This window comes from Aulonocara stuartgranti (assembly GCF_965226115.1).
Source record: "Aulonocara stuartgranti genome assembly, chromosome: 8".
Taxonomy (NCBI): Eukaryota; Metazoa; Chordata; class Actinopteri; order Cichliformes; family Cichlidae; genus Aulonocara; species Aulonocara stuartgranti.
The window spans coordinates 11,022,664-11,148,141 of NC_138959.1; the positions used below are offsets into that span (position 1 = coordinate 11,022,664).

A 125,478-nucleotide genomic window follows, 5' to 3' on the forward strand; every position below is an offset into this window, starting at 1 on the left:
TCAAATTTTGATTCATTACTTAATAAATTTTAAGTCCAGTTCTTGTGTAATTTGGTCTTTTTTCCCTTGTTTTCCTTAACAACGGGTTGCTGCCAGCTGGCCTTCCACCTTTCTGATGAGTCTTTAGTAAACACGTCTTTGCACGTCCTATTCTTTAAAGAAATGACTTTCAGGAACTGCTCATCTTCTGTAGATAATTTCCTATGCCTGCTTCTTCTTCTCTTGTCCTCCACTTGTCCAGTTTAGTCACATTTGTTAAGGCCACGCTGCACACTGTGCTGAGATATGCCAAGTTTTTGACTTAAAACTGTTTGAGAATCACCAAATGTAAGTACAACAATTGGAATCAACTCCAGATCGTTTATCTGCTTAATTTGTCATGAAATAACAAAAGAACGCGCCTCACCAGGCAATGAAAATAATTATGTGATTGTTATCCAATTACTTCAGAGATTCTGAAAAGAGGAGACTGTGTATAAAATGACTGTAATTACTAAACAATTAATGCAATGCTTTTGTGAAACCCACTGAATTAAACCTGAAATTGCGCACTTCAATCACATCTTTATTGTTTGATATGTACACTGTGGTGGTGTTCAGAGCCAAATCTACAAAAATGAGTCATCTCTCAAATATTTATTGACCTGTCTGTAATTCTCATTTATCTCGTACTTTAATTTCAATTTCCATTTAGAGAGCTGCAAGTATGCAGCTCCGCTGTCACTTCTGTGGTAAGATAATATGCATTATACAGGCTGGATATATTACTATGATACATATGGTTGTCTGATCTGTGTCTTATTATATACCGAGGATATCAGGAACAGTGATATGCCACGATAAGCACCCTTCTTCCGCAAAACTCCTACTGCTTGATCGATGCAATTTGGTGCTGCAGCTTACGGACACATCATGGGCAGAATAGAGAGGACGATAGTGGCTTCAAGATGAATGTACATGTGGTAACATGTTAGCTGTCTTGTCATTGAGAGTACGATACGGAATGCTCCAAAACAGCGTCATATGCATTCTTCTATTTTATTAGTCCTGCATGTTGTCCAGAGCAGGTAGTCACGATTTTCCCTCTTAGTAGCTGCAGCTTCACCAACAAAGTCTAGTGCACTGTGCATGCTGTGCAGTGTACTAGTGAGCCTTACAATGCAGTATATCTCTAGCTGTTTAAAAGAAAGGCAGCCCATAGATTTACCTGACTTGAAATCAAGCCATCTGGATTTCTTAACGCTTTGTTAAACCATAAAAATACTATTTTGTGCCAAATTATGAACTTTAACAACAGGCTGCTTGTAACAAAGAGTCTAAAGATATTCGATTAAAATAGTTTCTTTTACTCTGTTATGACACAAAACTGATTCATCCCTTGAGTCAGGTGCTCTCTTTATGCTTGATTGATTTATAGGCAAGTGTTAAGTAGCTTAACAAACAAAAATATCAGTTTTCACTGATTTCCAAGGACTGGAAATGTTCAAATAAAAACTCTGAAAGACCTTGAGAGAGCTTGGAGAACTATTTTGTCAAGAACACTTTAGAAAAAGAAGTCTGACTCCTTGGAAGGATATATATATATATATATATATATATATATATATATATATATATATATATATATATATATATATATATTTATTAGGGGTGCAACGATATTCGTATCGATATTGAACCGTTCGATACAGTGCTTTCGGTTCGGTACGCATATGTATCGAACAATACAACATTTGTAATTTATTTTATCAACTTTCCTTCTGACGATGCTGTCTGTGTGGAGCGCTCAGTGAATCTGCGTTCGACTACTCCGCCTAGGCTGCACTGTCGAGCGCAGATCCACTGAGTGCTCCACACAGACAGCATAGTCAGAAGGAAGAGCGCAGGGCACCTCCCCCACCCTCATTCAGATCTGGCGTTTGGAATTATTTTGGTTTTCATGTGACGTATGACCCTGAAGGTAAGCGAGTCATGGACTAAAGTAAAACAGTATGTTGGATGTGCCATGCAATGCTCAATTACATTGGTGTGAACTAGTGCGTTAGCGCAGTTAGCTCGTTAACGTGTTGGCCGTCTAGCCCCATGCACGGAGCGATTGGCGGTAGCTCGTTAACGGAGATTTGCCGTGTTGTGGCGTTAAGGTCATTTCAACGAGATTAACCTGAAAGCACTAGTGGGAACACAACGAATATGACTGCACATTTACGCCGACATCATCCTAGTGCAAAGACAAAAACAACAAGCATGCTACTAACTTTAGCCGAGTCATTTAGACAGCTGTTAGCACATGATTCTCCTTATGCTGCTGAGAATATAGCCCAGAAGAAGCGGATAGTATAGCTTTTATTTTGGAAAGAGCCATTTCTCTGTAATAAACTCTCTTTTCCAAAGATGAGTGATTCCTCAATCAGATACAGGGCTCGCAATATTGCTAGCCCGACGTCCTGGAGCTAGCGATTTTTTCAGTCGGGCTACCAAAATCTATCTCTTCCCTGCCCGTCGGGCTATTGTAGGAAAAATATATGTCAATGCTTTTGCATTCTTTCAGAAATGTAGCTGGGTAATTATGTCATTGGCATCGGTGAGCCACTGTCAATATGTGACATATTGAAGTCGCGTTTGAATTTGCGCTTGTTTTTTTGCTTTCACTTTGCAATCGTGCGAACTGTGTATAGAGAGCGACAGCACTGATCTGTGAGTGATGATAATTTGTGCACCAATTCCTCTGACATCGTCTTATTAATCGTTAGCTTACTATGCAAACATGACAAGTGAAATCTCCCGCAGCTTACACATGTGAGAGGTTGATCGCGCAGAGAATCGCTGAGCTTATGTGAGTGCATGTGTAAAAGCATTTCAGTTCTGCTGAGCCAAATAAGACAGGTCAGGGTGAAGAAGTGACAGCCAAAGAAAAGCTTACCACAAAACGGAGAAGTTATGACAAATCAGACTATAAGGCAAAAAGAAAGTGCAGCTTTATGGTTTCATGGACAAAAGAATTTCTGTGGCTGCAATATGATGAGCTAAATAACCAGGGCTGCACATAAGTGGTCCGCAGGTGCGCATTCGCTGTCAAAATAAAAAACACGCACAAGGGTTAGGGTTAAATTTAAAAACTGTACTTTTGAGTTAAAATATATATTTATAATTTTAATAAATGACAAATAAAAAATGCATGAACATTTTTTTTGTATCAAAAAAATATCGAACCGTGACACCAAAGTATCGAACCGAACCGTGAATTTTGTGTATCGTTGCACCCCTAATATGTATATATATATGTATATATATATATGTATATATAAAACACCCAGCACGCCCCTGCGGGCGGTTTATCCTTCAAGCTCGGGTCCTCTACCAGAGGCCTGGGAGCTTGAGGGTCCTGCGCAGTATCTTAGCTGTTCCTAGGACTGCGCTCTTCTGGACAGAGATCTCCGATGTTATTCCCGGGATCTGCTGGAGCCACTCGCCTAGCTTGGGAGTCACCGCACCTAGTGCTCCGATTACCACGGGGACCACCGTTACCTTCACCCTCCACATCCTCTCGAGCTCTTCTCTGAGCCCTTGGTATTTCTCCAGCTTCTCGTGTTCCTTCTTCCTGATATTGCTGTCATTCGGAACCGCTACATCGATCACTACGGCCGTCTTCTTCTGTTTGTCTACCACCACTATGTCCGGTTGGTTAGCCACCACCATTTTGTCCGTCTGTATCTGGAAGTCCCACAGGATCTTAGCTCGGTCATTCTCCACCACCCTTGGGGGCATCTCCCATTTTGACCTCGGGACTTCCAGATTATACTCGGCACAGATGTTCCTGTACACTATGCCGGCCACTTGGTTATGGCGTTCCATGTATGCCTTGCCTGCTAGCATCTTGCACCCTGCTGTTATGTGCTGGATTGTCTCTGGGGCATCTTTACACAGCCTGCACCTGGGGTCTTGCCTGGTGTGATAGACCCCAGCCTCTATGGATCTTGTGCTCAGAGCTTGTTCTTGTGCTGCCATGATTAGTTCCTCTGTGCTGTCTTTCAGTCCAGCTTTGTCCAGCCACTGGTAGGATTTCTGGATATCAGCCACCTCCTCTATCTGCCGGTGGTACATACCGTGCAGGGGCCTGTCCTTTCATGATGGTTCCTCATCTCCCTCCTCTTTCTTGGGTTTCTGCTGCCTGAGGTATTCACTGAGCACTCGGTCAGTTGGGGCCATCTTCCCAATGTATTCTTGGATGTTCGTTGTCTCATCCTGGACTGTGGTGCTGACACTCACCAGTCCCCGGCCCCCTTCCTTCCGCTTAGCGTACAGCCTCAGGGTGCTGGACTTGGGGTGAAACCCTCCATGCATGGTAAGGAGCTTTCTTGTCTTTATGTCAGTGGCTTCTATCTCCTCCTTTGGCCAGCCTATTACCCCAGCAGGGTACCTGATCACGGGCAGGGCGTACGTGTTGATGGCCCGGATCTTGTTCTTACCATTCAGCTGACTCCTCAGGACTTGCCTGACCCTCTGCAGGTACTTGGTGGTTGCAGCTTTTCTAGCGGCCTCTTCCTGGTTCCCATTCGCCTGTGGGATCCCCAAGTACTTGTAACTGTCCTCTATGTCTGCAATGTTGCCTTCTGGTAGTTCAATCCCCTCAGTTCTGACTACCTTCCCTCTCTTTGTTACCATCCGACTACACTTCTCCAGTCCGAACGACATTCCAATGTCATTGCTGTATAGCCTGGTAGTGTGGATCAGTGAATCGATGTCTCGTTCACTCTTGGCATACAGCTTGATGTCATCCATGTACAGGAGGTGGCTGACAACTGCTCCGTTCCGTAGTCGGTATCCGTAGCCAGTCTTGTTAATGATCTCACTGAGGGGGTTCAGGCCTATGCAGAACAGCAGTGGGGACAGAGCATCTCCTTGGTAGATCCCGCACTTGATGGTGACTTGTGCTATGGGCTTGGAGTTGGCCTCTAGTGTTGTACGCCACATCCCCATTGAGTTCCTGATGAAGGCTCTTAGGGTCCCATTGATCTTGTACAATTCTAGGCATTCCAGTATCCAGCTGTGGGGCATTGAGTCATAGGCCTTCTTGTAATCAATCCAGGCAGTGCACAGGTTGGTCAGTCTGGTCTTGCAGTCTCGGCTGATTGTTCTGTCTACCAGTAGCTGGTGTTTTGCGCCTCTGGTATTCTTGCCAATCCCTTTCTGTGTCCCGCTCATGTATTGACCCATGTGCCTGTTCATCTTAGCCGATATGATGCCTGACAGGAGCTTCCATGTAGTACTGAGGCAGGTTATTGGTCGGTAGTTGGAGGGGACCGGTCCCTTCTTGGGGTCCTTGGGGATCAGGACCGTCCGACCTTCGGTTAGCCATTCCGGGTGTCTCTCGTTAACTAGCAGCTGGTTCATTTGTGCTGCCAGACGCTCGTGGAGTGCAGTCAGCTTCTTCAGCCAGTAGGCGTGAACCATGTCGGGCCCTGGTGCTGTCCAACTCTTCATACTGGAGACCCTTTCTTGGATATCTGTCACTGTGATGGTTACTGGACCCTGTTCAGGGAGGTCGCTGTGGTCAGCCCTCAGATCCTCTAGCCACTGAGCATTGCCGTTATGGGTTGCTCTTCCAGTATTGCTCCGTCTCCAGCCTTGGTGGTGCTGTTCTCTTATTGTTCCCTTGCCACTGAGAGTACACCTTTGCTGGTTCTGTGGAGAACAGCTGGTTTATTCTCCTGCCTTCTATCTCTCTGGTGTACCTCCTCAAGCGGCTGGCCAAGGCTGTGAGTCTTTGCTTGGCAGTTTCCAAGGCCTCAGGTATGGACAGCTTGCTGTATTTCTTAGGCACCTTATTTGTCGCACCTTTCTGCAACTCCGTAAGTTGGCTAACCTCCCTCCGTGCTACTTTGATCTTGCCCTCTAGCCTCCTTCTCCATGGAGGGTACTGCCCCTTGTGGCTGTTCAACTTGTAGCCAAGCATCTCACTGATCACTGCGTGAAGTACCCTCAGAAGGTCTGCTAGATGATGTTAATGCAGCACTACGGGCAATACCTACAACCACGATTACAGACACTAACAAGCTGATCTACAATACGGCAACAGTGATCAGTGAGATGCTTGGCTACAAGTTGTATTGTAGATCAGCTTGTTAGTGTCTGTAATCGTGGTTGTAGGTATTGCCCATAGTGCTGCATTAACATCATCTAGCAGACCTTCTGAGGGTACTTCACGTAATCTTGGTAACCGGCTACGGGGGATCCAGGTTTCAAGCTTGGCCATGATCTTATTTTTCAGGTCAGTTCCTCTCGCACTCAACGATCCTTCTCCTATCACACTTGGGGCTATGTACCCAATCTCGGTGATGATATCTCCCCCCCTGACCTGGCGTCCTGACTCCTCCTTGCCGTAGCATTTGTGTTGTACCTCGTCAATCTCTAGCTGTGAGAGCAGTCCCTTCTTTCGAATGTTGGAACACTGAGCTACTAGTTGTTTCGCCGTCATTGTGGATGTTGGGTATCGAAGAATCCATAGGTCCCTCATCCTATTCATGTAGCCCCTTCCGCCGGGGTTATTTGCGTAGTAGCATTCCAACAACGCCCTGTTTTCGTCTCTTGCCCACCGATGCCTTCTTGTTCCAGTAGCCCACTTTTCGTCAGGGTGCCCTGGTTCCTCAACACCTGACGCGGACCTTGTTGATCCGGGCGACATCCGAGCCGGCATGCCTTCATATTTATCTGTCTCGCTCATGTCTGCGGTAGGCTAGCCTTAGGACCCTTACTGGATACAGACGCCCCAGGCAGGAATCGAACTTGCGATCCTCTGTTCCAAAGGCGTGTAGTCTAACCACTACGCTATCCAGCTGTATATATATATATATATGTATATATATATATACATATATATATATGTTTTTTAAGTTAGGGGTGTCTCAAGATAATATGCCTGTTTTTTTGTTCTTTTTTTGCTCTCTTGCCATAAATACTGGTTTTAATTTTTAGCTTTGAATCAGTATACTACTACAAATTTTGGTATCTATGCTTTTCATCTTCTTGCTACTTTGGATCTTGATTTAAAAAGGCTAAACTGTGATAACCATTCAATTAAGTCCAGTTGCATGTTTCCAAAAATACCAAAATTTTGTTGCGTGGCTTGACAGAAACCGGGTGTAAACGATCACACGGCACAAATTCGAGACTGTGTTTCCTCCTCTGAGCCAAATCAGAAACAGGAATTTATGTTATTACTTCCCTGCATTCTCAAAAAAATAAATAAGTAAAGAGAAAATAATAAAAAAAAAATCTTAAAACATTTTTATAACCCTTCCTATATCTGAGTTTTCTGCCACAGTCTTTGCAACCTCTAGTCTGTTGTGATGAATAAGAAAGCATCTTTTTTCAGGCTGATTTATTGTCATAATTCAGATTTTTAAAAAGCCATTTTAAATGTACTTTTCTGGGTTTCACAAGATACAGTAGGATTCTGGATGCTGCAAAGGCTCTCTGCAATTTGTCTGCATCTGTGCAAAATGCAATGAAAAACTACAGCAGTCTATACAATGACTATGGCTGTGTCTGCTCATCCTTTGAGACTGCAGTTTTGGTTGCAGGCTTATTTACTGTGTTTCTAGTCTAATTGTAAACAACCGAAAAGAAAAGATTTTTTCCCCAGCAGCAGTTAAGATTCCAATATAAACATCTCAGACACATCACCTGCTAAGTGGCGTAAATTAAATCTGAGCCGACGCTTGGTGATAAACAGCAGAAAATAAACGGAGGAACAACGCAGGGGTGGGACAAGTAACTAAGCATAATTCATCCGATTAAATCCAAGCAATCTGAGGAGGATAGTAACTAACCCACAACTACTGAAGCAATGACAAACAGATTTAATGTAAAATGAGTCACTTTTGCTCGGAAAATGTGAGGCAGTTACGGGGAGGTTAAGCCCATAGTGTCTGCGTCGTGGGACACAGAGCTGAGCCTACTTTGAACTTTATGCCCCAGTTTCTCATAGTCAGACACAGCAGGCATCATCCCAGTGTTTCCCTGTGAAATCGGCTCGGACCAACCATTATCCGGCAATAAAGCCTTTAGCTCTGCTGTATGGTGGCCAAAGCCCTGGGGGATGAGATAAGACGCGAGGGTGGATTTGGCTCTTAAAGCTGTAAATCTTTTTTTACATGCCCTCCTCTCAGCTCATGTTGGAGACTGTTGCTGTCTGAGCTAATTGGCTGAAAGGACTCTGGCAGCTCAAGGCCATGAAAAGAAAATGAGCGACAGAATCCAATTGGCTTTGCCTATACAAACAGCAGTCTGAAAAATGACAAAGGGAACACACAGGGGTGAAAGAATTCAAAAGAAAGAATAATGAGAAGGGTGTAATGACATGTCACAATACAAATATTGAAAAGATTGAAGGAATATTTGCTTTATATTTGAGCTGCTATTTGCTCGTCTGTTAATTTAATATCTGCATGTATGAAGCTGTCATCACCAGAAAAACAGCCCGTTCCAGCGTAAATCGAGGTAGCATTCAAAGGGAGGAAGATTGTTTGTTTGTATTATATGGCAAAAATGAAGAACAAAGCACCCTTTGTGTATGGGTTACACATTAAATATGTAAAAAGTTATTCTGACCTTGTCAAACCTTTGGGGAGGAAGCAAAAAAAATACTTTTCTCAATAGACCAATCTGGAGTGGACGTTATGGTTACATTACTGCAGCTGTGTGCAAACTCTGTGGGGATAAAATGAAAGAAATACAGCAAAAAGCCATAAGTTCATGAGGTCATTTTGTGCCATTTTAAATGCAAAAAGAAATAAAATAAAAATGACCTTGAGTTTTATAGAATATCGCTGCCCTTGGAAGTGAAAGGCAGAAGCTGATGGTTGCATGCAATTAAATAGATACACTGAACTGAATAAAATCTCTGAGAACAAGACTGCATGAAATCTGCAGCACAAAAAAAGGAAAATAAGTGATGCACAGGACTGTGGACGTTTCTTTATATTTTGTCAGGAAAATGGGAAATTGTTGCCGTGATATATTTTGATAAGATGTCAACACCACTGGCTGAAATGCAGCGCCCAACCATGGACAGAGGCTTTACCGTATTTCAGATGGCTGCAGACACTCACTGTTGTACCCTTTTCCTGATATCCTCCATACATATTTCTTGACAGCTGCTTTTCAGTTGAAACCATTTTTGATGAGGCTTCGGTGAACAGTAGATGGCTCGGCTAACGGCATGAATCGTGTGTCAGGTCGTTGCCTGACGTTTTCCTATTTCTTAAGGACATGACTTTCAAATATAATTTTGTTCACCTGCAGTATGTTTTTTGGCCTGCCACATCTTCTCTTGTCCTCAAATTGTCCAGTTTATTCAAATTATTTGAATTTTAATCTGATATCTCTTTAGAAACCTTGATTTTGGTACTATTATGACTGTTAAACTTTCTCATTTTTGGTATTTTTTTCCGATTCCATTTCAAAGGGAACAGGTTATGTGGTTATTTTGACAGGCTAGACAGGTACAAGGACTGGACTGAAAATGAGCAAAAAAGGAGCCAATATCCAGAGATCTGCGTTATGATTTTACTGCTTTAAATTTGGGTGTTTCCACGTACTTAACATTAAAATGGTCAATATTTTAGCTGTGGCGTGACATAAGAAATCAATGGCCACTGACAACAGACACAAATTGAGGACATGAATTAAGCCAAATGAAAATCGTGACAATTTAATGACTTTATGTCATAAAGGTAGAAGAAATAAAAGCAAAAAGTGGAGAACTAGACGCTTCAAGGTGAAGCTAAAGCACTCTGCACCATATAAGCAAAGCCATTTTTGGTAATGTCCAGTCTTCAGTTGGAATTTTATTTTAGTTTCTGTTAACTTAAATGTTGTTTTCATTCCAGTTTAATTTCTAGAAATCATAATAGATGTGATCAACTGTGTATCTTACCAAGCTGTGAGCTAAAGCACCCATTAATTAACAAAGAGTGATGGTGGCAATAAGTTTAACTCGGTACAGAAACCTGTATTTAGGAAACAGCAACTTGGAGGCGAATAATGACCTTGGATGTGTGCCCACGTCTGTTTCACTCAGCAGACTGTGTACTGCTGCTGTGAGTGCGGCTGCTACGACACCTGAATGAGCGTGAAACAGCAAGCCATCACAATAATGTTCGGCTGAGAGGAGGTGGGTGTGCGGGGGAATTTGTAGGAGACAGGAATCATTGATATGAAGATTACAGACAGCTCTCCGTGCAGCGTTCATGAATTCTTATCTTTGCATTACTCATTCTGTCTCAAAATAAGAGCACAATGTCAAAATGAAACAAGTCATTTGTGGCGATAAGAAACAAACCCCTGTGGTGGTTTTTTAATTTGTGCTCTATTTAAATGTGATCCCCAGCAGGGAATAAGATCTGTCTGAGAAAATCCTGTCTCGGAATTAATTCTGTATTTTTAACCTAGACAAATTTTTAAACTTTACTGAAATGATGAGAGGAGAGAAGCTATAAAGATGTTCAACATCTTTCAGATCTAGCTAGCTGAAAAAGCAATTTGAAGATGTGTCATAGTAAAAAGACCAAGTGATTAATCAGTTTATGTCTAAATTGTGAACAGATGGACCATTAAAGAGTCTGCTTGTGCTTTTCACGTGTTCTTTTCAGTGACATTTTTCTATTTCCTCCCAGGCACTTTGCATTAATGTCTCACTTTTGCTTTCGAGCGGTGAGGTAACACTAGGTAAGGTCAGCTTACAGAATGGAGCACTTGACCATTAATGTCCTCAAACAACCGACCGATGTTAGCCAGCTAACTTTTGGGCTGGGTAGCTAGGAATTTGTGTTCATTTTCAAGTAAGCTAAGAAAAAAGAAACGTAGTTAAAACTATCCAGCCAGGCGGTTATGTTATGCTCAAGGGATGCAAATACACGCTTCAAGCAGCTTGAGCCCTAATGGCTTCCTGGATATTACGCAGAGGACCTTTAATGAAAACAATCATTTCCTGCAGCCAGAATCCTCTTAATCCTCATAAACCCAATACGGTGAAATTTGTTCAGTTTTCCAGTTTATATGTGAGCATAATACTCAATTTTGCCAAATTCATGTGATGGGTACTCTATGTCCACTTTATCCTCCCCTCCTTCTACATTCTTCCAGTGGTGAATGAAAGGGATTCACTGTTAATGGAGAATGTGAAGTCACTCCACTGGCAGAAGAACACAGGCTAGCACCTGGATGGAGCATTTGTCTCGCTGTGTGTCACTGACGGATTGCAGTTTGTGAAACATGGCCAGACAGACAGTACACTGGATACCAGCCATTCAATTTAATCCCACCACCATCAGTCTCATGGCCATTATGACTCAGCCACAAGTACTCTGATGGAGATTTACTCACCTGTGTTCCCACTTCAGACCAGAGGAGTGGAGCCAGCTAGACGATATCCTCCTTTTCCATTTCTCCAACCTGGGATAAACACAGTCACATCCAAATGATTTGACAGCAGAAATGGATACACAGACCTCTATATCTCTCTAACAGAATAACATTTGACAGATCCCACAAGGCAAGTCCAGCAGGATGTATTTCCAGTAATACAAACCAACTAATCTTTTCCACAGAGGTTTACTTTGGTTCTTGAATGAATAGGTACATTTTCTCAAACCATTAACCTCGTAGTCTAAAGTTGCAGTATATGTCTCCATGAAAGCCCACAGTCTGTCATTTTGATGACCCATATCACCTTTCATTTGTTTTTACCATGTTTAATTCAAATATTGAAATGGTAAATGTTTCAGAGAGCAAAAACGAATCATAGTGGGTTAGTAGACAGATATTTCTTGAATAGTTTTTCGGTCATTGATAGGATGGTCTCCGCTGATATGGAGGAGAGAATGAAGGTAGATATATTGTCTGTACAAAATACCAGGTGGAAGGGAAGCAAGGCCAGGAGCACTGGAAGTAGATTCAAGCTGCTGAAATTGAGTAGGGGTAATCTTGGAGGAAGAGTACATAAAGGGCACTGAGGAGATGAAGAGAGTGTCAGACAGGATCATGAGTTTGAAGTTAGAAATACTAGAGGTGATGTTGAATGTTGTCAGTGTCTGTGCCCCACAGGTTGTGAGTTAAAAGCGAAAGAAGAATTCTGGAGTAAGTTGGATGAAGTGCTAGAGTGTCCCCAGGGTGAGAGTGGTGATTGGAGCTGACTTCAATGGATCTGTAGCTATTAGAGGGGTGATGAGAAGGTGTTGGATAGGTATGGTGTTAAGGAGAGGAATATTGAATAATAGGTGGTAGTGGATTTTGCATAAAGCATTGAAAAGGCTGTGGTCAACACAGATTTCAAGAATATTGTATGGCGAAGGGGCAATCTGAAGGAGACAGGAGACTGCAAGGTGGTGTCGGGGGTGAAGGTGGCTCGGCAGCATAAGGTGACTGTCTGTTGGGATAAGTATGAAAATCAAGAACAGGGAGCAAGTGAAGGTAGAGGCAATAATTAAATGATGAAAGTTTTATATATTGCAGAGTTTAGAGAGGAGATGAGACATGCTCTGGGTGTTAGGGAAGAGTTAACAGATGACTGGGAAAATACCACTGAAGTGGTGAGGGAAACTGCCAAGAAGGTATTTGATGTATCATCCGGATGGAGAGAAGAGGACAGGGAGACTTGTTGGTGGAATGAGGGAGTACAGGAAAGTATTCAAAGGAAGAGGTTAGTAAAGAAAAGGTGGGATGGTCATGGAGATAAAGAATTTAGACAGGAGTACAGGGAAGTTAGGTACACTGCAAAGAGAGATGTAGACTTTTAGGGAGTTGAATGTGAGGTTTGACAGTATGGAAGGAGAAAAGGACTTGTATTAATTGACTAGACAGAGAGATTGAGCTGAAAAGGATGGAGTGGTTAAAAACAGAGTTGGAAATGTGCTAAGGCAGGGGTCAGCAACTTTTAACACCGAAAGAGCCATTTGGACCCGGTTTCCACACAAAAGAAAACGCTGGGAGCCGCAAATACTTTTTGACATCTAAAATGAAGATAACATTGTATATATTGTTTTTTACCTTTATGCTTTGTGTGAACAACTAAGGTGTGTTGCTTATGAAATCCATGACGTGCTACAGAGAAAATTACATTTTATTTATGTAATTAACTCATTTTGAACTCTTAAAGAAATATAACAAAAGGAAAGACACCCAGCTGAACTAAAATGATCCATGTAGCAAACAAAACTGTTATATTGCCTTTGGGCTTTTGGAGCCTTGACCTGACTTTTAAAAAATAACTGGAAAAAAAGCACTATGCTGCTACAAAATGAAAAATAGATATTTGCAAAATTCTGCCTAAATATGTATTTTACCTGGTTAATGTGTGTGGCGGGGCGTGGTCTGCAGCACCGCTGCAGGGGAGGCGGACGCACCTGAGCGGCACCCGCAATCATGCCTCACCGCCTTAACGTCTGTGCTATCTATGCTGTTGTGTTGGCGTGTGTCAGGCTGTGAGCTGAAAAGCTACAGCCGGCTGTATGCGTCAGCAACCGTGTGTGAAAAGTGGTCAATAAAGAGATGCTGAAAAGCGTGTTCATGGAAACATCGTCGGGTCTGCCGTGATATGTTTACAATGGGACTACTGGTCCTGAACCTCTGCGCACAGCGTCTGCAAATCGGGGCTTTCATCTTTACGCAGGACTGTAAGCTGTCATTTGTGAGGCGTGAGCGGTGTTTGTTTTCAACAGAGTTCAAGGTGAAGAATAGCTGCTGACATAATGTGGATCCGAAGAGCCAAAATTGGCCTACCTGGGGTTGAAAGTCTCGATAAATGCACGCCGTTTAGGCAGGTACACCGGCTTCCGCGAGTGTGACGCTTATTTTGAGCGATGAAAAAATAATAGAATATAATTTTATTTTTATATTTCAATATCACAATAACCTTCCAATTTAGAACTACAAGTTAAAAAAGAACTAACATAAATAAAATACACTTCAGCTAAATACTTCTAATTTATTTTCCCAAACCACGCGGAGCCGCACTATAAGGACTAAAGAGCCGCATGCGGCTCCGGAGCCGCAGGTTGCCGACCCCTGTGCTAAGGAATGAACAGAGAGTACTGAGAAAGTTGAAGGAGTACTTTAAGGAGTTCATGAATGAGGAAAATAAGAGAAAAGACTATGGACTATGAGTCTGGAATAAATACAGATTAATTTCATTGGCTGATTAAAAGGAATGCAGATGGAGAACAGTTAGTGAATCAGGAAGTGTAGCGTATTTGCAAGGCAGAAGTGAGGCAGCTATGACAATGATTAGAAGTGGAAATGCAGTGGATTCAGATGACATACCAGTAGAGATATGGAGATGTCTGAGAGAGTGGGCAGTCGATTTTTTAACCAGACTGTTTAACACAATCTTGGAGAGTGAAAGTATGGAATGGGGGAATGGAGAAGTGTACTAGTACCAATTTTTAAGTCTTTTTTTCCTTCCTTTTTTGGGGATAGGTACCAAAAGTACTTGGTGAGATTTAAGAAGTGATCGTGGTTTGGGTAAGAATATAATTAATTGTGGTCTTGTTTTCTTCTAGCAATAAGGGATTAGCTATAAAGGAAATCTTGTGTTTATACCCGAAACAGCAGCAGTTTTAACTACTAAATTTGATGCCCTAGATATTAGAATGGGCTCACTTGTCAAATGTCAATACAAAAAAAAGTAAAATTAAATACAACAAAAGCAATGCACTTGCCTGACTGTTGCAAAAACATTTAAATTGTTCCCATTTTTTCAGTTGAATGTACAAAAATGTCAAAGATAGCACAGTTTTACAGGTATGAAGTGGTATTTATGCACCAAAAAGGTGATTCCTAAAGATTAATCAACCAAAACTAGGCATACTTGGTCACGGTGTGAGTAAAACTAACAAATGGAGGAGGAAACAAAAAACTATCTGGAGCTGGTGAACAGAATCCAAAAGCCACATCCAATCCAGCAAAGATCTGACACAGCACCTTAGAGAGGCAGCTGGACTTTCAGTTGATTTATCTATGAAGCCTCATCAGAAATGGTCTCACTGGAAGGGTGACTGTCAAGAAACCATTATTAAGAAAGTTACACAGGACAAAAGGTTGAGAAATGCCAAATTAAAAAGAGCCTGGAAATCAGTGGCAACAGGTCTTATAGAGTGAGGAATGCAAATTTGACATTTTTGGTTGAAGTCATCAATATGTACAGAGGAGATATGAGAGGTAAAACTGTGAGTCATCTGTAAAACCCTGTGGTGGATCTGCCCTGGTTTAGGTCTACATTTTAGTCAGTAGTGTAAGAATCTTTCAAAATTGATGGAATGATGAACAGAGCAAAGTACTATCAGATTTTTATCCACTATGCCATGTGGAAATCATCTGATTGCAAAGGCTTCGTTTTTCAGCGTGACAGTGATCCATAAACACTGGCAAAGCAGGAAAAGCATAGCTGGATAGAAATAAACATAAAGGAACACTATCCATTCAATAACACTATTATTAAAGCAACATGGGATCATTTTGTCAGAGAAAGGAATAACAGGCAGCCAGCATTCATAGAAAAGCTTTGAATATCTTTCAGGAAGCCTCGAGAACTATTCCTCAAGACTAGTTAAAGAAATGACAAAAAGGCTTCGCCAAGAGAATTCGCCCTGTGTTGAAGAATAAAGGTTGCCATACCAAACATTCACTTTCAAGCTGTAGACAATTATACTGGCTCTTGTATCAGAAGTTCAATTTTTTAAAAAAAAAAAGATCATCAGTGAATAAACAATCTTCTTATTGGCTGTTTTGTTTCCCTGAGGTTGTCCAGTTTTATTCATGGCTGTGCTTCCTAACCATACAAAATCCTCCTTAATGGAAGTGTCTTCCTGCTCAATCTGTGCATTACATTTTCCTTGACAAACTTACAGGCTTTATGACCTTGTGCTCTTTGAAAAGTTCTGATGATTACAGAGCTGCGGAATCCAATTTAGCTTCCACGAGCAGCCGTTGATATATGAAATAGCTGCCTTTGGCCACGGCTCGAGCATCTCTGTGTGCTCTCTGCTTTGTTAACCCACCAAAACCCCCGTGTTGTCATATGCGAAGACAAATGTGATCACACTGTTGTAATATGTTACATTCATCCTATCCTGTAATGCAGAGTTCAAATCTTTTGGGTTAAAGTAATTATTTGTGTTTGGTCTATAACCAGAACATCAGTAAAGCCTTGTGCTTGTCTAATCAGCTCTAATCACACTTATTTGGATGAAAATTGATATTGATTGGCAGAAACAGCCGCACAGCTGCAGTGCCACTGACAACAATGACAAGACAAAAATGTGGTTTTGAGACTGCAGGTCCTCAGCATGAATTCCTACATAAGGACAAAAGTATGCAAAGGTGAAGACACGCAACCAAACTGCTTCATATGAAAAAGAACACACACACGCGCACACCCCTCATTGTGCATCTGAAACACTGAGGAAAAGAGTTGAAGTGAGCGGAATGAAAAATAACATGTGCATCCATGCTCTGGCACATCGTGATGCAGTGCAGAATTCATAATACTTCAAAAGAGCTCTGTGGTCCCACTCATTTCAGACATAAACACTACAGAAGTATGCTGCTCAAGCCGTGTCTTTGGTTACCGAACCGGCAACAATGGGGTTGCCATTGACTGTCAGACAAGTGAAGAAAGATGCTTAGCCAGTGCCTGAAAATAATGCGGATCTGATTGACGTGTTTCCATTACTTTGTAATAATTACTTCATCATTGCCGTCTTAGTGTCTACAGTTTATTTACATGATGGTGCCTTTCTAAACCTCATTAAATCCCCAGAAGATGCAAATGAGGAAAAAAACTTATATGTACCTCATTGTCCTCCAGCCATTTTCCAGTTCATGTTTTTGTCTGAGTTGCTATTTGAATTCCTTTGTTGGCTCATTAAAATCTTCAGTGCCAAACCAGTGATGTTTGTTTCACATCACCTGGCATGTTTAAATTTTGGAAGACACAAGGGTGATAGTGAAAGAATTTCCTGCCCACAAAAATAGAGTGGAAAAATGTGGAAATGCAGAGTCCCAGCAATAACCTGAACAACTGATACCGCCAATAACATTGACATTTTATTAAAAGGTTCCTGTTCACAGTTATTATGAAAAATGATGTTTTATAAACTGATTTCCAACTTTATTAGACACGCTTGTTCAGCTGCTCAAAAAGACCTGCTGAAGTTCAAACTGATCATCAGAGAGGAGGACAAAAGTGAATAGGGTGACTTTGAACGTGGCCGGGTTGGTACCAGATGGGCTAGTCTGAGTATTTCAGAAACTGCAGTTCTGTTGGGATTTCTAGGGATTATAGAGAAGGATCCAAAAGAAAAAATATCCAGCGAGCGGAAGTTTTCTGAGCAAAAAATAGTTTGTTGATGCCAGAGGTCAGAGGAGAATAGCCAGAATGCTTCTGGAAGGCAACAGTAACTCAACTAACCACTTGTCTTTTGTACAGTCATGGGTTTAGAACCAAGTTATGCAGGAGACCACACTGGCTTCCACTCCTAAGAACAGGAAGCTGGAGCTATGGCTTGCAGGCTCAACAGAATCGAACAACAGAAGACTGCAAAAACATTGCCTGGTCTGATGAGTCCAGATCATTCAGATGGCAGGATCAGAATTTATTATAAACAACATGAAATATGGTAATTCTTATATAGCGCTTTTCTACTCTCCCGGAGTACTCAAAGCGCTGTATACAACATGCCTCATTCACCCATTCACTTCTAAACACAAGTGCAAACTAAAGTACATTCACACACATTCATACTCCGATGAATGCATCGGAGGGCAACTTGGGGTAAGTATCTTGCCCAAGGATATTTGGCATGCAGACTGGGGAAGCCAAGGATTGAATCACCAACCTTCCGATCAGCAGCTGATCTGCTCTACCACCTGAGCCACAGCCACCCTACCTGAGCCCACTGCACTAAAACTGCCTCCACGGTCACCTTATGTCAATCCAACAAGCCACCTTAGGGATGTGGTGGGATAGGGAGAGTTTTCGAAGGGGTTGAATACGGTACTAATTAAATATAGCTAATAAAGCGGTCATTGAGTGTACATGCATGCAAATACATCTCATGATGTATGAATGATAAATGGAAGAGAAAAGGGACGTTATATTTCCTTCTACAGACTTTCAGACTGAGTGCTATCTGCACTGTTTGTACGTTCCAACCTCGGGTGTATTATTTCAGTGTTTTCAGCAAACATACAGTCAGTCTTGAAAGAGAATGGGCTCAAGGTTAAGATGGAGACAATCAGACCGTTTCTATTCACCTTGCTGAAACCTTTTAAATGAATCAGTGTGTCTTTGTGATATGTGACTACCACGGTTTTTGTGCTATCACTTTATTTTGAAGCAAAACACTTTTAAAGTGAGGTGCAGTGGTTCTTTTTTAAAGCTTCTTTTGATTGATTGATTGATTGATTGATTGATTGTAAAGTTTTACACTTTTTCTTCATATGTTGTCTTAATTTTCCTTATTTTGTCCGGTTAAATGCTCAAGACTCCATAACATTAAAAACAACATTAAAAATGAGTCAACTCAACAACTCACAGCACTGCAGTGCAGAATCTGAACAAGGACCTCGTCCCCTCTTCCTAAAGGTGAAAGCAGAGGCATAAAAAATAATAAGCATTAATTAATTAAACAAATGCCATTTAATTATCTTTTCCAAGTGATAACTGCAGTCATAATGTCAAAAAAAAAAAACCCTCTTCAGCCTGCATGAGGTTATTCTGGCACACGTGGAATTCATTTCTGTGTATGTATTTCTGGGAAGTGTGTTGTGTTGTTATAAAAAAACAATGGGTGATGACCCTGCCTGCTAAACTGATGTATGGGATCCTGTTCAGCACTGCAGGAGTTTCTCTATTGGCCCTCTCCAGAGAAATGTCCTCCTCTCGAAAAAATGGTCTTTCTACTAGACAAACAAACAGGCGCTCATAAATCAAACATGTATTTTAAGAAAATCTGTCTGTTTTCCCTGCAGTGACTCTTTTTGCTCAGCTCAGTTAACACATGATGCAATTTATTGAGTACTGCAACAGAAATATTACATTTTTCCATTCATTTGATGAGTCAAAAGGAGCAGCCTCCTAATGCACAGAGACGTATGACGAAGACAATGCACTGTGGCAGCTTTGGCCCAAAGTCCTGGTTTAGTGAAGTGCTGAGGCAGCAACGTTCACTGCGGTGTCAGGTACAGATGTCTCCCTGCGAATGCTGAATCAAATGATTTAGCAAGCATAAAGCAGATTAAAACATGCTGTAATATTTGTTCTTTTGATCTGGGCTATGGGTCCACATCAGCTTTGGTCATCTGACCACAGAAAAAACCCTGCTTCCTGAGAAAATCATCAACTGTTCCCCCATTCTGTGCAAAGCCATTAGGGGATTTTCTGTGATTTATTCACATGGTCTTGATCCAAAGCACTTTCCAGTATACATCACTGAAAAGGTCGTTTAAAAGTCTACAAGAAAAACCCAAACATGAAAACCCACACTTAAAAAAATAAGTTATTAAATTCTCTTTTATCTTTAACATGTCTGAGAAAAGTGATCACTTGCAGACTGTGACTTTGATAACTTGCCGTAAGACGTGAAAAACATCAGAAAAATCCTACGGTTATATTCCTCTCTGCCATAGACCATAATTATTGTTCAAAAACTGCTAAAACACATCAGTAAACCAACTTGACACAAACATCATCTTCTGGAAAGCCTTATAAGAGTGTACAACACTGCCTTCCACCAAATCAAATCAAGTCGTGTTTTTTTTAACCAAACAGAGTTAGAGGGCAATGTAATCTCAGCTGTTGGACTGTGTTCAGGAAAGCAGGAACATTTTCTAAATTAAGAATATGCTCCATTTTGTGCCACATGCAAGTTTTAGGGAGATTGCCAGGGTGTATGGTGGAGATAAAGAGATACTGAGGCCCACTGTGAGGTTAAGATTAGGAAAAGATTTCTTTAAAAAATGGAAACTATATATTTCTGACCTATTTTTAAAGATTGGCAATGTTTGGGGAATCTTTTGAACAGTAAGGGATAGAGCTGTGGCCACAGGAAAGGTAGGGAAGGCAGAAGGTATTGAGAAAAGATTAAAAATTGATTTTATTAATTTTATTTACATTACATCAAAAATATTTTGAAAAGATGTAAGTGGTTGAATAGTTAGGGGTGTTACATGCTTAGAACGGAAAATTACAATAAATTCAAAGAAGATAGGTGCCATCTAATTTACTTAGGCTACTGTTGCTCATCATCTGTCTTATTGTTAACAAATAATTATAAAAAAACATATTCTGGGGTAATACTTTATATATATATTGGACTTTGGACATACTAGTCTAAAGTCCAATACTGATTAACCCTAATGACTGTAGGTTTTCAGCAAAATGACAAATTTTTAAAGCTGTCAGCGTTAATCTTGTTAAAATGACGTTAACGCCATAACTGCATTAACGCGGCAAATCTCCGTTAGCGAGTTAGCGTGGATCGGCCCGTGAGTTGGGTTGCATGGCGTCAACGCGTTAGCACGGTTAGCTTGTTAACACGTTAGCGCCGTGCGGGGCACCAGGTGATCTGCGCTAACTCGCTAACGGAGATTTGCCATGTTAATGCGGTTATGGCGTTAACGTCATTTTAATGAGATTAACGGTGACAGCACTACAAATTTTATTGCAGTGTACGACATATAATTCACTTTAGTAGCTACACTTTGCTAGTAGCCAAATTGAACATCGTTCTGCCTTCAGAACTGCCCTCATTCTTGGTAACATAGATTCAACATTGTGCTTAAAACATACAAATTGCCTGTTCCACATCCAAAAGGTGCTTGGATAGAGGTTTGGTGACTGTGGAGGCATATTAAATACAGTGTACTCATTTTAATGTTCAAGGAACTGTTTGAGATGACTTGCGCTTTGTGACATGGTGCGTTATTGTGCTGGAAGCAGCCAGCAGAAGACTGTGCTCATAAAGGGATGGACATGGACAGCAACAATACTCAGCTAGGTCGTGGTGTGTAAAATATCAACCATTCTATTACACCACCAGCAGCAGCCTGATCCATTAATATAAGGCGGGATGGATCCATGCCTTTGTGTTGTTTACACCAAGTTTTGGCCCTACCAATTGAATGTTGCCACAGAAATGGAGACAGCTAATGTTTTTCCAGTCTTCTCCTGCCCAGTTTTGGTGAGCCTAATCAAACTGTAGGTCCAGCTTCTTGTTCTCAGCTTACATCTGATGTGGTCTTCTGCTGCTGTAGCACATCTACTTCAAGGTTTGACGTGTTGTGCATTCAGAGATGCTCTGCTGCATAACTTGGCCACATTCTTCCAATCTTCTACTGTCCATTTTTGCTGAAATAATGTAAATTGTCGCTTCAGTTCAGCGTTCAGAGATGCTCTTCTGCTTCCAATCAGCTTGAAGCAGTCTGGCCTTTCCCCGCTGACATCTAGCATCAACACAACATTTTCACCCAGGAAGCTGCTGCTCACTGAATATTTTCTCTTTTTTCTTTTTCAAGTTGGTTGTGTGGGAAAATCCCAGTACAGTAGATCAACAGTTTTTGAAATACTCAGACCACCCTATCTTGCACTTAAATCATATTTCTTCTCCATTCTGATACTTGTTTGGACTTCAGCACATCATCTTGACCATGCAAGTTGCTGCCATGTGATCGGCTGATTAGATGCCTGTGTAGTAACTGAACAGGTGTACCTAACAAAGTGGCTTGTAAAGCTTTTAATAGGGAGGACCTTAATAGGTGGCCACCAAAGATTAGGGTAATGAGAAATTTGCTGAAGATTCAGTGTGTGTCAGTGTGAGGTTGAGGTTTGACCTTTTATCATTCTAGCTATGAGGCATTTGTATGAAACATTTTTAAAACGAATTCCTGAGTTAAACCTTTTACCAAATCAAACTCTAATCAGTTCATCCTTGAGTCCAAATGAATGTTTGTGTTGAATAAAGAAATACTGCCTTTTTGTGAATGGGACTACCAACTCAAAAACATAATGCCTGAGGGCACGACTGTCACCGAGAAATAATAAAATCATTATTCAATCTTTGAAATTGCATCCCAGGGTCTTTGTTTAGTCCTCATATTAGTGCTGAACAGCGCACACATATTGCCAGGGTCAGGCTGTAATCACTGCTCAGCCTTCACTCACACAACGTGAAATGAAAGAGATGAGTAATGCGCAGGCTGGAAAGAACGGCATGGCAGAAGTTGCCTGACCCCATTGGAGTTTAAACCAGACTTAGCAACAAACACATCTTCACAGAGCACGAAATAAACACAGTTTACCCCCCCTTTCATGACCAATACTGGAAACAGACTGTATTCAATGGAAACCCAATCATTTATGCATGAGCTCAGCATTTATCCTTCAATTATCATGACTCATGATTTTATCAGACATCATTTCCACCCCCTCTCACCAACAGGCTTGCGCAAAAGCCTCATCTGACTGTCCTGCTGAGTTCTTTGCAACAAATTAAACCCTTCCTATTATGCAGAATACAAAAGAGACCATGTTAAGATTTGGTAGTGCTGCGGGTCATAGAATGACTCAATGGTAGATATTTAACAGACAAACCGTGAAGCGTCTCGCTCAGTTCAGAGACTCTTTGTAGAGTTTAGTTAAATTGGGATAGAAGAAATGTTCTCATCTCAATCAAAGTGTGACAGCTACTGAACTACTGCACACCTGAAGCAGAAAGTGCAACAAAGTTATATTTGACTAAACTGCAAAAAAGAAGCTTTTCAATTTGATCTACCTTGGCTCCAATTTTGAAAATATATGAAGAGAACTTGAATTCATGGAATATTTTGTAGTCCTTTGATCAAATTTGAAGGTTTAAAGATACTGCTTTCCACTGCCCCACTGTTGATTGAATATTGCAGTGACATGTTAATGCTTATAAAGGAGCTAGTCATTTCTAGCAACGCTGCCAAAAATTAGAACTTTGATCTTTGGCAAGCCATATTTTAAAAAAGCAATCCTAGGATGTGTGTGATGAAATAATAAATCGAATACCACTGACAAACTGAATTACATCAGGTTGTGGTACGAATACCTTGCCATTCAGTACTTGAACTAGCTCAAAGAAAAAGCTGCTTGCAAATGAACGCACATATTTTGCCCTGTCCTCAGAGTTACATGTGACCTAATACACAAAATAAAAAAAACAACACAGGAAGATAAAACAAACAAAAACCAGCTGGTTTTTTTTTTTTGTTTTTTTTTTGCATCTGTTTCCTTTTTTCTCTGATTTCCACCAGGCATAAACAAAGTGGAGGCAGTTTCTGATAGGCAGGGTGGCTCATATGCTCTGGGTGACTTTCTGAAGAAAAAAAAACAGGCCTACCACCTTCCTCATAATCATCGTCATCATGTTGTTGGTCTCAGTAGTGGATTACATTAATATTATCCATGAGTGAAATGCAGCCAGCAGTCAGGAAAAATTCATATTGCGAGAAGATGAAATTCTTGAAAATCTATAACACCTATTGGGTATCTTGTCTATTAGCAGTAATGGACGTTGGAAGCTTATGAAACCAGCATGTGGAAGACAGCGTCTGAAGGCTTAATGGTATCCAGTGCAATGATTGCGATGATGATGTGATTGCTGACTCAGTGACAGCAGTTACAGAATTACGGCAGCATCAGTGAAACACGATATGAGACAACACATTTTCCAGCTGAGAGCTCTCTTAACTGGACCCCCACCACCACCACCACCACCCAGCTGCTTGCAGATAGAAGTGTGTCCATGTGCTGTACGGTCACCACAGTCAAGCTATTACCCGTTTAGCTTTGAATCCTCCAGATGTGTCACGATGAATCATCTCCCACATCTCTGGCTGAGATTGCATCTCCCTGTTGGTCTTCATCATATAAGAATGCACGCTTGTTCTTGAAACACCAAGATTAAAAATAACTAAATAAATAAGCCCAAGAACATGAATGTGTCACTTGTGGTCTTTGTGTCTTTTTTTTTTTTTTTAAGTAAGTGTATTATGCTATATTCATTTTTCTTTGGGGCAAACAGAATACTGTTGTTTAAAGGCATCCCATTTTACACACTGTCACTCCCGTCTCTGAAGAAAAAAGCCTCACAGCAGTCCAGTGATGAATTGAACAGTAGCAGGTTTATGATGTTTTATAACACATTATTTTCACTATTATGATTACTATTCCACTTCTATGTTATTTACTACAATAATATGTCATAAAAATCTCATCAAAAGATCAAAACATTTTTGCACAATCAGTTTCTCGCTGCTTTTTGTCCCTGTTGGTCTATGCCAATGCAATATTTAAACATGTTAACAAATATGCGCTTTCACATTTTCTTAAAACCCGTTTTTATTTCTTAGGTTATAGGAAAATAAATGGGAAAAACCCATCAGAACAAGCCTGAAATTTTTCATCAGTGCAATGTCTAAACCTCCAAGTAATTCCATGTACTTCCATTGTGTTTTATAGACTCAGAAATATGGAAAACATAAACTTTTTGCCCTTTTCTTAAGATGCAGAGCTGGCACGAGTAACCTACATAACCTAGAATTGGTTATTTCACATGTTCCCATTACATACACTCCAAAATTGCTCCACCTATTCTGATTTGGTTTACATATCGAAAAGGAGTAGGAAGAAGTGCACTGCACACATATTTAATCCCATAAATCATCAGGTAATATTTATCCAGCTTCCTTATTCATATAAATTAATGAATAAGGAAGCTGGATAAGACAAATTTGGGCCTTTTTTTTCATGAGACTCTGTGAGGACAGATTTGCTTTTGTGATCTTGCCTCAAGTGGACATTTCAGCAACTGCATTTCTTAATTATTTTTTTGGTTCATTTATACAGTCTTTATTATTCAGCAGCAATAGCAAAATGGTTTTCCGTGTAAATCTGCTTTATAACACTTCATAGCAAATCCACTTTAAAAAAAACAAACAAAACAGAACTATCATGATACTTAAAAAAACCCTTTCAATGTACACTCTGCTCTATGTGACTATAGAATTTATGGCGACCACATCTTGTTGTAGTTTTTAATCTTTTGGCATTTGCTGACTATGTAAACACATTTACCGGGATAAATAGTTATTTTATGTTTTATAGTGTTTATTCTAGCCAATAATTAGGACGGACAAACTTTAAACTACAGCTATCAATAGCAGAACCTTGACCTAGGGGCAGTCATGGCTCATGCAATCGATTATCTAACAATCGGAAGGTGGATGGGTTGATCCCGACCTCCTCCAGTCCTCGGGCACGATACTAAACCCTGAGTTGTCCCTGATGCATTTGTTATCATGTTAGTTAGCATCATGTCAGATAAATGAATGAGTGTGGTTGGGTGAATGAAAGATGCTATATAAGTACCAGACAATTTACCTCCCATCTGACTCCAATAACTGCTTTGAGGTGGTTTATATTGCAAGGTAGAAAAAACCCTACATAATTCAAAAGAACCATCCACAATCACATGATCCCCTATAAGCAAACACTTGGCAACAGTGGGAAGGAAAAACTCTCTTTTAACAGGCAGAACCAGGCTCGGGGAGGGGCGGCCATCTGTTGTGACGGTTTGGGGGATGAAGGGAAAGAGAAGAGAGCAGAGAGAAACAGGACAAAAGGGAAACTGTAGGACAGAGTTTGCTTTATTTAATCATTAGAAATAATTAGTGGTGTATAAACAGACAGAGTTTGAAAACAGATAAATGAAGGAGAAACGCTCAGTGCATCATGGAAAGCTTAGCTAGTTAAATTAGCTGGATGAGCAGCCTAGTACGATCAGACTATTTTTACAGTATTATCACTTCATAAACAGTGAGCGTGGTCTTAGGGCACGAATGGTGTTGGCTGTTTCTAGTGAAGAAGGCAATTTCAGATTCTGGGTTATTTCCCAAGGGTCACCACAGATTGATCCACCTGTCACATATTTTACACTGGATGCTTGTGTCTCCTCCCAGAATCAAACCAGGGATTTAGGTCTAAAAGGGAAATGTGCTAACTACTACTAGAACCACTCTTGCCATTTCTAGAGTAAGCCATTTAATTATTTTTCTTTTTATTCTTAGGATATATTTTATTTATACATATTTATATATTTCAGTTGGATTAAAAAACACTGATTATTTTTTGAAATTCATAGTAATCTAAACATGCTTACACTTGCTGATGTAAATCACTCATAATGAACCTAGTTAGAGAACCCGCCTTGGGGAAGAAGCACTTGAATAGGATAACTTTGTCTAGCATCGCATCGTTTCCTTTGTTTACTTTGATGTCTGACATTTGTTAACTTAGTTCGTTGGATTTAGGACACGAGCAGCAGAGCTGAAAAGCTACTATTTATGTCAATACTTTATAACCAGTCTGCGTGGTGTAGGGCATTGTTTTGGAAATAAACATGTCCTCTCCAGTCTAGAAGGTCATTTCAGATGCGCTCTTATTTCCCAAGTGTCACCACAGCAAATGCATCACGGATTTTTGGCATGTAAAGACAAAGAAGATCCCGGCAGAACCACCTCTGCCATTTCTAGAGTTAAGTTATTTAAATAACTGTGTTTTAATTCTTCTTTAAATCGTCTTTTATGTTATTATTTGTACATTTCATGTTACATTGAAAATTATAGTAGGTAACTTTGGAAATCTAAACAGTTTCTATTTCAAATTTATTTTGTTGGTGTCAGCTTATTTATAACACAATAGTGATGACTCTTTGCAGGGTCATCGCTCCCTTTCTGTGAATTTTTGCTTAAGGTCCCAGACTCCACAGTTAGAACTGATTTCTACATTTCTTCTTAGGAAACCCGCGTGTCATCCGTTTGACCTCTCACCCAAGCATCACACAACACCAGAGAGAGACTGAGGGAGAGAGAGAGAGAGAGAGAGAGAGAGAGAGACTGACTCCCACTGTTCGCGTTGGGAGCCTGAGCGAGAGGCAGAAGCGAAAGAAAGACTGTCACACAGCCTGGCTCGCATGCTTTAACTTGTTCTCATGTAACCGCCCGTGAAGGAAAGACGCAGAAGAAGAAAACAGAACAATTGCATGGATTTACAAATGCCTTTAAATCTCGTGACCACTGACCAGGGAATATGAGCCGGCTATGAGAAGTTGTTTGATCCGACCGGACGTGCGAGCGCTGCCGGCACAAATAAACTCATGGTAGGTTTTATTTCACATAGCAGCCTGCTGTATTTTCACGGCTGTTTAACCTTTTTAACATCAGTTTTCTGCCGTGAAACCTGTTGTCTGCGCCAGTTCAAAATAGTTTATGCACTCGCTTCTCTGGCTGTGTGTCTGAAGGGAGCGGGTGCAGAAATGGAAAAGTTTATGGCTGATTTGACTGTGCGCGCACAGTGTATAGCTACGGAGACATCATAAGTATAACGGACTCCTTTCAGCGCAGAGGCGCCCGCTCTCCCTAAAGGGAATGAATAGGTCACTATGTATTCTAATCAAACCCAAGATTTGACTCATTTTAAAGCGGCGGAGAGAGCCGCCGCTCCTGAGAGTTACCGAAAAGAGCGCCAATCGTGGGCGAACATCGTGGAGATCATTCGCAAAACTATCGAGGAAATCTTATTCGAGTCGCAATCAGTGAAGCGGTCGCTTTTATTCCAAAGTAACCACAGCGAGGTCTTTGGTTACATTTCCTGCGAGAAAATGTGGCTTCCATTCATGAGATGCAGGATTTTCAACCGTGAGAGACCAAACAAAAGGTTTCCTGCTGACCAATGAGAGCAGGGGAAGCCTCTGGAGGGACGGAGCGGTCCTCTCTTTGTCCAACAACACCAGACCGACCACTGATGCCTGCTGCGAAGCCAGCCTGACCGGGGGGTGTTTGGGAGTGAGACGGCATCTTTTTGCGATTGCGCGTAAAGGCGCACCTCACAGTCAAGCAGGATCTGAAAACACCTGCACATTTATCTTTAACTGCCTGAAAGAATTTGCAGGAGGTAGACATTTAAATTAGAATATGCTGGTGCTTTATGGAGTCATGTGATGTGCTTGGTTAGTGGCTGACACATGCCCCTCGGTGTGAATCACCTCACTTTAACCTCCTTCCCCCTTAACTTTCGGCTTGGTTAAGTTAATGTGCACAGTAGCTACTACAAGGGATTTTAATTACTGTAATTGAGCTTTTAATTGAGCACAGGTAGCAAAGTGGCTGCAGTGGTCTCAAACGCTGAGAGAACTTAATCGGCGAAAGAGAACTTAAGTAGCAGGACAATGCAGAGGTGATGGGAAATCTGTCAAGAGCACTAGTGCTGGCTGGAGCAGTTCATTGATTAGATGAATGCCAGGGAATTAATGAAGTGTTTAAAGAGCTGAGACATTTATCAAGCAGAAATGCCACGCATCCTATAGCGACCATCAACTTAAATGATTTGTGTCACCATACATCTCATATTTGTGGGATTTAAGGGCAGTTAACTGTGCAAGCAATGTGAAGACGTCATCTTTTTTTAAATTACATATCATGAACTACTAAGCACTCATTCAAAAAATAAATTAAAGAACAACCCGTGATGAAATTAATAATTGCTATCATCCATAAAGAACACTTATTTTTAAAGCTTATATATCATGTCATGTTGTTTACATTGGCGCGGCAGGATATATACAGTGTGTGTGTGTCTGTGACAGGATGTGTAGCTGTTTGTAAGTTGACACAGTCTATGTGGGAAGGCGAGTCGTAGGCGTAAGTGTGGTGGGGATTCTCTTTCTCACTGCAGTATATTATTATACAGTGAGTGGGATGGATGATTAAAATGATTTAAATGCCTCGACTGAGGGTAGCGTGCGTGGCCTCTAGCAGCCTCACTGTTTTTGTTCAAGCTCTTTTTTAAAGATTTCTACCCACAACAGATTTCTGGAGTGACTGAAGCACTTTGATGAATTACTCTGGCCAGCCCAAGTTGATCTATCATATCAAACTTCTGACTGGTGTAGCGTCAACGTCTCTCTTCATACTGGGCTGATGAGGCATTCATTTCGCATCTTGAAGAAGCAGAGCTATGAATGAATAATATTTCTGTCAAGTATGAGGAGAAAGATTTTTTTCAATGAGGCTTTGATTACGTGTAAATGTGAGCACAGCGGGATTAACAGCTTCAAACACTGGTTTTTCTCCGGTCCTGAAGATGATCACGCTTCTTTCACAGAAAGGATAAGATCAGTTTTGATGTGAAACATCACGTCGGCAGAAAAATGCATATAAATATGACGTGGCGATCATCTTATTGCTAAGCAGATCACAGTCTGTATGTAAAAGATTCCTCGGTTTCTGAAAAACGATGGGGAATGCATGAGCAGATCAGCAGAAGCCAAGAAGAGAGAACTTTAAGAGAAAATAACCCTACTTCTCTCCCGATGTATGACCTCAGTATACTTTTCTTTTGTATACATTTCTTTATTTTTGGCCTTATTTACAAGTTTCAAGCCATATTTATTGCCAACACGTTCTCACTCCCTAAGGGTTATTGCAGCACTATAATTATTTTCCAAGAAAAGGTTTAAATTGACGTAAAACACATGATAAGCAGAAAATGACTATGACAAGTTGTTACCCAATAAATGACTGACAAGTGACTCCTCGTAATGGGTAAAGATTCACTTCCACTTCCCGCCCATGACATCTGAGCAAGGAGTGGAAGCGATGTCAATGGCCAAAATGCAGAACTTATGATAAAAAAAACAAACTTGCGGCTTAAAATTTGTCATCTCCAAACCGTTACGTGTCTATATCTCATTTACAAAATCGATGGCTCAGACTTGATGTAAATGATTTTTCTGCTGGTTATGAAGTGGAAGCTGCTTGTACTGAACTTTGCAGCTCTCTTTTTTAGACCTATCTTTGTTCATTGCAGTGGTGAGTTGTGCGTTTTCCTTTGTTTTTCAACCCACCGTTTAGTCCATGAATAATTGCCTGGCTCCAAGTGCCTCTACTTTCACCAAGAATCTTTCAAAAGGGCCCGAGTTCATTTAAGTTGATATGAGATTTGTATAGATCACAGGAATGTAAATAACAAGCTAAAGCTGTTTAAGCAGGGTTTGTTTTTCCTAATGCATTTTCTTATGTATTCAAAATCAAGCATTCTGTTGAGCAAATGACAAAGGCTAACTTTAAGTATATTTCCAAGGATGTAGTTTTATAAACTACACCCAAGCTATAGGCTGTTATATATTGTGAGTTTGATAAAGAAGAAATGCTAACCTATCTTTGTTGGAATTTTCTCAGGAGAAGGGGATGCAATAGACACAGCAGATGCATTCTATAGGAATTCAATTTAAGTGACCTTTACCATTACAATTACCATAGAGAATTTAAAAGAAAATATGCAAAGGGCTGTGGTCTTTTCAGAGTCATGGATTTAAAGTCATTAGACACTGACAGTGATGAAACGTATCCCAATGTTTGGACGAAGGATGAATTACACACCGGATTAGTGCAAGTGCACAAGATGAACCCAAGTGTTTTGTGCAGTGGGGCAGCTTTTATTAGCAGAGAGAAGTGAAGACTTTCATGTGAATCGTGCCATTGTGCATTTAGTGTCACATGCATTTGCCACGTCGGTGCGTTTGTTTATTCATGCAGTTTTAATTTAGGTGTAATTTTCACCGGGTAATCCAGCCCATAAATCTTGAAACGTTTTCATATTCTGCTGGTGGTGTCATAATTTATCAAAATGAACTAGAAAGCGGAAGTATTAATGAACACTGGTGCATGGTCTGTCTTCCTGCCAGCTTCCTTTTGCCCCACATTTCTTTGTTTTCAGTGAGAACTCGTTTGGGACATTTTGCACCAGATGGGGCAACAGTGTGTCCCAGAGCAGCTCTGTTTCATCCCAAAAGCCTCTGATCAGACCCTGTGGCATTTTTTCCCTGGTGGTCAAGGGAAGCCAACTACCCCCCCTTCTGTTCAGATTTTAGTAGTTATTTAAAGAAAAAAACAATCTGTCCAACAGTTTCAGTAATTCTTCTCCCCTCCTGTTATCTTTCTCACTCATCACTGAGGACTCGTCTGTAAAATGCACTGAAGCACTGTACTTCTGAATGCTGCAGAGATTGTGGCTGTTTACAGCTTGTGCAGGCTTGTTTGTGTTCTCAGTCTGTTATGCTGGGCCCTGAACATTTGATCTAGCTTTAAATGATAAGGAAGCATGGACAGTATCATTGTACATCAGGCAAGTAAAACAGGGTTTGTAAGCAAAGGTGCCCTGATTGCACTGGGAAAGAGAGCACACTGCATGTCGGTAAACGTCAGCATCGGGTATGTTGCATACTCTCTGCACATCCTGTATCTGCATGTTTTGTGTAAAATGCAATCGTGTGGTTTAGGGTTACTGTCTCACTTGGCTTCCTCAAAATTGTACCTCACACCACACCACAGATCAGTGCTTTTGATATTGAACACAGCTTTCTTTTTCTCAGTGACTCATGCATTCCAGCCCTGCTCTGATAACTGGCACCCATTTTGTTCTCTTACATGGCCTTTTTCCATCCTGTAGCACAACTGTGTTTCACAAGTGAAGCATCTGACCTGTGTCTTGTTTCTTTGAAATAAAAATTCAACCACTGCTGCAGGATGCTTTATATCAAGTTTTCACTGGTGCACCGATCATTAGACATATCGAAATATGAAAAAAAAATCTGTCAAGTTTTCACCTTCCTTTCAGGCTTTTTACGAAACCTTTGTTTTCTTCAGCACTGGCTGCATGTTGCATGCTGTAGATTCAGTATGTAATCAACCCTCAGCAATACAAACCCCTCCCACTCCCACAACATGACGTCTTTTCAGTTAAGCTGTGTCCTCAGGGTCTATGAGTCTGCTCTGAGGATTAGAGAGAAACTTACATTTTTGAAAATGTCCATATTTAGTATTCACCTCTTGCTTAAATAGTTTCAGTTCTGCTTTTTCAATTTTAGATATCTGTGTCATTTTTCCTATTAGAGATTTTCAGTGTCATTGGAGCCCCGTTGTGCTACTGTTGACGCATACTGACACATCCATGTTTTCCTTTAAAAGGTTGCTGTGAAGGCATTATTAGAAATGCAGCGTTGTACAGATTCTGTACTGTTTGGTCAGTTACGGAGTTTTGCGTGGGAGAATCGTATGAAAAGAAGCAGCCATAGCGAGATGAAAAGGTCGGCACGTGTCTTGGTCCTTGCTGTTGTTTTCCACTGTCACACCACAACACATCAAGGTGAAAAGTTGCACAGAGCCAGGGCGACTCAGTTGCTCTCAGTCGCTCATGGCATAGTTTGGTGTGACTAAACCCACCACAGTGGAAAAACCCTATAATACCTGTCTTCCTGCAATGTGCATTCATAAACTGTGCCCACGGCCGCAGAGCAGTTTTGTTTTGAAAACTAATCTTTGTGGGTTAGACACCCACTTGGCTAAGAGATTTCTGGTCAGTGTTGAAACTAGAGATGGCACAATACCACTTTTTCATGTCCGATACCGATATCATAAATTTGGATATCTGCCGATACCGAAATGAATCCGATATAGTGTGTTTTTTAATCAATAAAACAGTTTTTTTAATATCTTGCTCCTTTTTGTATAAGTTCATACTCAAGTTTAAAAAAAACACTAAAGCTATTCTGTTATACCTGTATGCAAAAAATACACTGCACCCAAAATATTTCATAGTTCAGCAATACTGATCAATCTAATAAACTTAAACCTACTCCATTCTCCCTATTCTGGTATTTTAAAGAGTAAGCAACCTAACTAATAGGGCTCTAAAACTCCCAGCAAAAAAAAAAAAAAAAGGGAACACCCCACCCTCCACCTCATGATGCTTAATTGACGTAATCAACTTTAATTTGATGCAGTGTGAAAGAAAATGCACAGAAATAAATTATTTTTCAAGAATAATTAAATAGAATCAACATCTTTCTTCAACAGAACTGCAGACTGCACAGATCGTACCTTCCCAAAGGAAAAAGTACTATAGCTTACTAGGGTATATTAGACTTAATAGTTACTATATACAGTAATGGACTTCTATACATTTTACATCAGATTAAAACTTTGGGTGTAAGATTTGGAAAATTATTTATTAAAAGCTCGACATTTTAAATGAGATTAAGAAAGAAAAGTATGTCTTTGTGCCCTCTTTTCCCTGTTCATGCCCTATCGGCCCCCCTGGCTAAACTTTGCTAGAACCGCCCCTGCACAGTTACCAGCCGTCAGCTACGTAGAAAAGGATCCTGGTGTAGAAAGTAAATAAATTCTAACAGCTTATCAAGCTTAAACGTGCTGCTGTTGTTCAGCCGCTGCTTTCCTCTTTCTGGCGCGCAGTGGGCGATAGACAAGCAAGAGAGACGGACTCTTGACAGAAAAGCCAATCAGCTGATCATTGATCAGTTTCATGATTGAAGTAGCAGCAAGAAGAGGCAGTCGCTCCATATATCAGTTGTAAAGCTTACGGGAATGCTTTACAAACATTAAGAGATGAACTTACACACTTGCTTTACTTCTCTCTGGGATAACTTCCTCGGAGATGAAATGCCAGATTGGTAGCAAGGCTACAAATACACACAGCCACTCTATCACATGACGCGTTCTGTGAGGTGCTTTTTTTGATATTTAATGGATCGGATTACATTTTTTATTTCTCTCCGATATCCGTAATTTACATCAGTATCGGACCAATACCGATACATAATATCGGATCGGTCCATCTCTAGTTGAAACCCTCAAAATCTGTAAAGTGTTTACCCTCCCTATATGTCAACAGAATATTGTCAACAAAACAAAAAACGTCCACCTTGTTTTTATTTTCTGTATTCAAAGATTTTCTCTAATTTAAAACTGAATATTTTTTTGTGTTTTCAATGTTTGAGCAAAACAAGTAATTTGAAGACTTTATTTATTTGCCAGAGGTTTATTATTCAACTAATTCTATGTCCTGTGAAGACTGCACATCTTGCAGACTTTAGTGGAAACATACATGTATCTCATTAGTATGCAAAAGAGCTCTTTGCGTCACCGTAAACAAACTGGCTGTCAGAAGCTGTGTTGTTCTCTATGTCTATTTAAAAGTCTTAGGCCATTCAAGCAGTCTATCAAAAGAGATGTCAGCTCTTAAATATGTCGTCTTCAGCTTCTCGCCTGTCACAGGAAATCCTTTGTTGCCTTTGTAAATTTTCATAAACAGACTGGTGTTTTTGTAAGCTTGCGTCTAAGTGACAGCGGGCTTCGGTGTATGACTGAATGATCTGTACTAGAAACAGTATCCGGCTGCATTCTGGCTGTGTTTTAGTGTGGGAGTTGGACTTTGAAACTAACGGTGCATGCAGGGTGCCCGGTGATAGATGGATCCTCCAATGAAGTCATGTTATGTATTCCTGATGAGACTAGTGAATCAGAGGAGAGGATTTATGTGGCGGTGGAGGAGCAACCACTCCAGAAGATGTTGTCTGTGTGAAGTGGTGGACTGAGGCTGTTTGTCATTGTGCTGAACATCCAGTGATTAAGCTACCATGCTGACAGACATTCATCTGCTTTATCAAGTGAATGACTTGCATGCAAAATTCATTTGGCTCCAGTAAACAATGGGAAGTTTAATGGCAAGTCACATGCTTCATCTTCTTTTTGGTGTAATCCCATAAGTCACAAAGGTTTGCTAGTCAAACAGTGGTTTGTCTCTGGTTCCTTGCAAATTTAAAGCAATGAATAAAAAAAATTATAAGCTACTACATGTACTGCTAAGTGGGAAAAATTAAAGGTAAGGAAAAAAAAATCACATGAAAAACAACCTGTTTTCAAGCAGCATGCGAGTTTTAATGTGCAGAAATGACTGTTGTGAGAAACAATTTCAAATTTCTTCAATAACGCAACAAACCTTGTGCTACTGAGACATCTCACTGGGACTTTGAGGTGCTGAGTAAGTCTGGCAACTCACGGTTGCGTGACACTGCCAAGCTGGGGGTCATTGCTTGTATTAATGATGCATGGGGAGCTGAACTGGCTTTTATTTCCCACACCATCTGTATCCAGTTGTGCCATGTAGATGGATTTTGGCGAGCTGAACAACCCCCCTTAGCAGCCAGTGGTATGATTTATGGGACTGTGGCACAAAGGGATAATGTGTGCAGAGAAAACTATTTGCAATTATGCAAATATCCACATTCACGATATACATCTTATTTATTTAATGCAAGGTTTAATATTGTGTTTTCCACTAAATATTCAAAAAGAAGTTCAGTGATTTCAACTGTTTTTGTTTAGTAAAAGCAGAGACATTTATATCTCTCAGGAGAACATAAAAACTGAAAAGGGTTGGAAAAGGAAGAAAATGTAATTTAGATAATTGAGAAATAATTGAACAACATAGGTTTGTGAAACCACTAGGTCTAGATGTGTAGTATGATATTAAAATAAGTAGTGATAAAGAATCTTAGTAAAGCAGAGAGAAAAAATGGCTGATATCAAGAAATCCTACCAGTGGCTGGGCAAAGCAGGATTGAAGCACAAGAATCATGTGTATATGAAATATTTTAAACTATTTATATTCACAATATTATTGGATGACCACCTTTATTCCTAAAAGCAACTCTTTTTGGCAAGTTTTCTTTCAACAGTCTTCAGGAAGCTCTCAGGAAGATCATGAAGCCTGGTTCTCCGGGCTTCATGATCAATCATTTCTGCTGAGGCTTTAGCCAAAAGTAAAGCGGATCAGCTGAAAGGTGAGATTTATCTCTCAGATACTGTGTCTGATCTTTTTCCTATTTCTTAAGGACATGACTTATACGTTCATCTGCTGTAAAAAGAATAGTTTTTGTAATTTTTTTGTTCTCCACTTGGCAAATTTACAAATTTTCTTAAGGATTGGCTGCACACCAAAGATAATTCACGATTTCCTGTAATAGCTGTTTGGAATCATCTTCCTTTTTTCAAAAATACAATTTGAGGCCTGTCAAACTGTTATCTTCAACATTTGTCATTCTATTATTTAGTGCTGAAAAACTTGTCCAGTGTGACCTTTCATTTTGTGACAAGCAATCCAAACATTTCATGAAAAAATTAGGAACTACTGTGAAACCTACTACTTCTCATCAATTATTCATTTTTTCATATTTGTGAAATTTTTCATGTTTGTGAAATATTTAATTAATATAAATTTAAAGAACAGACAAATATATACCACAATTTCTATTAAGACTAATGTGACTTAACATATTAGATCATATCTTACTTTCTTAACTATTCAGTACGCAATTACTTGAGTTTGGATGAGTCCAGCATACCATCACACTATCTCTCTATCTCTATTTATAGATATATCTATATATCTATATATAGATAGATGTGTGTGTGTGTGTGTGTGTGTATGTTCCCATGGAATTTCTTGGGGTTGCAGGGCAGTAGAAAGACAGAATTAGTGGTTCTCTGTGTGTGACTCCAGTATCTTTCTCTAATGGGCCTCAGCACAGACCTGTGGGCACCTCAACAAAATAGAGCACCACAGATAGATGTGTTGATTTCCCAATTACCCCTGGCTACTCTTTTTTTGATGAGCAACTGGGAAACCTTTCAGTGTCCCAGTCATTTCTCACCTGTGAGATGGGATTTTTTAAAATAACCGCACTATGCTGAAAGCTTTTGCTTTTGGTTGTGTGTTACTCTGTGTTACTTGCAATGTACCTTAACGCAAGGTTAAAGCTGCAATTAGAAGTACCAACAGCAACAGCTCGGGGGCTTATTTAACCCAAAGAAGAGGATGCATCTTAGCATGCACATGCAACTTGGCAGCACGTCTGGTTTAGCTGAAAGGCCAACACCGAGTTCCGTTTACCAGACAGGTCCCAAATGTTTAGCTAAAGTGTCAAACGTACCTGTAAGGCTGTTTACTTTTTTGTGAATTTTTGGCAGTGAGGACACAGATGTGGCTTGGGTCACAAGGGATTTGTACAAATGTTATTTCCATCGCTTTAGCTATCATTTCGTGGGATTATCCCTGCCAAGTTAATTTGGAGCTGGAGTTTTATATCTGTGCCGGCAGCTGCTGCCAATATGAACCTTTGGTGTAGCAGAGAAATTGTTACACTTTGCAAGACGGATGTGCTGTTGTAGTTAGAGCATCCCTCAGCCTGCTGCAATTCATCAGGATATGGCCAAGCAGGTAGAATTGTGTATATATAATCTACTTCTAGGAGGAACAGGACAGATGTATTACTGTGATTTACCTGACACTCAAATTACAGTGTAAGTAATCCTTCTGCTAGAGGTGAAACATAGTGACAGCCTTATAAATTAAAATATACCATGGAATTAATCCTAGCTATTAAAAAGGAGACCTCTTAATGCTCACCTTTAATTTGGAAAATTAACCTGCCTGGCTGTCTGTTTAGCCTGTCCAAGCCTTCGTTACTGTTGAGTCATTTGTATAATGTAGCAGGGAGAAAATAAAGCACAGCACCTTATAAGCTGAAATCCTACAGGCCAATTTATTATTATAGATCCGGTGGGATGCCCTTGAGTAGCCTTCTTAAAACTGTTTACATCAGACCTGCTCCCTAGTGAGGGAGCCAACTGACTTAGTAATAGCTTACATTTTGTTAATTCACACGTTTTCTTGGCAGTCATAGGCTAAGACTCAAACCATGCTCATAGCTGGCAAGACAAGCTCTGACTGCTAACTAGGTGTGAAACACTATTGCATAGGCTTACCATATATGTCTACTAGAGAACCTGCAGAAATCAATGAATTACAGATAAAACAGGAAGCTGCTCTAAACACGTCATGGCCTTTGATGCTTCTCCTCATAATAAGATAGCAGCAGATGAAAACTTGTCTGACTCAAGTTTACTAAGTGGAGATGGCGCCTTGCTGGGTATCAAGAGCGTCCAAGTTATATTTGCAGAGAGAGGCTGCATTTCTCTGATTATGTCAAGTTGCTTCTGGAATCCTCAAAACAGCAGGATTTTATTTTATTTCCTCCAGCTTTAGTCAGAGTCTCACAAGTAAACAAGTTTATTTGCAGGAGACTGGAGTGGAGTGGAGAATGAGCTCAGCTGGATGTAAAATTTCTATTAAGACTAATTTAATTTAACATATCAGTTTCAGTTTTATTTAGATTATATCTTAATTTCTTAACTATTCAGTACGTAGTTACTTGAGTTTGAATGAGTTCAGCATATCATCACTATACTTATATATATCCTTTAGGCAAATACAAGTTTTCTTTTATTCAGCAGTTACAAATTAAGACAAATACCATCATACATATTACAAAAGAATCATCAAACATTACATTAGAATTAAGATAATTGAATTGAACCGGGAGCTGCAATTTTAAACAAAAAATAAGTTAACAGTTTGTACAGCATGTTTGATAGTTTTAATTTCATCATGTGCTCAAATACATTAACAAAAACAATTAGATAAACTCATAAATCTGTTAACTGCCGAAACATTTTTTTCTGATCACCAAATAAGTATTTTCTTATCAAAGGATCTGCAAAAAAGGGCTGATTCAATGAATAGGAACGGTAAGAATACTTAATTCATAGGTATATTTTTTTCTTCCCTGGGATGTTAAAGTTGCTTTTAGTACATAATGCTAGAAATGGTGGGTAATTTCCAAATGTCACTGAATATCTTGTTCAGCAAAGCAGCTCAGGTAATAGTGATAGCAATGAAGAGTTAAATGTTTTCACTTAAGGTGGTAAGATGGAAAATTATGTCCCTGAAAGCTGAATAAGCAATGACTTTATAATTTTTCATTCTCAAAATACACAGTGTATATAAAATAACTCTGTATATACTGTATCTGTTTATGTCAGTTGATATATTGATTGATAGTCCAGTCTCAGATGTGCATGGTGAGATGAAAACACATTGATTCACTCTAAGGAGTCTGGGCAAGGCTGCACTCATATGCTTAAAAGCTTAGGTTAAGCAGATACAATATTTATGCTATGTAAAACTGATGCAAATATATAACAATGCATTTATATATAATAAAGAATATTTCAGGTATATTTCCCATTCATGTGGCAGTCATGCAAACCTCTTTGCTTAATCGAGCTGGGGAAAAAGGGGAACTCATTGAACTCATGCTGTTATTTAATCTTTTGCTAGTTAAATATATTTATATTGGGGTGGCTGTGGCTCAGGAGGTTCAGCACAGCAGGTCATCTATTAATGGTTTGACCTCGGCATGTCAAGTATCCTTGACCAAGATACTGAATGCCAAGTTGCTCCCAATGCTTTCATCAGAGTGTTAGGAAACATTTTCTGATCCTTAAACTTGGGTTACCATAAATATTTGTATTGGTTTCCATGTCATTGTAGTGATGATCCAAGCACCAAAAGGCCACTTGACTCAATTTGAAGTAATTTCCAAGCTGCTGTGGTGAAATAAACTAACGTCCACCATGGCCAATACCTTTAACACTTTATCATCTAATTCTTAAAAAACAAACAAACAAAAAAACAGACAAATCTGAGAGAATGACTGAAAGCCAAATTCACAGTGCAAAAACAGATAAAAACACGACACTACCATCAGAACCAAAAACCACACGGTTGAAAGATCTGTGTGGCTTCCTCCTGGCTCTAATTCTCTCCACCTGTGCTCTCAATGCGTTTCCTACATAGGGCAATGTAAAACCCATTCCCCGTGGTGCTCAAGTGACACTACTGCATAAACAAACAACAAAATACACTTTGAATGAGATCGAATCTAATTTAGATAATTATCTGTCCAACACTTTATTTGTTTCAGCTCCAGTCAAAGACTACAATAGTTTGGAATTGCTTTCTAAAAACATTCAATGCTCATGCCTTGTTTTGGGGAAGAAAACATGATGAAAATTTTCGCATAGGTCCTTTAATTTCTCAACCTGGACTCTCACCAAATTCCACTGAGTATAAACCAAACCTTAAATATATTTATGCATGCACAGCTGCTCCATAAAATCGTATTTTAGTAGTGGTTCACCCTTTTGAAGTGTAGCGTGATTCCAAAGTATAAAATAGCATTTACAGATGTGTTTGTTAAGAGGGTCACTGGGCAAGACACTGAGCATGGAAAAATACAACTGCAGTATTGTTTTACATCTAAATTTAGTCTTCACAGTCTTAACCACAGCATATGTTTTCTTTTTTAATACAAGTGTTATTGACTGAATATAGTTTCCCCTGAATTTTTCTGCGAGCCTGTAGGGATCAAAATCTTTTATGCCGCTCTGTGGGTTGAGAGGCATTCCACTGGAAATGGTAAACATTCCCATTGGATTAATTACCAACTCCTTTTCCTCTGTTCTGTCTGTTTCTTGTCAGAATGGAGGTTAACAGTGGAATGAACTTTGGTCCACATGTAGAGAGTTTGCCTGTCAGGTCTCATAAAGCGCGAGGAGGCGAGTAGGACCAGGTGTCGGTGGATTGTTGAACAAATGAAAAGTTGGATGTCTGAAAGAAGAGGTCAGATTAGGTAAAAGGGACAAGTTCTAGCATCTTGTAGTTGTTTGTAGTTTTATCTCTTGTACAGATCTTTGAAGTTTTTACAAAAGTGTTATTGCAAGTTTGAAACTTTCTATGTCTATCTTGCATTGTTTGTGAGTAGTCTTTTTTTAAACCTAACTTATAAGAAAACAGGTGCGTTGTTGGGATTCTGATGTTGTCCGATATGTTATAGAGGTTTGTGGCTTGAATTTTCAACTTGCATTATTGCTATTTTAATCATCTACACCTTACCAGACAGTATAATACACATAAAAATTGACAATAATATCAGCACAAAAACTTTACTTTAAAATTGCAATGGCAATGTGCTGTTGTGTCACCAAAGACGGTGGGATTCACTCACTGGGGACAATGACTTTGATATTGGGATCAAATAACAGATAGGTACATTTACAGCTGCTACAATGGCTGAAAATTATAAATAACCGAAACTAGCTAATTTCGACAATTATCTGTTTATGTTTAAACTCTACCTTCCAAGAAAACAGGTGATTTTGATGGTGCACAATATCCTATACATGTTAATGGCTTGCATATTCAACATGCATTGCTAGCAATTATAAATTCCAGACATAAGCCTCCACTAACAGCTACTCTCATTACACTCAGTGTTATTCAAACAGGCACACAGAGTTCACTTGAGCAGTCCACCCAGGTGTAACATCCACCTTATAATCTAAAAACAACACTGCACATTCCTTTTGCCTTCATTTTAAACAACGTGAGACGAAGGGATGTCACGATACCCAACTTGACACCCAGTTTGATAGCAAAAGAAAATGATTATCCTGCCTACTTAAATGTGCACTGCATAGCATTAACCACTGCAAACATTTAAGCCTATGGAACGTGGGGGATTTTGTAACAGCAATGTCAGCTGTCTCAAAAGATAACACATTCAGACTAATATTGGATGAAGTTGTTGAATTGAAGCACATTCACCTTTTTAATTATTTGTTTTTACCATTTAAATCCAAACAGATTTGGATGCTGGACTTTCTGGTGCTTTCCTAAATTGGAAGTATTTCCTCCCCTGATCTGAAAAGCATGATAGCATTGTTTGCATACTGCCTTTAGGAAATAAGTTATCCCCCTGCACCTTAATGCCTTGGTTATCTATGCATCGGAGTTCAGGTTCAAGTTACTGTATTTGTACTGGCAGACAGCTTTAGCCTCTCAAGACCTCGAAATGAGACTTTGGAAACCAGTGGCTGACGTCACAGTAGCTATGTCCATCTTTTATACTATGAACTTTCCCTGTGCCTGTGGTCATCCATCAGCATGTAAAGATACAACAGACTCCTTGTAGCCATATACTACCCCATTCTGCTTACAGTACCTATGATAGACAGAAAATATTTTGTGGTCAGAATTACGGTACTTTAAGGTATCACAAATATGGGTTCTGACAGCATCTCTGTTGAGATCTACCTCATTAATTGTTGCTATGCTGAGATCACCAAGGCTACAGAGCAGAAGGATAATTATCAGGTAAATTTGGTGTCCATCTGCAAAATGAGTGACTCACAGGTGATTCAAATGTGCTATTTGTCCCCAAATTCTTTGCTATTAAAAGATACAGAAGAGCACCTCATGTGGTATAAAATGGTCTTCTGTACTTTAGAAGTCATGGCAGATGGCTGCCCCTCCCTGAGCATGTTTTTGATGGAGTTTTCTTCTAGTTAAAAGGGAGTTTTTACTTCCCACTGTCACCAAGTGCTTGTTCAAGGGGGGTAATTCGATTATTGCAGGGTCTTTACCTTACAATATAAAGCAGATTTGGTGCTATATAATTAAAATCGAGTTAAATTGAATTGGATAAGTAATATAGTTTATGTGGGTTTGTACTCTTTTGAACTCATCTCTACCACCACAAACAGAAAAACCAGTCACTGTGAATTAAACTAGTATTTCATGACATCTTCTTCCCCATTCCATGCAACTTACTGACAAGTTAGTGCTGTATTCAAGATCTCTGGATCTCTTTTATCACAAAATCTGTCAGCAAGACGGATTAATATTTCACAAAAATAAGAAGAATAATCAACATAAAGGAACATAGACAGACATAAAACACTTGATAAAAGAGAACAGAGAAACTGAATTTAATTGACTGGAAGATTAGTATTAGAAAGCTTAAAACAAAGGGGAAAAAGAACAGTAGCAGGGAAAATGCTGAAATGCACACAAGGATCTCTTCAGAATTATTTTTACTCACATGGGTATAAATTTTCTAAAGTTAGATAATAAGTTGCAGACACATCACTTCGAAGTTCATCCTGATAAATTATTCGTTTGAAACTGCTGTGCTAACGCTGCACTGTTTTGCATATGCCCCTCAAGTTTGAAACACCATTTTATCCACACACATACACCTTAATTGTTTATTGTGTTAAAGACAGAGCTCTTCAAATAAAACCATCATCCCTTGTTCAGGGTTTGATGTAAAGTATACTCCCATCATAAGACACATGACCTGTCACTTTCCCTGTTATCATTTTCAGGCCTAGTTTATCCTCATCATTTGTGTTCTGTTTGGAGCCCAGAACAGCTCTTCACAGCATATCCATTACCACAATCAATAATTTAAATAGGAGCCATTGTTTTTCTCTGCTTTTTAATGACGCCATCATAAGCACTTATTCACCTCAGAAGGTGCTGCCACTGAAATTAAAATAATGAATAAAAGATAAGATAGTGGAAAGTGCTGAACTGGGATTCCAGCTGTCTGAGATTCCAGCTGAGAAGCAGTTATGAATGCAGGGCAGAGGCCACGTTTCTCACCACCCTCCTCGGGGGTGAGAGCGGCTGATGGTTGTGTTTGTTAATTTGACCCTGTGTGCTCATTGGTCAGGCTGAGGTCAGATTGACTTCCTGGGGATTAGATTCTGATCTTTTGGGCCACAGAGTGTGTGATCCGGATGAATGTGATGGATGACTTCTCCTTGGGTAATATGACAAATGAATCCACTCTAAGCCACAGTGAATACAGATCTTCTCCTTGTTTTTCTTATGTGTGCTTGTAATTTACATGATTGAACTGGGCCACAGACCTTTGGGGGTGCTGGAGAAGGAGTGACATATCTGACAGGTCAGGGTGCTCCTGCTCACTCTATTATCAGACATCTTTGTGGCACACTGTAGACATGCAATATAATACAATCCCCTTTTCCAAGTGTTGTCTTGTAATCCCAAACTATACTAAGGAGTAATTTCATGGTTCAGTAGATAGCTTTGGTTCTCACTTTATTTGCACTAACCAGCCTTTTTCAGTTGCTTTCAAATAAACACATCAAAGTTAAAGCTAATAATTCTCTTTTTGCCACGTTATGAGCATTTATTACATTTAAATTGTTGTTTTTAGAAAAATATATTAATATGGGTAAAAAGGTTCACCGTCTGTTTTTACAGATTCTAACACTCAACAGCATATTAGCTCTACTGTTGTTTACTCAGATTGCATAGAAAATATGTGGACATAGCCATGGTGAGGTCAAATCCAAAAACTATAGGGCGCAAAACTGTTAAGCTAAGTGGGTTAAAAATGTCTCTAGTGCCATTATCAGTCAAATTACTAAATGGTAATAGGTGCAATTGTGGGGTACCTTATATGAGTTGCTTCCCTCAGTTGTCCAAAGTAAATTTCTCCCAAGAGAACTCTGAGTATAGTCGCTGCTCCTCCACATTGAAAGGAGACAGCTAAGGGCGACACATGTTAACCCTCTCAGGCTCAAATTAAGTTTTTGTTGCTAATGCACAAAAGAATACCTGCAGTGGTACTTCTGAGTAAAAGAAAACTCATAAAATATGTATGTGGGGTAATCAGGTTGTTAGCTTCTAACTGTTGCAAATCTGCAACGCCTGCCTTGAGAGGGTTAAGGAGCTGAAACTCCTAAACCCTTTATCCAATTTGAATGTTGATACCCTCAAATGAAAGCTGAAAGGCTACATATTATGCCCATGTCCATTATCTAATTATAATTGGAATATGTTTTAGTAAACAGGTAACAAAACAAAACTTGTGTCAGTGTCTAAATATGTATGAACCTAACTGCATCGGCTGGCCTGGGAACCCCTAGACTTTTCCCTGGATAAGCTTATCCATTGATAATGTCCCAGATAATGTTTATCTGATTTTTACTGCAATGCAAACATCTTAAAGTACATTTAAAAAATAACAAAGAAATCAAAATGTTTGCATACAAAATATAATACTATTCCCTTGACCATAAATACTATCCAGAGAGTGAGCCGCCTTGGGGGACGTTTGAGCTTTCCGAGTGCTTCTTGTTGATTTCTGTTTTTGGACTTCACTGATCAAGCCCTCCTTGTCCATGGGGCTGCACACCCACGTATCTTCAATAATGAGTAATTACATCTGATAAGGAGTTTAATACATAATAACATCAAGCGAGTAAATTTTTCACGTGTTGGAGCTTGGCGTTCCTTTCATCTAATGCCATAGGGATACTCAACAAACCAGAAAGTAATGTCATTTATTTTTCCTTCTCATCTTTATCATGTGTTTGTGCATACAGATGTCTGATAAGTATTAGTAAGTTAATGGCCTCAGGTTAGTAACTGCAAGTAAAAAAAATTGGAAGGGTGAACTAAACAGAAAAAAGAATTATTTGTGTTAATTTTATGTATACTATTATAAATCCAATTTTTAATATACATAAATGTGCATATTAGGTAGTTCCATAGTGTAGTGGTTTACAAATTTTCCTAACAAGTAAAAGATCCCAAGAAGTGGCACAAATCCCTGGAGTGTTGTATCCGGAACGGGATCTGGTGTTAAAAACATGTGACACCTCTTGAATAAAGGAGCAATTAAATGAAATCAGTTTGGCTTTAAAGCCAAAGTTGTCTGAGGAAAGAATTCATCAATATTCATGTGTTTCATCAATGCCTCCAAAGGTTTTGATCATGTAAATCAATAGAAAATTGTTAAAATTGAGTCAAAGAGGGATATGTCTGTACATACATACAAGAAACATCAGATAATATACACCAAATACATATACTGTATTACTCCTAACATACATTAGCATACATCACGTTACAATAACAGAAATCACTAAAAATATTCCAACGTTACCCTAAGGATGCTAATATATAAATATCACTAAGTAGTGTAAGTTACTAAGTAAGTAAGTCACGAAGTAAGTCACGCAGTAAGTAAGTACTAGATTATACATTTCCCAGGCATTATAAAAAATACCTATGTAAACAACTCTATATACAACTTATATGTTTGGATGAATTATAGGAAAGCAAAGTTTATGGAAACCTAATATAACTTAAAGATGTTGTTATAAGAGATAGTTATTGCAAGAGAAATGTTTGTAGCTGCTCGAGTCAGTACATTTTGTGTAATACCGTATTAAGAAAAATTAGTAAGAAACATCATGTCACTGCTTCTGAGAATGAGATCAGTGGTTTAATGGATATTAGTATAGTTTGAAAAAACCCACACTGTCCTACTTCCAGTAACCCACAGTCTCACACAATTTAGCAGAAGCAGGTTGTTAAACCAGGAAAACAAAATGTTACACAACATTTTCAGGTTTGAAGCCTTGCTATTTTTTTAAACACTCATCTGTAGATTTATAGACAACATGTTAATGGAAAATTAATATTTAAATATGAGACACATGCATAATTTATTATAAGAGAGCTTCTGTCCCTTTATATCACCCTGGCAGAATAAAAAAGCCCCAGCACAGAAGGAGGCAGTGTCATTGTCACCAGCAGCTATTTATCACAATTCCAATATGACCAATCAAGCATTTGCCGCAGTGTCACATGTCAGAGAGCATTTAATGGCTGTACCACCCTGGCAGTGGCCTCATGCTGAACTTTAATTATTGTGAGTGGCCTGGTTGAAAAACGTTTTTTTTTTCAGCTGACACAGCAACTACAATTCCTTTCTTCTTCCATCTTACTACTTCTATCACATTCTTCCCCTGCCAGTACTTCCTGTGTTTTTGGTGGACTTCAACCAAATTCAACTTCCTGTCTCTTGGAAATGTTAAGAGAGGTGAGGCAGTAAGAAGAACCAGATGGTTTCACAGATGTGAACGTACAGTAAATTCACGTTTTCAGCTTCTATTGGCTTTTATAGTTAACTTATCAGCTGTTTTTGTACAAAACACCACAACAGGAAGTTGCCTGGAGTCTGCAGGCAAGTAGGCTCATTAGCTGTCTCCTCTGTTCTTCTGTTTTTTTGCTTATTTTGTAAGTGGTCCTAAAAGGGAAATGACTTTATAATGGTGTGTGGACAGGATCGTCCCTGAATGATAAACCGTTTCTTCACTATAACAATGGATAGTTGGAATCAGCCTGTCGAGAGCACTTCTGGGTAGCTGCCCAGAAGGACTCTCTGGACAGAATGTGCTGTTCTGTTCTCAAGGTCTCTCAAGTGACTCCACTGCAGGGTTTGCAGTCCACTCTGTCATACTGTTTTCATGTTTTATTTTTCTCTGCACCTTGAGCAATGCAATGGTATTGAGCTCTCTGGCTCTGTTGCCGCAGAGGAAAGCTGGCAGTAGATTTCATTTTTATGGTATTGTCATATTCCACTTATGTTCATCTATTTTTATACCTCCATGCTGTCGATGGCCATGGCTAGAGGCATTATGTCTTTGGGATTGTTTCGGGACTGTACATTAGTCTGCCATCCATTCATTAGTCCATCCATTCTAATAAATTTGAGATATTGTTGATAGCTTCTAAATGTTCTTTACATCTGCAACAACCCTTCACTTGGACTGAACTGATTAGATTTTGGTGCACATAGTAACCCAAAAAAAGCCTCATAAAATACACACATGTTACACTTGGTGTGATTGTGTTCAATTTAGTTTTTGTTTATAAAGCACCGAATCACAACAAGTCACCTGAAGGCACTTTATATGATAAAGTAAAGACCCTAGAATAATATAGAACAAACCCCAACAGTCAAATGAGCCTCTATGAGGAAGTATTTGGTGACAGTGGGAAGGAAAAACTCCCTTTTAACAGGAAGAAGACAGGACAAAAGACAACTCATTTATGCCATATTCACTGGAAAATCTATGTGATTCAATGATGATTGATAATACTTTATAAGCCACAGATTCAAAGGTGAACATTACTTCCTCCTCTTTATTTTGGCTGCTCTGTTTAGAGGTCGCCACAGGAGATGACCTGCCTGACACTAGGCTCCCAACGTATCCAGACTTGGGACCGGCAGTAGGAGTACAGTGGCTTGTGTCCCACAACCGAGCCCTGGAGCTATATTCAAAGGTCAACTTTAGTGCATCATCATACTGTTGGCCATTATTCACCATAGCCTCAGAACAGAAGTGGAAGAAATGTCCAGATTTTTCATCATTTTGAATTTGTGAAACTAATATTCGGTGCCCACGTATTACATGTCTTTGAAGGCATCTTTACATGAATGTTTGGATTTACATGGCTGTAAAGTGCAACTTGACTTGTTGGCAGAGGCGGTACTATATAGGGAGATTATATAAGGACCAACACTACAAGAGAATATAAATGTTTGCTTTCTTCCTTCTATCTTGATTTATTCCTTCATCACCCACATTTCTGATTGAACACTTGATTATGGATTGGGTTTCCGGTGACTAATAAATGCTTGAGGATTCAACCATTTTTCATTGAGTCTTTCTGGTGATATGAATCGGGCTCGCCTGAGCTTATCAACTGACCCTGTGCAAAACCTCATATAGCATTTCGCTTCACTGCATCCCAGCCACGAGTGCAACTTCTAATCTGCCTGTTGCTTCTCCAGATAAGTGAAGTTTTAGCTATCGTGCAGTGTAAACAGCACTGAATATTAAAAGATAGTCTGACATTTTAAGAACGCCCGGAGACACAAGAGGACACAAACATATACTCGGCCAACTTATCTTGCGGAACATCTTCAAGAGTTTCTTGCACAATGTTTCAAAGAGAAAGCATTTCCTCTGAAAATGGGTTAGTGCTAAACCCAGTAGAAACAAGGCCTTTTAATCTTCTCCATGAGTCAAAAATGAAGACAGCGATGGTATTTTAAACGTTTCCTGTGAGTTCTCCGTAGCCTGAGAAAGCACTACTGGTTTGCTTTGAATCAAAACAAAGACGGCCCATCAGCAGGCCAGCAATTAATTTCCACCATTTGAAATATCAGAGAGCTGAGGAAGTAGGACAGTGCACTCTCTGCTACACAGACTGTTTCTCCAGCCAGGTATAACAATAATTCCTTGCTGTGGTTTGAGCAATGAATGGTTAAAGGGCTGTTGAGTGTTTTTGTCATTCGCTTTCTCTAAGAATGAGACCAAAACGCATGGACATGTTGCTTTTGTGTCACCACTTTTCCATTTTTTGTGTGTGTGCAAAATCAATACCAAAGAAAGCAAATTTTCATCTTCAGAACATTAGAAAAGCTGTAGCATAGCCTGTTTAAATTTGATTTGCTACAGCCAATAGCGTGATAGTGATCGCCAACAATAGATTCAGATTGGCCAAAAAATGAGTTACACACAGCAACTTTTCACACAAAGAAACATTTTTGTATTGACAGAAATAAACACAAAGAAAATAATTGTTTGTGAAAGAAGGGAAAGTACAAAAGAGAATAGCAATTAACTGCTGGTGTGAGGAGGGCTGTTTTTTTCCAGAGCCGGGATGGGAAGCTTGGAGGAAAGCAGACAGCAGACTTTAAACAAATCAGCCTGATTGGCTGTGCTGATATGTCCCTAAATGACAGGGTAGATAGTATGGAGAGGCCTCGCATTCATGAGTTATTAAGACTGTGGCCAATTCCATTTGTACCACACAGGGAAGGAGCCGTCAGCGCAGCACGTACACCACTACTACTGAGGCTTATGTATTCAAAGTTAATTACAGTTATTATGAATTTGAGTTATCTGTGTGGTTATGTGTTTGATCTTTCCAGCCAAACCAGTTTCCTGACCTGCGGTCTCCCTACATGAGTGATATTTCATTTCTCAGTGCCAATTTCAAATAAAATCTGAAACTACTGGTGATATTGATTGTGCGATAATAATTTATTAAATATTTAGTGATCATTATTAATTTTACAAAGCACGAAATCGTATTATCAAATTTATCCTGTCTTATTATTCTGTGGTTTGAAAAAGACCTGAAAATGAAGTACTGATGCACGCACAAAAAGCTTTTCAACAGGTTTTATACTAGAACACGCACACAAATGGTTTTATACTATATTGCACTCAAATCTGTTCTATTCAGATAGATGCACACAATTTTTTTTTATTCATAGCTAAAACATCTCAGCCTAGTCTGATATCAAGTTTTATCTTTAAAAAACACACACACAGTCATTTGCATTACATTTGAGTAAAGACATATTTGCAGATGAGATTTCTTTCTTCAAAAGAGGTTTAGTCTCACTACTCACAAGCTGCAGGGCATTGGAGCCCGATCAATAGGACTCTTAGGACAGATACCAATATTTGTCAATTAAAAAAAAAAAAAAAATCCAATATTTCTTATGCCATTTTTCTTCTTCTTTTAAAGACATGAAACATAAACAGATTTCCATAATATTTATTTGTATTTTTTTTATTTATTTATGCTTCACGCGATTCTGCTCAGCTGGTTGTTGTGTCTGTGGCGTTTCAAACATGTGTGCTGCCAAGGGAAGCTGGTGAACAAACTATGCAAAGTCAACACCCATAATAATATTGATGATTGAAGGGTGTTTCTCTTATTTATAGATGTCAGTACAGATAGATATCAGCAGTAAAACTATACCTAGATTTTTGTGTTTCCTCTTTAAATTTGTTTGGTTGACTTTTGTTGTTGGTGCAACACAGTATCAGTACACTGAATTTAATAGGAAGAATTGAACTGAATAGCTAGTGGCCAGATAATAGTTTAAGATTTTTTAATGCTTAATATAGATTAATTACACATTATTGAAAGAATTATTACTAATGCTTTAAAACTTAGTTGCAAAAAAACTTTTCAGCTACTTTCTTACAGGCAGTGTTCAGAGGCATTAAGGATGCTAAAGGTGGAAAAATGAATGTGACGGGTGGCCTTCAGTGCAGATAGTCTTCAAATCCATGCTTTAATTATTACAGATTTAAAGGTTTATCAGCTGAAAAAGGTAGATGATGCAACTTTGTGTTCTCTTTGTCCACTGCCCTCTACACATATTTCAGTTCCAGTTAAGCTATTTCATCATACTTGATGGACAGGAGCAACATATTTGCTTTATGAGTATAGCAGATTTGTCAAGCTGCCAGTCACCCACTGCTACAGCTAGCTGACTGATTGATTTAGATGCAACTTCCCTTGAGAGTGACATTGTTGTGTCAATGACACCGTCCCTTATTTGCTTTTGCATTTTCCATCCATCTGTTTTACCTGTCTCGATCTCTCTTCATATGTAACCCTCATGCACCATTTTTCTTTGCCTTCATCCTTGTAGTCTTTGCCATGACCCCCAATTGACTGATAAAGGAACAGAACAGAAGAGTGATACAGAAGAGTGATATGCTCATCAACAGTAATCAGCGGGCTTGTTAGGTCTAATTCTGTAAATGTCATCCTAACTTTAGTGCTGTGATTATAGTGTACAATCCTTTAACTGAAGAATCTATCGATTAAGATCCATTATTTTGCTGGCGTAAAGCAAAAACATATTTTACATCTGCGTCTTTCTTTTCCAAACTGAAGGTACTGTCAGGTGAACTTCTTGTAGGTTGGAAAGGAACCTTTTCAGAGCAGAGCTTGTTATTTCGACACCTGTTTCCTAGAAAGACTGTTGCTGTGGGGTGAACCTGATGGCCCAGCGGGGGGTAAATGACATTGCTTGAGCAGGGAGGCAGTCACTCCGTCTTCTTATCAGCTCTGCCTGCAAGCTGCTGGAATACAGAGCTGCAATGGGTAGCTGGGGGTAGACAATATCAGCAGCTGTGAGGACGAGCAATGACTCACTTCCACGGTGCCCTTATCTTATGATGTATGCGAGCAAGAGCAGGAATGGCATACATCAGCTTCAACTGCATGGGTATAATATATATATATATATGCAGCTCCAAGTGTGAAGATGGGAAACATTTCCAAAGCCTTCAGCTATAAAATCATTCTGCTCACCCTTTTAAAAAGTATCCTTTTTGTCATCCTGCTGTATTTTGTTCAGAGCAAATCATTATGGCTTACCTTTAGACACAAAGAAAACCTCAAGGATAAAACCAGAAGGTAGTACTGCGAGAGCATTATCTTTAAAGATCAACATTTCTTTCACCCTTTAGACATTGGTGTTCTTTTTTATCTGCAGGTGAGTGTTGATCCAAGTGACTTCACAGTGAGGAATACTATTTTCTGATAATATAATCCCTCCTGTGGTCCAGGCCCGGCTGCGTATCTCTTATATCTATGTCCCTCCCCGTGAGAGCCTCATAGTTTCTGGGCTGAATGTCTCTCTCATCCTTATCGTTTCTTCCATATTGTGATTCCAATGCACAGGGAGGATGGGAGGATGGACAATGAGTAGAGCGCTGCTGTAATGTCTGATTGAAACAGGAAGTTTAAGAAGTCATTCCAATTAGTTACATTTTTCTCATGATTATACCGCTTTGTTGAGGTAGAAATGTTGACATTTTGTGAGCTGCTGCAATTTTATATTTTCTTCGTATTCACAGCAGGTAATTACAATATAGCAACGTCACAATTTCACACAATCAGAGAGGTTTAAATGAGTTTTTTTATAATAATTCTGCTCTTTTACAATATTTCAGCCAGATAATGAAAACAGTGAGATAATGTTGACACCTAGTCATCGCACTTAGTTTTCTTTCTTTCTCTGTCTCTCTCCATTTAGTTAGCAGAAGTCAGTGGATGAGGTGGGCTGTTCTCCATAACCCATTATGGATATCAACTACTGGCTATTTACCCATCTCAAAACATCCTGTCTGAAAGGCTCCTGCTCCATAACACCTCCCTGTGTTTGAGCTGGGACGCCCGGGACTCACAGGCTGTGGACATCATGACACAGATGGACTACAAGTACAGCCTGCTGGGCTCCACGGTGGAGGACTACCGCAAGAGACCGCTACTCCTGCAGGTGGATGAAACACCTATGAACCTGTTTGCAGTTCTGGAGGTAAAACGGGATCTACCAAGACGATGGAGCAACCTGGGGTGGTTCCGAAAGATCCGTGTCTACAGCTTCCTGTTTGGCCTGGCTGTCATGTTCCTCATCACGGCTTCATACATTCTGACTGGGGACAAAAAGGGCCTTCTCCTCACCCCTTCTCCCTATCACTTCAGCAGCCTGGTCAGCCCAGGACCTTTAACCTTTAATCTCTCCTCGGTCAAGGATTACATACATATTAAAATGGTGGTCAAATCCATTGCATCTAAGGTGGAGTTTCAGAGCAGTAGACAGCTTCCGGAGCTTAAAGCACTGGTTAAGAGTGAGCCACATGTGAGTATCCAAATTATTCTATATATTCTTTTTCCAATTTAACGCATGGACTTTGGCTTTGGATATCAAATGCTATCACAAAATTGATTTATTTAAAACTGATTAAATTCATACTTCAGTACTATATAACTATTTATATTACTCCTTTAATCAGCCCGAAGAGCCTTGTGCTATAATTAAATGTGTTGAAAAGGTGATTGAAATCAGCATTCCTGCCTACATGCTGTCTACCCAGGGCTGAATACGGCTACTCTGGTGTAATTCCCCATTGGCTACAGTGTCTAATTTAATTCATAAAGAGATAAACCTGCACTGAAATCCTTCTATAACTCTTTATGCCAAACCAGATAATTACATAGGTCCCCTTAAGCTCAAAGCCATCTCGAGGTCCTTCAGCATGTTGGCCTTGAGGCTTTCTTACTGTTCGTCTCACCTCAAAGCTTAGTTCAATTAATTGCTAATCGTAATGATAATGGCTTGTGCTTGGGCTATTTGCAATATAACTAATTTCTTATTGAACAACCTAATGAATTGGAGAGAGTGGCTGCAGGACAATCAATACTGCATCTGTGGATGGATCCGGCATTAATTGTCCTTAAAGTAGCCACGTCTTACAAAGTGCAAGCAAGTCATAGTGACGTGATTATTTGCTGCCTTTCACCAACAAAAAGAAAAAAATAACATCTTAACAATGTGAATGAATGCATGCATGCTCATGTGTAGTGCTACCAGAAAGTGTGAGATGAGATTAGAGGTTAATCTGGTTACAAAATTACCAGAATGAAAGTTAACATTTTGTGAGTTTGCACCTCCACACTTACTCAACAATGAATTTGAAGCTCTTTTTGTGAGTGTGAGGGTGGATAATGGATCTGAGTTAGATTGTTTTTATGGCCACAAATTGCAATGTTCCCTTCTGGCCAAATCAGTCCCTCAAACACAATTCAGCTAATGTTCGTTTTAACTATTCAAGACCAGACTGAATGCAAAAAAGCCTCCAGAACAAGGAAAAAGGTATGAATGGCTGGACTATGTGGCTGAGCATCAGCAGTACAGATATGATAGAGTGTGCTGGTGTTTATTGGAACATTGCTCAACAAATTTAGCATGAAGCCACTTGCTTGTGTTTCTAATTTATTATAACTCTGATTTGCCAGAGACCACATTCTAGCTGCACAAACTTGTCATGAACGCACACAGTGCTTGCCTAGTCCTACCAAAATAATGGTCTGTAGGCTATACAAAAAACCCCAAACATATTCATCTTCTACCGTGCGATGATAATTGAGAGTTTACAAAAAGTTTTGCGTGAAATGTCTAAATGGCCTAACAGACTGATGCAACCTGCTTTCTCTGCATTTACAGATGTTTTCTGTTATCCCTCGCAAATTTCTGCCTGGTGTCAAGAACCCCTGCTGGTATGAGGAATACACTGGGAATATCACTTCCGACCCATACAGGACAAACTTATATGGACGCTATTCGCGGCGCTTCAGAACAGTTTTCCAGCACTTGAGGAACACTTTCCACGAACATTTGCTTCATCACAACAGGAAACTCTACCGCATGCGGTGCCTTCCTTATTTCTATATCATTGGTCAGCCAAAGTGCGGCACAACAGACCTGTATGATAGACTAAAGCTGCACCCGGACGTGAAGTTCACAACTTTCAAAGAGCCACACTGGTGGACCCGCAAACGTTTTGGTGAGTAAGGAACGCGTAATTTTGAGCGGTAAGGGAGCCTGGGACCATGACATATGCTAAGCTCAAGTCACTGTCATTATTTTGGCAGTAAAATAGCCTCAGTGGACCCCACAAAACCACTAAGTGACATAATATTGAAATTGTCTATGCTATAACTATCATCATATTGTTTTATGCGTGAATTGCACAGTTTCTGCATATTTTAGTAGGTAATTTGAGTTCTTTGGGTATTGACTGACAATAATGTTAGAGTAAGACTTTTCTGAAACAAATACACATTTATGTATTTGTTTTTACATTTAGTTCCATATAGTTCAGTTTCCAGCTGTCTCAGGCTTTCTACCAATTTCTACCCCGGCTGTCCAGCGTATTATGTATCTATATTAATATATTTTATATTCCCAAGTAACCTTGGGCAAGATACTGAACCCTGATGCCCCTGATGTTTGTGTGAATGTTAGATAAAAGTGCTTAGGGATAGATAAAAGCACTGTATGAATGTGTGTGTCACTGGGTGAATGAGACTTATAGTAGAAAGTGCTTTCAGTGCTCAAAATTAAGAAGAAAGGTGCTATATAAGCTTTTCCCAGTGCAATTACAGTATAATTACAGGGAAATTAATACTCAAAACAAAAGCACTACAATTAACAGAAACTGCTAATTTTCTGCCTGAGAGTTGACCCAGATCAACATCCCTAATTGTATATTTACAATCTTTATGCAGCAATTTGAATTATAACCATTCCCTGTTCCCCTCCTGCGTACTTCTACACCTTCATTAGACTCTTACCAGTGCAACTTTCTCATCTTGGTATGTGTGGTTAAGCTTATGTGCTAACAAAGCTCATTAACAGCGCGACTAGAACTATACGCAGAAGGATCTAGATTAACTGTGCTTTATTGTCATCTGTGACATAGACTTATCTCTGTGGTAGAAAGCACTTGAAAGGAACATAAAAACAACCGAAGCAGGCACACTGAACCCACGCATGCTGTTTTTTTGCACTTGTTTAGCACGTTAATGTTGCAGTCGCTCCTTGCGACACATCTCTCTACCGTGAAATTTGCTTCCCTCAGCTTCTAGGTGCATCATTTGGGCTGTTCCCACTGTGCATAAATTTGAATTTTACACTCTCCTTGAAAAGAGTAACAGAGCAATTATAGGTTTATTTAATTACACAACAAATCTTTCCATTTTATGATAGAGCTGTTGCATAAAGGCAATTAAAGTTGTTACTTCTTATTGGATAGAATATTGAATAAATAATGGATAAATAGTGAAAATACTGGCCAATTTCATGGAGAGTTTAACACTATCTGTTAATATATTGGCTTGTTTGTTTAGACGCACACAAATTACTGCCAAAATTCCGGCTTATAATTTTGGCACTCAAGGCGTTTGAACAGGTGGTAACTCGAACAAGTCATTTGCACAAACAAAGAGAAAACCCTGTGCGTCAAGAAGTAAGAGCCGCCTCGCAGCAGACATCTGGGTCGTATGGCAGTTCTAACAGTGTGCCTGACATTGTGGTGTTCTTCCTCCACGAGCATCTGTGATGTAAAAAGAACCACCACACCATCACAGATGGGATTAAAAGATACGCAAGACCCGGGAGTGAGACTGAATGCACCTCATGTGAGAAGAAAACCCTCTGGACACCCTTAAGTTGAATGTTAAATCGCTTGTTTGGTTTGATTTAGTGATTTTAGACACCACGAAGGCTTTACTCGATTTCCTCTTACATCTGAAATATTTTTAATTACAAATTTAGCTGATAATAAGGCTTGTAGTAAAAATCTTAAGTAGGCCAAGATTTCTTTTTCTCTCTTGCATTGTTGTCTCTAAACAAGCAGATCATCATACCTATGAGGTTTTTTTTGTTTCTCTTTGATACTGAAAGAGTCATTAAGACTCATGAATAATGGGAATCCTTCATCAGCCCAGGATGCGGACATCAGCGAGTGAGTCAGCGCGTGCGTCTCACTAATATGTGCCTGAAATAAAGAAATACAAAGCCCAGCAGTTAAACTTTAGGGGAGCGATCTGCCTTTTGACCGATGGCTCTGTTTTCAGTTCTGATTTCAAAATCAGAAGTCAATAACACAACAGCTTTATACTGAATTTTGTATATGCAGTGCTCAGATTATTTTATAATTATCTTTTAGTAAATGAAGCTACGCTATAACACGAGTGCAATACGAGCGCTCGATTTTCACCGTGATTTCTGGGGATGGGGGCTATTCTTCTACTCAACAATGACTAATTTGACATTTTATTTTTCCAGCAGCTGTCTGTCTAAAGGTTACTTAATGATTTGAATAAATTCACTCATGGCTTTGGTGTACTCCTTGTTAAGGGCACTACATACAGTATTGGCCACAATCTTTGGAAAAAAAATCATCCAAATTCTCACCACAAATATCAAAAGAGGCTTAAGTGTCACAGCCAAATCTATCCCTTTGAAGTTTATCCAGTTGCTGACTATGCCCCTAATCCTTTCGAGACTCACAAAACCTAATTGGTGGATTGATCAGTCTGCATGCAATACTTATTTTAATATGTTGGGTTTAATCTGAGTTGATAATTATTTGAAGCTCGTAAAGCTGTGGGTTGTGGATGAGTTGTTTGCCTTAATTTGTCTGCCTCATGCTCCGTGTTTTCTGCTGCTTGTGATGTTGCATAGCAGCAAATGCAGTTATATCCCAAGGACACAGGTCCCCCTCAGTTACTGTTCCCCCTCGTTGGGTGCGCTTTCATCTTTGCTGTCACTTTCTTTCTCTCTATTCCTTCTAGTCATGAACTTCGGGCTGCTAATCAGCACTTTTCTCTTAAGACATCCTTTGAGAGCTCTCAGAATTCAAATGGTCTTGTTTTGTATTTATTTATTTCGATCCCCCTCGAGGCGCTGCTCGGTCGATGCAGTAAAAAGGTGATTTGATGCGATCCGTGCTACATAACTTTCTTGGAGGAGCATTTTGAATCTTTTTTGAAAACTGCTCTATGCCTAATTCATATGAAAAAGCACAGGGACGGGGGAAAAAAAAGAAAAGCACTGAAGCAAGACTCGCCAGAGCCATCACACCTCATACAAGTGTGACCGTTCTGGATGAGTAAAGATGCAGACTGGGTGTTTGGAGAGTTTACTTGAGTTTTCTAATCATGTTTTTCCTCCTAAGAAAAGGTGGTTTAATAGGACACCATCAAAGCATCGCTGAAAGTAACAGCCGCCTGAGTTACCTCATTATCCTTATGCTGCATGGATGCTCCCAAGTCCTAAACCATATCTCCACGATAGCCTACTAAATTATAATTATAATGTACACCACAGCAGCTAAGATGGAAAACACATTTGCTAGTCCTGCATTTTAAGGATTAACTTGACATTGGCCTTTAATTGGACAGACGAGAAAGTGAGCAGAGACAGTACTCCCTGCTGAATTTGGATTGGATCTTTACTTGGATTTTATTAGGTCATCCTGCAGTCAGGACAACAACAAAACCCTAATGACCCCCTTTAGTGTGAGCACAGAAACACATGTAGAGAAACAAGAAGGCGGGACTGAAAACACACCCACTTTTGCTTCTAGAATCCCATTTAAAGCCAACGTATCCACTCCAACAGCTTTTTAAGTGTAATAACTTAGCAAAAAATTCTAAAATATACCTGCCTAAAGTCAACATCTTTTTCTCTGTCAGGTATCATTCGTCTCAGTGAGGGCTTCCATGATCGATACCCAGTGGAAGACTACTTGGACTTGTTCGATCAGGCTGCTTACCAAATCCAGGGCAACCTCACAGCAAATACCAGCAGATCCAGCCAACCTGATATGATCATAGGTAAGTGAGATGACAGCCAGCTCCCATTTGTAGAAATGAAACTATTATAACATATATTATTGCAACACTTCGAATTAAAATTTATTGAAGCATTTTCCAACTGGGCTCTGCACCACTAGTTGTTAGCCAGTGTGGATAACATGGATAATTATCGTCTTAGTAGCATATTGGGACCGAGATTTATAAAATAGACTTAAAATATTTTTGGGCAGCATGGTGGTCTTTACAGTAAGAAGGTCCTTGGTTCAAATCCACCATCTGGCCCAAATCTAGTTTAATTTCCGGGTGGTTGAAAATTCACTCTGTGTCGTTTCTACTTGGTGCTACTGTAACTTGCTAACAAAGGCTTTAAAAGTTATACAATGGAAGATTATAATCTTTAGAATTAAACAGTCAGCACAACTGAATACCTACATATACTGTAGTTGCCCTATGCCTACTGCACAGCAGCCTCCAGTGGATGTGAGCAACATTACCTTCCTGGTTTATGTCCCATTGCAGTAATTTAATGGATCTAACAAGGACTGCCAAAGAGCAGGGAAAGGTCATAAAACCTGGTACCCATTGCTCAGAAGATTAGCAGCCATGTGATATAAGTACTAACCACTTGGCAATTGGTTTGTCACTCATTATGCAAAATGCTGGGAGCAGGAGCAGAGATTTAGAAGTGGAAGTTTTGCAAGCAAACAGAAATGACTTGAGTGCAACGATATAGAGGTTCAGTTAGAGGACAAGATGTCTGTGCGGGCAGCAGTCCGTCTCAGGGCAGACATACAATTTTGCGCAGTAGACGAACAAATCTATGTGGTTTATTTGAGTCCAAAGGCAAAGTTTTGAAGCGGACTGTTGCAATATTTGAACAAGAAAACAAGAACTGATGCTCTTAAATGAAATGTCTCTTGAATAAATACACTGAGTAATATGAGGTGACAGGAGCAGGTATAATTCAAAGAAATCATTCCTTGATCCAGTTCAAATCTAACTGTCATCAAAACCTTCATATTCCAAAGTGACCCAGCTACATTTTGCATTTAATATGAACTAAGATTGCGCAGAATGCAAACACTGAATATCATATTGCACTTTTTGTGCTATGCAAGCACAGTAAATCAAACTTTGAGTTGCACATTATGACAGGAAACTGCATATCAGCATTTCCCCACACAAAAAAATACCCAACTATTACAGACTGATTATCATCAGAATAACATGTTTTTGGGTAGCTAAGCCAACAAGATACAGGCGATAGTGTGTAAAACATTGCCTGACTTCTTGCTAATCGCATCTCTTGGTAGTTTTCTAAGCGGAAACATTTCCTGTTGAGTGTAACCTCTGTCTTCCTGTTTTCTTTCACTGCTTCAGGGAACAGCTATTGTTCCCCACTCTCTACTGAGAATCTTATTAATTACTCGGGTCATGTATCTGTTGTGATCCATCTATAGAACGTGGTCCTGCAGCATTCTGTGCCCTCGTCGGGCTGCAGCCAATAGCATTGGGCCTGGGGTGACCTGACACTCACTTTAAACTTCGCCTGTAATCTTGTGTCCAATATTACAAAACTACTATTAAAGCAGCAGGTAGTGAGGATGAAGCATGGGGCCGCTCTGTAGCAGCCACTTTCACTTCAGTGAGGGAAGGTATTTCTAAACGAGCTAGTGACTAAGCCTTAAAGAGAGGCTCTAACAGCTTAATAATACTGGACTTCCGTCTGCCTCACTTAGCCACTTCACTGAAGTGCTGTATAAGGGAATCATTGTTTTGTGTGCATGCGTGTGTGAATGTGTGTGTGTGTGTGTGTGTGTGTCAGGACAGCAATAATACCCGCAGTGGGGTGGTGAAGTCTTACAAACCTCCTTCCTCTATCTGCATATCCTGTCTCCAGCCCCTCTGCAACTATCTGTTTCTGTCTTTTTTCCCCCTCCATCGCTTAAACACTGTGTCAAAGAAATTGCTCGGTCACAAAGAAAAACTGATTTCAATTTTCAACAACAGGCTTTTCACACTTGGCTTGCTGCATTGGGTGCAGCTTAGCATGTTGCACTGTTTTGTTTGCGATTTCAAATAAATAATCCTAGTTAGAGGGGTGTGGGGGAGCAAAACCCCACTCAGTATTCACACGATGCCCTGGGAGAGCCCAGCACGGCGCAGGCCTATGGCCAGGATCTTGGGCTTCTGATTCTTTTCAACCCCCGGCCAAGACCCAGCCACTATGAAACACCAGAGAGACCAGTCTGGCTCCTGCATTTGTTTGTCCTGTACAGCCCTCCTTCTGGACCAAAATAAGCCCTTTTAATGGATACAGAGACCTTTAAATAGACTTGATCACAGTGTGTATCATTTTATGTGTTAACAGCATTAACAGTGATCCTGTTTCGCTCTCACCGTTTTCATCGCAAAAAAATAGGCCCTGGCTATCGTCCCTTTTTTTCTGAGGAAGGGAGGCAGATAAGGCTCCTGTTGTGTTCCTTCCAAATACAGCTTTGCTTCACAGATAAGAGGATAATGAAGGCGCAGACAGTCTAATGAATCCAGGATATCATTTCTCAGCTTGGCTTGATAAAGTTTATGGTCCTAAATTGTTTGAGAAACAATGTCCTCTGACTTGGTATGAGCACCAGTCTGGACAAGGATTTGAAGACTGCAGTCATTGTACTATTTAGCTGCCCTTGCTGTTTGTCTTTTTTCTTTCTTTTTTCTCCCATTGAGCACTTGCTTTAGAACATCTCATTTTATTGACCTTTGCTTTCATGTTTTACTTCAAGCTTTAATTTAGAGGCTGTATGTTTCAAGTTTCATAACAACGTGCGATTTAAATCTCAGACAATCATTTGCAGGTAATGACAAACTAAAACGGAAATGAAAAATGAAAATAGGCTTAAAAATTAGTTGCAAAAACAACAACAACAATGGTTTTCCCAATACATGCCCATTATTTCTTAATAACCAAACTGTTTATTTTGTATTGTCCACCATTTAAAACCCAACTTTCAGTGATTAATAACATTTGGCCAGTTTACATTTAAGCCAAACGAGATACCAAATTCTGTTTGTTTTTTTAAATATCAATCAACATCACATTTTACAATAAAATACGTTTATGGTGATAAGAATAGTAACGCTAAAATAACAATACAAAAGTGTATTAGTATGATGTTTTTATGTTGTTTTAGATTATTAGGTGTAAGATAACACATATAACAGTAATTTGATGTAATTTAACAGGGATCCTGTACTGTGTATATTTGGTAAAAATACACAAAAAACACAAATAATGAGCCTTACACTAAAAACTAAAAGTGTCTGTGACTGCACAATATTTTTGTGTATGTGTGCATGTTTTTACTTGAAGCACTGTGGCTGTATTTTCCAGGAGAAGCCAGCGCATCCACCATGTGGGATAACAACGCTTGGGTATATTTCTATGACAACACAACAAAGGGAGAGCCTCCCTTCCTTATCCAGGACTTCATCCATGCCCTGCATCCTGATGCCCGCTTCATTGTCATGCTCAGGGATCCAGTGGAAAGGTGGGAGAAATCTGCTTTGCTAGCGATGATGCAGATCTAGTTCTGATGTGCATGTCTTTGCACCCCTATCATAAGTGTTTACACTGCTGACACAGACAGACATTTTCCAGGTTCATAAGAAACAAAAGACCTGTTGTCACAAGAGATGTGTTGACTTTTACTCAGACAGGCTGCTACAAAAGTATCATTATGGTGCCTTTATCAGACATGTGGAGACCTTACAGCTGAATGCCTGTGTGATAATGTGTTTAGACGGGGGTGGGGAGGGTTCTTAACGCTGTTAATGTTGATTTTTACTTCTGAGAATGTCTAAGCATGCTCTGTAATTGCTTCTGTCTGTCAAATCGTGGCCCGTGGAACCTCTCCCCCGAAACAATTCTAGGAAAAAATGAGTTGCATGCTCAATTAGATTAGCTGTGTCATTTTTATTAGGTGAGATCAGTTTACACCCTGTACCGCATTTCCTCTATACGATCTTACATTTCAAACTAAATTGCAACTTAGAGTTTATATGGATCAGTGTCGCCACAATTCCCTTTCATTCTCATTTGACATATGGGCAGAAACATGTTTCAGTCATAGAGTCAACCATTAAGAACTGAGTTGAGTTCACTATGAATACTTTTGGTTGACTTAGAAAAAAAGCCTAAATACAAAACATTAACAGACTGACTGGAAACGACAAAATACCAAATTGTAGGTCCTAATTTGGACATCTGGGTTTCTCTGTGAAGGCCTGTCAATTCTGGAACCCATTACTGACTGATCAAATTAATTACAGAGAGAAATCTTTCACAAGGGCTGGCTGAAAGCAAACAAGAGTAGCAATTTTTAGTAAATTGAACCCCAAATGATTATTTTGATTCATTTAATTGTCACTTAATCTGGCAGCTTAATTAAAATCGAAATATCTTTTTTCATTTTAAGAGAGAACAACAGAAGTATAATGGAAGCACTAAGATGACAGAGATAAGAGTCAAGACCAGTGCCAGCATCAATAAACATCTGGCTGGCTTAACAAGCTAAAATAATTTGCTGTCAGAGGAGGCTGAGGCACTGGGGATTCCTCTTGCTGGACCAATATGATGACTGTCTACAGTTTAATTAGGAGACATATTAAAAATACCAGAGAAGAGGAAATATATCTGTGATATTACAGCTTGTAAATGCTTGAAGACAAAAACCTGAAACATAATGAGATGTCTTTTCCATGTTCAAATTTGTCTCTTGTCTTGCAGGCTGTACTCTGACTACCTTTACTTTGGTAGTGCCAATAAGTCTGCAGAGGATTTCCACGAGAAGGTGTCAGAGTCACTGCAGTTGTTTGAGGGGTGCCTTACGGAGTTCACAATGCGCTCCTGTGTGTACAACACCACCGTCAACAACGCCATGCCAGTGAGTGTTCCCCGCCTCCTGCTTTTGTCTCAAAGCTCCGCTGAAAAGCGGCACTTAGTGACCAGTTGATTAGCTGGTGGGAACGAAGAAAGTAAGAAAAGACAGATGGAGAGAAGTCCGTGCTTCATTAGCAAACGCTAAAGTTCGCAGGACAGACTTAATGGAAAGGATTGGCAGCACTGTGGGACCACTGAGCAGTTCAACACCTCAAGCCTCTTTGTGTACTACAAAAGCTCGTTTTCCTGTGAACTTGCTTCTTACTCATGGACCACGTATTAGTGCCAGCCAGTGCCCGGGCCGGTGTTAGGTCAGCTTTTCTCATAGCACCCTGACGCAGACTGTGTGAGATGGGGATGAGGATTGTCCTCTGTTGGCTTTCCCTTTATGCTGCCTTGTATTTAGAGGTTCTCCAACAGTCTTTATGGCCCTTCATAAGCATGTTTGCTCTCTAGCGATGACCTAATTGTTCATCCGCAAATATCTATAAGAGTTATTAGCCCATGTGAGAAGCATTACAGCTGTCCCTACAGCAGACTCTCATGCCTGTGGTTTCTTGATAAAGGTTTTAGAGCTTGGATTAGTGCCTTAGAGAAAAAAAACAAATAAACCCCAGCATGAGAACACGTCTGACCTAAACTGTTGTACCAAATTGATTTAACAAAGAAGGAATTGCTGAGCTGGCTTGTAATCATCGATTCTAAATGGCCTTTCAATTTTCGCTAAAAAGGCGAAAGGACAGGGTATTTTGTGCACACCTACTGTTCTGCAGTGAACTGTCACAAAGGAATCCAAAAATCAATTTCAACAAGGGTTAGGCTACGAGCAAATGCTTTGATGAGATCTCACAAAAGATCAGTGTGCTCATTTATTTCTGGGGTTGATGAATTGTGTAGTGGTTTAATCTACGTCTCAAATAAAACCTCAGAAAATTAAAAGAAACGTCTATCCTGTGTTCCCAGAGCCCAAGTTGAGATCTTTAAAATACTTGTTTTGACCAGAAAATAATTTAAAGATTATTAAATCTTTAGATTATTTCAATTTGCACTTTTACAAAAGAGGGAAAATCACCTTATTATGATGCAAAACTAAATTGAAATACTATATAATGTTTGGCCGTAAAGTATTTAGTTTGGTTGTGATGATGATGCAGGTTTCCCTCTTTCTTATCTCCCTCTCTCACTTCAAATAATAAACACTACACATTTACATGCCTACACAGCATCTAGCATCACTGAGCCGAATTCATGGAGAAGACGAAAAAGAAAGCAGTTAAAATTTCCTCCCTCCACCTGTTTATCTCCTTAAAGAAGAGGATGCATGCACCACTTTGCTAAGAAAAAGTGCCTTGCATAGGAATTTCTTATCTCATGTTGACTTTCTTCTTCTGTGCCCTCAGGTCAGATTGCAAGTTGGCTTATACATTGTGTACTTAATGGACTGGCTGACCATCTTCAGCAGGAAACAAATTCTGGTCCTAAGGTTGGAAGACCATGCCTCTAACAGGAAATACACAATGCATCAAGTCTTCGAGTTCCTTAACCTGGGTAAGTGAACAAGTGAGTAAGTGTAGTCATGGGGACTCTGATCAGTACAGTTCCAAACAGTGCCCTAGATACATACAAATATGGATATGTAGTGTAGCAGTGAATGTGATTATTAGAAAAACGAATGCGTCGACCTAAAACCTGTGCAAACAAATGTCACTTTAAAATGGCATGCAACGATATAATTAAAATCTGTCGATGCAGAATACGGGAGTATAAAATCTCCACTTAGGAGTAATCGTGAACAGTTTACCACACACGCACACAGGTTTGAGTGTATGAATATGACAGCCAAAAACAGCCCCTTCCAGCTTTGTGGAAGCTTCCTTCCTCTGAACTCACTGGTTATCCCACAGTGTAATTGCCCCAAAGCTCAGACTTAGCTCTTCAAAGAGCTGCCAACACCATCTAAGGTGTGATTACCTTTCTCACTATTTTGTTCCATTTGTTTAGTGTTGCGTCAAAATCAAAATAAGTGGACCAGAACGAGGGGGTGTGAAAGAAATGTTTCTGTGTTTTTCACAGGGCCGCTGACAAAAGAAATTGAGTCAGAAATCACAAGAAGCCCGGCGTCAAACACCAGGAGGCCAGCTGACAAAAACCTAGGACCCATGCTGCCCATCACTAAAGACATCCTGCGGGACTTCTACACACCGTTCAATGAAAAATTGGCCAAAGTGCTGCAGAATGACTCCTTCCTCTGGGAGAATAACTCTAAACTCTGAACATCCCAACATCACAACTCCTGTTATTTTAGAAAAAGAAAGAAAGAAAAAAAAATACCACTGATGTGTCAACCAGCCCCTTTGGACTTCATCTCTCTCAAGTGCCCATTAAAAAACAAAAACAATAAAATCTATGTTTTTTTATTTAAATTATTTTTTTAAGTTATAAAAGCAGAGATGAATCAACGATAGAAAAATAGCACAAGCAAGTGTGGTGGTTTTGTGTGAGAGTGTGTGAGCGAGAGTTGAGTTGTTCTTGGCCCTGATTGTTGTTGTTGTTTTTTTTAACCAGATGTACCAAAATTAAATAGTGAAACTGAAGATATTACGTTGTCTCTTTATGTTTAATTAATTTAAAGAGGAAGACGTCCGACAGGACTGAAAGATGAGATGAGAAAAGATGAGATCTACTAGTTTTGGTCCTTTTCTTCCAAGATAGCTATACTCACAGAGACAAATTACTTTGATTGTACCTTTATCAGAAGGATTGTAAATATGGCATAGTGAAACGAGCTTGTAGGGGCACAATGGATTAGTGAAACAACAGCGCCCTCTACTGTGAAGAAGGTGTAACTGCAGTCTTAAAATTGGCCTCATTCAAGACTAAAAGGTTAAAAACACAGATGTGAAATGGAATATATGTTATCCTCAAAATTAATACAATGGTTTGTCTCATGTTAAATGTTAGCAGAGATTTTAACAGGAAATTAAAAGAAATAGTTTCTGAATTAAATTGAAGGACTTATTATCTGGCAGATGACTTCCTGCCAGATAGTTATATTGTATTATGCATAATAAGTCCATGTGGTATGAAAGATTTCCTGTATCTGTTTTTGTTGCAGCAGAGCTTAATCAGTCTGTTAGAGAAGGTGCTCTGCTGCCTGTACGGTAAGAGGTGTAGAGAGTCAGGATAATCCATAATGGATAACAGTTTGTTCAGTAACCTTCTCTCCATCACAGCTTCTGGGCTGGCTCTGTACAGTCACAGACCAGCCTACCTCATTAGTTAACCAGTGCTGGAGTCACTACCTCCTATGCTGCTCCCCAAGTAGACCTCAGCAAAGTACAGTACACTGATCACAGCAGACTGATAGAAAATCTCCAACATTTTGCTGTACACATTGAAAAATCATCTCTTTCTATAGAAAAGAAAGAAGAGCCTGTTCGTACCTTTTTGGCATACAGCCTCTGTATTGGTTCAGCCTGCTGCTGACATGGATGTCCAGGTGCTCCTCCGCCACATCAGCATTTCTGGTCCACAAGCTCTATAGCTGTCCTCTGTCCTTTATTTGCATCCAGAAGACAATTTCTTCAAGACCACTCCACAAAATTATCCACTAGTGCTCTGTACTGCTCCTCATTCCACTTCCAACCTCATCCAACAACTGCGGAGTAATCAGAGTATTTCTGCAGGTGGCATGAATCAAACTTACAAAGAAGTTCTGAGGTTTGCAAGGTGAGCAGGAAGACAGCACAGTCTCCTGTGGAGCTCCTGTACTGAACATCACCAAATCATACAGAGCACTGCACAGTCTTACATGCAGTCTGTCTTGTCGGGTCATCAGTATCATAAGCAGCATGTAGACGATTGCAATGTCCACTCCTCCACTTTTGGATTTTCTCTAGGGTAAAAAAAATACTCTTTTAATAAGTGGTGCTGAATGAGTCACCGCTTTGCCAACGTCTGGAGGAAGGCCCAAACTCGAGGGAAAATTGATTGATAGCATTGTTTATTCTTGGACTTCTGTAGCTGCAGAGTGTTGCTGAAACACATAGCTCAAATTAATTTAACAATGCAAATAATTTCACAGTTTATACAGAAGCACACCTACAAAGGAGCAAAATATTGCCAGAAAAATTCCCCCAAAAAACAATATTTCACGTCTTTAAAACAATGTTGCATGACTTCAATTACGAAAATATGAGACTGTGAAAATGAAATTCGAGTACAATCTATTCTCTACACCAGAGGGCAGACAAGACTTAACTATACCTAATTGTAACTTCGATTTTAGCAGGACGTTTAGTAAGTTACAGCAATTATTAACGCCATCATTAATGAGAATATTATTATTAAACATTGTGATGCTTTAAGAAAATGTGCCTCGATTTTGAATATGGGTTAAAAAAACAGAAAAATCATGCAGTAATTTTTCTTTCCTGACAATATTTATAGTTTTCCATCTTTTTTTTTTTCTTTTTGGCCTGTCCCGTTTGGCTCTTTTGCCATCAGAATTGTTGTCTAAAGGCAAAGAAAGATACCCAACGGATTTACTTTACCAAACTGACCATCCCAGCCTTGCCGTAATGGTCCATTTGATTCACCTTTTATTGTTTATTTTATTTTCACTTACTGAATACGGGACAGACTTGACTGGGGGAAAGAAGGGGAGAAAGAAAGAGGGAAAGAGAAACAGCTGAGAAGAGGGATGGGGGAGAAGGGCAAAAGACAAAAACCAACAGAATGAGCAGAAAAAAAAATGCATATATCAATCACCTGGATCACCTGCTGAGAAAGAAAAAAGAAAACAAGCAGAAGAGAACAAGAGTAATAGAATAAACAACATCACAATGATATATGGGAATATGACAGTAAATACTAAATATTAAACATTATTGTGCAGCACATAAGATCAACAGAACACAGTGTGCTTTGAGGTAGGAGCCAAAAAGGGTGTAGTTTGTGGGTGTGATCACCCATGTGTACACCTGTGAGCATGGACGTGCTTGTTTTTTTTTTTTAAAGGTTCCTTCATGTAATGATCTGCTAGAGGGCGTGGGGGGGGGGGCCACAGCCCCGTCCTCCAGGGCATGAAGCAGGTATGGAGGAGATCAAAACTCCAGACATCCAGAGGCCCCCAGAACACGAGAGACCAAGGAAGACCAACAGAGGGGCAGCCGCGCCACTGTCTCAGTAAGAGCTGAGGAGAGTCCCAGATGAGGGCTCACTCAGCAGCCGTGGAGCAGAAGCCAGGGGGAGTTGCAGTGACGCGCCCGTGAGCTCCGCCGGCAGCCAGCCGTGCCTGAGTGACCGAGCCCCAGGCCGAGAGGCCGGGGGCACCCCACCTCCGAAGTGGCCCGAGCGAGCCCCAGGCTCCAGGCCCCGATAAGCGGCCGCCAAGGAGTGAGCCGGTGTGTACCTGGACGCCCACCCCCAGACACAAAGAACCACCAACGCACCGATGTCTGAGGGAGTCCGCCACTGGCAGGGAGGGCCTGAGATGTCCCCAGAGAGGTGGCGTCTGACACCCAACCTGACATATAGACACAGACATACAGGCACACACATATACAAACATCCATTCCCACCCTCATGCTCTCATATGCACTTACTCCACACTCAACCAATGTGGAGACAGACATAAAGAGACGCTGTACACACGATCACACTCCCCAAGCGTACTCTACGAACCGGGTCTAGGTACCCTTGCCCCTGGAGGGGGGAACTGCACCCAGACCCAGGTGGTGTTACCCTTTTCCCTGCGGTGGGGGGAGGCAGACCGCCCCGACTCCGCAGCAGCAGGGAGGCCCCACACTCCAGACCGCAGTCGGACGGCCAACTCCTCCTCCTAGCCCCCCCCGCTCCAGCAGGTCGCAGAGAATGGGGGTGAGAGAAGACTCCAAACCTCCCTCCACCCGCTCATTGTAGTGTTGATGCATGTGTGTTCTAAGGTGCATTTAAAACCCAGGAGGGCATGGAGCTACCTGCCAGAGAGCAGCAGGTAAACGCATGGTCCCTCCTGCTAGCCCTCAATGTCTACGTGTATTTAACATTGAGAGGTGGGCAACGACGCCAGGGGTGGGGTGTACACCCTGATGGTACTTTGGATTCCGTGGTAGTTTTCCATCTTAACTTCAAGACAACCTGACCCAAATAGCTATGAGAAACTTGAGCTTAACAGTTTAACGACATGAGATCTTCTACTTCTCGCTGCTGTTTTTCAAAAGGTAATGCAGCCCTTTCACTCTGCAATCCCGAAGTGCCAGCAATTTTGGCTACTTTATCCTCACTGAAATCAAGACAATCTGAATGGAAAAATAGTGACTCCAAGTCATTTGCATACTGTGTTTAGAGTTGGATGTGTATATGACTGGCTGAAGGAGTTTGGCTTTAGTGAGAGCCTCCAACCAATTTCAGTTGTCTTTGAATTCACAAATATTATCAAAGTATCTTTCATCCTAATCTGGAATACAGATTACAGTGACTGAGAAGAAACTGAAGAAGAGACTTTCTGAAATGCACACTTAGATCACACTATTTCAATTTTCTTAATGAATAACCAAACATTGAACAGATTGGCATTTAGGTTCTGATCTCAACACTTCCCACAGGTATATACTAAAACTAGCACTGCAGAAGCTGGAGAATGAGGAATTTAAACTTTAGCTCAGGGGAACTTTGAAATTTAGCCCACAGATGAATCCTGCTGATGTAGGTGGAGTTTATGAAATGCTGCAGTGTGCAGCAGAAGAGCTGGACAGAGCAAGCATAGCAGGGCAAAGGGCAACAAAGACTATAAGGGAAATACAGTGCACTAATGTGCATGTGGGTTGTGGTCATAAGTTACGACCCGGGCATGTAACAGTATGTAGACTACAGTATGAAACATACACTTATCATGGGCATGAAAGGCAATTTTGGGCTTTTATTGATTTTTTTTATTGATGTTCTTTTTCCAGGGTGCAATAATTCTTCTTTAATAACTTTAGAAAACAAGAATTGGGTGCACAAGGTTGAATTTAATTTGGATGTTTTGGATGACAATAATAATAATATTAATAATAATAATAATAATAATAATAATAATATCAGCATCAGCTGTAGATATTATAACATCTAGAAAATATATTATCAGCATAATTATCAGCACATAAACACTGAGGGTTGGAAGGAATCCAGCTAAATATAGAGTATCAAGTAGCATTGGTCTAAGTTGGATTTTTGAGCTATTATTTGCCTGATTCTTAGATGACATAAGCATCAGGTGAAATATTCTAGCACAAGCTGTCATATTTCCATTCCTAGAGTCAACACATATTACTGTCCTTTAGTGTTGTGAGCCAAAAAAAAAAAAAAACAAGACAGCAGGAAATATGCAGCAAAATGAAACAACACAAAACATACTCAAACAAACCAATAACATAAATATTATAGTGCACAAATAGGAGACCAAAACATAGAAAGTTAACTAAAATAAGTGTAATAATTCATAAATGACTGCAATATTAATCCCAGTGTAGCGGCAGCCTTCTGTCCTTCTTTGCCGCTTCTGCAGAACGTAAAGTTTCTGACTCGTGCTCTTGTTCAGTCGCTTGGATGCCTTCCGGTAGCAAAAAAAACGAGGCGAAGGAGAAAAGGGGCAAAACATTTATTTTCCAAACAAATCGAAAGGTACAAAACAAATGCCTCTGGTGGGCGCTCCGTTTATTTTTCCTTTATGTTACAACCAAAAAATAACATTAAAACGGCGACGGTCAGAACGGCGACGGTCAGAAAACTGTTGCTCCACGTCCTGCTTGCTTACCTAACCTTTTTTACCCACACCCCTCCGCATGCGGGCCAAATACACACCCCTTTACGACATCTACCAACACTTTACAACAACAACAGACTAATAAAGCAGGATTAATTTATGGAGCACAGCATATTACATTATAACATAAAATGATCAAGATTATAATGGAAACTTAAAGATCATGACAAATACTTAAATATGGCATGATTTAACTGAGGGAAATTATTGGCCTGGACTTGGCTCCAACATCCTGGCCCCTAATTGTTCTTGTGAGCCACAAAACAATTACTCTTATACATACATCTATATATTGTTCAGAACAACAAATCAAACCTTTCAGATAACGAACAGACAAATATACAAAGTACTTTAACTGCTCATATGGCACATTAATGTCCTTATTCCAACAGAAACTTCATTTTGTCTTGTTACAGCAGGAACTCTTCTTAAGCTGGAACATGTCTTCGCGGATGCATGTATGTGTGTATGTTGGGGAGATTAGGGAATGGAGTCAGAGGTTCAAGCACATGACTCGCCGTAGGAGACCAGCCTTTACCGCTGTCTCTTGAGTAATATGTAAAAGGGGCGCTACATATCACACTCTAGCAGCACACAAAGCTTCGCCACAGGTCGTAGGAGAATGTTTTTGCTGGTTTTCACCTTGGCTTGACGAACCCGACCCTTGGCATCCTCAAACGTCTGAATCACTCGACCCATTAGCCATGAATTTCTTGGAGCGGAATCATCCACGACGAGAACAATATCACCTTGACTGATATTTCTTTGTGGCTGGGCCCACTTTTGTCGCCTTTGCAAGTCTGGCAGATACTCCTTGATCCACCGTGTCCAAAACAAATCCGCCAAGTACTGGACTTGCCGCTATCTACGCCTTGAGTACAAGTCGCTCCTGCTGAATACTCCAGGAGGTAGTGGAGTTTTGGCTTTCATCAAAAGCAAATGGTTTGGCGTCAAGGCCTCCAGGTCATTCAGATCGGTAGAGACTCTTGAGATAGGGCGGCTATTGATAATCGCCTCTACCTCACACAGCAGTGTGTGCAGACCCTCCTCATCAAGGATCTGCTGCTCCACAACGGAGCTGAGCACTTTGCGTATGGACCGTATCTGCCGCTCCCAAACTCCTCCAAAATGCGAGGCAGCAGGGGGGTTGAATATCCATGTGATGCCTTTAACCAACAAGGCTTCTTGAATCTTTGCATTATCCAAAGCACGCACTGCTTCCCGCAGCTCCCTCTCTGCACTTACAAAGTTTGTTCCATTGTCAGAACGCATCAACTGAACCTGTCCCCTCCTAGCAATGAACCTCCGCAATGCATGAATACAAGAGTCCGTGTCCAACGAATTTGCCAGCTCAATATGCACAGCCCTCACTGTCAAGCAAGTAAAAACAACGCCATATCTTTTGATCATGGACCTACCCCTTTTGATTTCGAAGGGACCAAAGTAGTCCACACCGACACTTGTGAACGGTGGCTCATCGGGCGTGAGCCTTTCAGTAAGAAGATCTGCCATGATCTGACTTGCCGCTTTCCCATTATGCCGTCTGCAGGCGACGCACCGGGACAAAATCTTCCGGACAGCAGCATGAGATCTTAGTATCCAGTACTTCTGCCGTACCTTTGACAGGACATGATTCCTGCCACAATGCCCAAGATCCTCGTGAGTAGATCTGAGAATGAGAGTGGCTATATGCTGATCCTTAGCCAAGATTGCAGGGTGTTTTAACTCCTCTTGCATGCTAGATCTGCTCAATCTGCCACCCACTCTCAGAATGCCATCCTGTACAACTGGCGACAACTGACAAAGAGGGCTATCCTTTGACACTGTCTTTCCTTGTTGCAGCTTGGCAATCTCTTTGCCAAACCGCTGCCTTTGACTGAAGCGCACTATCTCCACTTCCGCCTCGGCCATGTCACTCACAGAAAGTGGCAAGATGGGAAGGTTAGCCTTGAAGTGTGTCATTTGCTTCTCCTGCTCCAATCTTCCATCATAGAGATTTGCTTTTAAACCCTTCCTCTTTCGAGCAAGAAGCTTCAGCACACCTTTTAATCTCAGGACCCATGCAACGGCTCTTTTAACCCGACGCCAGCTTGAGTAATGATGAATGAGCTGAGAGGTGGCGTCTGCAGCTTCTTCAACCACAAGAGCATATACTGATGCTTCTTTGACTTCTGGGTCATTACAGATTGGCTGGCATACACTGTCGGGCATTTCTGGCCACTCCATTTCTGGTTTCAAAATGAAATCTGGACCCATGATCAATGTCTTTGCCTTGAGAAAGGCACCAACACTGAGCCCTCTTGAAGCAAAGTCTGCAGGATTGGCCGAGGTGTTCACATATCTCCACTGAGAGACAGCTGATCTATCCTTGATGGCAGCAACTCGATTGGCAACAAACGTACGAAACCTTGCTGTTTCATTCTTGAGGTACTTAATCACCGACGTGCTGTCCGTCCAAAAGACAGACTCCTCCAACTCCAACTCTAGTTCGGCTCTTACCATCCTGTCCATCTTTGCTGCCACCACTGCAGCAGTAAGCTCGAGTCGTGGTATGGTAACTGGCTTCAATGGTGTAACCCTGGCTTTACCAATAATGAAAGCACTATGTGGCTGGTTCAGATTGTTTTTTGAAACCAGATATGTGGCTATGCCATACCCCCTTTCACTAGCATCGGCAAAGTGGTGAAGTCGAGCCGAAGAGATCTTGCCAAGGTTGACTGGTCTCACACATCTGTCTACCTCAAACCTAGCTAAGTGGTGTAAACTGCCGACCCACTGTTGCCACTGCAGAGACAGAGCTTCTGGCATGAAATCATCCCATGCATGCTTTGTTCTGCTTAGCTCTTGCAGGATGTGCTTCACTGGCAAGATCAGAGGGGATAAAATCCCAAGTGGGTCATATATAGTGCTTACCATCGAAAGCAGTCCTCTCCTTGTGAGTGGTTTGCTCTCAACCAGAACTCTGAATTTCAGCGTGTCAGACTCCACGCACCACTGAACCCCTAAAGCTCTTTCAATAGGGAGGCAGTCCCTTTCAAGATCAAGCTCCTTGACTTCTTTAGCCCTGTCATCCTCAGGTATAGACGCAAGCACCGCTCTGCTGTTGGAAATCCACTTAGTGAGCTTGAAACCTCCTGCAGCGCACAAAGCCCTGAGGTCCTGAATCAGTGAGATTGCCTGCTCTTCAGTGCTGACAGACTTCAGGCAATCATCCACATAAAAGTTCCTTAGAACAGTGTTCGTTGCAACATGGTTGAACCTCGCCTGATTGTCCTCAGCACACCTTTGCAGCGCGTAGCATGCACAGCTTGGTGAAGAAGTTGCACCGAACAAGTGAACTACCATCCTGTATTCCTTGAGGCCTTTACCAAGATCTCCCTGTGGCCACCACAAGAATCTCAACAGATCAGCATCTTCATCGGGAACCCTGACTTGATGAAACATGCCTTCAATATCAGACATGAAGGCAACTGGTTCCTGCCTGAACCTCATCAAAACACCTATGAGGGAATTGGTTAAGTCTGGCCCCTGCAACAGCTGTGAGTTCAGTGACATGCCTTGATACGTGGATGCACAGTCAAATACCACTCTCAACTTGTGCTTGGTTGGGTGGTAGACCCCATGATGCGGGAGATACCATATTCTGCTACCACTTTTACAAGTTTCTGCCACAGGAACTTCTTCGGCATAGCCCCTTTCCAGTGTCTCTGTCATAAACTTTGTGTACTCTTGATGAAACTCACTGTCTCTTAACAGCCTCCGTTTCAGGCCTTCTGCTCTTTGTACCGCCACAACACGGTTGTTTGGAAATGCAGCCCCCTTGTTCTTTAAAGGAAGGCCAATGGTGTAGTGACCATGAACCTGCTTCACTGACAGTGACACAGACTCCATAAATTGTCTGTCTCTGGCTGACATTTCCATTTTCTCAGATAACTCATGCTCAGGGAAGTCGTACTTCATTTGCTGCTGCGAGAGCTCCTCTAGCTTTGTCACCGATATCCTGTTCACCATCACCGGTGGCCACTCAACAGCTCCTTGAGCAATACCCTCTTCTCTTAGCAGAGGTCCATTAATCGTCCAGCCTAGTGCAGTTTTTACAGCATATGGGCCGTTGCCCTCACTGTTGATAACCTTCCAGGGCTCAAGCGCCTTTGGTACATTCATGCCTATTAACATACCAATTTTTCCATCAATCTGCTTGAGCTGAACCTCCTTCAAATAAGGCCATCTGTCCACATCGCTTTGTTGTGGAATGTTCTCCTTTGTTACTGGAATCTCTGCCTGTGTGAAAACCTGGGGAATCTTCAAAAAGTTGTCCTCATCCAAACCACTGACCTCGAGACCCTTAACGACATGAGTACTGATTGTCGCTTCGTTTCCCATAGTGCGGAGCAGAATGTTGGACTTTTTTCCTGTGACCTGTAAATCCTTCATCAGCTCATCTGTACAAAAGGTTCCAGTGCTTCCTGGGTCTAAGAACGCGTATGATTCAACTGTTGTGTTGCTCCTTGAACATCTGACCTTCACAGGCACAATTGAGAGTGCACAGACTGCTTTGCCAGCCCCGGTACAACCGCATGTTTCACTGCCTGCTGCTGGAGAAAAACTTGCTGCTGGTTCTCTGATACTTTTACTGTCACTATCAGGAGAAGAGTACTGCTCCTTATGCAGAATGGTGGGATGTTTCTGAGAACAAGTCTCACACGTGTGTCTTTGCTGGCAGCCTTTGCTCAGATGCCCCTGTGACAGGCAACCAAAACACAAGCTCTTTGATTTGAGGAAATCAAGCCTTTCTCTGTGAGGCTTTTGCTTGAGGAGTCTGCAGGTACTGAGGTTATGCCCTCCCTTATGACAGAAAAGACACTGTCTTCCACCTGTAGGGCCTATATTTTCCCTTTCCCTCTTTGTCTGCTCTGCACTGTTTAATACAGGTGCTGTATTAGTAGCAAAGATGCTTTCCCTCTCCTTGAATTTCAGAGCATTCTCTCTGCACACCTTTGCTTTGCCCTTGTCTCTAGACAAAGTGGTGTCCTGAATGTTACCAAATAATGGGTGAGAAGCGATCTTTGCCTGCTTCTCTACAAAACTGACCAGATCAGCGAATCTAGCTCTCATTGCTGTACGTTCTTGAATGTCACAGGCGAAACCCCTCCACCTTTCCCTTAATTTAAAAGGAAGCTTGGAGATGACTGTTCTCATATTAGTAGGGCTATCCATCTCCTCAATGTACTCCATGCTGTCTACTGTGTTACAGCAACTAGTGAGGAACATAGCAAACTCCGTCAGTGCATCACCATCCTCTGGCTTGATTACAGGCCATTTTAGAGCTCTTTCAATGTAGGCTGAGGCAATAGTATATTCATCCCCGAAATGCTTGCGCAGAAGCCTCTTAGCTTCAGCGTAGCCCCTGTCAGGATACATGTGCGAACAGCTACGAACAAGAACCTTGGGTCTCCCTTGGGTGAACTGCTCCAGGAAGCGCAACCTATCTCTATTGCTGTCTGTCCTTTCCTCAATCCCATGCTCGAACGCTTTCATAAAAAACCCAAACTCCAGTGGATCCCCACTGAATACTGGAACATCCAAAGGAGGGAGAGTGGATGCTTTCTGTTGTTTTACTAGGAGCTCTGTAATCTCATTTTGTCGCTTCATGACATCCAACAAGTCTTTAACATCAGCCATCCTGCCTTGACTAGTAATAGACTGGCTATTATCCTTCTTATTCAATGGATGAGGAAGCCTGCTACTCCTTTCTGAGCCCTGCATTACCTCCGACTCACATTCTCGACCGACATCTCCATGTTCTGGCTGAACCAAACCAAAACTGGCCCCAATACTTTGGCCCGGAGCTCTTTGGCAGGTAGCCATTTTGTTGACCAAGTCAGCAGAAGTGTTATGGGCTGGCTCCTTCACAGTCAGCACCTCAAGCTTTGCGTTAGCTGCAGCAATAGCTGTTTGCAACTCCCATTCCTCCCTTTTTGCCTTAAGAACAGCTTCTTGTCTGTCAATCTCCATCTTTTGCTTTAATGCCTCAGCACGTGCTACCAGAGCAGCCCTCTCTGCCTCAGTCTTTAGCCTGGCAGAATATGTGGTCGAAGACACAACAGAAGAGGTTCAACTGCTTCGATGTGCTTTACTGCGTCTGGACGAAATTACTGAAGCACTGTCTGCAGGCTCAACTTCAGCATCAACCATTCTTGCTTCATCTGCTTGCATTTCCACTCGTTTTAACCATCTCTCTACTTTCTCCACAAAACTTCTCAAATAGCTAGCCTTTGGCTCATACCACTGTGTCTGATCATGAAGAAGTTCCGACTCAGTCAAGTGATTTTTAACTGCATCGTTGTTTTCACAAAACTCAATATATATTTTTGAGAAGTCAGTGGCTAATTTAACAGCCACTTCCTCAAAATTGCCGTCATCTTCCATAAGCTCCTCAATCTCTTTTATCTTTCTAGTAAGGTAACCCAACTTGGTTTTCCTTGTCACTTTAAGATGCTGAAGCTTTTCCTCTTGTGCTTTAAAAGTTGGCTTGGAAACTCTTTTTTCCTGCTGCTCCATATTAATTGCGCTGGCATAAACCTTTCAATGCAATTAATCCTTTACACAGGCCATGTACCACTTAACCATACAGGAATTTTCACAAACCGTAAAGCAGGCACAGCCTCTTACTTTTCAGATGCGGGGTTTTCTTACTGCCGAAAGGATCCGGAAAACACGGGAAGACTTAAGCGCATCCTCTTTCACGTCCCGTTTTCCGTTTTCCCTTGCCGCGCCGCGGGCCGATTAACTCTGTGCGCCGGTGACGCGTGCGTAATCCTCTCACTTTCGGAGCAGTTTTCTGTCCTTCTTTGCCGCTTCTGCAGAACGTAAAGTTTCTGACTCGTGCTCTTGTTCAGTCGCTTGGATGCCTTCCGGTAGCAAAAAAAACGAGGCGAAGGAGAAAAGGGGCAAAACATTTATTTTCCAAACAAATCGAAAGGTACAAAACAAATGCCTCTGGTGGGCGCTCCGTTTATTTTTCCTTTATGTTACAACCAAAAAATAACATTAAAACGGCGACGGTCAGAACGGCGACGGTCAGAAAACTGTTGCTCCATGTCCTGCTTGCTTACCTAACCTTTTTTACCCACACCCCTCCGCATGCGGGCCAAATACACACCCCTTTACGACATCTACCAACACTTTACAACAACAACAGACTAATAAAGCAGGATTAATTTATGGAGCACAGCATATTACATTATAACATAAAATGATCAAGATTATAATGGAAACTTAAAGATCATGACAAATACTTAAATATGGCATGATTTAACTGAGTGAAATTATTGGCCTGGACTTGGCTCCAACACCCAGAATTACGTCATGCAAGAGGTTCAGCAACACCGGCCTGCAAGTGCTAGCGGCTACTAACAAAACTCCAAGCTAAGCCACCAAGAAACTCATAACACGTATTACAAATAAATATTAGCAAATAAACTTACATGCGTGAAGACGTGATTCCCCACAGCTCCTTCAGGAAAGGTGGTCACTAAAATCCCAGGAAGGAAAAAGAAAATCAGATTCCAGGTTGGTGAAATGTTGCAAACAGTTAGCTAGTAGCATCAAAGGCTCTATAATTGTTTCTTCTCCATACTGTCCGGATGCAACATTATTAGCTTTCAGTTGTATGCAGGGTGGTTTAATTATGAAATAGTGTCATAAATCATAAAGTAGTTTACTTAGAATATGATGGAACAATATCAGTAAAAAAATTACTATAGAAATATGCAGTAGGTAGATATACGCTAACTCACTTTGTTAGGTACACCTGTTTAACCTCTTATGGCAGATACATGGACGTAGTCAGGATGACCTGCTGAAATTAAAACCGAGCATCATAATGGGGAAGAAAGGTGATTCAAGTGACTTTGAGCATGGCATGGTCGTTATTGCTAATCTGGGATTTTCCCACACAGTCAATGAAATGGTCAGAAAAGGAGAAATATCCATTGGCCAGTAATTCTCAGGGTGATAATTCCTTGTTAATGTCAAAGCTCAGAGGAACAACTGAGCCAAGGTATTCAGAAAACCATCTGTGAACGTATGTAATGTCAAAACTTGAATGTGATTGGTGACAACAGCAGAAGACCATACCAGGTGTGTCAAGCTTCTGCTGTAGATGTGTTACTCAACTTCTCTGCTAGGGTGGCGTCTGGACACCTGTGCCTTCCTGGAGCCTCACTCTCCTTCTACTCACCTGATGCTGGTTCTGGCTAATTGCCCCTGACACCATTTAAGGCCTCAGTGGAGTGTTGGTCCTTGCTGGATTGTTGTGCTATTTTCAGTTAGTGTAGCCCAGCTCTCTATGATATTTTTCCTTGTGCTCCCTGGTTCTGCGGCTAATTGTTGGTTTTCCATCTCCTCCTGCACAGACCTACCTGGACCCCAGCCTGCCTTCCCTGGAAACCCTTTGGTTGAGCAAGAGCGTGAGTGAGGAAAGGTATGGACATCTGGACTGAGTGTGTGTTTTTCACAAGCGGATTGAAGAGGACTGTGAGCGTGACTGTTCCCCAACCCTGGACCTACACCTGGAATCCCTGGACCCCTTTTCTCCCTCTCACTGTACATATGTAATTATTCCACCCACTGCTGTAAATAAACCTTGTTCTGTCTGAACAGTTCTAAGTCCTGCACTTGAGTCCAGCCTAGTCACCATGACAGGGTGCCACTTCTGTTAGCTAAGAACAGGAAACTGAGGCTACAGTTTGCATGGGTTGACCAAAATTGGACCCCATAGAAGATTGGAAGATTGGTCTAATGAGTCTCAAGTTCTGCTGTGACATTGGGATTATGAGCAGTGTACCCATCAGGTTGAATATGAATTGACTGTACTCAAATGACCTCTACATTCACCAGATCTCAATCTAACAGAGCAACTTTTGGATGTGGTGATTTGCATAATGGATGTGTAGCCTACAAATTTGCAGAAACTTCTCATGTCAGTATGGACCAAAATCTCTGAGGAATGTTTCCAGCACCTTGTTGAGTCTATGAATCCTGGTACTAGAAAGGTGTAACAAATAAAACAGATATCCTCATGTCCTGTGAGTGAATATATAGCTCTGGTATAGTAGCAGCATCAAAATACGATTTTTCAATTTTATGATGAGACCTGTTGTCAAAAAACATGTGAATGAGACAAGTTGCTACACTGTTTTTTTTTATGCTTTTTGTCTTTTACTATAAACGCGTCCACTCTCTTATTTTCAGTCAGTCTGCACACATGTTAGATCCCCACTGCCACTTTGTGTTAGAAGCAAAGGTTTGTGTATAAATCAGTGGGCTGGTGTCTAAGTTTTACAGACAGGCTAGGAAGGTTGGAAGATAATGAGAAGTTAAAACATTCTTTTATATGATTTGTTGACTAAAAGGAAAACATGAAAAAAGAGGAGTTGGGGGTGTATGCCAGCAGCATGACGATGCAGACATCGTGTTTCAGGTCACATTTATGATATTCACTACAGGACCTTAGATGTGTTTGGGAGACCTTTTCTCCCCAGGTCCATTTCTTCTCTGTCAGTTTGGATAAGCTTCGAAGCAGGGCTTTAGCAGCGAGGGCTCCCTGTTTTACACCATCGTTTTTTCGTTTCTTCTCATCAAATATCTCTTAACTCTTTTGCTGTCCTCCAAGTTGTCTGCTGTCCTTCTCAGCTCTCTTTAGTCTTCTGTCAAATTAAACTGTCCCGGATCTTCCGGGATTCTTAATGCTATAGTGGTCCTTTAAGTTAATGTTAGACCTTCAGACTTTTGACCAACTGGGTATAAAATTATATTAGGAACCTTACTGCTGCTATTCTTGCTCATAACCATCCTTCATACCCTGAAATGAGCTGAGAAAAAAAAGAAAAAGTATATTCTTTTGAATCGCAGTTCTGTGTGTCTCTATTGTCTGTAAGAGAGAGTGCCACAGAGAGTTTCTTGTGACAACAAGAAAGAAAGACTGGATAAACAAGTTTATGCAACAAACATTTGCAATCCATCATGCTAATTAAGTGCTCTGATAGCCTGCCAGTTGTATCTGAAGAGGCTGTGTGAGGCCCAGTTATGCCCACTGACGTTAGAGAGACTGAGGAACGCAATCTTTAAAATAAAACCATTGCCTCAGTTAGGTAAAATATAGCAATATTAATCAGTTAACTTTTTTAATAGTATACACAAGAATGCAAAAGTAAGCTGATAATATTAAACAGAACAGTCCTGTGAGATCTGTTCAGCTTTCTGATTTTGTTGGAAGGGCTGAAAACATCTGCTTGTGATATACAGTGCTATGCAGTTTTATCTGTTTTGGACACACATAGAAATAGAAATGGTCCTTGGCAGAGATTGTTATTACTGATTGGCCTGGTTATGTTTTTTTCTCCACATAGTCTAAACTAAGCTAAGACACGATGGCACTGTTAGAAAGCCGTTTCTCCACAAATAAGGGAAGCCACTGCCTTTCATGCTTGTTTACCTCCTTGTCCTTATATGGTTCTGTTTAGTGTTGACAAGTCTCCATATGGCATATTTGTCACTTCAGCTATTTTTAATCAGGGCAAATTCTTAGAAGTGGAGAATGTGTTAAACCAGATGTTACTTCTTTGCTTCTTCTGAGCCTCTTGTGCCCTTGAAATTGTGTCATTGTTCAACAAGGTTCACTGGATCTATGGTCGTTGCTCTGCATTAGCTTTCACATCAGACTCTAGCCAAGCATCTGAGAACAGCACAGAATTCTAATGTGGTTACATCTGTGTCTGGGCAGATCCTCGTCTTGAAGCAAAACTGACACATGTCCTTAGAGGTGCCCACTCTTGAACAGTGCTTTAGTATCAGTTCACTGGATGCAGCTGCAATATCAAACCAGTTTGTTTCAGTCATTCATTCATTCAAAAAACTCTCTCTTTATATCACTGACATTAGATGTGAACATCTGGCCTTATTTTGGTCACATCCAGCTGGAATCTGCCCCAGTCATAACCAGGGCAGATTTAGACAAAGAATTAGAAACACAGGTGTTCAGGAAGGGAATCTTTTCTGGGAGGAAACTGAGGGCGGCTGTGCTGAAACACATCAGCACAGCAACAGGCTCCAGGCCACTGTGTTATAAAACTGACATTGTTGAAGAACAGCTTGAGGTCTGAGTATGTGATAAATAGATAAAAATGCTTTACAGGTCCCCAGTGGGGCGACATTCTGAGCTTAACAAACCAAAAACAGAAATAAATTTCACGTAATTGCAGAAATAAAATAAATGTAATAGTTTCTACAGTAACCACGCAGTGCTGTTGTATGAAAACACAGTCAATGCGAAAGTAGAAAACCAAAAGACTGGTTTGTACCCAGTGTGAAAGACAGATGTCCAAGTATATTTAGCTGGCCTGAATAAACCAGACACTACACACAGTGACAAACCACTATTCACTTCCAGTTTAAACATTTGCTTTGAGGATTTAGAAGAAGTAACTTTAACAGATTTTTTAATTGAGGTCAGTAATATTTAGCCCTGAAAGTATTGTAGTTAGTTAACCATGGTAGAAATAAGCTATAAACAATGTATAATTGCATATAATACTAATATTATATTATGAATTATGAGTATTCACTTTTCTTTGCACCAACTAACTGCTAATTTTAAGAAATGGGGTGTATTTTTACGGGTAGAATTAACTGCTGACAGCTTCTAGAAATAATCCAGATGAAAAAGCAATCAAAGCAATGTTCAAAGTTGTTGAAATGCTGTGTATAGAAACTGCAGGACGTTTCATGCTCCAGTCCAGACGGGGCAGTTCTCCTTTAGCAATATTCTCATTATAAAGATTAGGAAAAGATGCCACTATGCTGCACTAAATATAATTTGATTTAATATATAAATAAAAACAAAACTGAAAGAAATGAATCATTTGAATGTCATCACATCAGTCCATCCATCCATTTTCTTAATCACCTCATCATAAACAAACATATAATACATTGTGGAGTTATTTTTTAAAGAAAGGCAGATATGAAATGGTAAAGTGAGATCCGAGGAACCCACATATATAATTCCCTATATGCCCATATATTGGCAGTACAAACAATACCAGTAAGAAACTTTGTTTTAAATAGCTCTGTGTAGCATTATTATGAATTTGACCTTCAGATCAAACTATTGACCTTAAAAAAGGGGTCAGAGGTCAAATGTGACATGACATTTTAACTCTTTCGATTAGTTTACAATATACACTACTCTTGTAAGAAGCATAGTTTCTAAGTTATAAGGCTTTCCGTCAATTTTCAACCAGTAAATCATTAAGGTGACCTTAGTTGAGGGCCTTGGTGGATGTAAGTCAAATTTTAGTGGATTATTAACATGATCCCACTCTATACCCCAACAAAGATGTAACAGAATTCAATAAAAACCTTTGGTGCTACCTTGTTTTCAAACAGACAGTGTGACACACATGCAGACACGCATACAAATGGTACCAAAAACATAACCTCCTTGGTGGAGGTAATTAGGAAATTGCTTACCGAGGTCACAAATCAGTTGAGAAGTAGGTTCATTTTGTCACTGACTTATCTTTGCAACCACATAAGTCATCTTCTACATGCCATTAAAATATTAAGATAATATTTCTATACTGTCTTTATATCCAGAGGCTAAAGCCATCTGTTCAAATCAAATAAAAGTGAAAAATAGAGAGGAGTGTTATTTCATTTCATTCATTCATTATAGCATTACACAACAGCAAAGAAATCTCACCATCTTTTGTGATCCCACTACCTAAAGCAAGATTAAGCATTGGATCTATTGGCTATAATCAGACCAGTAAAAATTTGCTGGCATCTTGAGTGGTGAAACAAGCTGAGTTCCATGAAGGACACCATGAAAACATAAGCTGACACAGACCTCCAGTCTCAAAACAGACTGCTCTGCATGTGTGCTGGTCGAGCAAATTGACCATTGCCACATTTCTCACAGTTTCCATGGACACAGAAGAAATATTGCTAAGACCCAGCACTGGGCTGTTACCTTCTTGTCACACTATGCTGTGATGAGAGATGTTCACCACTTAATTTCGCCAATTTTAGTGATACAGACACAGTTTTTTAAACTTTTTTATGTGGCAGACATTCCTTTTTTTATGGATTGTTAAATATGATCATTCTAATATGCATTCCAAGCCTTAAGTGTGTCAAAGCTCTACTGCACTTATCGTATTCCTGCGTCATTTGGGTTAATATAGCACCGCTTTTACATTCAAACTCTGACAGCACCAGCCTCATCCTTGTGTGGAACACATTTACCTTTCAGTGATTTAGCTTTCAGCTTTAGCTTGCTGCTTGTCAGACGTAGTGCCAAGATTTGAGAGTCGTTCCTAATGAAATGTACATACTTTAAAGCAGTAAATCCCAAGGTTGCAATATGCCCTGTTTTGGATCTATAAATGTGTCATATCACATTTTGTTTTACATGTAAATAAATAAATAGGTCAAGGTGGGTTTGTCCCGCTCAGGCAGGATTAACTCTTTGGATGTGAATTTAGTAGAAATATAGGGCACAAGCCAGTGTGGCACATCCAAGGTTGTTTTTGATGGATGATCACTGAAGGTGTTTGCATGCATACATTTCAGCCTCTTTGTGTGAGACTTTAAAACATTAATGAGGTTCTCTCCTTGCATGAAAAGCAAAGCACTCTCCATTTTAAGCACTCATTACAATTACCACTGTCCACCAAACTTGGCCTTACCATGCCCTACTGTACCATTGGATTCACAGTCTCAAGTCAGTGTCCCCTTTTTCATCAGTTACATAGTGACAAAGCAGCAGCAGGGAGAAATTTGCCATTGAGTTTCTAACCTGTCACTCTAGGCACTGACGCCCAGTTAATGAGAATTCAGCCAGGGGATTTTCTCCCTGTGAGAGATTATGGAGAGAGGCAGAGGCCATCACTCCTACCTTGGGTGTTCTTCACTGAGAAAGACAGCTATTGTCACAACATTCCTGCCTCAAGCTGCTCTATACTTCACAGCCTGATAAGCAGCTGTTTGATAAGCCGGCACCAGATCAGGTATATTAAACTCTGACGTCGAGTTTAGGAAATCATTTCATGCTTTAATAAATGTTAACCAAGATTAAATAGCGTCTACGCTCTAATATATCCGTTCTGTAGGTCACATTTCTACTAACAAATGAAGTGGAAGATTACATAAGGGTTGTTGGGCCTTTTTGCTATCCGCATTTCATTTTGAAAGCTGCACAGCAACAACAGCGAAAACTAATTTTCAAAGCAAACAACAGGAGCTTGAAAATAAAACACAAAGACAAGTGGAGTAGTACCTAGATAATTCTGCAGACTCCAAACACCTTCATTTTAGTCCACATACACACACTCTCTTCTCATAATATTAAATTATTATTACTTAATCAAACCTCATCCTAAAAGCTGCCATTTCCCCCAAAATGTTTCTAATGCTTCTTATATGAAACTTTGCAAGGTGAACCTGTTGAAACTGCCAAAATGATCTGTCCACTGATGTCACAAATATTATAATGCACTGACGCCTGTGGTAAATATTTGAAGAGCGTGTTTTGTGCACCATGTTAAAATAAAAAGAAAGATGTGCCTGAGAATAAAGATAAAGAGTCAGCTGATGTGCAGAGGGATAAAGGGGGTTGTTTAATTCTTGCGTGCCTATTTTGCGTTTAGTAAAACAAAATATAGCTTCCTTTTAGTTAGATTCAGTTACAAAAAAAATAACTGGGCAACACAACTTGTTGAGAATCAAAGCTGAAATCCTAGAGGCTGTTTCAAAGAAGCGATCTGTCATGTTACCAGCTTTTAATACAAGACATTCTTGTCTGCAGAGGCATCACAGCCACGGTGCGGTCCTGCATTTGAGAAACTCACTGACAGTTGTGGTTGCTTTAGCAGAAAGGGCTGACATTTGTCTCAAAGCCTGTTCAGTAAAGTTTTATAGTCCTTTTTGGATGCCTTCTTCTCATCCCTCCTTCCTTTCCTCCCATACGGCTCAGGATGGGTGTAGTCTAGATGAGAAGTGGGCGAGCAGTGAATGGCTGCCTAGCTGGCGAAGGATTATGCCAGCTGAACAGAGTCTTCCAGCCCTGAGCTGTCCACCCACTCCAGATCCTGTTCTTCTGTGATTAGCCTGCAGCCTCTGCCCACTTTAGCCTCCGTTCAGAGGCTGTCTCAGTCTCAGGTGTGAGTGATTTCCAGGCAACCTTTGCAGTTTTCTGTCCATCTACATGAGTTATGTGTAATGAACCAGCACATTTAAATTGGGCAGCATTCAGGCAGGCCACCAGGCTTGTTAAGGGATTATTATATCTGCCTTAGTTTGTCTTGCCTCAGCTTGATGAAATGTCAGAAGCTGTAGCTATTAGTTGTGCGAATGCTTGGTGGAATCCCCGCTCCTTATGACTACATCTTTTAAGCCCAAGGCTAGACATTTCTTTTCTTAGCATTAACACAAAAAGCACACACTCAAGAGAAAACCTTTCTCTCTATCTCTTTTTCCCCTCTAATTTTACCTAAAGAAAAATCTCTTCAGCGGACAAATTATGGTTTAATAAAGAATCTGCCAGTTTGACTCTCGCTTTAGGCTTTGTTATCATCTTGTTATGAAAGTGAGGCTCCATCAGCTGCTGCAGTCATGGCTGTATGAAAGCGAGGGAGAGAGAGGGGAAGAAAAAAAAAGAGGAAAAGCTTCATGATGTGATAAGCAGTGACACACAGGGCAGCGCTCCATCCCTGTGTTGGAACATGCCTGAATGCTCCACAGAGACTGTGTTTTGTTAATTTCCACTGCTTGTTAACGTGCAGACTACTGAAGAGTCCACACATGTCTTGGCTGAAGCAAAGGATGTATAATGGTCGCTGATTAAATACACTTTTACTATCGGATGCACACACATTTGTAACCGACTCGTCAAACTAAAAAAAGGTGGATCACGGTGCCTGTTTGCTTGGTGATACATGTGTTGTGCCAATTTAGACCTCATGTGGGCACAAGAAGGATACTTAGTGCTGCTTTTCCTTTGAAGATCCAGAATTGAAAACTGTTTAAGGGTTGCTTAGGTCTCCCAGTTGCTTCCCCCGCACATGATAGAGTAAACTTTTCTCTGATCAGAGAAGGTAGGAGGAGATGAATATGACAGCTGATCCCAAATGTGTCAGTTTCTGTTTCTACCATGCCTCGTGGCATCCTAAACAGAACTGTATTGTCTGTCTTCCTGCCTCTTCCCTTTCTGCTTCCTCATCTCCTGCTCTCTGTTTCTCCCTCCCTCGCTGCATTTTTCTCAGGCAGAGGCGTCCATGGACCCTCTGGCTCCCAGCTTTCGTCAGTGACTAGGAGTGCTTTGAAAACTTTGTGAACTCTTCCTGTTGGAGTGGGAAGGGAGAGAAAGGCGAGCAGTTGATGGCAGCAGCAGCAGGCTCCTCTGGAGACAGCATCAGGACTCTCAACTGGAGGTAATCCCCAGAAAATGATAAGAAAACACCTCAGGCTCTTAACCCCCCTGGCCCTGCTGGGACTCCTTGTGGGGTTGGCAGACCTTAGCCACGGCTCTGTCGGTGAGGATGAGGATTACTACATGCAGGGGCTGCTGATAAGAGAACAATACAACCAGGTCCAGGTGTTGGAGAAGCAAAATTCCTTTATACCCGATGGTGAGGAAGACCCAAAGGAGCATTCTGCCAAGAAGACTGCCAAGGCGAAGTCAGACAGCAGTAAGAAGACAGATAAAACCCCAGCAGATGCAAAAACGGGTAAAAACACTGCTGTGACTTAGAGAGCAACTTAAGCAACTTTTAAAGAAAAACAATATCAGTGAGTTTTTATCAGTTTTTTGTGTATTGCTGTACATTTTCTTTTAGAAATCCTCTACAAAAGCATGATCATTAGCAATCAATGAGCATTAGTGATCTTTAAGATTGGATAACAGACAATTCTAACAGTATCTTGTGCTGCTGCAACCTCTTTTTCTGTTAAATCCATAGGAAAGGTAAACTTATGAGATAGTGTTGAGACAGGTTTCAGTTTTTAAAACAGTCATTCTAGCATTTTATTTTTCATAGTCAATATTATTTGGAATTAAATAACATCACAAATGTCATATTATTTGGCATTTTGCATCATTGGGTGCTTTCTGTGTGGAAAAAGGGAAACATCACTCATAATCACCTTTTCTCAGAGTCACCAGAGTCAGCCGACGCTCATGCTAATCGATGAATAGAGATGAAAAATTTGGAGGCATCGTATTCAACCCTGATGTGCTCACTGACTCATAAAAATAATGATCTCATGATGTAGTCGTCCTCCTCACTACTCAGTATGCATACAGACCCATGTTTCTGTTTGGCTGCAGCACAACAGCAGGATTTAAAGCTTCATGCATGGTTGAGATTAGGATTGCACTGTGTGGTGGTGTGCAGTGCACATGTGAAACTTGTGCTATCCCAAAAAGTAACAAGCACCAGCAGTGCGGTCTTCCTGTAGTCCATGTTGAAATGGACAGCTTGAATCTCATTCTCAAAGAGTTTCTGCTCATGCAGGAGCAGGTTTGTAGGTGTGTTTGAAATGCTGCCAGGTGATTGGGAGACAGTAACAGGCTGTGAGGGTTTGTGTTGGTTGGTGGCTGATGGCGTAGTGCAGCTGTGTAGAAAGTGACCTCATGTTTCAGGCATCTGACTTCACGTGTCTCAGCAGAGATACCTGCTGCAGGTGAGACTGGAGGAGGAAGGTGTTAACAGTGATACAGAAGCTGCTTCTTCCCTACAATTACAGTTTTTATCGAATTAAATGCATCTTAATCACTTTAGTGTCTTCCAGATAAAGTTATTTACAGTATCTGTGTCGGTGAGGTGGCACTGTCACCTCAGAGCTTCAGGGCCTGGGGCCTGTCTGCGAGTGATCCTCATGTTCTCTCTGTGCCTCTTTGGGTACTTAGGCTTCCTCCTGCAGTCTGTTCACAAGCTTGCTGTTTTTTTTGCTGATTCTAAATTGAAAGTAGGTGTGAATAGATGTCTCAGCGTTAGTCGCGTGGCAGTCTGGTTGACCTGCTAAGCACGTACCCCGCCTCTTACCCAATGACAGCAGGGATAGGCTCCAGCCCAGATGCAAACCTGAATTGGATAAGCCAAAGAAAATGTTTAGATGCAAGTGTTGTATTTAAAGCTGCACTTTTAAACGGTTTTCTTTTTAAATATTAATTGTACTTAATATTAACTAGCTACATCTTTCTGCAGACAAAATAGACATCGAGCTACAGAACAAAAAAAGCTGTACGTTACCTTTTTCTAACAGGAATGCACAGAAACTAGCTGGTGAACAAAGCTAGTGTAGGACCATTAGTTAGAGGTGCGCCAGCAGAAGACTCGATTGTTTCCTTGCATGTTATATATGTTGTATTTCCAGCTTTCACGACTGCACTGAAGTGTCAAAAAAATAAAAAGAATTAGTCATGAATTGAGATTTGCTTTCAACTGAAATCCACAATGACAATCAATATTTTACTTTACCTTAAGAGTCTTAAAGAGAGAAGAAGAATGGAAGTTTCTTAACATCTTAGTGTCAGTGTAGGGAACAGTTTAAATGTGGAGAGTGAGCATTTTTTATTGATGATTGTTGCGTGGAAGAACCCATCCCTTCACTGCTTCTCGTAAGTAGGATCTCTGGAATTCATTTAGTGGAGTTTAATGTCATATTTCTACTGTACTATGATTAACTAAATGTCATGTGTAGTGCTAGTATTTCACCAGTGTCTCAACAACCATATGCTGGTGCTTTCTTAATCGGTTTTGCTGAAGCACATGTGGAGCTCAGAGCGCTGCGGAGTTGAACCTGTCCCCAGAAAGAGATGCAGATAAAGACTTACAGATGTGAGAAGAGCTGTTGTCATGTGGAGCCCATCCCAAACTTCAGTCAAATAAAAAGCATTATCAGTACCTTTAATGTTAACTCACTGCCCCATACCCTGCTGCATGTACTGGGTGTATTTATGATGTATTTGAACCTTGATTTCCTGATTATTTAATATGAGAACTTCAAGAAACGTGCAAATTAAAATGCATTATTTATCTAACGTGAGAGGCAGACAGACATGAACTGAATGTAGGGAGCACAAGAGTTAAATGTTTTCAGATTCTGTGCCCAGAAATAATTTTTTGGTTCAGTCCCCATTCCTGAATCCATTACCATTTTCTCCTTTGTCATCACTTTTCCTATCAAATTCTGCGTTGACATCAGTGGATCAGCAATTTAAAATGTGATTCAGCCTTTTATAATTTTCTTTTCTTTTCCCTTTTTAACATTTCAATTCCTTCCTTAGTAAAATCCCCCAACAAAAAGGCAGAGAAAACCAAGAAGACTGCAGTGAAAAACCCAAACAGCGTCTCAGAAGGAGAACAACAATACAACCCGATAAAAAAGGGTGAGTAAAAAAGCCAAATGGGCAAATCAAAGTTGACACTCACTTGTTATGGGAAATTCATGATCTCATAAAAAATCATCTATACTGCACTGTGCAAGGATCATTTCTATGGTGGGAAAAAAGATACAAGCTCTCTCAGAGATGACAAATCTTTTGGGTAGAGTAAGTGTTTTCAGAAACCATATTTTCCCTGAGAGGAAAGGTTTGGCAGTATAAGATGATGCTCTCAGAACTGGAGTCTAGCCGCAGAGGCACTGATGTCTTCTTTGCCTATGAAGCATTGTGTTTGGTTTCCATGGATCACAGTATATTTGTATATAAACTAAAACCAGGATGCCCCAGTTGTGTTTTTGGCACGTCAACTTGCTCCACTCAAAGTGTGATTCAGTGCAAAGTGTGTGTGGTTTAACCTCACAATTTCCACAACTCATAATGTACTAATATTGCCATTATTTGACTTATTTACACAGGATAAGACCTTTCTTTTTTTTTTCTTCTATTGCAGGAAGCTCTATTTATTAATACTGGGAAATTAAGAGTGACTGGGGCCAACTGCAAATTTATGTGTTTATGTTGAAGCTATGCAAACAAGACAGGGAGAAAGGTTGCCATTTTTAATTTGGCATTCATGCAGCAGAGCAGAAAGTTGGATACTATTTCATGATGGAAAATAGGAACTCTATGCCGACATGCCTGGCATGCCTTGAACTGTCAAGATGTGGTGCAGACTTAAAAAATCAAGACTTAAACTTCAATCTGGTTTTTGAATATGTTTCAGCAGCTTCTGGTAGCAGCTAATTTATCAGAGGCAGGAATTCAGGGCTTATACTTTCTATAGATCAAGACCTCCAATACTCAGAACTTGTTCCACCTCTGAAATGTTAATTATTTGGCTGTTGTCAAAAGTCAAGGAGAACATGAGTGTCTGCCACATGCACATACCAAAACAAATGAGAGTTTTTGGTAATCTGAGACCAAAAGGGATTTTCAAAGTTTCATTCAGCAGATGTTTCAACAGCTCATTCATTATTCACGTCGGATGTAACAGAAATCAGCTGAAACAAATATTTCAACTAGGATTTGTCACATGTACTCTGTAAAGCTGCAGATGCTGGCTTTGATAAAAACCCCATTCTTCTTTCTGCTCGGCTGATGAAAAGTGAAAAGAAAATGGATTAAGGGTTGTAGGGAGGCTTACTTCTGGCACACTGAGTTGTTAAAAAATTTTTCTATTACGGCGAAACAATGTCGCTTTTGTAAGGGGAATAAATAGTAAGTATTGTGTCATTTAAAAATGAGTTACAGTCTTGGGAAATGTCGAGAAATTCAACACACTGGCGGGTGCCAAAGTTGACTTCCTAGCACTGGATGCAGTACTTACTGATGGTGAAGTGATCATATGGGCTTTGTAACTCAAGGGATGGTGATTCTATTTACTTAGTTTAAAAAACTAAATAAAGTTTACTGGAAACAGTTGAAGTTGTTGCCCAAGTGTTCAAAGTGTTTCCTCAAAGTGTATCTAATAAATAAAGGGCTGACTTCTTTTAGTTTGGAAACAGTTTCAAACTCACAGCACATAAACATCCTAATATGAATAAATCATACACAGAAAATATTTCATTATTATACCACAAAATGTAAAATGAGAGCTTGTAACTGACAGAATTAGGTTTTGGCCTCAGCGATAAGTAGGCAGTTAGCCTAAATAGCAATGCCTTCAGTATCTATTTTGTCATTTTTATTACATGTTGCTTTTGAAGGCAGATGTGTGTATGTGGGGGTCCTCTTGTGAAGGATTGGATGCAGATGGTAATGATGATTTAGGACTTTGCAGGAAAGCAGACAACCATCTATTTTTTTGTTCTGCTAACCTTGATCCTTGGGCTGCTTTGTGGGCTAGGCTTGTCCCTAATATGTTGTGATCGCTGCATTCAGAAGCCCCACGGACTTACAATGTGAATCTGAGAGCATTTTAAATATATTCACAGGGTCGCAAGTGCAGCAACACATATTTTATTACTGTATAGAGTTACTATAAATACTACGCTAGCTGGTCTTCCCAGCGGCTTTGCCTTTGGCTTGTTAATCAAATTTTATGCTTCAGTTTTACAGCAGGAATTAATTTGAGCTCGAGCTATGTTTGCTTTATGCATCAAACATAAATCAAGACATGCATGTGCAGATTCTGCATGCTGATCCTCTTTGTCTGTTGTGTCTCTCAGGGATTGTGGTTGGCAATGTTTGAAATATTTCAGTCAGGTATGCAAAGTCAGCTTCATCTTTTGGAAGAAATTTAAATCTTACTGCAGAGGTAAAAGAAGGAAAGTTCACTTGTCTTTTTTTTCAGCCTGTTACACTTCTGGTTGTTCATTTATGAAGGCCAGCCTGGCTGTGTGACAGCGACATGTGCAGCATATGCCGCATGTACAAACACTCTGGTGCCCAATCGGAAATTCTTGCGCTGAAATTCCATTGCTGTGATCCAGGGAAGTCTGCAAACAGCCTGATCTGACCTAAAGAGCTTTTGGGCAGCAGAGATTTCACACGTCAACTTTGATTTGCCCATTTGGCCCTCACTGGATGATTTCCCTTGCACTGTTAAAAGATGAGCCAATATCACCCAAGTAGTTCTGTTCAGTATACGTCACCTCAGTTTCTGGAATCACTTAAATACAGGCATCTGTCCAAATAAACTCCAAATGCTCTACAGCAGCAAACAAAAGCTCTTTTAGTGATGTGCAGCTCTCAGGGACTGAGTTTTATCTGCGTGTTTTTCGGAAATCTATCTTGAGTATGGGTGCTAGGCAACCAACCCATTGCTGGAGCATCAGTTGGTGATACTGAATAACTTCTGCACTCACAGAGATAATTATCAGTTGATTATTTGATTTGATGGCTGCTAATTGTCATCACTGAAACTATCAGTATTTTATGGGATCCAGTGGATAAGAGATTAGACATCTCTTTATTGGAGTTGCATTCATGTAGATTTCTAAATCTGTAATTTGGACATAAAACCGTAAAGTTTAGGATGTAAAAAAAATATGTTGTGTCATCTCAGTTTGTAAAGTGTGAAGCTTGTGATAATAAAAGTAACATTTTTGACACATACACTGTGAAAGTATAAAGATATTCCAGAGAGACTCAAGTGAGGAAAAGCTAAAAGAAAAAAACAAATAAGATCTGCAGTTAATTAGCATGATCTGTGCAAGCCAAGTGTATTCTGTTTACACTTTAGCATTTCTGCTTGACTTCATACCGTATGTATGGTGGTTAAATGGGGACTTTCAGCCTGTGAAGACAATTGCATGCTCTGGGTCTGAAAGTCAGAAAGTCTGCGAAATGATGCTACATCCAATTAGTATTACTTTACCTTCAGCTTATAGAAAGAGTTCAAAAACAAAATGACACACATGGTGGTTGTGAAGTTTATCTGAAAGGGTTGGCTCAGGTTGCATTGCAGGAAATGATCCCACAATGGAAGCCACATCTTGAAAGTTTCTTTGGCCTGATCCATATAAGAGATAAAATTTCAAGATGATGTTTTATTGTGGTTATGGTTTTATCTATTTTAATTTTAATTTCCCATAATTCTAACCCTAGCTTTACGCCAACGAACATAAAAAAACAAGTTATAGAAACATCTGTTTTCATTTTTATCTGATATTCTCATTATTTAGTGCAGGTTAATGCATGTTAAAACAATGAAAATAGACCTTTCCCCCCGCCCCCAAATCAAGCCGTGTTCTCATTTATAACATTAAAAAGTTATCAGCAGGCTAAAAGCAGTAGCTGCTGCAATTTCCCCTTTTTTTCCTTCCTTCGGGATACTGATATCGCTTTAGTCGTTTTAGCTATTTAATCATGTATTCAGGGTATAGATTGATGACTTTGATAGGTGTGCTTTGCTAAATTATAAAAAGCAAGCGTTCAAAGCAGAGTCATTAATCACCCGTGAAGGCTGACACATTTTGGAATTCATATCAGTTTAACAATCAAAACAAAGATCACACTGTGAGACTGCTAAAGTAAATGTAGTTCATGTGAGACCCCTATGCTAAGTTGGACTGAGGCACAAAATGATCACCAACAGCTATGATAAAGGTTGAGAATTGTTCCTTTTACTAGAATGAAAGTGGTCACATAAAACTATGTGTTGTATCATTAGATCCTCTAATTTTCTTGTGAAAAGTCTAAACTTTACCTTACTGTTTACTCAAGCTATACAGATGCATTGTGTCTGACTCAGGGCATCTGCATACTCTGCAAAAAGCAACTTTCTACCACAGCTGCACATGATACATAACATTACCATCACAAGCCAATTTGTAATTCTCATTACCTAGAATGCCCTCCCATTGGACTGGAGTCATTGAAGATTGATGATTTTCAGCTTCATGCATCATCTACCAAACGCTATGGCCTTGGTGCACACAGAGGTCGCCTTAACATTCAGGTGAGACGGAAATGTAAAGTGTTGGCATAGCAGACTTACCAGAAATGTTGGGACTCGTATTATACCCTGGGCTATCTCGTCTTTCCTCAGAAGCTTTAACATTTTGTGAAGGCATTTTCTTTCCGGCTCCATATTATAAATACAAAAAAATAAGATTGAAAGATAGTATTATTTTTAATCCATATTTAAGCTGCACTCAACGATGTGAGCTGTGATAACTTGGCTTTTCCCTTGTAAGATTGAATGACATTATCCTCTTGTTTCAGCTCACTGAATATTTTAATACCCCAAAGCTAACTAAACAGTGAAAGTAATAAGGTTACCATCAAACTAGGGGCACATCCCCAAACCTAATAAAAAATAACTGGCATCTGGGAGAAGAGAAGTGTTTCCTGTTAGTGCAAGCTTTGCTTTGAGTGCATTAGCCTGCATGCAGTGTGCAGCTAACCTAACATTCTGCAAGCTCCACCGCCCCAAATCTATCTGCACAATTAATGACACGCACAAATACACTTAATCCACTCAAGACGACATTAACTGGCAAACGACAAAACAGAGGATTTGTTGTGTTTGTGTATGTGTGTGTGCGCGTGCGTGTGTAAGCGCAGATATGATAGAAAGACAGATGGTGTCAAGAGAATAAGGAGGACCACAAAAAGCAGATGTCTGTTGACTCAGGCCTGTGCTCAGTGTTATATGTTGTTTAGATGAAAGATACTGAAAGAGCTGGGATTCATTTAACTATACATAAAACACTACTATAAGATAACTATATATAACCCTAACCCCTAACTATAGTTTGAAAGACATGCATTAGAAGGAAAATCTATGGAGGAACAAAATTGAAAGAAAGCAAAACCAGGAAAAGTAAGCCCTATATAAATTTTGTATCTGTAATACATGTAATGTTTCAAAACGGAGTCTCCATCTGGTAGCAGAACATACTGTATGAAGTGATGTGCCATCTTTCTTTTATTCTACTAAATAGTTCATGAAAAGGTCTCACTGCCTGCACCTGGACAAGACACGTGATACGGGAGTCAATATTTTTTTCTGTAGCCAGCGCATTTCATCTTTCATTAAAATATCTCGAGACGCCCTTCTAACTGGCTGACAAACAGAACATAAAAGAGACTACAAATGTCATCTATGAACCAGGTGTTTAATTCAAATAAGCCAAATATTCTTATGGCTCGAATACTGTGCAAAACTCTTGAGTCCCTCTATATTTCATTATGTTATTCTAGTAAAATGCAGCAAAACATGCAAAGATAAATAGAAGTGAAAACAGAGCTTCATTGGTACAAACATACTATTTCATATAGGCCAAGCTGTGATATCTTTGGCACTTTTTGCTGCTTTGACGAAAGAAATTAGTGTTTAGTAACAAAGTGCCTAAAAATACAATTTAAAATTGATTCTTTCCTAAGTTGTCTGTTATGTGTAGACACAACACTGGTTCATGCCTGAGTTAGGTGTCTTTTTTATTCTTTAGTAATTTGTCAGTCAGTGTTAACTGCCTTAGCAAACAAGAACAAAAAATATTTCCTGAAAATGTCAGGGTCAAGGAAAATGTTGGCTGAAAGAAAGCCTGGAGAACTATAATGAACACAACTTAAAAACCTGCAACAAACTCTCACTCTGTGGAAGGAAAATATAAAGAAATGAGGAGTGACTCAAGACATTTTTACACACTAATATAAATTAAAGAAGCATATAAAGACATTCACATGTCTGTTGGATTTCATAAGTTAATGTATCTTCCCTTTCCTTGCCTAACCCCTTTGTAACTGGAATTAGGATCAGCTGTTGAATTTATATTATGGCCTTTAACATCCTAATCTTTCTGATTAAAGCATGTGAAAGTCATGGTAAGGAGGAAATGACTCCATGCCCTTAACATCTGTAGTGAAGTATCTCATTCTAATGTTTAAATTTAGATGATAAAAATAAACAGTCAAGCCTGTAAGCATGCAATATGAAAATGAGTGTTCGTACTCTGAGCCAGTGTGTTGACTGGTACAGCACAGGCTTTACAGAGTAGCATTTGATCCCTTATAATCAGTGCAACATTTTCAGCTATTGCACCAGATTCGTACATCATACTAAAAGAGTTACACAAAAACAGAAATGGTGGGATTTGGAAAGAGTTGCAGGAGAGGAAGGACAGTTTTCAACACTGAGCCCTGTTTTATAGACGTGCTCATTCCTATAACTCTGCTTCACTGGCTCTGTTTTTTTCTCTTGTTCGCTCTTTTTATGTGACAGAAAAAAAGAGTAGGCTTGTACGTACATAGTAAAATTTATAGTTAATACACCTTATTTCAGAAGATATTCTTCACACTTCACTGTCTCCATTATAAAACACTTCAATAGTAAGTTTTAATTAGAATTTTATAAAAGAAAAAATGTTCCCAGTCAGTGTGTTGGACCATATTCAGACTGTAAGCACACGTGGAATTAAACTGGCTTTTTCTGACCTGCAGGCTGGCCTTTATGACGATGACCTCTATGACGGGGCCTGGTGTGCTGGGAGAGATGACACTCTACAGTGGTTTGAGGTGGATGCCAGGAGGCTGACAAAGTTCACTGGGGTCATCACACAAGGCAGGAGCTCCCTCTGGTCGTGAGTAGGAACCCAGCAGACATGTATGGAGAGTTGCAGATGGTTGCACAGTGAGGATCTAGATTGTTCTTGTCCATGAAACATAACAGGATAAATATGTGGGATAGATTTTATGCAGGCTATTGGAGCCTGTTTTGATATATTTGTGAAAAAAATTCTAAAGAAAATCTGCAAGGAGATTTATAACTGAATATCAAGCGCAGTGTTATGTAATGTTTATGAATGTAGGCAATCTTTGCATTAACCACTTACCTTGATTAAGTCCTTTTTATGTTTTATACAACAGGGAGATAAAATCAAGACTGAAAACATTATCATGCAACCATTTACCTGAACTTTGAATAGAGAAACTTGAATAATTTTCCATCAAGAGTAAATATTGAGAATCCTTTTGCTTTGCAGATGTTGTTTCTCTGCTCTTATGCAGTTATTGTTCAGTACAGTATGACATTATACTGTTTCAGTATGAATCTGTAAATCTCGCATGGCAGAGTCACAGATTTAGCTTTGCCACTCATGGAGCCGCGCCCTTAACGTTGCTAATACAAACTCAAGCACAGTAAATGGTCATAAAACAGTTTACATGTTGCACGAGTTTCAAAATGACTCTCCGTAATAAAACTGAACGTAGACGGACATAACCATTCCGAAATTCTTGGATTTTCCCTTGAATCCATCTGGAAAATTTAACTCCACGAACATAAACAAAACAAGCTTTTCAATCTTGTCTACATGGCACCGAACCTTCACTGGTGTTTGGCCTTTTCATGAGGCTTTTCTGATCCCCTCACAGTGGGATTAAGGATTTATGAATATGACTGATTGGAGTGCAGCCTGATTCTTTCATTACTCTTAAAAGGTCACCACATTTTTAGAAATAACACATCAGAGGAGAGAGACTGTACAGCCTTATGGACTTGTTGAACACAGTCAGATGTAGAGGGAAAAAGAGATGCAACAAGTAGGCATTATTATTTAAAAATGCTTTTAGAAAGAGTGTGCAGCTATATGTAAAACAAAAACTGCAGCACCATAATGGCTCAGTGGAGTCTTATGTACTTAATTATAAATATCTCCCACCTCCCACTGCTACATCTGAACAACAAGTGTGCCAGGTCTTCTTTGAGTATCCACACATGCGTTTACTCTTAAATTTAGAAACCACCTACAAGTCACTATTGCTTCAATTACTGTGCCGCAGTGTATACTGTTTTTAAAGCCATTTTAAAATCAAATCAGGGTGTTTTCCACAGCACAGAGCAGGAAACAAACACTTCACTGTGGGTAAGTCACCCTAGGTGGAGTGAAAGTTATCTAGGTTTGTATCAACTGATTTATGAAACTGCCGCAGCTTTGTTTCAGTCATTTTGTGTGTAAGCATGTGTGTAAGAATGGTAAAAAAACATTTCAAACACATTCCACAACACCTTGTCATCTTCATTTTTTGTTATACAAAACTGCAACTATACATGTTAGTACATCAAAAGAGCTTTTCTGCTACCAGAGACCCACAAATGTGAAAAAACTATATTTAAACTAGATTTGATTGCATCCCATGTAGCCAAAAAGGTAACAAAATGGGCCAACATTAGACTGAATGATACTATATGTGTTCTACTTTTTCAATCTGGTCAATTTATTACTTACAAACTGACAGCCTTTGTAAAGAAAGCACACACTCTGTCAATTCCAAGGTTTTATATATCAGGACATAACCAAAAATCGTCTGGTACTGTAGCAGCTTCTGAAGTTTTTAAAATGACATAAACATAAATAAACAAATTTCATCATGTCAATATTTTAACAAAAATGAAGCCACAAAACAGAAGCAGTGCTCTGAAAAACTACGCACATGCCATGATTTACCAGCTTCTAGGACCACTTTTAGCTGCGTATGTCGAAGTAACTGTTCAGTATCAGTCTGTCACATCATGGAGGCGTTTTAGTCCATTCTTCTTTACAACATTGCTCTATTTTATTAGGGTTTGCAGGTGGTCGTTTACACACAGCTCTCTTAAGGTCACACTACAGCATGTCAGTCAGGTTGAGGTCTAGACTTCTCTTCTGGTTTAGTCATTCTGTTGTAGATTTGTTGCTGTGCTTGGGATCATTGTCTTTTTCATGATACAATTGTGGCCAAGCTTTAGCTATTGGACAGATGGGCTCACATTTGCCTCCAGAATACTTGGTGTACGGGGGAGTTCATGTTTGACTCAATGACTGAGAATTTCCAGGGTTCTGTGGCTGCAAAACAAACCCAAAACAAACCCAGCTCCGTGCTTCACAGCTGGTATGAGGTGTTTGTGCTGATATGCTGTGTGGTTTTCGCCAAATGTGGCACTGTGCATTATGACCAGTCTCCACTTTGGTCTGGTCTGTCCAAAGTACATTGTTCCAGAAATCTTGTGGTTTGTTCACATGCAACTTTTTAAACCTAAGTCATGCTGCTGATGTCTTTTTAGAGAGAGGAGGTGTTCTCCCACCAGTCTTTTCAAACAAGCCATACTCATTCAAACTTTTTCTAATTGTACTGTCATGATCTTTAACTTTTAACATCCTAAACAAGACTTGCAGAGTCTGCGATGTTGTTTTTAGACTTTTTGTTTTTAAAAAGATCTTTGAGCATTGCGTGGTCTGACCTTGGGGTGAATTTGTTGGGACATTCAGTCCCAAGAAGATTGGCAAATGTTTTCCACTTGTGAATAATATTTTTAACTGCAGTATGGTGGACTTCACGTTATGTGGAAATGCCCTTATAAGCCCTTCCGGACTGATGGACAGCAGTACTTATCTATTAAGCCTAAAAGCCTTAAATAAATTGTTAGAATAAGTGTTAAAGCAATTTTGACAACAAGAAAGTGGAAAACTGGAGGGAACTGAGGACCACATTTGCATTTAAGCGAGAAGGCCAGCAGATTTTCCCCTGCCATCTACCTTTCTCAACTTCCCTCAACAATGTTATTTGAACACTTCAGACCTTTGTACTTATTAAGTGGACTGGGTGGCACAGACTTTGTAGAAAACTGCTATGTAGTCAGAGAGCAAGGTGAGAGACTTTACCAAGTTGTGTTTGTAATTTCCCTTCAATGCTGGTGCAACCTAATGGCACAGAAGACACAGATGCCCGAGACAGAATTTCTCTGCAATTAGCTCTGTAGGGTATGTAACTGTCTGCAGTGCCAGCTCAGGGGCTTCCTTCTATAACAGTGCTTTAATTAACAGAGCTGGGAATTCTTACCAGGCTAGACCAGCTCAGCACTGATGTCTTTATCCAGAAGCATAGGAGGCACAAGGGAGTTACTGCCAACCTACATACTGCAGACTTTGGTTAGAGGTGTGTCTGGTGTTATGGGACATTAAGCCATCTGTGAGTTCTTTATATAGGCATATTTAAAAGGCATTGTACTGAGTGATGTCTCACCTGTCTGTGTTCAACATAAAGTACCTCTAAAGGACATGGCTGGTATATTTGCACACTTCATTAATTACTTCTCCTCTGTTCTCATATTTATAAAATTCCTCTTTTTTATTTTTTACATTTCTTTCTGTTTAGTTTATTTTAGTTTGTATAGAAATATGTATAACTGAGTTTTTTCAGTTCACCATTTATTTTTCAGTATGTTTATGTTTAATTGCAGGAGTCTGCCTATGTAACAGTCAACATGGTGAGTTTCAAATGTGCAACGTAGCCCACCAACATCTCCCTAAAGAAAAATTGTGTAATGGCCCCGATTGTTCTATGATAATGCCGTCGAGGCCTGGTTTTAAAAGTTCGTATGGTGTAACTCTAGGAAGGATTGATGCATATTGTCCTCAGTCTTACAGATTTGATGCTCACTGTGATGGATTAAACAGCGTGAGCAAGTTACAAGAGTGCACTAATAGATTTTAGTGTCATGGTCCTGGGCCGTGTTGGCCCAGTATTCTTAGTTCTCTTGTATTTTTGTATTTAGTTCCCTGTTTAGGTTCTGTTTCCTGAGTTGCCCTGTTATGTTGTTCCCTGTGTGCTTTCCCTTTGTGACTCTCACCCCCTGTGTGCCCCTCTATGTATTCATGAGCCCTTGTCCCCTTTCGTGTTTTATTCCATGTTTTCCCCAGCCTGTTATGTCTGTGTTCTCCCCGTGCTCTCTCCTCCTGTCTGAACCTCTGTGTACTTCCTGTTTGACTCTGCCCGTCTCCCGTCAGTGTTATGTTCACCCCGCCCTGTCTCGTTATGGTTATCTGTGTCAGCTGTGTTCCCCGTGTGTTCCCACTTTCCTCGTTAACCCTCTGTGTATTTCTGTCTGCGTCTTCCTCTGTTCGGCGTCGCGTTCTCCCTCATGTTGTGTGTTATTCTCCCCGTGGTTCCTGGTACAGCTCATGTTTAGTTTTTCCAGTTTAGTTCAGTACTGTTTTGTGTTTCACCTTTAAGCCAGCATTAAAACTGTGATCTTTAAGTTTATCCCCGTGTCTGTGAGTCTGCATCTTGGGTCCTTCTCCTGCCTGCCACACAACGAATCATGACATTTAGTCTTTAAGGAGATTAATAGAGCTCAAGTGATGCCTGGAAAAGCCTGGAAAATAGATTAAAATGACTAAAAGACAGAAGGTTTTCAGAGCACAGAACCCATCTAAATAAGATAACTTCTTAAGCCTGATATTATAATTGAGTGTTTCCCACTAGACCCCCAGTGAATCTGGCACACTGCTTGGTCTAGGCCTGAATGCTCCTTTTATTCAACATGATTAATACTCTACAAAAAATCTTGATTTCATAGTTGCAGTGCAGTTTTCTAATGCACTGCCTCAAATGACATTTCTCCCTTATTCTTATAATTTTTAACAGGAGTGATTGGGTCACCTCGTACAAGGTCATGTTTAGCAATGACAGCCATACCTGGATAACACTGAACAATGGCTCAGAAGACTTGGTGAGTAACAATCTAGACATTTAAAGTGCTTTATCCACCCCTCATTTCTTTATATTTTGGACAAGGAGCCAGACTTTCTTCTGAGGTTTTTCAGGCTTTTCTGAATTTCTTTTTTGCATCTGGCCTTTCAGCTGATACATCTGCTTTTTATTAGAAATGGGCTCAGTGGAAGATTTTCTGTGAATAAGTCATTCTTAAAGAAGGGAAACGGGGATAAAAGGCTGAGGTATTTCTAATTACGCAAAAACAGGACTGAAAATCAGTGGCAACAGGACTTCTGGAGTGACAAATCCAATTTGTGGTCAGGAGAGAGCTACAACAGTGAGTGTCTACTCCATCTATAAAAGACGATGGAGACTTGTTTAGAGCTGTATCTCAGTCAGCTGTATTGGCGATCTTCAAATTTCACAGAATTATGATTCATTAGATTAGATTTCGATCCAACATGCAATACCATGTGGACAGCATCTGAATGGCAACAGCTTTGTTTTTCAGCACAACAATGATGCCAAACACACTCCAATGCACTAAAACATACTTGCATAGAAAAACATACAATGAAATCAATCAGCCACTATCCAACCAAATATTGACTTTCAAGCTCGTTAGAATTGCAAAAACTCTTATACTGTTTTTCCACTCAAGACTTTCATACAGTATTGTGTATTTAAAGTCTTCTGACATATGTATCATACTGAAAAATACTTATACTGTTAATATTCCTATTAACCATAGCTTAATAAGGATTCTTGTTTTCCGTGTCCATGGTTGGATGGAACCATTTTTTAAAAAAGGCTACAGAGTAATTACACAGAGAGATTTAGACGCCTGGTTATTTCTTAGCTTAGCTGAAGTGCAATAGAAAAACAGTGCGGATGCTGAAGCAGATAGGAACTTCATCCTGGCTCATTGTCAGAGATGGATCTTTCTCCCCACTTAACACTTCTGCAGTTTATGTAACTGAATAGACAGAAACCAAATACAGCTGAAAGAAAGAAAGCAAGAAAGAAAAAAGGAAAGATTAATAATCTCTTCTGCACATGCAAATCGGATCAAGTTAATATTTTTGTGGAAAATCATATCCTCATTGCTCCCTCTGTGGTTCACATCCCAGTTAATTAAATTTTGGTGTAACTGTGCACTCCCTTGGCTGGTGATGTCATCAGTGTGGGAGATAATATCCCTATGGTAATTTAATGTCTGCTACAAGCCTCCCTCTCATCCACCTTTTGAGCCAAATGCCAAACTGTTCTGTTGGTCTTTCAAAATGCCAAAAGGTGCGGATGACAGCTCCAACCGTGGGTGTTAAAATTTACAATAAACTCCCAGTGGTATCAAAGTCTCATGACATTGTACAGGTGCATTTATGTGTGTTTTTATATTTTTCGTTGGTCTTTTCAGGTTCTAACTGTACAACCTCTTTTTTCTTTTAATAAGTATTTATATTTATAATATTTTGGTTGTTTTTATATATATTTTAAAAGCCTCTTTAGCATTTATTTTATGTAAGTCTATCTTTTTGTCTCAGTAGATATTCAAGGGCAACAGGGAAAAAGAGATCCCAGTCCGGAACATCTTCCCAGAACCTGTGGTCAGTCGATACATTCGAATTAACCCTCGCTCTTGGTTTACCAGGGGCAGCATCTGTATGCGAGTGGAGATCCTTGGTTGTCCTATGCCAGGTGACGGGTTTGTATGGACAAAGCAGATACAATTAGTCCTTAATTTTTCTCGCAGGGAAGATTTTGCTTTTATGCATTTACTTTTGCTTTTCCCAGTTAAAGGTTTTCTATCTGCAGAGATTATCCACAGTAATCATGACACTGTTGGTGCAAAAGACAGGACAAGACAAGAAAGAAAATGTTTTCATTTTGCACAGGCTAAACCTAAACTGAAACCAAGAGAGCAAATTTTAAATCTTTCTGAAGCTTTTTAATCTTTAAAAACCAGTAACTGTATGTCTTCTGATTCCAGATCCAAATAATTATTATCACAGACGCAATGAAGTCATAACAACAGATGACTTGGACTTCAGACATCACAGCTACAAAGAAATGAGGCAGGTGAGTTACAGTAAGCAGACCAGTAGTAAAAAAAGAGAAAAGACTCAACCTATTTCTTATTCAGACCAGAGCGTGAAGCAACAAAAATGGCGTATAACTTCGAGCCAACACTAGACAAGTTGTGTCCTTTGCAAGAACAAAGTGTACAAGTGTAACAAATGAAGCGAACAGTGCCAGCCACATAAAAATTCATAAAGCATCTCTGCTTGTGACATTACTTATTCATATAGTTGTCAAGAGCAGAAGCCTAGTTTGTACTGAGAAGGAGGACAGCTGTATTTGTCACTGCGTACACTCTGCCAGGGTGACTGTGAATTGTAATTGTCTCTAATGTAGCAGTTCTATGTGTCAAACATTCGACTACAGGTGCTCTGAACTGCTCTTTAACACACTCAGACTGCTATGTATGAGTCTTTAGAAAGCTGCTGTGAGTGCCTGAAATTATATTATAGAAATATCAAAGTTTCTGCTTTTCTTTGCTTTCTTTTCTTTTAAAGCTAACATGTCTCACACAGGAAGTTCAAGCACCAATAGGCCTCCATAAAGAAAGGCTATTTTTAAAACTCCTTTTGTAGGGCTCTTGCACCCCTGGCATTTTGCTTCTTCTTGTATGTACCATATCTCCCCTTCATCTGTTGCTGTTTAAATACTGCTGTGCCAGAACTTTAAATTGGAAATAGCCCTTTGCGGCTTCCCGAATAAAGCACGTGTCCAATGAAGGGAATGAACAAGATATCCGTTATGATGCTCAAGGACTGTCCTTTCTGTAAACCACGGCTGATTATAATACAGCGCCCTTGGGATTACTGATATTGCCAAACACAGACAGTGAAAAGACATTATAAATGGTGAGGAAAGAGCACTTTTCACGCTCTAAATTAATATTGCCCGAGAACACGGTGGCAGAGATGCTTCTCTTTGATAACAGCTTTAGCGTAAGTAGAAAGTTTAAGCATATAGCATGCGCTGTGTTCTGTTTTATTATGTTTCCGTAAGAAAAAATTACAGAGAAGTGGGCAAAAGATTCCTTCTTCTAAGGCAGATTGTCCCCCAGTGATCATGGTAAATAACAGCCCAGGTTTATTTATCAAGGGCATGCTGTGCTTTATTGAGCTGAGACTTAGGATCCTATATTTCTATCAATAAAAAGCAGACGTTTGTTTAATGATTTACATGAGAAGTTACGTTAAACACAGACCTGATTTAAACCCCATGACCGGCTAATAACTTCTGCTGCAGCTGAAAGAGCTAGCACACACAAATGTCTGACATTACTGGGGTTTCTTTACTTAACAGCTAGTTAGTCTTTCTCCAACTGCACATTTTCTTTGTGTCACCACTCTTACAAAGAGGAGTATACAATAATTATTTCTATTTTAATCTGCCTCTGTGGGGGACATTCAATGGGCCTTTCTTGCAGGCTTCATAATTGCCTTGACTGCTGCTGCAAAGCCCCTCACACTGGCTGCAGTGTTATCAAATAAGGGCTTTAACACAGCACTGGAGAATGTGTTTCTGGAGTGTCATTTATTTTTATATTTTAAGGATATGTGCACATGTTCTTACAACTAAGCAATGCCATTATTAAGATAGATAGATAGATTGAATTAGTGCTCTTGAACAAGTTGTTAGCAATAAAACTCAAACTAATCACAATTGCTCCAAAGGGCACTAATAACACAAACAAGGTAGAGAGACCCAGTTCAGTGAATTAGCTAAGGTGACCTCTTGCGAACAGCCAAGGCATCACTTTGCTTAAACTTTGTCTAAACCAAAAATATATATTTTTAATATGTGCTAATTTGTTAATTTAATCATTAAATTTGAATATTTTAAGCAAACGTATGCAGATTAACTCACTTCTGGATGCCAGCTCTCAGTGGACATTTAAGAAACTTAGTGTAACTATTGATTTAGATTTAAGTGATGGATCTTTATAGTCTGTAACCTGGCATGCAGATGTGAAATTTCCAATGAGGTGCATGCCAGGTTACAACATGTAGGAGGCATTTGCAGTTATGATTGATTTTATTCTTATTCATTTTTTATCTTCTTACTTTATATTGTATCCCATTCTTATTTATTTCATCTTTTTACCCTGTATATATCCTATTGTGTCATATCTCCAGTGTTTCCTCAGAGGGCGCTCTCTGCACCGGGGCTGTGATCCCTCCCTCCTGCTGTGTGCCCAGCCTGGAGGCTGCGATCTGTGACCGGCTCCCGGTGCAGACGGCTCCCTGTGATAGTGTTTCCTCACTTGGCTCATGCGTACCAAGCCCAATTTTACTCTTTAAGTGTGCGTGTGTGTGTGTGTGGAGGGGGGGGGGATGTGTGTATTCACATCGTTTATGTTAATGAGAGTGTGGGGAGTGAGTTGGAGGGCGGGGTGGGCTGCTTTTAACCATGTAAAGCACTTTGTGCTACATTTTTTGTATGAAAAGTGCTTTATAAATAAAGATTAATTGATTGATTGATTGATTGATTGATTGATTGATTGATTGATGATATACAACATAATCCATGCAACTCAAAACAAGCTTTATCTGTTTCCTCAGACAATTGTGAAGAATCAGACAAATTTGTGACCAAACCCACTCGTCACCATTTTCTGATTAAAAAATGTGAAACTTTAAACTAGTGCATATGATGAGCCTAACAGTTTGCTCATTATCTTGAAAACAGCAGTTGTCAAAACAATCTCAACTCAAGGTCGATTTGCTCGCTTGTTGGGCAGCTTTCAGAAGATGACAGCTGTTGTCTTGTCATGAAATGACTGATGTGCCGTGATTTTCTGTCCCTCTGAGCACTTCTGTGACTTTGAAAATTTTGTATCTCAGCTGTAAATACCACAAAAATTCCACCTAGCTGTTTAAATAAATGTATTTTTTGATCTCTTGTACCTCTGAAAGTAGTTTTTCGGAGCCCCAAAGATAATGTGAGTTCTGCAGTAGATATTAGCTCTCAGATTTAGGTCAGATTTTATATAGAGTATCAGTAGCTAATGCCTCATTATTTGCTTTCCACAGCTTATGAAGGTGGTTAATGAAATGTGTCCCAACATAACCCGGATCTATAACATAGGAAAAAGTCAGAGTGGCCTCAAATTGTATGCGATCGAGATCTCTGACAATCCGGGAGAACATGAAGTTGGTGAGTAGTTAAGTAAGTGGATTATGATTGCTGAATATAATGCAGAAAAAAGGAACATCAAAGACACACAGTGTTCCTAAGAGTTATTTTCTTTCTACAGTTGTAGTGATGGCTCTATAAATTTCCATCTGTTCTCTCTCTCCATCTCTCCCTTAATGTGAAACTGTTGATTAGGCGAACCAGAGTTTCGTTACACGGCAGGATTGCATGGTAATGAGGTGTTGGGACGAGAACTGCTCCTTCTGCTGATGCAGTTCATGTGCCTGGAGTACCTATCTGGCAACCAGCGGATACGTCACCTGGTGGAAGAGACTAGAATCCATCTACTGCCATCTGTCAACCCTGATGGGTACGAGAAAGCCTTTGAAGTGGTAGGTCTGCAAGACAGCCATTTGTGACCTCCTACCACGATCTGGCCTCTGGTGAAAGCAGCATCTCTCTGCTTGGTCTCCTCCTAATAAAAGTGCATGTGGTGCTGGAAAATTAGTTTGTTCGTTTTCTGTACATCATTCAATGTGAGCGCATACTGTAACACACTTTTCACAAAAGCTAACAACCAGTTTCAGGGTCATGTTTTACTTCAGTACATGCAAAGTTAAAAGAGATGAAGCTACTGAACCCTGTGACGCTTATATAAAGGCAGCAGGCAAGCCAGTTTTTTTAAAAGTTATTGTTTTCCTGACTGATTAAAGTGATTAAAGTTTTTTTTTAAGAAGAAGCTACTTTTGGTAGCTCACTTATTCACCAGGGTTGGCACAGCAGGTAGCTGTGTATGTTTGATTTGACAGATTTTTTTTTACGCCAGCTGCCCTTTCTGATGCAATCCCAAAGGGATTTGTGTCTCCTCCCAGGAAAACAAGGAAACTTTAGCTTGTTAGGTGAATGACTACTACACTGTGGAGCCATGGATTAAAGCTTTTTATGGTATTTATATAAAGCCAAATTGCAACAACAGTTGCAAAAGCCCTACGATTACTTACAATTACTTACATTACAATTATTTCTTTGTTTCCTGTAAAAATTAGACTTTTTACCCCCTTATTCTAGTGTACCTACCTTTAGGTATTTGTAGATAAATATAATTACATTATAATTTCAAATAAAATATGTTGACATGGCATTTAATTATAGGGGATTATGCCCTTAGTTGTGGGCTGTATTATAAAGTTTTAGTGCTTTTTTCATACTTGACTTTTTAAAAATAGTTTCTTGGATCACAGTTTCTTTTGTTCAGTGTATAAAAGTCTTATGTAACATGAAAACTGCTGCATTCATTTAAACTAAATGCTCAGCTCTGCATCTCAACTTAGCATTTGGTCCTGTGGCTCTACATACCCTTTAAGTTTGAGTTGGCTCCTGCTAGCCCCAAGTCTCATCAAACCATAGCCAATTAGTTTCAGCAAACACTATCAGTGTCCACTCCCAAACAAGCAATGATCAAAAAGAAAGATGTAACAAATGGGTTAACCAAGCTCGGAACACAGATTAAAAATTTAGGCTTTATATTGTCAAATAAAAATGAGTTGCCATGGCACTCGGCAGCCACCAGTTCTGATCAGATATTTTGGCAAACAAGACCACTAACTTTAATTTTGATGGGTTTAAAGCTGCATGGATCATCAGTCAAATAAAAGCATGGCGACTTTGCCCCAAAATGCTGTTTTGGCATGCAAGAAGGTAGGGAGGGACAGATATCTTCCATAAATTTTTATTAAGGATGCTTTAAACTGTGTTGCAGTGATAAAAAAACAAAACAAAACACTTAAAGCAGCTTTAAGCCCTTTTTGCTTGCAGGTGATGACCTTCCACTCGACAGCATGTTGTTTGTTTGGCAAACTGTGCGGATGGACCACAGGATTTTTTGATCAGTCTCTGCAACCCCTGCCCCTCCTGTGCCTGGCTTGATACCTCTGCTAAGCCTCTTAATGATAACTCCACACTTCCCACCTCCGCCGCTGACAGAATTCCATCTGTGATCATAGATTTGTGTTCCCACTGTCTTTGAATTTTCCAAATATTGTGGTTTTCTTTTGTTTTACGCAGGGCTCCGAGCTCATCGGCTGGTCTCTGGGTCGATGGAGCAACGATGGAATCGACATTCACCATAACTTTCCTGATCTTAATGCTATTCTGTGGGCAGTTGAGGCAAAGAAGTGGGCTCCTCGTAAAATGTTCAACCACCATATCGCCATCCCAGATTGGTACCAGTCCACAAATGCCTCAGTAAGTCAGTAAATCTTCCCCGTCATAGTCTGTCTTTTAAATTGTGATTGCCATTTGGTTTCCAGTGACTTTTCCCTCAGGTGACAAATTCTGACACTGTATTTTTGTCTTGGACTCCCTAGAAGCGTAACAAACAAATTTCATAGAGAAGATTATCAGTCTTTTGAAAAGGGTAAACATTTCACGGGGGCATATCAGTGCTGTCTATTTTGGGAGAAGCGGATGCATTCGCTGTGTGACGACAAAGGGGCTGTGAGCTAAAATATACCCAGCAATCTATTTAAAGCTCATCCTCACGAGTGTTTTGACGTTGGTGAGAGCCCCGAGTGAGTCATACAAAGCCTCCAGAATAGCTGCTGCAGCTGTAGAGCTGGGATCCCCATCTGTGCTCACAAAGCTGTGAAAACTATCCTTGCCTGCCTGGCTAACTGGTTCAGCCTGTGCTTGGAGATAAAAGGGGTTACGTGAGCCTGAACAGCAGGGGCAATTTTATCAATTTCCTGCCTCTTGATGAATATTTGTCCACTTTTTAAAGTGGATTTTACTAAAATTCTACTGCAGTATTTTAACATTTAAATATTGTTATTACTCCCTCTTGACAGCACATTGCAGCAAATTGTTTTCAGCATGAGTGAGTTTATTTAGTGACTGTGCCGAGACGATTGCATGAAGTACATTATCATTCCCTTTCCTGTATCCCCTCCCGCCTGTAGGTTGCCTTGGAGACACGAGCTCTGATAGCATGGATGGAGAAGATGCCCTTCGTTCTGGGTGGTAACCTCCAGGGTGGGGAGCTTGTGGTGACCTTCCCGTATGACAGAACTCGCTCCCAAGGGGTGGTCAGGGAGCAAACCTCGACACCAGATGACCACATCTTCCGCTGGCTGGCCTTCTCCTACGCGTCCACCCACCGTCTGATGACTGATGCCAACCGACGGGTCTGCCACACACAAGATTTTGCCAAGGAGGATGGCACCATCAACGGCGCATCCTGGCACACTGCAGCCGGCAGTTAGTGTCCATATCTGGAGGGTGGATTTCTCTGCTCAGCTCTGAGCCTTTGAGCTGTAGCTTTTTGTTAGCATATATCTGCATATTTGGAAAACTTCTGCTTTCAGAGCTTCTAGGTTTTAGCCAAAGCATTATGTAATAATTCACAGACAAACAAATAATAATGAAAGGCTTTTTTAAGCCCACTTTTAATTTCACAGATCTGGCCAGTAAGTGAACTAAATCCTGACCGGCTTCTGCTGTCTCTTTTTCTTGGCAGGTATGAATGATTTCAGCTATCTGCACACAAATTGCTTTGAGCTGTCGATGTATGTGGGTTGTGACAAATTTCCTCATGAGAGTGACCTGCCTGAGGAGTGGGAGAACAATCGCGAGTCTCTTCTTGTATTCATGGAGCAGGTACAGAGGCAAAGGAGCCCCTAAATTTCACACATGTACATAAAAAAATTAACAAATAACCAATAAAGGCACTTAAACATGAGTGTTTTAAATATTTTAGAGCTTTTTTTATAATGTACATGGTTTTAATTTACTAATGTTATATCAATACCATAACTGTTTTATACTAAATTAATGCTGTTGTCAAATATAGGTTTAGCTAGCTGTTATTTGAATATCGGTGCTACATGAGGAGGAACTATATTATAGAATCCTTAACTGTCAACATACGGTACACTTCACATCATTAAACCACACACGATGACATGTGCCATGCTTCCACGTACAGGTGCACCGTGGGATCAAAGGTGTAGTCAAGGACCACCAAGGTCGTGGAATAGCTAATGCCATCATCTCTGTGGAGGGCATCAACCATGACATTCGTACAGGTATCATGCTGCTTTTACCTGATTCTTATTACTGTGACAGTGCGGTCTATCCTCTGTATGTGTGTAAACATGGAAAAATATTGTCCTTGTGACTGGTGCTGCAAAGTTGCCTGTGAGCTGTGTGTTTATTTTTTATTTGTCTGCCACTTTATATGTGTGTGCTTGACATCTAAATGAAAGGCCATTTCTTAGTTTTAGTTTTTTGAGATCCCCATTAGCTCATGCAATAGCAGTAGCTACTAACTGTTGATCTCTGTTTGTACTCTGAGTCATTAACGGTTAATGGTTTGAGCTAGTAAGCCAGTACAAAGTAAACATATTTACAGGAAACCCCCCCCTTCCAATTGTCTGGACCTGGGTAGCTGTCAGCGTCTGTTTTGCAGCAGCGTTTTTGCATTCATCTGAAATTTTTTGCGAGTAAGCTCAGATTTTGCAATCAAAGCAGAAGAAGCTGCCTCGGGGCGCTCTGACTCAACTGTCTCCACAGTCCAGCTTATTCCTCAGAAATGAATCATTCTTGCAACGAGTTGGTATTTCGGTATAAGACGGGATAAAAGGCACAAACAAAAGCAGGTTATGTATTTTAGCGGAGCTCTGACTCAATTCACAGTCATAGCCTGTGCTGCCGAGGCCTCCTGCTCCGAATTTAACAATCAAGTGTGAGTCCTCAAGGCAATCTATTCTGATGCCTAAAAAATGCAGCTTTCCAAGCTTTGTACTTAGAGCATGAAATCAAATGTTCAAAAGGACATTGGCCATTATTATTCCTGGAACTAAGTTTAAGTCAGCGCTTCCTCTTAGGATTCTCAGAGAGGAAAGATGTGAGGGTATTTACTTTGATGACTGTACCTTTTCAGCTGCTTTGAATTTCCTTTGGAACTTTATGGACCTTTAGAAACAGGCGTTTGCAAGGCGGTTTCTCTCTTATCAAGATGAAACAGCTGTAGTCACCAAGAAGACATGACAGAAAGCTTTGGTACTGCTGATACACTGATATCCAATAGATAATGGAAATACGCTCTAGTTCCATTGCATTTTTCATGCAGTGACTTCAGAAAACAATTCAGTTCTCTTCTTCCATCTAGTAATATGAGCATGGATGCTGTTGTGTAACTATTTGGACTGACAGCAGCAGAACCAGACCTGCCTTCATATTTCATTTGTCTCAGTGGTTGTTCAGACGCGTCAGGTGGGTGTTTGGATGGCAGGAGGGACGCAACACTGTCGTTTTTGTGAGTGAGTCAAAGGCTGAAAATATTCCATAGGCGCACTGGTGTACTGAGGTCACGTAAAGGCAGTATTTGGCACAGAGAGACCAAGAAAATCCAACACGACAAAGCAGAGCTCCTTTTAAAAGAGCTTCTTTCTACTTTTATACAACACCTACCTCGTCAAAAGTAGAACACACAGAACTCGCCAACATTTATTTTAGGCATCAAATGACTGCTTACTGGGCTGTTCAAATTCAGATTTCTAGGACAGAATTTGCATTTTGCAACTGTGGCAAAAATAGTGTGCTTTAATGTGTTTTCACAGTCCATAATATGTAAAACACTTAAGGGTGCATCACATATAGTAAAATTTCTTACTCGTGGCTGTGCCAAGACTATAGAAATCAATTTCACCATAATTTATGCTTCAGCTTTATATCATGGCCTGTATATTAAAGATGGACGTAGTCACTGGATTAGAAAAGTGAAGCCTAAAGATGCAAAGGGCATTACAAAACTCTGGATCTAAAAGACTAAAATTCATTAGGTGTCAGCTTCTATGATGAACTGCTGAGTCGGTGCATATTTTTCTCAAGCCATTAAGATGTTATTAGCTAATTTACTACTTCTGATCAATGTGCTCATCATACTTTTGAAAAAGAGAAAAGAAACTGGTTGGCCAACAGTATAACTGAAGGGAATAATAATTTGGCTGTATGGCAAGTATGCACAAGCACATCAAAGTCCTGTCAACTGATAAAAAGTAGCTAATTAATTGCACTATTTCCATTAATTAAAGGTCATAATTGCATGTTTTTCTCATAATTAAGTAATAATTAAGGTAAAATTAAGCAAAACATTGAAGAGAACAAAGTTTTCTATAGAATCTTAAAATGGACATATGTTCCTTTTTTTTTTGACATATACAGTACTGTGCAAGTCTTGAGCCACCTGTCATTTCTTTATATTTTGTTTCCAAGGATAACTTTTAGGTGGTTTTTAATGGTAGTTTTTCAGGCTTTCAGAACATTTCAGAAGGTTTTTCTATGAACATGCTTTTTCACTCATTTTCCATACAGTCCTTATAGCCAACCATTTTCAGAGGAACCTGTTTTCTTCTTTTTTTTCTTTTTTTTTTTTTGTTTGTTTGTTTTGCTTTTTAAAATTCTGGCTGGACTGAGACCTTTCTGTGTGATTTCTCCATGTTCTCCCCCCAAGGTTTGCTCTAGGTACTCTGGCCTCCTCCTAGAGTCCAACAACATGCAATTTGTAAGGTTAAATTAACTGGTGATTCTAAGTTGCCCATAGGTGTGAATCGTTTCCTGTGTTAGCCCTGTGATAGACTGGCAACCTGTCCAAGGTGAACCCTGCTTCTCGCCCTATGGCAGCTGGAATCGCCTCCAGCTTCCCGTAACACTTAATTGGATAAGTGGAAGAAAATTGATGGATGGATGGTGTTGCATTGTTTGTTAAGCCACCTAACACTGACCTGTGACTCATTCAAGTTTAAAAAGTTACCTAACTCAAGGGATGAACCAGTGTTGTGTCTGCACTTAAACAATTTAGCAAAGGGAAGAAAAGGAACTTGTATCTTTAGACACTTTGATACTCTACCAGTCTGTCAAAAAAAACTAAAAACAAAATGTGTTGCTATTTATTTTGTTGAATATGCCAAAAAATGCCAACGATAACACAGTTTTACAGACATGAAAAAAGTCTTTTGGTGCCAACAAGGTGATTCCCGAAGAGTTATTACCTAGAAACCTGTCACAGTACTGTATGCAGTGTGTCCTTAAAAAACTTGATGAAGCTGGAGAAATGAAGGATGAAAGAAGTGGGAAGCCTAAAAACAACAAATGAACACTATCTGAAAGTTATTCATTTAATCACAGATGCTAACATATTAATTTTGATAGCACTAAGTGCTTAGTATTTCTAAAATCTGCTCACCTCTTTACTCAGTGATAGCCATGACAGCTACAGCACTTTCCTACGAACAAAGTTAATTTTCAGTGTTTGTGTCTTCAGCTGCTGACGGTGATTACTGGCGCCTGCTGAACCCAGGGGAGTACAGAGTAACAGCGAGGGCTGAGGGATACAGCCTCCTGAGCAAGAAGTGTGAGGTGGGCTATGAGATGGGTGCCACCCGTTGCGACTTCACCATTGGCCGCACCAACATGTCACGAATTAAAGAAATAATGGAAAAATTCAAAAAGCAACCCATCAAATTGCCCATGAGGCAGCTTGCGGCCCGGGGGTCCAGAAGGAGACGTCTGGGAACATAATGACCGTATGAGGTAGCTGGAGGAAGAATTAAAAACAAACATCTGCTCTGATCAGACTGCGGTGAAAGCCAAGCCTGGGTTTGGATCTGTGTCAGATTCCTTCTGAGTGCTGTCAGTGGAATTAGTGTTTTGAGACTAAAAATGTGGATTAATTTAAACGGGGCACTCTATTTGATTTCTTGTTTGGTTAGAGCTTCTTTGCACTCACTGTCATCATCAACTTTTCTCTCATCTCAACGGGAAACATTTATGCTTTTCATTTGGTGGAAGGTCAAGTTTGTTAATAGGGCAAATCTTGTGGCATTAGCTATAACAGCAGATAAGAGATTGTCATCATATTAGAGCTATTTTTTCTTTAATAAATGACTATAGAAATTTAAGCCACTGTGAGGAACTACCATGAATGTCATTATGCACATACTTAATAACTTATGTAACACAGTTATATAAACAGTTACAAAAGCTTTATTACCAACAGCTGTATAATGTTGAGTCCTTAAAAAGCTTGTGGACTTAGTGACCTTTGTCATTGATTCTGTTTTATACACTTTTCTTTTAGTTATTAAAATAAAAGCTGTGTTTTGCACAAAGTGAACTCGTTCAGCTGATTATGTTGTGTGTGAATTCAACTCAGGAAGCCAAACTGTGTAACATCTTTTTAATACAGATTTTTGCTAGTCACTATGCCTGTCACCACATGTATAAAACTTTAAGCTTCTAATAATTTGCATGAGACATCCTGAAAATAGTTACATATCAGAATCTGTAAGTTTGGAGAGACATATCCAAAAAAACTAGAGACAATTTCTTACATATAGAAACAGAAATTAAGAAAATGCTGTTTTTATTCAATTTTCATGCTGAGCAGACTCTACCACAAAAACAAAAATATCAATATAGTCTAATACAAATAGAACCTACTGGAGTACCCAGATGATTCTATAATTAGAAATAAGGGAAAGTAATTGGGCTAAACAGATGAATTCTTTCATTTACAAAAATATGCACATTGCCCTAGGTGGGGGGTGGGGGGGTTCAGGTGACGTTTAAAACATTCAAAGAGGTATTAGAAACGCAAAAATGTAATTTTTTGTACATATATATCTAAGTATTTGTTATAAGAAATTAAAATTTCACAGCAATCATTATAAACCATAAAATCATCACGACTGATTACTGCCATCTTGCCAGAAGTGGTCACATAGCTTGGAAAGGGCATGGGTGATCCATGATCTCTACATGCTTATTACTACTAAAATCTTCTATAATACACAAAATCTGTGTCTGTCTGTGTGGTGAACTCTCTCTAGAGATCAGGAGCCGAGCAACCAAACTTGACACACAGGTTCATCTTAAGCACCTGAAGGTTCTTATCTATATCTGATATTATGATGTCATCATGCTGCCTAGCAACAACTTAGCAGTGGGCTAAAATTAACCACGTTTAGCATGTATGCACATAATGATATGTGGATAAATCAGACATAATATATCCACTATAATAGCTTATGAAAACAGTGTATCACTTTAGTTTCTAAAGTAGTTCAGCTTGATAAATTCTCAACTATCAGGATATATTATTACAGTATGAAGTTGCTAAAACAGGCCAAACAATACTGTAGCATGGATATGTGCCAGTAAAAAAAACTGCTTGTCAGATAATTTAATTAAAAAACTTAAAAATACATTAAAAAGTCTTCAGATGTGAGCAGCATCACAAGAACGGTCAGAAGGCCCAGTTCAGTGACTCAAATAACTTTGATGCTTGAAGACAGGTGACAGCTTGATGACAGCTACCTGTCACCCAAAGCGATCATGCCATAAAACATGCATAAGTTAAAACCTTATCATTATGAAGTCATATAAAAGTTCAACCCTATACAGAAATCATGAAAGGAAAAATTAGATGAAAGACAAAACCCTTTTGGATGTACCAGGCATTTTATTTCTGCTGCAACTACTGTACTATGTCATTGCTTCTTTGAGATTATTGACAACATATACCAGTGATTCTATAAATATATGTAAGTAAGTAAAGACACCTCTGTTAAATTCCCTTTTTAGACACTGATTCCTGCCAAGGCAATATGAGTTGGATTTTGTCTCCACTGGGCAATAGAAGATAATCCTTCCAGCAGAGTGCTAACACATACTGACAGGCAAACACCTACCCCCGAATCCATCAGCAGTGGCGAGCATTCAGCCCATCGAACATGCAATTTAGGGGGAGTGCAGATCAATACTAAAATACTACTAAAAAAACAAGCAAGATTATCAACTGATTGAGCCACAAGGGATTCACTATGATGTTGCAGGTTATGTGTATGATTAATTTTCAAACTGAGAAACATTTTACTTCCACCTTTTGACTGAAACTCCCTGATGGAACTCCATTTCAGTCCCATAACATACTGTAGTAGTAACGACTGTGGTTAATTTTAAGCACCATCTAATTTGATTTCTGGAGTGGCGAGTGGTGCATCGTAGGAGTGTCAGGGTAGGAAGACTCTAATTATCAGAACTCTGTTGGGGCTTTTACACATCACTGGATTATTCTGACAACAACACCAGCCTTCTTTCTGTTCGACCAACATGCAATTAGAGGAGGACCTCAGCCTCTTAACTCGTTCTTCAATGATTATTGAACGGAGGTTCGCAAACCTGTCATCATCTCAGAGCACTGGAGAATAGAAGAACAGAGCTTGTTAATTTGATGTATTTTCTGTGGATTTATATGATGGCAAATGAAACAGAGATGTATATGATGTGCAGATGGGGAGATGGAGAGTTTAAAACCACTAAAACAAACCACAGGGCTTCTAAACAGTATATGTATATTTGTACTGTACAGCACTCAGAGTGGTTTTACTTCTGCTACAGATATTTAGTAATAAAAATAGAAGAAGAAGGTTGATTTTAGCCTGCCAATAGTACAATACTCAATGCCATTTTTGGGGGGGGATATAGACTCACAGGTCACTTCATAGGTACAATTTGCAAGTACTGGTTTGAATTTTCACTGGTATATCGTTGATGTAAATCTAAGGTTCCATCCTATGAGCAAAGGCTTTGGCGACAGTGGGAAGGAAAACCCTCCTTTTAACAGGAGGAAACCTGCAGCAGAACCAGGCTCAGGGAGGGGTGGCCATCTGAGCCAGAGATTAATAATAACTATAAAAATTACCCATCCCATTGGCTGGAAAGTGCAGAGAGGTGTATAAACACATAGTGAGTGAAAAAGGTGACTGAAGAAGAAACACAGGAAACTCAGGAGAGTTTTCTCCAAGCACGACATTCCAGTGTACTTCAGACCCAGCAACACACTCAGACAGAAGCTGGTTCACCCAAAAGACAAACTCCAAAACACAAACTTAACAATGTGGTGTATGCTGTACAGTGCAGTGAGGAATGCCCAGACCTCTACATTAGAGAGACCAAACAACCACTTCACAAGCGCATGGCACAACATAGAAGAGCCACCTCCACGGAACAAGACTCAGCATTTCATCTGCATCTAAAGGACAAAGGTCACTCTTTTGAGGATGCCAGCGATCACATTTTGGACAGAGAGGACAGATGGTTTGAAAGAGGAGTGAAAGAAGCCATTTACGTCCACTGTGAGTGACCATCTTTGAACAGAGGCGGTGGTTTACGACACCAGCTGTCTGCCATCTATAATCCAGTTTTGAGATCCCTTCCCAGACGCCTTAACGCCCACTCACATCCTGGGCCATCTGACCTCAGGAAATCACATGATAGGGTGGGGCCAGGTTTCACAATGAGCTCACCTGAAACCCTGGCTGATTCTGACCCACACCCGCTTTCACCCCTTGGCTCATGTGATTAGGTAGAGGATCATCAGGGGGTCCTTTGTCCCTCTTTGGGGGGTTACTCCCACTGGGTTTAAATGTGGGATTCTCCACCATTTGACCCTTAGAACTGAAGAAGCTTCTCGGATGGGAGGTGAAACATCTTCAAGCAACTCAAAGAAGTCCAGACGCTTTTCTTTCCAAGCTCCTTAGACTACGATGACCTGCATGACTGAGAACCTTCACAGACACATCTCATCATCCCAACAACCCAAGATCACCATATTTATGAGTTAGTCTTACATAGTTACTTGTACTTTTTTTTTTTATAGACATTGAACAGTTACACTTCTTTGTACCTCTATTTAAAGTTTTTAATTACTTGAAGTCTCCAGCTCAGCTTTTGTTTCTGCTTCTGTAAAAAATCAGAACCAGGGTTCAGCCTTTGATCTAAGTGGAGACCCTTTTCTCTACTGTAAGAGAAGAAATGTGGTTATTTCGGTTCACCACACCTTCGAATATAGAGTTGTTTTTAAAAAAAATGCTGACTATGTACTTAATTTACATTCCTATGCTTACCTTTGAATGTCTTGCATGTTACTGTATTTGTAAATGTTAAATCAAACAGCTGCTGAATCCACCTAAAGAAGCAAGTCACTTGTTAAAAATGGGACATTGGACATTGATTATAAAATACTGGTGATGTTCATGAATAACTTGCAAGACAAACTAATGATACTTGCTCCATATGGATAGCAGACAATCCCTGTGAGATAAAATCTGTGTAAATCGTGACAGGGTATGAGGGTCGGGGAGTTGTACTGTAAGTAGGGTGTGTGCAGTGTAGCTGCTGTGGCCAGCAGCTGTGATACCATGCAGATGTGTGGGAAAATACAGGCACCAGCTGACCTTGCCAGAAGCTAAAAGGCCAGTGCTTCTTCAGAAGTCAGTCCAGCCTTTGAAGTGTTAGAGCGTCATTCTGGATATAACAGGAGTGAGACGTCACAAAGCTTTGGTAAACCAGCTCTTAACCTGTCTCCCCTCTGCTTCTCTGGAGCCTCCGAGACAGATTACACACTCTGGTTTTGATCTAATAGCGACAAGTGGAGATATCATCTGAATATCAGGAGCAGGACCACTCCTCCTTCACGCCCCTTCTGGCCTCAGCCTATAAAAGCCCCCCTTGTCCAATACCCGCTGTTCTCATTTTCATGCCCCCCCCCCCTGCCCCCCCCTTTTTCTCTCTTCTCTTCTCCTGTCCTCTCCTCTCTTCCTTTCCTCCCTTTACTTCTCGTTAGTACAGGGGGTTCTGCCCGGCCCGAGAGCCGTCGCCAGTCCCCTTCAAGGCCTTCCCCAAACCGCAGCACTAATCACACTTCCTCATCCCTCATCGCCCATCGTTACCAAGGGAGTGGTCCCTGCTAGTTAAGCACATCCATGAAGAAATGGTGGTTGAGAAGTTTTGTAAACTCTGGATTCATTTTACTGGACACATTATTCCTCGTTTACATTTCCTTAATGAGCATAAAACAAATATTTCAAAAAGTCTCATTTAGTTGGCTTTAGTCTTCATGCCTGGTCATATGCTACATAGCCTGTTTAAGAAAGTAAATGCCAATTTGAAAAAATAATACAAAGTCTGATGAAGCAAGAAACATGAGCAGTCAGACAACTAAAAGGTTTTAAACAAAGCTGAAATGGCCACATTATTCTGGAAGAAGGCATCAAAATCTGCAGAGAGACTTTGATTTTAGATTTGGCCTCTTACTGAGCAGACTAGTGGTGAAGTATCGTGTGGGAGGTTGCAAACAAACAAAGAAAAAAACTGCAAGAAGAGGTTACCACCCTGTGAGATACACTTTTTAAACTGTAGCAGCTCCAGCACAGATGTCGCAGGTTATGAGCAAACCAAATGCAACCACTACCACAATGCACGGAGTGATCACACACAGATGGTATTCTGAAAGATCTGTAGTCAGTAAAATCTTATATGTCTATACTTGGGAGGTTTTGTAGACTACTGTACTTAATGTTACTTCAATGATGATAGTCAGGTGAGCTTAAGGAAAAATGTATAAATGCCTTTTAATGCTTTTTGCTGGATCTGTGTCAATGGTCAATTATTTTTATTGAATGCCCAAATCGAGAATGGAAAGTATTCTTTTGTCTGCATTCACTTACATATGACATACCATTCTTATTCCATAGGGTTTAATATGATGTTGGATCATCCTTTGGAGCTTCAACTTTTATGGGAAGGCTTCCCACAATGTTAAAGAGTGCATTTATAGGAATTTTTGACCATTCTTCCAGACGTGCGTTTGTCAGGTCAAATACTGATATTAGAAGAGAAGGCTTGGCTCATTCTAATTCATGCCAAGGGTGTTCTGTCGTATTGAATTCAGGACTCTGTGGCGGCCAGTCAAGTTCTTCCACACCAACCTTGCTCATTTATGTCTCTATGGACCTTGCTTTGTGCACTGGTGTGCAGTCATGTTGGAACAGGAGGGGCCATCGTTAAACTGTTCCCACAAAGTTGGGAGCATGAAATTGTCCAAAATGTGTTGGTCCAGTTTCACTGGAACTAAGAGGCAAGTCATGAAAAACAATTCCACACCATAATCCCTCTCCTAATAAACTTTACACTTGGTACAGTGGAGTCAGACGAGTACTTCTGGCCACCAACAAACCCAGGCTGACAGGTGCAGATGTGTGACTCAGAGAAGACGTCTCCACTGCTCTAGAGTCCAGTGCATCCGAAACTTTGCATTGCGCTTGGTGACGTCAGGCTTGGATGCAACTGCTCAACCATGGAAACCCATCCCATGAAGCTCTACGCGCTGTTCTTGACCTAATCAGAAGGCTATATAATCTTTGGAGGTCTGTAGTGATTGATTCTGCAGAAAGTTGCCGACCTCTGCCCACTCACTGCCTCAGCGTGCAATGACCCCGCTCTATAGCCTACCACTTTGTGGCTGAGTTGCTGTCATTCCCAACTGCTTTCACTTTGTTATAATACAACTAACAGTTGATTGTGGAATATTTAGTAGCAAGGAGATTTTATGAGTGGACCTGCTGCACAGGACTTCACTCGTGACAGCGAGCCTAGGTACTTGACCATGGAAGGGACAGGAAAACCTGAATTCAGTGATATGGATCAGTGAGTGAATACTTTTGGCAATACAGTATATTCAAGATGGGAACAAAAACCACTTTGGTCATTATAGCTAATTACCAACTTTGTGAAAACTATAAGGTAACAAATTTTTTGTTTAAATAACAATTTAATTTAAAGTCTCTACACTGTGCATGATCTATAGTAGGTCAGCTTTGATTGGTAGGTTGGCTGCTAGCTGACTGCTAGCTGTTTGGTACCTTTAGGAACATTTTCAGTGCAGCAATCTGAGAAATAATTGCTGCATGGTTCATTATAATCTAAAAAAGTTTACAAGTGTTAGTGAAATTCTTTTACTATATTGGTACGTTATTGATGCTCATTAGCAGATTTGTATATTTGTTCAAATCAAATCAAATCACTTTTATTGTCACATCACATGTGCAGGCACACTGGCACAGCACATGTGAGTGAAATTCTTGTGTGCGAGCCCCACAAGCAACAGAGATGTGCAAACACAACAACACAAACGAGCAAAATACAAGAATGGCCAACCTGAAACTAATAAATATATGTACAATATATAATAGTGTATGCATTTCTGGATGTGTATACTAAATATTTTCCTACGTGTGTGTGTGTGTGTGTATGTGTGTGTGTATACACATTTTTACAAATTAAATAGTAAAAAAATAAATAAATAAATAATAATAATAATAATAATAATAAAATATATAAAATATACAGAGTTGAATATGTGCAAAACAAGTGGCATTTATATACAGTGTGGAGTGCATAATGTTGAAGTTCCAGTAGTGAAGCTGAGGTGTCTATGACGTGTTCAGCAGTCTGATGGCCTGATGGAAAAAGCTGTCTCTCAGTCTGCTGGTACGGGACCGGATGCTGCAGAACCTCCTTCCTGATGGAAGCAGTCTGAACAGTTTATGGCTGGGGTGACTGGAGTCCTTGATGATCCTCCCCGCTTTCCTCAGGCAGCGCTTCCTGTAGATGTCTTGGAGGGAGGGAAGCTCACCTCCAATTATCCGTTCAGAGCACTGCACTACTCGCTGGAGAGCTTTGCAGTTGTAGGCGGTGCTGTTGCCATACCAGGTGGTGATGCATCCAGTGAGGATGCTCTCAATGGCACAGTGATAGAAGGTCCTGAGGATGCGGGGGCTCATGCCGAATCTTTTCAGTCTCCTGAGAAAGAAGAGGCGCTGCTGCGCCTTCTTCACTGTTTTGTTTGTGTGTACTGACCACGTAAGATCCTCAGCCAGATGTACTCCAAGGAACCGGAAGCTGCTCACTCTCTCCACAGCAGCGCCGTTGATGGTGATGGGGGTGTGTACTTCTCTGCACCTCCGGAAGTCCACTATCAACTCCTTTGTCTTTGCGACGTTGAGGGTGAGATGGTTGTCTTGACACCAGTGGGTCAGGGCGCTGACCTCCTCCCTGTAAGCCGTCTCATCACCGTTGGTGATAAGACCCACCACTGTAGTGTCGTCCGCAAACTTCACAATGATGTTGGAGCTGTTAGTGGCTGTGCAGTCGTAGGTGTAGAGTGAGTACAGGAGAGGGCTCAGTACACACCCCTGTGGAGCACCAGTGTTCAGTGTTTGATACACCTCTGGGCACACCTTGCTAATAAAGCACTTCATGTTTTTGTCCAATGGGCTGCTTTAAAAAAGTGTAATCAGACAAATAAGTGAAAGCATGTGTAAGGATGTAATAAAAAAAGGAAAAACAAAGGAACAAAAAAAAAAGGCCAAGTACATTTATCATTTTAGTGAAAGTATATTCTTGCAGCAGCCACACATAGCAGCATAGTGAGAATATGTCACACATTTTTTTATATATATAAAAAAAATATAGTCAAACAAAAAGCATGTGGTAGCATATGGGAGAGAAAGAAAAGGACAACTGCAGGAATAAGCCCCACATGTTTGGGGTTTTTCACACAGGAAGATAATAATCATCCTGAGTTACATTTAAAAATTAAACTCTTATAATAATTGAGTTTCACAAATCGTACCTATGTTACCTATGTCTGAACCTAACCTAACCAGTCCTATACAAAAGTATCATATGGAGGAAAAAAGATCCCAACATATTCTTTTGATTTGTGTTTTGCTTTTTGTGTGAGGTGTCTACTTTTCACTTTGAGTTGTGGCATATTTCTCACTGAAACCGCCCCCCCCAAAAAAAAAGCCCGAGTGGGCTGAAGCTAACCACCATTAAACCGTATTAGATGGTCAGTGCCACCCACCTGTAGATAATCACTGGCTCCTGGGGTGGTAATCAGTGTACAGGATATCAGTGTTTTACAGCCAGGCCCTTCTCTGTCAGCTGGTGCTGTTTCATTACCACCTGCATTGTGGTGTGAACAGAAAAAATGGCATCCCTGTGACTCAGACTGATTGCTCGTGGTAACAGTCTGAATTGCCGCAGATACATGAGAGTCATCTCGTCAAACCCTTGCTTTTTTCCCCCTTCTGTCCAACACAGATGCATTCTCAAAATCTAAAAAAACCAAATAGTTATTGCTTGTTATTGCTAAAGCAGGAAGTTAAAGAAAAAATAGGGGAAAAAAAGGAAAAGAAATATGGCTCCTGATAAGATACGGACACCAACTTCAGCAACTCAAAGACTTTGGACTGAGCAACAGTCCAGTTCTTTTTCTCCTCAGCCTGGGTAAGACCCTTCTGACATCTCTGGTTCAGGTGTGGCTTGATATTAGGAATGCATCAGTTGTAGCTCCTTTCAAGAGCTCTGTGTGTCTAGCTCTTCATGCACTGACACAATCCTCAGCCCACTCCTTGTAAAGCTTCCCCAAGTTCTTGAATCAACCTTGCACGTCAGTCCTCTTAAGGCTGCAGTCATCCCTGTTGATTGTGCACCTTTTTCCTTCTGCGCTTTTCGATTCCGGTCAACTTTCCATTAATATGCTTTGATACAGCATTCTGTGAACAGCCAGCCTTTTTAGCAGTGACCTTCTGCGGTGCTTTGTGGAGAGTGTTAACGACCTTCATCTG

General features: G+C 40.2%; 2 protein-coding genes across 3 annotated transcripts; both read left to right on the forward strand.

The window, feature by feature from the left end:
- Positions 1-1,640: 1,640 nt before the first annotated feature.
- Positions 1,641-66,091, forward strand: chst15 (carbohydrate sulfotransferase 15). 2 transcript variants are annotated; one of them, XM_082543807.1, is made up of 9 exons: positions 1,641-1,960; positions 26,879-27,239; positions 52,431-53,036; positions 54,402-54,741; positions 58,439-58,579; positions 61,950-62,106; positions 63,345-63,501; positions 64,898-65,045; positions 65,571-66,091. In XM_082543807.1, the coding sequence occupies exons 3-9, from the start codon at positions 52,596-52,598 to the stop codon at positions 65,768-65,770; spliced, it is 1,584 nt and encodes a 527-aa protein (XP_082399933.1). In that variant the 5' UTR covers positions 1,641-1,960; positions 26,879-27,239; positions 52,431-52,595; the 3' UTR covers positions 65,771-66,091. The 2 variants fall into 2 exon arrangements, with proteins under 2 accessions (XP_082399933.1, XP_082399934.1); XM_082543808.1 differs by lacking the exon at positions 26,879-27,239.
- A 21,476-nt stretch (positions 66,092-87,567) lies between these two features.
- On the forward strand, positions 87,568-116,117 carry cpxm2 (carboxypeptidase X (M14 family), member 2). Its single transcript, XM_082544264.1, has 14 exons — positions 87,568-88,097; positions 90,659-90,760; positions 95,107-95,216; positions 97,703-97,842; positions 102,668-102,752; positions 104,284-104,434; positions 104,727-104,815; positions 107,842-107,965; positions 108,140-108,336; positions 110,009-110,188; positions 110,902-111,199; positions 111,459-111,598; positions 111,927-112,026; positions 115,266-116,117. Exons 1-14 carry the CDS (start codon positions 87,815-87,817, stop codon positions 115,520-115,522), a joined length of 2,256 nt encoding a protein of 751 aa, XP_082400390.1. The 5' UTR covers positions 87,568-87,814; the 3' UTR covers positions 115,523-116,117.
- Positions 116,118-125,478: the final 9,361 nt, after the last annotated feature.

Coding starts and splice junctions, on each gene's coding strand:
- chst15 (XM_082543807.1), top strand. CDS start 52,596: ATGACACAGATGGACTACAAGTACAGCCTGCTGGGCTCCACGGTGGAG. Junction 53,037..54,401: donor TGGTTAAGAGTGAGCCACAT/GTGAGTATCCAA, acceptor CTGCATTTACAG/ATGTTTTCTGTTATCCCTCG. Junction 63,502..64,897: donor CCGTCAACAACGCCATGCCA/GTGAGTGTTCCC, acceptor CTGTGCCCTCAG/GTCAGATTGCAAGTTGGCTT.
- cpxm2 (XM_082544264.1), top strand. CDS start 87,815: ATGATAAGAAAACACCTCAGGCTCTTAACCCCCCTGGCCCTGCTGGGA. Junction 90,761..95,106: donor ATACAACCCGATAAAAAAGG/GTGAGTAAAAAA, acceptor CTCATTACCTAG/AATGCCCTCCCATTGGACTG. Junction 97,843..102,667: donor GGCAGGAGCTCCCTCTGGTC/GTGAGTAGGAAC, acceptor AATTTTTAACAG/GAGTGATTGGGTCACCTCGT.